General features: G+C 48.0%; 1 protein-coding gene across 1 annotated transcript; it reads right to left on the bottom strand.

Annotated features, from left to right (window-relative positions):
* Nucleotides 1–9590: 9590 nt before the first annotated feature.
* On the bottom strand, nucleotides 9591–102471 carry LOC134358655 (semaphorin-4D-like). The gene is made up of 13 exons (XM_063071111.1): nucleotides 102307–102471; nucleotides 69081–69229; nucleotides 50096–50158; nucleotides 48885–48983; nucleotides 48676–48766; nucleotides 45644–45760; nucleotides 40943–41097; nucleotides 38877–39052; nucleotides 35798–35942; nucleotides 34859–35081; nucleotides 31046–31161; nucleotides 16227–16288; nucleotides 9591–10022 (listed from the first exon to the last, which is right to left on the bottom strand). Exons 1-12 carry the CDS (start codon nucleotides 102434–102436, stop codon nucleotides 16244–16246), a joined length of 1509 nt encoding a protein of 502 aa, XP_062927181.1. The 5' UTR covers nucleotides 102437–102471; the 3' UTR covers nucleotides 9591–10022; nucleotides 16227–16243.
* Nucleotides 102472–131255: the final 28784 nt, after the last annotated feature.

Genomic DNA, 131255 nt, shown 5'->3' with positions numbered 1-131255 from the left:
GAGTGAGAGGGTGCAGAGTGAAAGGGCTTTGGCTCAACGGGCTTCGGCGGAGACGGGAAGAGGCTTCCTGCGACCGTTGAGTCTCATAGTAACGGAGTAAGTTACAGTTTTTTGGTATTTAGTACAAACAGTAGCATTAGAGGTATGCATCTAGGATTAGTGTTGTGCTTGGAGTGCCAGATGTGGGGACCCTGGGAGACTCCCAGCCTCCCCAAGGATTACATCTGCATCAGGTGCACTGAGATGAGGCTCCTGAAGGACCGTGTTAAGGTGCTGGAGATGGAAATAGATGACTTTCGGCTAATTAGGGAAAGTGGGGAGGTGACAGATACTACCTATAGAGAGGTAGTGGATAGCACCCCTGTGACAGTCCCCCTCAGAAAACGATATATCGTTTTGGATACTGTTGAAGAGGCAGACCTGACAAAGGAGGACCACAGTGAACGAGACTCTGGCATTCTGCCCAGTGCCGAAATCAGGACAGCAAGAAGAAATGCGGTAGTTATAGGGGATTCCATCGTAAGGGGGACGGACAAGAGATTCTGCGAGCCGGACAAGGATACCCGGATGGAATGTTGCCTTCCTGGTGCCCAGGTATGGGATGTCTCAGATTGAGTCCAGAGTATTCTGAAGAGAGAGGGCGAGCTGCTGGAAGTCTTGGTACATGTTGGTACCAATGACATAGACAGAACAAGAGAGGAGGTCCTGAAGAAAGATTACTGGGAGCTAGGAAGAGAATTGAAAAGCCGGACCTCCAGAGTAATAATATCAGGATTGCTGCCTGAGCTGCGTGCTAATGATGGTAAGAATAGCAGAATTAAGCAGGTGAATGTGTGGCTAAGTAACTGGTGCAGGGGGCAGGGCTTCAAATTCATGAATCATTGGGATCTATTTTGGGGAAGGTATGATTTGTACACAAAAGATGGATTACACCTGAACCCAAAAGGTACTAATATCCTAGCGGGATTGTTTAATATAGCTGTTAGGGAGGGTTTAAACTAAGTTGGCAAGGGGAAGGAAACCAAGGTGTTAGGGTCGAGGAAGAGGAAAATAGAAATAAGTCAAAAATACTGTGCAGCAAAGATCGCAAGAAGGACAGGCCGGTGAATGTACAGGATAATTTGCTGCAAAATAGAAATATAGCAAAATCAGCAACAGATACTGATCTAAATGTACTGTACTTAAATGCACGCAGCATTAGAAATAAAGTGGATGACCTTGCTGCACAGCTGCAGGTTAAAAGATATGATATCGTGGCCATCACCGAGTCATGGCTAAATGATGGATGTGATTGGGAGCTGAAAATCCAAAGATACACAGTGTATAGGAAAGATAGGAAGGTAGGTAAAGGGGTGGCGTGGCCCTGATGGTAAGTAACGATATCAAATCAATAGAAAGAAGGGACATAGGACCAGAAGAGGTAGAATCCTTATGGGTAGAATTAAGAAATGGCAAGGGTGAAAAGACACTAATAGCAGTTATATACAGGCCTCCAAACAGCAGCTGGGATGTGGACTACAAGTTGCAGCTGGAAATAGAAAAAGCGTGTCAGAAGGAAAATGTCAAGATAATTATGGGGGAGTTTAATATGAAAGTGGATTGGGAAAGTCAGGAAGGTACTGGATCTCAGGAGAGGGAGTTTGTAGAATGCCTACCGGATGGCTTTTTGGAGCAGCTTGTCCAGAAGCCCACCAGGGGACCGGCTGTTTTGGATTGGGTGCTGTGTAACAAACCTGAGGCGATCAGGGAGCTGGAGGTAAAGGAACCCCTTGGAAGTAGTGATCATAATATGATTGAGTTCAGTTTCAAATTTGAAAAGGAGAAGCTGGTATTAGGTGTATCGATATTTCAGTGGAACAGGGGGAATTACAGTGGTAGGAGAGAGGAACTGGCCCAAGTCGATTGGAAAAGTAAGCTAAATGGAGGGACGGCAGAGCAGAATTGGATGAAATTCCTACAAGAAATAAGGAAAATGCAGGAAAAATATATTCCAAGAAAAAAGAAAATCATGAATGGAAAAATGGCACAAATGTGGCCAACGAGAGAGGTTAAGGCAAAAATAAAAGCAAAAGGAACGGCGTACAAGGAAGCAAAAATTAATAGGAAAAATGAGGACTGGAAGACTTTTAAAAACTTACAGAAGGAAACTAAGAAAGTCATTAGGAAAGAAAAGATGAATTATGAAGGGAAGTTGGTAATTAACATAGAAAAGGATACTAAGTTTTTTTAAATATCTGAAGAGTAAAAGAGTGACAAGGGTAGATACGGGACCGATTGAAAATGATGCTGGAGAAATTATAATGGATAACAAAGAGATGGCGGAGGAACTGAATGAGTATTTTGCATCAGTCTTCACAGTGGAAGACATGAGAAATATACCTGATAGCCAGTGGTATCAGGGAATAGAATTAGGTACAGTCAAGATTACTAGAGAGAAAGTGCGTGGGAAGCTAAGTGGACTAAGAATAGGTAAGTCTCCAGGTCCGGATGAGGTGCACCCAAGGGTTCTGAAGGAGATGGCTTTGGAGATTGTGGAAGCATTGGAAATTATCTCCCAGGAATCAATAGACTCTGGCATGGTTCCGGAGGACTAGAAGGTCGCAAATGTAGTTCTGTTATTTAAGAAAGGAAGGAGGCAGCAAAAGAAAATTATAGACCTATTAGTCTGACATCGGTAGTTGGAAAGATATTGGAGTCAATCCTCAAGGACGAGGTTATGAAATACCTTGAGGTGCATGACAAGGTAGGCCGAAGCCAGCATGGTTTCATGAAGGGAAGATCCTGTCTCACCAACCTATTGGAATTTTTTGAGGTAATCTCGAATAAGATTGACAAGGGAGAGGCTGTGGATGTTGTGTATTTGGATTTTCAAAAGGCCTTCGATAAGGTGCCGCATATGAGGCTGCTTAATAAGATGAGAGCCCATGGAATTATAGGAAAGATATTGAAATGGGTGGAGCATTGGCTGATAGGCAGAAAGCAAAGGGTGGGAATAAAGGGATCCTATTCTGATTGGTTGTCGGTTACTAGTGGTGTTCCACAGGGGTTGGTGTTGGGGCCGCTTCTTTTTACGATGTACATCGATGATTTGGATTATGGATTAAATAGTTTTGTGGCTAAGTTTGTGGATGACACCAAGATAGGTGGAGGAGCAGGAAATGTTGAAGAAATGGAAAGGTTGCAGAGAGACTTAGTCAGTTTAGGAGAGTGGGCAAAGAAATGGCAGATGAGATACAACGTTGACAAATGTACAGCTGTACATTTTGGAAGAAGAGATAATCGGGCAGATTATTATTTAGATGGGGAGAAAATTCAAAAATCGGAAGTGCAAAGGGACTTGGGGGTCCTCGTGCAGGATACCCTAAAGGTTAACCACCGAGTTGGATCGGCGGTAAGGAAAGCGAATGCTATGTTGGCATTCATTTCAAGAGGAATAGTGTATAAGAGTAAGGAGGTGTTGATGAGGCTTTATGGGGCATTAGTGAGACCTCATATGGAATACTGTGCGCAGTTTTGGGCCCCCTATCTTAGAAAGGATATACTGATGTTGGAGAGAGTTCAGAGAAGATTTACGAGGATGATTCCTGGAATGCAGGGGCTAACATATGAGGAGCGTTTGTCGGCTCTTGGATTGTATTCATTAGAGTATAGAAGAATGAGAGGGGATCTCATAGAAACGTTTCGAATGTTGAAAGGGTTGGACAGAGTAGATGTGGAAAGGTTGTTTCCCTTGGTGAGTGAGTTCAGGACAAGAGGCCATAGTCTTAGAATTAGAGGGTACCCAGTTAAAACAGAGATGAGGAGAAATTTTTTTAGCCAGAGGGTCGTGGATTTGTGGAATTCGTTGCCACATACAGCTGTGGAGGCCCAATCATTGAGGATGTTTAAGGAGGAGATTGACAGGTATCTAATTAGTCAGGGTATCAAGAAATATGGGGAAAAAGCCGGAAATTGGAACTAGATGGGTGAATAGTTTAGTTCATGGGGGAGCTGAGGAGCAGACTTGATGGGCCGAATGGTCTACTTCCGCTCCTTTGTCTTGTGATCTTGTGACTCCAGCAGAAGGGTTGGACGCAGAGTCGCTTCTTAAAAGCATTGAACAGACACTCGCCCAGTGTGTTATTGATAAGAACGCGTGTATAGGTCAGTATAGGTTCTCATGCGAACGGAGTTTCTCTTGCCTCAGACATGTCAAAAACTGCTTAAGGAATAGCAGCAGCGATGCTCAGAACTGCAACTTGTCTCTGTTGGCCATAAACAGCCGGAGGACCAAGGCACTTGACATCCAGAAAATCATTGATTCTTTCGCCACCAATCACAACAGACGGATTGTGCTTCTCTGAAAACATTACTGGTGAGTGCAGTTGATTTTTAAAAAATTTGGGCCAAGACTAATGCTGATTATTGTTATTATTATTTTGTGGTGGATACCCCATAGTCCTTATGTTTCCTGCAAATCCTAAAATATTACATTTACTGCTATTAAGCCTAATGGTTTTGCTAAGACTTACAAGCGGTGATTCTGTTGATTTTTGTTTTAAATTCAATTAATTGAGGTATTTGTCCAACTCCTGGTAAAGCCTTGCATCTGTTGTTTGCCTTATTTGACTTTAATAACGGTGTATCTTTTGGCATTGCTGTCTATGTAATGCGAATAGCAGTGGGTTCAAGTTGTGTTTTTCAGTTGAAAAGCATGCATTTGACGCCGATTGCGGGATTGGTGCGTAATTCACGTTGTCCGCTGTTGCTCGGATGCTCTGTTTGCTTTTTTTTGTTTATGCTCTGTGTAGCCCAGGTTGTCTCTGATGCCGTTGACACTGTAACAGTTCACTTCTGTATTAGATCTATCAATTGCTGTTGCTTGTGAATCAACAGAGGCATTTATAGTAGGCACATAATGCTTGAAACTGACTTTTTAACGCCTCGCGTCTCACCTTGCGAATACATATTACCATACAGTGCATCCCTCAGCACCATCACTGAATCATTCAGCCCCTCTGTAGCACCAGCAAGAAAAAATCTCTGGTGCCGCCACTGAGACCAGGGGTCTTGTCTATCTTCAGGCCCACAAGTTTGCTCAGCACTACATCTTTAGTGATAGCTATCGTATCGAGGTCCTCACCTCCCATTGCATCCATAACATCTCTCTTTGGCATGTTAGATGTGTCCTCCACTGTGAAGGCCAACACAAAATAGTCATTCAAAACCCCGGCCACTTCCTCATTACCCAATATCAGTTCCCCCTTATCGTCCTCCAAGGGACCTACATTCACTTTAGCCACCCTTTTCCACTTTATATAATTATAAAAACTTCTACTATCCATTTTTATATTTTGTGTTAGTTTATTTTCAGAATCTAGCTTCCCTTTCTTTATTGCTTGCTTAGTGGTTCTTTGTTGCTTTTCAAAGTTTTCCCAATCTTCCAGTTTCCCACTACTCTTGGTGACTTTGTATGCGTGAGCTTTTAGTTTGATACCTTCTTTTATTTCCTTAGTTATCCAAGGCTGGCTCTCCCCACCCTTACTGTCCTTGCTTTTAACTGTGTGACAAAAGAACCAGTTATCAGAAGATTGATGCCGATAAGAGGACAATGGGGGAACCTTCAAGAGATGTTAATGAGAGACGAGAGGGATTAACAGAAAGGAGACACAGTTCCGAGTATTGTCAGAGACCGGGGCTTTGAACCCTGAACTGTTTGAAGTGTGATGGACAGGCGGTACCCCAGCAGGGGGATAAAAAGGGATAGGTTCGCTAAGGCAACAGACACACGACTCCACGAGGTAACGATACCCTGAAAGCGGTGTGCCCCCACAAGTTGGTGAGTGTTTTGGAGGTCTGGTCGCGGGACCAGCCATAGACGCACAGGGTAGAAAGGTGCGGGTCGGCGGGAACCTGGTGTGTGTGTCCACCCTTGCCTGGATGCTGGGTTCACCGCAGAAGAACGATCATATCTGGAATGGAGGGGTCAAAGTCGGTGACCTCAGAAGACATTACAAAGGGCTCGCCCGAAAGCTGATTGCAAGGAATATCGAAGGTCTGTTTGGAATCCGATTTGAATATTCATTTGTTCTCTCTCTCCCCCCCCCCCGCCCCCAACGGCACAACAGTGATTACTGTGAACTGAACTGAACTCAATTGAACTGAACTTTGCGTCACTTGAAACTGGTCATTTACCCCTAGACAACGATAGAGCTTGATTGATCCTATTATCCTAGTTCCGTGTACATGTGTGTTTATCATTGCTGAACTGTTGCATTTATTATCCTTTTGATTAGAGTACTGTGTTGCTTATTTCTTTAATAAAACTTTTTTAGTTCCAGTAATCCAGACTCCAACTAAGTGGTCCATTTCTGCTGGCTTGGCAACCCAGTTACGGGGTACGTAACAACTGGAATACACTTTTGTTGAGCACTGTGAAAAATCTCTTTGAAAGTCTTCCACTGTTCTTCAACCGTCCCACCATATAGCCTGTGTTCCCAGCCTACACTAGCCAAATCCTCACTCATCCCATTGTAGTCTCCATTGTTTAGGCATAATACATGTACACTGGTTTTAGATTGAACTATTGCACCCTCCATTTGTATGAGAAACTCAATCATACTGTGATCACTCTTTACAAGAGGATCCCTAACTACAAACTCACTAATTTTACCTGTCTCATTCTACATGACCAGATCTAAGATAGCATGTTACTTGTAGGTTCAGTAACATGCTGTTCAAGAAAGCCATCATGGATGCATTCTCTGAAGTCCTCCTCAAGACTGCCTTGACCAACTTGATTCACCCAACCTATGAGCAAGTTAAAGTCCCCACGATAACTGCTGTTCTGTTCTTACATGCCTCAGAGATTTCTCTGTTTATTGCCTGTGCCACTGCAATGTTATTATTCAGTGACATATAGACAACTCCCATCAGTGATTTTTTTCCCTTTACTATTCCTAATCTCTACCCAGAGAGATTCAACATTCTGCTCCTTAGATTTTATATCATCTCTCACTATCTCCCTGATCTCATCCTTACACTACCTCACCCCGCCTACCTTCCTGCCCATCCTTCCGTATTACCTGATATCCTCGGATATTTAATTCCCAATCCTTTCCACCCTGCAACCATGCCTCTGTAATGGCCACTAAATCATACCTCTTTGTACTGATTTGAGCCACGAGTTCACTGACCTTGGATCGAATACTACGGGCATTCAGATAAAGTGCCCCTACACTCATTGTGCGTTTAAAATCTTGTAATCTTTTCTCTTTTGCATTTGACTTTTCTTCACTCCACTCTTAATTTTCTTTCTCTTTATCTGCACTTTTCTCTTTCACTTTATCCATACTTCTCGAATCTGTTGAACCCACCCCTCTGCTATTTAGTTTAAAACCTCATCCACAGCCCGAGTTATATAATTTGCTGGGATCCAGGTCCCATCATGTTTCAGGTGTAGCCCGTCCCAATGGTACAGCTCCCTCCCACCAATACTGGTGCCAATTTCCCATGAATTCAAACCCACTTCTCCCACACCAATCAATGAGCCATGCATTTAACTCTTTAATCTTCTTGACCCTATGCCAGTTTGCATGTGGCTCAAGTAGTAATCCAGAGATTACCACCTTTTTGGTTCTGCTTTTTAATTTAGTCCCTAGCTGCTCAAATTCCCTCAGAAGAACCTCTTTCCTCATTCTACCTACGTCGTTGGTACCCACATGGACCATGACAACTGGATCTTTCCCCTCCCACCGCAAATTCCTCTACAGGTCAGATAAGATGTCCTGAACCCAGGCACCAGGCAGGCAACACAGCCTTTGGGACACTCTATCCCTGTGACAGAGAACTCTGTCCACTCCCCTGACTATATTATCTCCAATTACCACTACATTTCTTTTCTCTCCCCCCTGTTGAATGTCTCCCTACTGTGTCACAGTTAGGCTGCTCATCCTTCCTACAGCCCCCACTCTCATCCACACAGGGAGCAAGAATCTCAGACCGGTTGGACAGGCTCAAGGGCTGAGGCTCCTCCAGCACCGTCTCTTGGATCCCACTAATCACCTCACTCGCAGTAACACCCTCTTATCTCTGACCAGAATGAATTTGAGGCAGCTAATCTACTGGATGTGACTAACCCCTGAAACAGAGAATCCTCCTAACTCTCCCCCTCCCTGATGTGCCGCAGTGTTTGAAGTTCATGTTCTAGGTCATCAACTTTGAGCCCGAGTTCCTCGAGCAGCCAACACTTGCTACAGATGTGGTCACCGGGAACACCAGAATGAGGTCTACCAGCTCCCATATCATGCAGCTACAGCACATCACCTGATCATCCCTACTTTATTTATTTAGCTGTAATTTAGTGACTTTTTATTCAACCTCTATAAAAGCCCTACCCGCTACCTACCTGTGCCTCCTCACTGAAGCCTCTTGAGCCAAAGCCTCAAGTTCCCAGTCCTACACTGATCCACTCACACAGTGGCCGCACTGCTTTGACCCTGCGTTACTTTTATTTGCTCCTGCAAATGAATCACGAATCAATTGGTCCGCCACTAATGTGCTGAGCCCTGTGAAACACTCCTTTTTAAAACTCTTCTCCCCAACCTGCACGAAGCTCTCTCTCTGTGAGTCGATCGGTCCTTGTGGAGGCCCAGACTAAATCTGCTGCTGGGACTTCAAATTCCACAGAGTCATAGAAAACTACAGCACAGAACCAGGCCCTTCGGCACTTGCAGTCCGCGCCAAACCATCGAAGCTGTCTAGACCCATCGACCTGCACTTGGATCATCATCCTCCATACTCTCCCATCCAAACTTCTCTTGAACGTTGAAATCAAAATCACATCCACCACTTGTGCTGGCACACTCTCATCACTCTCTGAGTGAAGAAGTTTCCCCTCATGTTCCCTTTAAACATTTCACCTTTCATCCTTAACCCATGACCTCTGGTTGTAGTCCCACCCAACCTCAGTGGAAAAAGCCTGCTTGCATTTACCCTATCTATACCCCTCATAATTTTGTATACCTCTGTCAAATCTACTTTCAATCTTCTACATTCTAGGGAATAACATTCTAACCTATTCAGTATTTCCTTATAACTCCAGTAGGCCCTCCAGTCCCAGCAACATCCTTGTAGATTTTCAATGTAGTTCTTCAACCTTACTTACATCTTTCCTGTAGGGAGATGGCAAAAACTGCTCACAATACTCCAAATTATGCGTCACTAATGTCTTACACAACTTCAACATAACACTCTATGACTGCTGGAGTCATTTAAACTGAATTAGTCGAAGAAATTTGGAACTGGAAGCTAATCTTAGCATCATGTCACTACTGGGTCTGGAATCCCACATGCTTTCTTCAGGGATGGCAAGTCTGTCTTTACCTGGGTTCCAAACTCACGGTAATGTGTTTAAACCTTTAGAGATCCCTAAAATAGCATAGCAACCCCTCAGCCAACTGGTGCCTAGGGATGGGCTACCAAAGATGTCTGTCAGGTGGATACGGAGTAAATTTTGAGCTTTATGTTGTAATTCATAATTGGGAAAGGCACAACACCAATTTTTTGTTAGATTAAATGAAATAACAAACATAATGAAAAATGGAGGAAAAACAATTTAATGCAAAGATGTAATTAATCAATAGAAAGATTCACTAATGAATTACTTAGGCTACATTGCAGAATGTGACCATGAAACACAAACTCCAATAAGGAATGGGAATAATGAGCTCCACTCTCACAAGTCTAAATATATTCTCTCTATTATACGAGGTACAACACATAACTTTGGGTCCGTCTGTATTTTTGACATGGTATATTAGCCTGATTATGATTTTGAAGCCTTCTGGTTCCGATGACTCTAGTCTCTATTTTAGTTCCAATTCTTGAATGGTGCTTTGCCTTGTGGTGAGGTTGTCATAGTTACCTGTATTGTGACGTGTTGGTTCATCATCAAACTGCCTGATCAGGGCACCAGGCTCCTCGTAACCCCGCTGGCTGTCTCAGTGATGACTAACCAACCGGTTCCTTGAAGTTTAAGTGACCTGTTTCACAGCAAAAGGTACAGGTTTCTATAAGACCATAAGACATTGGAATAGAATTAGGCCATCTGGCCCATTGAGTTGGCTCTGCCATTCAATCATGGCTGATCCTTTTCTCTATCTCCTCTTCAACCACTTCACGGCCTTCTCCTCGTAACCTTTGATGCCACGTCCAATCAGGAACCTATCAATCTCTGCCTTAAATACACCCAACAACCTGGCCTCCACAGCTGCACACTTCCCAGTCCACCTTTCACTGTTGACTCTTGGGATGAATCCAGAAGGAATGGAAGTCTCCTCTGGTGAAGACTTCAAGGAAATGGGTTTGGTTAATCGAGTTATATCTCACCCTCTCCCACATTATAATATTGACAGTTTGTCTGGAGATATGTCACATGCCAATGTTCTGAAGTTTGATGGAGCAGTGGAACATTGCACGACATCATCCTTGACTGTGTAATATACAGCTTGTGGTGTGTGATTGCGCTGTCTGACCACGTCTATCAACACGATATGCCCAGGGGAAACTAAGTGAAGGATTCACTGGGCAATCACAGGCATGGTTCACCTGGAATGTGTGGCTTAACACCAAGCAGAGTGCATGAAAGTTAGACCTACTTGCAATTGCCCAGTCATCCGGGGCAACGTGGCTCCATTTCACAAATGCAGCAATCTTAGATTACACATAAAAAAGGGACATGAAAGCGACAGGATGCCGTGATTGTGAGTGCTACCAGCCACCTCTGAGATGTGCTCCAGCTTAAAGCCCCTGACTGTGTTTAGTGGCACAGCTCTGCTGCCTAGCAGATCAAAGGAAGGTGTGACTCGACTGTGAAGGGGACCTGGGTCAACAGCATATGATACTGCAGATCCTGGAAATCTGAAATAAAAACAGAAAATGGCACTTGGTCTGTGGACTGTGGAGGCCAAGTCATTGGGTATATTCAAGGCAGAGGTTGATAGATTTTTGATTAGTCGGGGCATGAAGGGTTACGGGGGGGGGGGATGGCAGGAGATTGGGGCTGAGAGGAAATGGTGGAGCAGATTCGATGGGCCAAATGGCCTAATTCTGCTCCTATAAGACCATAAGACATGGGAGCCAAATTAGGCCATTTGGCCCATCGAATTTCATCATTATGGTCTAAGAAATACCCCAGATCAGAGTAAACTCTATTGCAAAAACAAATCCTACACCATGTTCCGGTCATCTTGCCCACAACCACGTCCACTACTTCTCTGCTCCCTTGTTCCCCCCACCTCACCTTGGCATCTATCTTATCACTGAAGGAGTCGGTCTTGACATCTCAGCTACTGCAACTAAATAAATTGGATGTCAACTGATTGATTTAAACCTATACCTATGTATATGCAAGGAACATCTTTGGAATTCTCTTTTAACAGAGGGTGGACAATTTTGTTTAGACTTTTTTGAACAATTCTTCATTTAAGATACGTTGATTTTGTAGGAGATCACTGCGTAGCTTATCCCATTTTCCTGGGCGTAACAGATGTACGTGCCATGGTTAGACTGTGTGCTTCATCACCACCAATGATGTTCCTTCTCGCCAGTAGTGCGGCCCACCTCTGCTCAGGATTTCACTCCCACCGAACTCCCATCGCGCCATAGCTGTGTTCATGCTGGGGTAGCCTGCAAGTATATATCCAATACATCTGGGACTGTCCTGCTTATAACTGGGTGGGAAAAGAGCACAGTTCTACTTGCAGCAGCATGCAGATTGCAGGGGCCTCCTGAAACAAAATTCTTACAGCCAGAGCACCACGCACAAAACACTGGAGGAACTCACCAGAGCAGGGAGCACCTACCGAGAGGAATAAAGAGAAATCTGACATTTCAGGCTGAGACACGTCATCAGGACTGGAACGGAAAGGGGACGAAGGCGGAATAAGAAGATGGGAGGAGGGAAAAGAGTACAAGCTGGAAGGTGATAGGTGAAGCCAGGAGAGGGGGAATGTGGAGAGAGAAAGAGAGAGGATTAATGAAGTGATCGGGGCAAAGGTAAAGGGCAGAAGAAGAAAGAGCCTGGTAGGAATGGAGAGTGGACCGTGGGAGAAGGGAAGGAGGAGGGGCACCACAGGGAGGTTATCGGCAGGTTACAATCAGATTGTTATTTCGATGTGATGAGCATTGCCCCATCCCCGAGGCATTCTCTACACACATCGAGAGCGAGAGGATAACTATGGACAGGGTGGGAGCACTCGAGGGTAAAGGGTGGAACATTTCCATGGATGCAGAGAATGTGAGTGAGGTACTTAATGAGTACTTTGCTTCAGTATTTACCAAGGAAAAGGATATGGGGGACCAGGAGATCAGTGCTGAGTATATAAATACATTAGGGTGTTTAGAGGTCAAGGGGGAGGAAGTGTTGGGCCTCCTAATGAGTATTAAGATGGATAAGTCCCCAGGGCCTGATGGGGATTTTCCCCAGGTTATTGAAGGAGGCAAGATATGAAATTGCTGGGTTCTCGACCAGTATCTTTTGTGTCCTCTCTAGCTACAGGCGAGGTCACAGAGGATTGGCAAGTGACTAATATTGCACTTCTATTTAAGAACGGAACAAGGGAAAATCCAGGGAACTATAGACTGGTGAGTCTCACATCAGTTGTAGGGAAGTTGCTGGAGAAAATTCTTAAGGATAGGACATATGAGGATTTAGAAACCCATGGCCAAATTAGGGAGAGCCGTCATGGCTTTGTGTGTGGTAGGTCATCTTAATAACTTGATTGAGAGTTTTGACAAGGTGACAAGAGAGATTGATGAGGGTAGGGCAGTGGATGTTGTCTACATGGATTCTAGTAAGGTCCTTGCCAAAGTCCCTCATGGGAGGCTAATCCAGATTAAGGTGCATGGGATCTGCAGCGAATTGGCTGTTTGGATTCAGAACTGGCTTGTGAATAGATGACAAGGTTGTAGTTGAAGAGACATATTCGAGCTGGAGGTCTTTAATCAGTGGTGTTCCGCAGGGATCTGTGCTGGGACCTCTGTTGTTTGTGATGTATATAAATGACCTGCATGAAAATCTAGATGGGTGGGTTAGTAAGTTTGTGGATGATACCATGCTTGGTGGAGTTGTGGATAGTGTAGAGGACTGGCAAAGAACACTGTGCAATATTGATCAGTTGCAAATATGGGCACAGAAGGAGGATGGAGTTTAAATGGAGTTTAACCTAGATAAATATGAGGTGTTGTACCTTGGTAGGGCAAATGCAAGGAGACAGTACACTGTTCAGGGCAAAATCCTTAACAGTGTTACTGAGCAGAGAGATCGTGGGATCCAAGTTCATAGCTCCTTGGAAGTGTCTACACAGGTTGATGAGACAGCTTATGGAATATTTGCTTTTATTAGTCGAGGCACTGAGTTCAAAAGTCAAGAGGTTATGTTGCTGTTACAACAAGCACCCATCCGCACCAGCAGCCAAGGTTTAGACACTTCAACTCCCTGGAGTATAGATAGCTGGAGCGGCCTCTTTAAAGATTCAGGACAGTCCTGCTAATTGGCAATCCTGTTTTGGGTGCAAAGGACTGAGTATTTAAATAGCACCTGAACTGATGTTCGGTGCTCGATCGTAAGCCTACTCATGATTTCATCTAGTGTTTGTATTGTGCTCAGATTCTCAATCCAGTTTGAAACCATGTATCAATCCTTGCCTCGAATACTTCAGCATTTGGGTCCAGGCCATCCTCATCAAGGAGTCTCGTCACAGTTGCAACTTCATTAGACTCTAGTTAGGCCACATCCGGAGTATTTCATACATTTCTGGTCGCCTCACTATAGGAAGCATGTTGAGGCTTTGGATAGGGGGCAGAGGAGATTTACCAGGATGCTGGCTGTTTTAGAGGACATGTGCTATCACAAGAGGCCGGATAAACTTGGTGTCATGGTCCGGATCGGGTTCCCTTTAAATTTACTTTGTTTGTGTTATGATCCAGACCGTTGACTCCCTGTTTCCCTTTGGTTCCCTGTTCTCCCGTGTCCATTGGGCTTGGTGATTGGAGACAATTTACCCTCGGCTGAACCGGCAGTTTATAAGTCTTCGGCTTTCAGCTGTTCGGCGCGAGAGCGTTAATGATATCACCGAAGGTAGTGCGAGCCAATGTCATCTGGCTGGAGCCAACTAAGTTTCTTGCTGGAGCAAGCCCAGTCTCCTCCCGAAGCAAGTGCCAGCAAGCCACCTTCCCTTGCCAGACCGGGTCAGTCAAAGTTAACCCGCCGGGGTGAGTCAAGAGCTTGCCGCTGCTTGGAGCGTACTTGTGCCCAGTTATAGTACGGTCCATCGTTGTGTGGTCTCCGTATCCATGTCGTGTGTCTAAAAGGGGTCCCAGCCCTGTACCCTGGAAGGATCCTGACCCTGTGTCAAGAAGAGTCCCGACTCCGTCCTGTGTCTAAGAAGGATTCCCGGCTCAGTGTTTTATGTCCTGTGTCTGGGTCTGTCCAATGAATACGAAGAGTCCCTGACTCTGGAAGTTTCAAGTATCAAGCCCTGGCTCCGAGGTCCGTGTTCCGAGTCCTGGCTCCGAGGTCTGTGTTCCGAGTCCTAGCCCAGACCCTTAGTCCCAGCCTAGTCCAGGGCCTGAGTCCTTGTCCATTATGTTATTCCCGCTTCTGCTTTGCTCCCCTTGTAACGAGCAATAAACTCAGTTTAGTTAATCTCACAAGACGCGTTTGTGTCTGCTCCTAGTGCCCCCATGTGACACCTGGGTTGTTTTCTCTGGAGTGATGGAGGCTGAGGGGAGATTGGATAGAGGTTTACAAGGTTATGAGAGGCACAGACGGAGTAGACAGAGTGTATCTGTTTCCCAGGGTTGAAATGTCTAATACCAGAGGGCGTTCATTAAAGGTGAGAGGGGGTGGGTTCAAGGGGGATGTGAGAGATAAGTTTTTTACTCAGAGAGTCATGGATGATAGAGGCAAATACTTTTGAGGCTTTTAAGAGATGTTTGGTTAGGCACATAAATGTAAGGAAGATGGAGGGAAATAGACATTGTGTAGGTAGAAGGAATTAGTGTTTGGGTGTTTTTAATTTGCTTTTTACCTGGTTCGGCAAAACATTGTGGGCTGGGTGGCCTGTTCCTGTGCCTGTACTGTTCTATATGTTTTCAACATTCTTTATTTGGATATCTGCAGGTTTAGCTCAGTACTTGGAAATGCTGTTCAAACTCATTTTGTGGAAAGACTGAAACAGCCAAGCCAGTGCCCAATTTCATTTAATTAATTTGCTGTTCACTTCTGGTGTAAGCCATATTGCTTGTCCCTTGTTAGTTTTCACATTGTACATCTCAAGGCTACTCAGTCCAGTGTCACTCTCAAATATTTCATCGACAGCAGGCAGATTATTGCTCTTTTTGAGACTACAGTTTGGCTTCTTATCTTGCCCTCTTCCCTATGCATTCCATTTAATTTTTGTCTGCCTGCCATGTCTCCTACTTTGTTGCATTTTCTGCAAGTTTCACCTTTAAACCTGCATTGGTCTGGTGTATGTGAGCCCCTGAAACAATGGTAACACAATTTGTTCAGTCAAGTTTGTTTCTGTTCAGACATTGCAATTTTGTTCACACTCTCTTTCATTCTTGACTACAACTCAATTGTGTTTCTGTCTGCTGTTCCTGTTGATACAGCAATTTCAACTGCTCTTTTAAAAGCAAGTTGCACTTCTGTTAGAAGCAGTTTTGGAATGTCTCTTTGTAAGATTCCACAAACTAAACGATCTCTCATTAAGCCCATTAGTGAACTGGCAATGCTCAGGCAATCTCTTCAATTCAGCCATGTATGCTGAAATGGACTCCCCTTCTTTTGATTCCATTTATGAAACCTAAAGTGTTCTGCAGTCAACAATGGGTTCTGTTCTAAATGTTCCTGCATTATTTTCATGATACAGCAATGGTCATTTCAGCTGGTTTGGTTGGAGCAAACTGTATGCTCTTCCATTTATTACATGAGTTTGAACAGCATTTCTAAGTACTGAACTGAAGCCTGCAGATATCCAACTAAAGAATGTCGAAAACATATAGAACAGCACAGCACAGGAACAGGCCATTCAGCCCACAGTGTTTTGCCGAACCAGGTAAAAAGCAAATTAAAAACACTAATCCCTTCTACCTACACAATGTTTATTTCCCTCCATCTTCCTTACATCCACGTGCCTAACCAAACATCTCTCATGCCCACATGAAATCAAACAGCTACATACCCACTGGGTCTTTGCTCTTACACCCTTTGTTCCCGTTCGTAATGTCTTGAATCAGACTCGCTCTGCAACAGAGGAAACAAAGTTAGAGCCAAGTGTAGGAGCTGAGGTCAGAGAACCAGAGAGGACTATTCACACCACTGCCACGTAGAGAGAGCAGTGGCAGTCACAAGGCCACAGCTACCTCTTCACACCGTCCCCCCTCACCCCCTCATCCTAGTGAAGGGGAACCGGTGAACAGGGCTCACACTCATGATCACTACCACTGGGAGTGACTGAACGAGTTTATTGCCCTTTGAGTGAGTTCCACCAGCATATTCCTGTCTCTTTTCCTTCTCCCCTTTTCCAATTCCCAGTTGTTTTACAAAACGTTTAAAAGTTTACTTTTGGGTTCAGAGAGTTAGAGGTCTCCTTAAAGAAATTTCTCTGCATCTGTTTTAAATGGACACCCCTCTATCCTGAGGCTGTGCCCCCTTGTCCTAGGCATCCCCACCATGGGAAATAACTTTTCCACATCTACTCTGTCTAGGCCTTTCAACATTCAAGACGTTTCAATGAGATCCCCTCACCCAGAGCCATCTTAAGATAACCCTTTCATTCCCAGAATCCTCCTCTGAACCCTCTCCAATGCCAGCACATCTTTTCTTAGATGAGGAGTCCAAAGCTGTTCACCAGAGGCCTCACCAGTGCCTTTTAAAGCCTCAGCATCACATCCCTGCTCTTGTACTCTAGGCCTCTCAAAATGAATGCTAACGTGGCATTTGCCTCCCTCACCACTGACTCCACCTGGAAGTTAACCTTTTGGGTGTTTTGCACAAAAAACTTCCAAGTCCCTTTGCATTTCAGATTTGTCATAGTCTGTGCTGAAATCCTGTTCTCACTTTCCCACAGATTCTACCTTTCATCTACACACTTGGGGCAATTTACAGAGGCCAAATTAGTCTCCTCTTGCCCAGGGAAAGCCTCAGATCCCTGGTGCAGTGTGAGGGTCCTGTCCCAGAGCTCTGACACGCTCTGATGTCACAGAGTCGCACTGTGACATCCCTGTCCATGGCCGTCAGTACCGATCCCACTTACCAGTGCGCAGGCTGCAGCCTACGTGCCTCAGTGGTGCAGCTGGCAGAGCCACAGTCTCAGCTCAGTAAATCCAGCAACCCCGGTTCAACCCAGAGCCCCGGAGCAGTCTGTGTGGAATCTGTCCAAGCTCCCTGTGACTGTGTGGACTTCCCCTGTGTGCTCCTGTTTCCGCAACTATCAACGTGTGGGTTGATAGTTTTATTGGCCTCTGTATATTGTCCCCAGTGAGTGGGGGAATCTGGGAAGGCTGGTGGGAAATTAAGGAGAGTACTATGGGATTAGTGTAAATGGGTATCTGCTTGGTTAGTACAGATGTTGGGCAGAAGGGCCTGCTTCTGTGCTAAATATCAGCTTGCTTTATGCTACAATTCACAGGTAATGCACCAGGACTGGACCAGGATGAGAACAAATGATAGCATTTGGGTATCTCCCGGTACACAGAGTACACCAGGGCAGCAGTCACTGTTTAAAATGGTGCTCACACCTAATGTGAGGAAAGCAAGAAGAGAGAAAAAAATCATAATAGTTTGCTCATATCTAGAAGAAACTGGATGGAGCCAAGTCTTTTCTCTCCTGCCCCCTCAACTGTTTCTCTTTCTTTATGCCTTCCCCCTCTTTCTCTCCATGCTGGATTCTCTTCATCTCACCCCCAACTCCCTCTCTCCCTCAGTCTCAAAGGTCACCTGCCTAGTCACTGTCCCATAATGGGCTCTTTGAGTGGGTGCTTCTGTCAAATGGGATACTCTCTTGAATTGAAATGAGGTAACCATCCTTCAACAGTATTGGAACAGTGTTGTGGGTCACACTGCCACTGTTTGTGGGAGTCAAATGCACAGGAGTGGAAGAAGCTGTGGATTGGTGCACTCTGCCCAACACATCTCAGGCACATTCCTCACCGCTGGTGGTAATACCTACACAAAGAACTGCCTCAAAAAGGCAATATCCATCGTCAAAGATCTCCACCATCTGGGCCACGTCATCCTCTCGAAACTACCATTGGTGCAGAAGCCCAGAGTCTCACAGCACCAATTTCAACAACAACTACTTACCTTCAACGATTCAGTTCAAGAACCAACTAGCACAACCATCTGACCACTTAGTTCATAAATACAAGAGATTCTGCAGATGCTGGAAATCCAGTGCTGGAAGAGCTCAGCAGATCAGGAAGCATCTACGGAGAGGTTTCTGGTCAAGACCCTTCATCAGGTTTTCATCATTCATGCCTGATCTGCTGAGTCCTTCCAGCATTTGTGTGTAGACCACTTTGATCACTGCACTAAAATGGACTTTGTGCTGCAAATACGCTGTAATTCACTTCCCTTACAGCAGGCGGGGCTAAATCAACATGCCACTGACAACTCAAGCACCAGAAATTTATAATCAACTGGCAGGGCTGAAAAATGATTTGAAACTAGTAATATCAAAAAATGACAGGCAAGGTGAAACAGGATCTGGATTAAATCTCAAGTCTGGGTGATATTATGTTTTAATATAACAGTGATGTGTCTTTGGAGCACTTAACTACGCTAGCAGGTCCTTCTCAGAGATGAGGGAGACCTAACCATAGAACAGCTCACGCAAAATGCTGGAGGAACTCAGCAGGTCAGGCAGCATCTATGGAAATTAATAGACAGTCAACACTTCGGGCTGAGACTCTGCTTCAGGATTGAGAAGGAAGGGGGAAGATGTCAGAATAAAGAAGGTGGGGAGAGGGGAAGGAGGCTAGCTAGATGATGATAGGAGAAGCCAGGTAGAACAGCTTCTTTCCCTTTGCCATCAGATTACTGATGGGCCATGAACCCATGAATACCAGTTCATTACCAAGAGGAATTCTGCAGATGCTGGAAATTTAAGCAACACACATCAAAGTTGCTGGTGCACGCAGCAGGCCAGGCAGCATCTCTAGGAAGAGGTATAGTTGACGTTTCAGGCCGAGAGCCTTCGTCAGGACTAACTGAAAGGAGAGATAGTAAGAGATTCTATTTCCGAAACCCCCCTCCCCTTTCTTGATCTTTCTGTCTCTGTCTCTGGAGACAGCTTATCTACTGATGTCTACTATAAGCCTACGGGCTCTCACAGCTACCTGGTCTATTCCTCTTCCCACCCTGTCTCTTGCAAAAATGCTTTCCCCTTCTCGCAATTCCTCCGTCTCCGCCGCATCTGCTCTCAGGATGAGGCTTTTCATTCAAGGATGAAGGAGATGTCTTCCTTTTTTAAAGAAAGGGGCTTCCCTTCCTCCACCATCAACTCTGCTCTCAAACGCATCTCCCCCATTTCACGTACATCTGCTCTCACTCCATCCTCCCGCCACCCCACTAGGAATAGGGTTCCCCTGGTCCTCACCTACCACCCCACCAGCCTCCGGGTCCAACATATAATTCTCCGTAACTTCTGCCACCTCCAACAGGATCCCACCACCAAGCACATCTTTCCCTCCCCCTCCCCGCTTTCCGCAGGGATCACTCCCTACGCGACTCACTTGTCCATTTGTCCCCCCCCACCCCTTCCCACCGATCTCCCTCCTGGCACTTATCCTTGTAAGCGGAACAAGTGCTACACATGCCCTTACACTTCCTCCCTCACTACCATTCAGGGCCCCAGACAGTCCTTCCAGGTGAGGCGACACTTCACCTGTGAGTCGGCTGGGGTGATATAATGCGTCCGGTGCTCCCGATGTGGCCTTCTATATATTGGCGAGACTCGACGCAGACTGGGAGATCGTTTCGCCGAACACCTACGCTCTGTCCGCCAGAGAAAGCAGGATCTCCCAGTGGCCACACATTTTAATTCCACGTCCCATTCCCATTCTGACATGTCTATCCACGGCCTCCTCTACTGTAAAGATGAAGCCACACTCAGGTTAGAGGAACAACACCTTGTATTCCGTCTGAGTAGCCTCCAACCTGATGGCATGAACATTGACTTCTCTAACTTCCATTATTGCCCCACCTCCCCTTCTTACCCCATCCCTTATTTATATATTTATTTTCCCTTTTCTCTTTTTTTCCCTCTGTCCCTCTCACTATAACTCCTTGCCCATCCTCTGGGTTTCCCCCCCTCCCCCTTTCTTTCTCCTGTCCCATGATCCTCTCATATCCCTTTTGCCTATCACCTGTCCAGCTCTTGGCTCCATCCCTCCCCCTCCTGTCTTCTCCTATCATTTTGAATCTCCCCCTCCCCCTCCCACTTTCAAACCTCTTACTAACTCTTCCTTCAGTTAGTCCTGACGAAGGGTCTCGGCCCGAAACGTCGACTGTACCTCTTCCTAGAGACACTGCCTGGCCTGCTGCGTTCACCAGCAACTTTTATGTGTGTTGCTTGATAGTAATGTTTTATATCTTCCATTGTACTGCTGTCACAAAGCAACATCTTTCACAACATACGTCAACGATAGTAAACCCAATTCCATTTCCAACTCAGTGCAAAGATTCAGCGTCCTGATGCCATTTACCCCTGGGAAAGAATGTTGAGAAAGCAAGCATTGGTGATAAAAGCAGAGGGTGTCAAACAGCAAGGAAGAATTGTTTCAGTAGCAAAACCAACCGAAGGGAACAAAATCGGACCTGTTCTCTCTCCGAGGGACTTTGGGACTTGATGTTATCACTACCACAGCATAGCAATACTCTGAACACGGTAATCACTTTGCATTCAACCTTCTGTGTTCCTTCTTGTAAAATGTTTCTATAATTTATGTTTTTCCTGAGAATGCTGATTATCTGATGCCATGTGCCTGTGATGCAGCTGCAGGTAAGCGCTTCCTTGTACCTGTGTACACACTTGTGCACATGGCAATGACCCTGACCTTGGGGATCTTCAGCTGAGAGGTTTGGGAGCAGCATTGCTGGCTCTCGCTGCGCAAAACCGTGTGGTTCATTCCAGTGAGATGCTCCCTGGTGATGTGACCCCTTTGATAATGCTTCAGTGGGTTGATAAACTGCTATTCTGTGAAATGAACACCAATTTAAGGCAGCAGACGCTTGAATCACTTCTCCTGACGTTCACCTGGGCCGTTCCCATTCCACTTCCTCAGGCAACTAAACCCAACCCAGGGCACTGATCCGGGTGTAACACCCAGGGCACAGAACCGGGTGTAACACCCAGGGCACTGATCCGGGTGTAACAGCCAGGGCACTGATCCGGGTGTAACACCCAGGGCACTGATCCGGGTGTAGCAGCCAGGGCACTGATCCGGGTGTAACACCCAGGGCACTGATCCGGGTGTAACAGCCAGGGCACTGATCCGGGTGTAACTGCTCAGTTAAACATAGCTTTTCCCTCAGAGCGTGTCTGCTTCTCTCCGGCACTCTGTACTAAAACTATTGTTTCAAAAAGAAATCTTAATAAAATCTCGTGGGAGATTGGACAATCGGGACAGTGGGCGCGGACGTCGGAGGCCTCTGCACAAGTGATTGCTCTCTCTCTCAATGGTGAGAGAGAGTTTGCTGCTGACTCTGGAGTTGGGGAGTGACGCTGCAGACTGTAACATTGAAACAGCAAGCTGTTAGCCTCCCCTCTCACTGGGGCAGGAGTGATATCTCTCTCCCTCGTTACTGAGAGAGAGGGTCTCTGAGGGGATGTCGAGGTGTTGGGTGGACAGCAGTTACTGATGGTCTGTAAATCATGATGTCTGGGCGCTTGCTGTTGCTTGGTGGGGTGGGGGGGCTGATGCTTTCTGCCGGGGGGCTGATGCTTTGCCGCTGCTTGTGCATTCGGAGCGGGAAGGGGCTTCGCGGTTCCAATACCTTTCGGGCATTCATTCTTTGGGGCTTTTTCTCCTGTTTCATGGATGCCTGTGAAGAGTAAGAATTTCGGGTTGCATACTGTATACATTCTCTGACATTAAACTGAACCATTGAAACACCCAGCAGGTCAGTCAACAACTTAGAATAGAGAAACTGATTCAGTTAGATGCTCTTTTGTCAAAAGGCATCCCAACACGAAAAGTTCAATGTTTGTTTCTCTACAGCCATTCCTTCCAGCTCATCTGCAGAAACAGCTTAACACCTTAGATGTCTCTCTTTTTTCCTTTTCAGGGTGGGTGGGGTTCTGTCAGAGTCACACTCTGTTACACCTGGATCAGTGCCCTGGGTTGGGTTTAGTTGCCTGACCTGGAGTCACACTCAGATTTCGGTTCTTTGCGGTGGTGGAACCCGCTCCCAGGGGCTCACCACCGGCCACTTTTCAATATCTCAAGGACGTGGTCAAGAAGACGAGCACACCTTCGGGGTCCCGATGCTTTGTGGCCCCGTGCACGAGCTGACTTCATGCCGGTGCTGCCTACAGAACATTGGAACAACGGATCGGCTGTCGGGGGCTCTGTACTCAGCCAGTCGCGCACACTCTCTCTCTCGTTGGTTGGGCAAAGCTTGTTACTAAGTCACGAGTCCGAGAACTCAGGGGAGAGAAAAAAGCGACAAGGTCGACTTTATCATTGCAAGTTGTTTTGTTTCTGTCTCCCCTCTCGCTGAGAGACACCTCTCTGCCTCTTTATTACGGAGAGAGAGCGCCTGCGGCATGTTGAGCTGTCGGATGAATGATTAGCTTTTGTCTTGCTGCAGATCATAGTCTCTCTCTTGGGGGCTTGCTGTTGCTGGCCTGGAGGGGGGAGAGGAGAGGGTGCTGATGCTTTACTTTGCTGAAGAGGGGAAGGGGCGATGCTTGGCTGCTATTTGTGCATGGGAAGGGGAGTGGGGGGCTTTGGGGTTCTAACATTTTTACTGTCACTCATTCTTTGGGGCAATCCTCTGATTTCAAGGATGTCTGTGAAGAACAGGAATTTCAGGACTTATATTGTATACATTCTCTGATAGTAAATGGAACTATTGAACTATTGAAACTACCTCGCCAGCTAAGTTCCTCCAGCATCTTCTGACTTTTATCCCAGAACAGATGGGAACCTGACAGTAATTAAAATCTTTCCCAATTTTATTTTCAAATTACACCAGATTTCAGGGCCAGAGTGAAAAGGTAGCCTCTTCCTCAGAATGAAATCCAGTTCTTTCCCCATTTCCCTGTAACTCCCCTCCTGCTCAGCAATTCATCGAACTCCCTTTAGAAAACCACAATAGAATCTGCTTCTGACATCTTCCCAGGAACTGACAGAAATTTATAAAATTGGGAGAGACAGAAGTAGGGTAGGTAGAATCTTCATCCCAGGGTAGAAATGCCAAATACTAGCAGTCATGTATTTAACGTGGGAGGGGGAGAGTTTAAGGCAGGGGTGCAGGGCAAGTTCTTTTACACAGCACTAGGTACCTAGAATAGGCTGCCAGAGATACTGGTGGAAACAGATAAGAGGATTTAGATAGGCACGTGAATACGCAGGGAATTGATATATATGGATCACGTGCAGGCAAAGATTTAATTTGTCATTGCATTTAGTGCAGATATTGGGCTGAATGGCCTGTTTCTGTGCTGTTCTAGTCTGTGTTCTGAGATCTGGACCCATAAAAATCATTTTATAATTTTTCCTTGCAAGGAGGTACCTGGACCCCTGCACCCAAAAGCCACCATCAATCACCTGTGTGATTAGGGGTCACATTCTTCCATTGTAACACAGGGCAGTGATGGTACCTGTTCTCCTGCATTCGAATATCCTGGCAAACGCTGCCATCCCAACCACAGTAAGGATCTCGAGCCAGGACACAATCCCAACAGCCGTCATAGATGTGACAATGGGACACGGGGAGCTGAGTCACCCCACTCTGCGATCCAACAAACAGGGTCCCCTGTAATGAAAGCAGGTCACTGCAAAGTTACGTCATTGTTTTGTGCAGAGTGCGTGGTCACCCAGTGTTACTTTAATTTCCAAATCGTCACCACAATGTTGAGTCATAGACATGGTGAGGCAAGACATTGTAGATGCTGGAATCTGAAACAAAGAACAAACTAATGGAAGAATGTAGAAAGCTGGGCAGCATCTGTGGAGACAAAGGGGTGATCGATGTTTCCGGTCGATATCCCACATCACGACCGAGTTAGACTCTGTTCTGATGCAGTCTCGACCTGAAATGTTAACTTACACCTTTTGCTTCCACAGATGCTGCCTGACCCACTGAGTTCTTCCAGCTGCTTGTCTTTGGTGCAGCAAACACACCAAGTGGGGTAGTTTGACCCATTCCTGCCATTTGACTGGGTTTTTAACCAACAAAGGAGCAACACCGATAGTTAAGGTGGTGAAGAAGGGGTTTGGATAACTTGCCTTCATTAACCAGGCACAGAATGTGAGAGCAGGGAGGTTATAAAACCCAGGTTAGACCACAGTGACAGTCCCGTGTTCAGTCCGGGACTCTACACTCTATGACGCACTGCAGAGGCTGGAGAGGAGACTCACTGGGACGTTGCCTGAGCTGTGAGGAGAGACAGAACGTGCTGGGTTTCTATTCCTTGGTGCAGAGGAGGCCGAGGTGGACAACATTACAGGGAACACAGAAAGGGTGGACACAGAAAATTCTCCCTCATGGCAGAAATGTCTACAACTGGAGAGCGTAGGTCCAGGGTAAGGGGTGGGGGTTTTAGAGGAGAGTTGATGAAAGCTCTCTGACTGAGGGGGTGGTGGAGGCAGGTGACTTCAAAACAGTAAACTAATTCAAAGAAAGATTGGGGGTGGGGGGGAGTCTGAGGTATGGGTGTAACATTGTCTTTTACTCTAAGTGAGGCACACACGTATCACATGGTAGCGTGAAGGAATATGCAATAAGCATATTTTTACATACAACCTTTATTGACTTTTTTATTGAGATACAGAAGTTTGAGATATAGGCCATTCCAGCCCTTCAAGCCGAGCCACCCAGTAACCCCCTGATTTAAACCTGGCCTAACCATTTACAATGATGAATTAACCTACCAGCCAGTATGTCTTTGGACTGTGGGAGGAAACTGGAGCACCCGGAGGAAACCCACGTGGTCACGGGGAGAACGTACAAACTCCTTACAGGCAGTGACGGGAATTGAACCCCGTTGCCTGAACTGTAAAGCGTTGTGCTAACCACTACGCTACTGTCCTGCACTATTACTAAATGCTTAGTCAACCAATGTATGTACAAGATTACTCAAATATTTTTGAAGTATTAAATATACAACACTCCTCCCTGCTTAGCTATAAACTTTAACACAATAGAGAGTGCATCTGAACTATACAGACAGTATACTATATAATGCAACTACTATATACAGACATCCATATGTAACACCCCTTCCATTCGATTCCACTTATGAAACACAAAGCGTTCTGCGATCGACAATGGCTTTCGTTCTAAGAGTTCCTGCATCACCTTTACGATAGCAGGAGAGCTCATTACTGATGGTTTGGTTAGAGCAGTCAAACTCTGAAGCAAACTGATTGCCTTTAAACCAAAAGCACTCAGCAAAATTGGCACTCGCTTCTCATTTGCTTCAAAATATTGCTCCAACAGTTCAGTGTGCATACGCAATACTCGTCAATCTTTCTGATGCATGCAGCCATTTCTGATGTTTTTTAATGATTATTATCACCCGGTCATCATCATCATCACCCGGTACTCACTCTTTATAACCCTGAGTTCCTCCATTTATGGCCTTTTTTTAAAAAATCAACATCTCTGCAAGTGCTGGGCTGCTTCTTTTAAATTTTACGTTGCTTGCAGTGTTTTTTTTAGTTCAAACATCTCTCTCTGCTTTAACTGATTCGTAGCTGTGTTGAGTTAGTTTTAAAAATACCTTGTTGCCAATATTATGTTTTGTAACTTAAAAACACTAAACTAATTCAAAGAAACGTGCAAAGTCTGAAATACTGGTGTAACTTTTACTTTAAGTGAGACGTGCACGTATCACGTGGTAGCAAGATGATGTATGCAATTCACATAGTTTTGCATATAACCCAAAAAGAAATATTTAAACAAGAATGCTATATAAGATCACTCAAATATTATTGAAATAAATGCACAACAGCAGCTACTCCTACATCATTGATAAAGCTAAACTGGTGAATTGGTTTATTAATACCACACGTACTGAGGTATAGGGTCTAGAACCCAATATTCTCATGGGTAGGTTTGTTGGGAAGGGTTTAAACTAATTTGGCAGGGGGTTGGGAACTGGAGTGAAGAGACTCAGGATAGGACAGATGGTGAAAAAGCAAAGATATCTTGCAGTCAGACTCTCAGGAAGGGCAGGCAGGTGATAGGGCAAAATTGCAGCCAGCAGGGTGAGTATCAGTGCACTAGGGATACAGAATCAAAAAGAGTAGCAAATACAGCACTCAAAGTGTCATATGTCAATGCACGGGGCATAAGCAATAAGGTGGATGATCTTGTTGCGCTGTTACAGATTGTCAGGTATGATGCTGTGGCCATCACTGAATCGTGGATGAAGGATGGCTGTTGCTGGAGTTGAATGGCTAAGGTTACACATTGTATCAGAGGGATAGGAAGGTACGCAGAGGGAGTGGCGTGGCTCTGCTGGTAAAGAATGGCATCAAATCAGTAGAAAGGTGTGACATTGGTTGAGAAGATGTTGAATCCTTGTGGATTGAGTTAAGAAACTGCAAAGGTAAAAGGACCTGGCAGTTATATACAGGCCTCCCAACAGTGGCTGGGAGGTGGACCACAGACTACAACAGGAAATAGAAAAGGTGATTCAGAAGGGCAATGTTATATTAGTCATGGGAGATTTCAACATGCACGTCGTTTGGAAAAATCAGGATCCCAACAGAGGGAGTTTGTTGAATGAGACGGCTTTTTAGAGCAGTTTGTCATTGAGCCCACTAGGGGATCAGCTATACTGGATTTGGTGTTATGTAATGAATCAGAGGTGATTAGTGAGTTTAAGGTAAAAGAACCCTTAGGAACCAGTGATCACAATATGATTGAGTTCAACCAGGGAGAAAGTAAAGTCTGACATAGCAGTATTTCAGTGGAAGAAAGGAAATTACAGTGGTATGAGAGAGGAGTTGGCCAACGAAAACTGGAAGGAGCTGCTGGCAGGGATGTCAGCAGAGCGGCAAATGGCGTGAGTTTCTGGAAAAAGTGAGGAAGGTGCAGGATAGATGTATTCCAAAAACAAAGAAATACTCAAATGGCAAAATAGTACAACTGTGGCTGACGAGGGAAGTCAAAGCTAATGTAAAAACAAAAGAGAGGACATACAACAAAGCCAAAATCAGTGGGAAGACAGGATTGGGAAGCTTCTAAAATCCTACAGGGAGTAACTAGAAGAGTCACTAGGAGAGAAAAGATGAAATATGAAGGCAAGCTAACAAACAATATCAAAGTGGATAGTAAAAGCTTTTTCAAGTGTGTAAAAAAATAACAGAATGGATATAGGATTGCTAGAAAATAAGGCAGGAGAAATAATAATGGGGAGCAAGGAGATGGCAGATGAACTAAATGAGTATTTTGCATCAGTCTTCACTGTGAAAGACACTAGCGGTGTGCCAGATGTTGTAGTGTGTGAGGGAAGAGGAGTGGGTGCAGTTACTATTACAAGGCAGAAAATGCTCTAAAAGCTGAAAGACCTAAAGGCACACAAGTCATCTGGACCAGAAGAACTGCACCCATGGTTCTGAAAGAGGTGGCATTAGAGATTGTGGAGGCGTTAGAAATGATCTTTCAAAAATCATTGGACTTCGGCATTGTGCCGGAGGACTGGAAAATTGAAAATGTCGCTCCACTCTTTAAGAAAGGAAGAAGGCAGAAGAAAGGAAATCATAGATCAGTTAGCCTGACCTCAGTGGTTGGGAAGCTGTTGGAGTCAATTGTTAAGGATGAGGTGATGGAGTACTTGGTGACACAGGACAAGACAAGACAAAGTCAGCGTGGTTTCCTTAAGGGAAAATCTTGCCTGACAAACCTTTTGGAATTCTTTGAGGAGATTATGGGGGATAAAAGTGATGCAGTGGATGTTGTATATTTGGACTTTCAGAAGGCCTTTGACAAGATGCCACACATAAGGCTGCTTACTAGTGGTGTTCCACAGGAGTCAGTGTTGGGACCACTGCTTTTTATGCTGTGTATCAGTGATCTAGATGATAGAATAGATGGCTTTGTTGCCAAGTTTGCAGATGATACAAAGATTGGTGGAGGGGCAGGTAGTGTTGAGGAAACAGGTAGGCTGCAGAAGGACAGACAGATTAGGAGAATGGGCAAGAGAGTGGCAAATGAAATACAATGTTGGAAAATGCATGGTCATGCACTTTGGTAGTAGAAATAAATGTGCAGGCTATTTTCTAAATGAAGAGAAAATCCAAAAATCTGAAATGCAAAGGGAATTGGGAGTCCTTGTGCAGAACCCTAAAGGTTAACTTGCAGATTGAGTCAGTGGTGAGGAAGGCGAATACAACGTTAGCATTCATTTCAAGAGGTCTGGAATACAAGAGCAGGGAGGTGATGCTGAGACTTTATAAGGCCTCACCTTGTGAACAGTTTTCGGCTCCTCATCTCAGAAAAGATGTGCTGGCATTGATGAGGGTTCAGAAGAGGTTCACAAAGATTTCTCTGGGAATGAAAGGGTTATCATATGAGGAACGTTTGCTAGCTCTGGGTCTGTACTTGCTGGAATTTAGAAGGATGAGGGTGAATCTCATTGAAACCTTTCGAATGTTGAAAGACCTAGACAGAGTAGATATGGAAAGATTGTTTCCCATGGTGGAGGAGCCTGGGATAAAAGGGCACAGCCTCAAGATAGAGGGTTGTCCATTTAAAACAGGGATGTGGAGAAATTTCTTTAGTCAGAGTGTGGTGAACTTGTGGAATTTATTACCACAGGCAGCTGTGGAGGCCAGGTCATTGGGTATGTTTAAGGCAGAGCTTGATAGGTTCTTGGTTGGACACAACATCAAAGGTTACAGGGAGAAGGCCGGGGAGTGGGTCTGAGGAGGGGGAAAATAAAGGATCAGCCATGATTGAATGGTGGAGCAGATTCGATGGGCCAAATGGCCTAATTTTTCTCCTTTGTCTTATGCTCTTATGGTCTAACAGCACTTGAATTGGCAAGGTCTAGGATGTTACAGACTACACATTGGGAAATGGGAAGAGAGGAGATTGGTACTTGATGATCAGCATGGAAATGGTAGGCCAAATAACTGTGTGAAGGATCTTGTTGTGGCTCTGTGGCCAAGGTTCTGCTTGAGAGCAGCTGGGTAGGTCTGAAGGTTCAGTGGGAGCACCTGCCACTTCCTCAGCCTCAGGACACAATCAGTTGCCCAGAAGATGAGATCTGTGGACATTACTGGATCAGTGACCCACCCTGCTCCCACCACCCACCCTGGCAGGAGAAGGTGCGGGCAAGAGACGGGATGGGTTTAAGTCCTGTTGACTGCCTTGATCAAACAGATAGATGCCACTCCCTATATGGGCCCACAACAGAAGACAAGCCATGAGAAAGGTTCTGTCTTCCGCTCCCCAGAATCTCAATAAGCTTCTCAACATACCAAGCTCACAATAAGGGGTTACCATCACAACCAGTGGTTTGCCAAAGCTTCACTTCAGTCAGGCCATGAAGCTCAGACTTTAGAGACACAAACCCCTAATCAGGGGATGTTGAAAGAAAGACTGCATTTACATATAATCTTGCACCACTTCAGGACTCCCAGAATGTTTACAGATGACAATGTGTAGGCAGACATCTTGTAGGGATTTAAGGCGGGAGGAGAAGATGGCGGCGCGCCTACATGCGCGCAGCCCTCCGGTGAAAAATGATACCGTATCTGTTAAATAGGGGCAGTGGACAATTCTGATTTGATGGAGAATGGACGTGAAAGCACAGAGGAACATCTGGAGAAATTTCTGAAACGCCCGTTCGTTGCTGTCATTACTGTGTGGTCGGGAATCTTTCGGAGGGTAGGCCTCAAAATCCCCGGCCTTGCCTGCTTTTGGCGACCGAGAAGGAGGTCGAATCGTTCAGACAGAGATGGCGCTCAGTACTCGGTGTTGGAGAGCTGATCAGAGCTCGAAGTTTTCGGATGACTCCGAGTTGGATTGTGGTCGGGCATGGCAGGGAGAGTTTTTCTTCCTTCTCCCGTCTGCGTGAGATGTGGGACATTTGAGAAACTTTGAACTTTACTGTGCTCACGGACTTCTTCATCAAGTATGGTATTGTTGCACTGTTTGTAACTATATGTTATAATTATGTGGTTTTGTCAATTTTTTTAGTCTTGGTCTGTCCTGTGTTTTGTGACATCACACCGGAGGAAATAATGTATCATTTCTTAATGCATGCATTACTAGATGACAATAAAAGTGGACAACGTGTCTTCATAATCATAATTACATTTTTTGTACTGTTTTCTGTCCCTGTACTGTTCTATGTTCCAAGTTTAGTCACTATCTGTATAGACTGTGATAATGACTGTATTAGATGACATTGGTCTTGGGGATCAAGACCCCAGCTGTTTGATGAAACAGGTCACAGGAGCTGAGATGTTAGTTGACGTCTTACTTGAAGGACACTGCCTCCATCACTGCTGCAGCCCCTTGAGATGTCGGCTTGGATTTCTGTAGCGGACCTGGTAGGATTTGAACTCACTACCTTCTGGCTCCAAAGCTAAATTCTACCCACTGAGCTGCAGCTTGGGTGAAGCTATAGGGATGTGAAGTGGGTGGTTATTGGTCCATTTACTGTTGGGTAGTAGAGTGACATCACTGGTCATCCTGCTGTTACAGAACTCCATTATCGCTTCGCATCGTCAACCCGTCACATTTGTCTGTCTATTGTGAGATCAGTGTCTGTAGCCACCTACAGTTATTCATGGTTAATACAGTGTTAAGTACCTGGGCTCTGGCTAATACCAGGCTTTCCACAGGCTGTAGATCCTCGTACAGCCGGATCTCCTCAACGATGTGCGTGCTGGCTCCAGAGCTCACCACTTTGTGGATCCAGCCATTATCTTAAAAACAAGAGACATCCCCATCACAATGGAGATCTACAGACAATTCCCTTCCTGCTCAGTAACACTTTTGGAACAAATACAGAGTAAACCAGCAGAATAACAATTCGTCCCCTACATATCGATCCTGAATAATATGACTGGAATGCCGAGTCATTCCCTTCCAGTGGACAGTGAGGTAAATATTTATGTCAGGCCTTTGAACAAGGTCTGGCAGGGCACCTTTTGTTTAAGAACCTCTTCTGGGAAAGTGGACATCATTAACAAGGCCAGTGTTTATTATTCAATCCTGAATTGAGGCTCATGCAGGTCGATTGGGAAAATCAGGTTGGTATTGAATCCCAAGAGTGAGTTTGTTGAATGTCTACAAGATGCTTTTTAGAGCAGTTTGTCATTGAGCGGGCTAGGGGATCAGCTATACTGGGTTTGGTATTATGTAATGAATCAAGGTAGTTAGTGAGCTTAAGGTAAAGGAACCCTTAGGAGACAGTGATCACAATATGATTGAGTTCAACTTGAAATCTGATAGGGAGAAAGTAAAGTCTGATGTAGCAGTATTTCAGTGGAGTAAGGGAAATTACAGTGGTATGAGAGAGGAGTTGGCCAAAATAAATTGGAAGGAGATGCTGGCAGGGATTATAGCAGAGCAGCAATGGCATGAGTGTCTGGGAAAAATGAGGAAGGTGCAGGATAGATGTATTCCAAAAACAAAGAAATACTCAAATGGCAAAATAGTACAATTGTGGCTGACAAGGGAAATCAAAGCTAATGTAACAGCAAAAGAGAGGGCATACAACAAAGCAAAAAATAGCAGAAAGACAGAGGATTGGGAAGCTTTTAAAAACCTACAGAAAGCAACTAAAAGAATCATTAGGAAGGAAAAAATGAAATATTAAAGCAAGCTAGCAAACAATATCAAAATGGATAGTAAAAGTTTTTTCAAGTATGTAAAAAATAAAAGAGATGAGAGTGGATATAGGACTGCTAGAAAATGAGGCCGGAAAAATAATAATGGGGGACCAAGGAGAAGGTAGATGAACTAAATGAGTATTTTGCATCAGTCTTCACTATGGAAGACACTAACAGTGTGCCAGGTGTTGAAGGGTGTGATGGAAGAGAAGTGAGTGCAGTTACTATTACAAGGGAGAAAATGCTCAAAAAGCTGAAAGACCTAAGGGTACATAAGTCACCCAGACCAGATGAACTGGTCCCAGGGTTCTGACAGAGGTAGCAGTAGAGATTATGGAAGCAATAGTAATGATCTTTCAAAAGTCATTGGACTCTGGCATGGTGCAAGAAGACTGGAAAATTGCAAATGTCACTCCATTCTTTAAGGGGGAAGGCAGCAGAAAAGGAATTATAGATCAGTTAGTCTGACCTCAGTGGCTGGGAAGATGTTGGGAGTCAATTGTTAAGGATGAGGTGATGGAGTACTTGGTGACACAGGACATGATAGGACAAAGTCAGCATAGTTTCCTTCAGGGAAAATCTTGCCTGACAAACCTGTTGGAATTCTTTGAGGAGATTACAAGTACGACAGATAAACGGGATGCAGTGGATGTTGTATATTTGGACTTTCAGAAGGTCTTTCACAAGGTGTCACACACGAGGCTGCTTACCGAGTTAAGAGCCCATGTTATTACAGGAAAGTTACTAACATGATTAGAGCATTGTCTGATTGGTAGGAGGCAGCGAGTGGGAATAAAAGGATCCTTTTCTGGTTGGCTGCTGCTGACTAGTGATGTTCTGCAGGGGTCAGTTTTGGGACCATTTCTTTTTATGCTGTATATCAATGATCATCAAGTCATTGATTATTTAAGGTAGAGCTTGATAGGTTCTTAATTGGACACGGCATCAAAGGTTACAAGGTCAAGATTGGGGTTGAGAAGGGGGTAAAAGGATCAGCCATGATTGAATGGCGGAGCAGACTTGATGGGCCAAATGGCCTAATTCTGCTCCTATGTCTTATGGTCTTATGGTCATTGGAGGGTCAAGAGTCACATGTCAGCCAGAATGTGTCATTGTGTAACCTTTCCTTCAAGTGGGTTTTCCAACAATCCAAAATGTTCATGGTCATTAATCCTGATCTACAAGCACTTCATTCTCAATTCACTTCTTCCGTTGGTTGGTCAGATTCAAATTCTCCCACAGACCTGGTGGGATTTGAACTCAAATCTCTGGGGCAGATCTCAAGATGATGTCCATTGTACCACCACATCTGGGTTGAGATGGAAGAGAAGCTGGGATAGCTGACCTTGAGAGCAGAAACAGATTTGTGGGGAGACTCGGTGGGGGATTTAGGAAGTATGAAGAGCTTTGAGAGAAAATTTCCCCTGGAAGGAAGCTTGATAACCAGAGGACTGAGATTTGAGCTCCTTGGGAAAAGAACCAGAGGAGATTTGGGTTGTTCTAACTGAAGGTGAGACAGATTCAGAGGTGGGTGGATACTTGCTTAAGGGGGAACATCATGGAGGACCGGGACTGGGAGATACTCTGGAGAAGCTGACAGAAATAATTAGGAAGTGAGGAGGGAAAGCAGGACCAGGATGTGATTTTAAAATATTTTTGTATAATTTGGAGATATGATCAGAGTGCTCCAGGGCAGGACAGCACAGTGGCACAGTATATTAGTGTAAATGGATGCTTGGTGGTCAGTCTGAACTTGAAGGGCTGAAGAGCATTGTCCATACTGTGACTCTCCAACAAGGACAGAGGAGATGGTCAATGGGGTTGGATGTGGTTTAGCACCCGGTCTGCAGTGAGTGGTTTACAAATGCAGGGTGCTCAATACACAGGGAAACTTGCAGACAGGAAGATCCCACAAACTATATGACCAACCAGCTGATTGGATTTATTTTGCCTGTGTTGGGTGAGAGGGGTCAGCTGAGGTTTAGCAGAATTCTCTGTTTTACCTCACCTACTTTGCGGGACCTGCTTAACTTTCCGAGAGGTTTAACATCTCAGTGGAAAAGGGTAACACAAGGGATTCTGTGGACACTGGAAATCCAGAGCAACACACACAAAACGCGGAGGAACTCAGCAAGCCAGGCAGCATCTATGGAGGGGAATAAACAGTCGATATTACGGGTGGAGACCTTCAGGACTGGAAAGGAAGGGGGCAGAAGGCAGAAGAAGGAGGAGGGAAAGGTGCTCCCGATGCGGCCTTCTATATATTGGCGAGACCCGACGCAGACTGGGAGATCGTTTTGCTGAACACCTACGCTCTGTCCGCCAGAGAAAGCAGGATCTCCCAGTGGCCACACATTTTAATTCCACGTCCCATTCCCATTCTGACATGTCTATCCACGGCCTCCTCTACTGTGAAGATGAAGCCACACTCAGGTTGGAGGAACAACACCTTATATTCCGTCTGGGTAGCCTCCAACCTGATGGCATGAACACTGACTTCTTAAACTTCCGCTAATGCCCCACCTCCTCCTGAGGGGCCTGGCTCGAAGCGTCGACTGTTGATTCCCTTCTGCTGGACTTACAGAGTTCCTTCTGCATTTTGTGTGTATTGCTTGGTGGAAGAGGCCTGTCGCCCTTGGCAACCCACTGAGAACAGCATTAAAGTGCCACTCCAAATGTCTATCGTGGTCCTAAATGGGCAACACTGAGGTGAGGCCAATCACATAGTGAACTGATTCAGTGTTCTGCAGAGTTAGGAAGGGAGTGTGGCTGCCGTCACAACACCCACCTGTGCCAATGAACATGACGTTGTACTGTTTACCATCCAGTGCTGTGACTGTATCCACTACGATCTTTGTGTAGTTCACTTCCTTCTTCGTGAAGAGTGGGCGACCTCCCACAGGTCTGACCTCTTCATCCATCAGTGGATGCTTCTTCACAAAGCTCAGTACGTTGTCCGGCAGGTCACGTGACGTCCTGAATCCAGCTTTCCGAAATTCATCTGTGATGCACTGTCACGCAGAGCAGAAGCACATAGATCAGCGTAGGGCTGAGTAAGGTCTGCCCACCTCCCTTTCTCCTTCCAACGTCACCAATCTACACTAATTAATGGTTCTTCACGAAGAACAATACAAAGACTAGCATTTACATAGCATCTTTTGTGACAAAGCATTCACAGACACCCAATGATGATGGAAGCGTGATTGTTGTTAATATATAGGCAACCCAGCAGCCAATCAAAGCAGAGAGAAGTCCCAGCCCACAAACACCAGTGGGATAATAACAAAATAATCTGTTTTAATTAGTTATTGTGGGATAAATGTTAGCTCAGATGTATAATGAAGTATAAATTATATTCGGTGTACTTCTCTACCTACATGTGTGCGAGATACTGCTCCAAGCAAGGTTTTCATTGTATTGTATCTCACTGCATTAGTGCACACGACAATAAATGACTTGAAATTGCTTCCCGCTGCTGGTGTTGAGGGAGTTCCAGGAATTGGACTCAGTGAACATTCCGGACAGTGTGTGACTGGGAGGGGATATTACATGCCTGCTGCCCTTGGACTTCGTGATGTCAAGGTTGTAGACTTGGGAGCTGTTGAAGGAAAGTGTTAGGTGTTGCATTGCTTTTTGTAGATGATATCAATGCAGCCACAGCTTTGTCTGAGCCCCAGAACAATTCAGTGACCCGGAATTCTCACATTTTCCTACTGAAGGGTCTTACCGATCCTGGACGTGGCTCTAGAACTCTGTGTCTGTATCTTGACCACCGCTGCGGAGATCTCTGATCTTCCTTGTACGGCCCTTCGAATGCCTTCCGGATGTCTGCAGAGGTGTACTGACAGACGGCGGATGATTCTACGTTTTGCCTTTGTTCATAGAGAAGAAATAGTCAAACGTTAGTGAAATGAGAAAGACAATAACGTCACATTGTGAGGTACGTAGCAGCTGCCTTGATGTTTCAGCAGATGGCCGCAAATTCTCTGCAATACCGCAGTGAAAAACTTTGCTCGCGACAATCCATGGGAGTTAGAGGCCTTGCTATTAAACAGTGCAATATCCACAAACAATCTCAGCAGAGTTCAAGGGTCAATCCATAAAACTATAAGATACCAAGCAGAATAGGCCATTCAGCCCAAAGAGTCTGCTCCAACATTCCATCTTGGCTGATTTATTATCCCTCTCAACCCCATTCTCTTACCTTCTCCCCATAACCTTTCACACTCTTACCAATCAACCTCTCCTTTAAATATACCCAAAGACTGGGTGTCCACATCTGAGTGAGGGAATGAATTCCACAGATTCGTCACCCTCTGGCTAAAGAAATTCTTCCTTATCCCTGTTCTGATGGGAAGTCCCTCTCTTCTGAAGCTGTGTCCTCGTGATCCTAGACTTACCCGCAACAGGAGACATCCTCTCTACATCCACCCTATCTAAGGCTTTCAATATTCGATAGGTTTCAATGCGATTCCCCCTTCACTGTTCTAAACTCCAGTGAGTATAGACCAGGGACATCAAACGCTCCTCGTACGTTTACACTTTTATTCCCGGAATCATTCTCTTGAACCACCTCAGCCCCAGCACATCTTTTCTTCGATAAAGGCCAGAGCTGCTCCCAATACTCTGTGAGGTCTGACCAGTGCCTTATAAAGCCTCAGCATTTCATCCTCACTTTTATATTCTAGTCTTCTCAAAATGAATGCTAACATCGCATCTGCCTTCCTCACCACTGACTCGCCCTGCAAGTTTACCTTCAGGAAATCCTGCATGAGGACTCCCAAGACCCTTTGCACCTCTGATTTCTGAATTTTCTCCCTGTTTAGAAAGTAATCTACACTATACTCCTTCTATCAAAGTACATGATCATACACTTCCTTACACTATATTCTACCTGCCACTTCTTTGCCCATTCACCAAATCCATCCAATCCTTCTTCAGACTTCCTGCTTCCTCAACACTATCTGCCCCTCCACATACCATTGTATCAGCTGCAAACTTGGCCACAAATCCATCAATTCTGTAATCTATATCATTAACACTTAACGTGAAAAGAAGTGGTACCAACACTGACCCTTGCAAAACACCACTAGTCACCAGTAGCCAACCAGAAAAGGCTCCCTTTATTCCCACTTTTTGTCTTCTGCCGGTCAGCCAACCTTCTGTCAAGGCTATAATCTTTCCTGTAATACTATGGGTCTTATTTAGTCAGCCTTGTGTCTGGCACCTTGTCAAAGTACACAATATCCACTGAGTCACCAGTCTCCAGGAGAATCTCCAGTTGAAAATAATTCTCTGGGGTTGAAGATAAATCTTCAGGACCCTGTTGAATGCAAACCCAGAGAGAGATCACAGGGACGTGAACAACATAGTTCCTTTGATTTCATTTACCTTCAAGGCTCTAGTTATAACAACATAGCAGATGAGACAGAAGCTTGTTTCACTGACGAGATTAATCAAGGGGTGACCAAGGCCCTGCTCCTGTTCCATTTGTTAATGGAGAGCACTGCGTGTGGAGCACAGATCGAGGGCAGGAGTGTGTGGTGGGTCACAGCAGGAGGCCTCGTGTGAGATTCACTCAATCAGTGACCTGAACTACGACTGGAGAACCAGAGAAGTAGTTTCCTGTTTAGAGAACTCATCCACGGAGATTAAACCCCAGATCCAGGAGACAAACCAGGGAGATTAAATCTTGGGTGAGAGAACCAGACTAGGAAGATCAAAGGGGAGATTGTATCCCATGGACTCAGAGTTGTAGAGCATTTTGTGTGACTAGGCCTTGCTTGAATCCCATCTACAAATTTGCTGAGGACACCACTGAGGAACGGTGGTGTTGGCAGAATCTCGATGGTGACAAGGAGGAGTGAGATAGATCAGCTGGTTGCCATAACAACAATCTTGAAGTCAATGTCAGGAAGACCAAGGAATTGAAAGAAGGTGAAGTCGGGGAAACACATACTAGTCCTGGGAAGGGTGAGCAGCCTCAACTTCCTAGGTGTTAACATATCAGGGAATCTCTCCTGAGCCCAACACATCAGTGCAATCATGAAGAAAACACACCAGCAGCTCTAGTTCATTAGGAGTTTTGGGAGATTTGGTGCGTCACCTAAGATGTTGCAGTTCTCTGATGATATATGGTAGAGATATGGTAGCCTGGTATGGGGGCTTCAACTCACAGGTTTGCAAGAGGTTGCAGAAGGTTATAGATTCAGCCATCAAGGACTTCTTCAAGAGCAGGGCCTCTGGAAGACAGTATCCACCCTCACCATCTGAGTCACGCCCTCTACATTACTACCATCAGGGAGGAGGTACAGGATCCTGAAGACCCACACTCAATGCTTTAAGGATAGATTCTTGTCTGAATGGTCCATGAACCCATGAGTACCACCTCAGTACTCATCCTTTGCACTTTTTTTTTAAACTTACAGCTATTTTATGTCTTGCATTATACTGCAGCTGAAGAACACCAAACTTCACAACGTAAACACGAGATTCAGCAGGTCAGGCAGCATCCATGGAGGGAGTAAACAGTCGAAGTTTTGGGCTGAGACCCTTCATCGGGACTAGATGTCAATGATAATAAACTTGTTCTGATTCTGAAATGTCCCTAAACTGTACAAGGGAGAGGGGTCATCCTAAACACCAGTGAAAACACAAATCATTCGCACCTGAGAATGGAGTAAGGGAAATCAACCAATGGAAAGTGGAATCGAAACCTGCCAGACCCCCGGCACCACCACACAGCATTCTATCAGACGCTGTCACTATTTACAATAACAAAACCAGAACACAGGATTTGTACTTACCACTGGGATACAAACACTCCATAAAACACGGCGTCCTGCCAGTGCTCCTGGTTCAACACGTAGATACTCCTCAAGTTATTATAATAGAAGTCGTACTCTGGGATGGAACACACAAGTCGGGACTTTAGAAAAGATGTCCACTTCCTCTGCAAAATTTTCATTCCTCCCTTGTCACTCTGCGGCACAAACAAACCACAAATATGCAGCAAATCAGTGAACGCCTAGCGCTATCGCCTCCCACCATCTACCTACCGCACTGTGCCTTTGCTAACAATTCTAGGTGATTTGAAATCTAATTAACATCTTTAAAATAAATTTATTATCTCAGTATATACTATGTGTTACAATATAGTAATCATTTTCTTCCAGGCAATCACAGTAGAACAAAAATATATGAAATTACACACAAAGACTGACAAAGAACCAATGTGCAAATGAAGAAAAGCTGTGCAAATACAAACAATACAAAAATAATAATAATAAATAAATAAGCAAAGAAATAATTCTGAGAACATGAGTCGTACAGTCCTACTCATCCGTTAACTGAAAGCTCAAGCGAGTGAAGGATCAGGCATTTCACCGGGTCATCTGTAGTTTGACAAGATCCGAGAAGTATTCTGGCTTGGAGGCGAACTTGCAGGTGGGCAATGTTCTTTAGCACCCGTTGCCATAGTCTTTGGCATGAGGGGTCATGGATTTCGGAGGTACTGTCCAAGTTAAGATCAGTTTGATTAAGGTGTAAGACTTGTACCAGGATGCTTGGACCATTGATCCAGAAACCTGAGCTGGAATCCCAAAGCGGCAGCTGGGACATTCAATTAAAGTAATTAAACTATTAGCTTATAGTGTCATAGAATAATAAAAGTCATAATTACTAATTCAGAAAGAAATCTGCTGACCTGACCTGGTGAGTGATATTCAAATAATAATGATTAAGGAACATACACTCACTGGCCACTTAATTAAGTACAGGAGGCACCTAATAAAATGGCCACTGTGCATGTTCCTGGTCTTCTGCTGCTGAAGGCCATCCCCTTCAAAGTTTGACATGTTGTGTGTTCACAGATGCTCTTCTACACATCTAGTCTCCATTGTAATGCGGGGTTATTGAGTTACAGTCATCTTCCTGTCAGCTTGAACTATTCCCTCTGACCCCTTCTATCAACGAGGCATTTACACCCACAGAAATGCCACTAACAGGATGCCTGTTGTTTTCCCATCATTCTCTGTGAACTCTGGAGACTGTCACGTGTGAAGACGCCAGGAGATCAGCACCTCCTGCGACACTCAAGTGCTGGCACCAGTAATCATTCCACTTGGATGAAATTTCTCTCTCATTCTGATGTTTGGTCCGAACACCAGTTGAACCTCTTGCCCATGCCTGCGTGCTTTTATGCTTTGAGATGCTGCCACATGATTGGTTGATTAGATATTTGCATTAATGAGCAAGTGTACAGGTGTACCTAATTACTGAGTGCAGTTACATCAACGCAGTGAAAAGGAAACATGCTGAATTTTGTGGTGCAGTTACAGAGACAGCGCAATGCAGATAAGCAAGAATAAGGCATGGCAGTGATTGCGAGATCAAGCGCTCATCTTTGAAGCTATGAGGAGTCCATTCTCAAGTGGGCAGAAAGTGAGTCTGGTTGGCCATATTCCCAGGCTTTTCTATCGTTTACCTGATGGGAGAGGGAGAAGAGAGAATAACCAGAACAGAGAGGGGAGATGGCAACACCTTCGGACGCAGTGGCCTATTGGGGGCCACCAGACGTTATTTTTCCTTTGTTAAATGTGTTATTTGTGATCCCGGGTCAGAGGGGGAGCAGTTGGCTGGCATGTTGGAAGAGGAGACGGCTGGTGGGACAGAGGAGGAGACGGTGGGTGGGTCAGAGGAGGAGGAGTCGGTCGGTGTGTCAGAGGAGGAGGAGACGGTCGGTGGGTCAGAGGAAGAGGAGACGGTGGGTGGGTCAGAGGAGGAGGAGATGGTCCCCCCCCTTTGCCTCCCACTCACCCCTCCTGCTCCCCTCTTCCCTCCTCTTCTCCTCCTGCTCCAGGCATCCTCTGACCTTGCAGATCCGGGCCACCCAGCTGACCATTGGCTTTCCATTAAACTTGTACTCTCTCGCCAGCTTCTCCGTGAAGAAGAAGTAAATCTTATCGTCGTCGCCCACAGAGCTGTTGTCACTCTCCCTCAACAACACAGAGTCGACGAAGTCTAGGTCTGAAACGAAGAGAGAGAGCAGTGAGTGCTTGCGTGAGATGAAGGCACAAGGCAGAGGTACAGAAGGGGTGTGCGCAGTACCAGCACAGACATCTCCTTCCTTGATCAAGAACTTGTCTTATCCCATTTCCAGCATTCTGCCTCCCATTTCACTGAGGAGGATTCAAGTGGCCATCCCTCCCGGCCGTCAGTAGTATCCCCAGGAAGTGCTGCCTGAAGAGGGAAATGTCTTCACCACCACCCAGCCACATTACTTCCTCACAGGCACCTTCAGGCCGGAGCAACAGAAACCTGAAGTTCCACGCCACAGATCCAAGAACAGCTAAATCCATTCAGCCACTTGGTTCCTGAACGAGCCAGCACAATCCTGATCACTGTCTCACCTTCTCAACACTACAGCCACGTTGATCACTTTGCACTAAAATGGACCATGTTCTTTTTGTTCTAATTGTGTGCTCCTCGTGTACATATTCTGTTTAACTAATGTTTAATTTTTGCTTTTCCTGTGAATGCCACTTACTGTTCCCAATGTTTTGTGCCTCTGATGCTGTTGCAGGTTAGTTTTTCATTGCACCTGTGAGCCTTGACTTTAATGTCATATATTTGTATAAATGACCATGGACTCAAGTGTGACTTTAAACTTGGGACTCTGAATCAGGGCAATGAAATGGAGACACAAGAGAGTGGAGATAGTGTCATTTGGGGTGACAAGCCTACTGCCGGAGGAAGTCAGCAGGTTGGGAAGTTCCTGTGGAGGAAAAGCTCTAATGCAAGGTCTCGGCATGACGTGCCAACCATCCCTTTGCCAAGAACAGTGAATTATGGCCCAAGAGTTCATCCTGACTCCTAGCACCTGATGCGATGTTTTGTAGAGTTTAAACCTTCAGAAGCACAGAAGGTCTCTGCCACTCCCTCAGGATGTTCCAGAAGGTGATCCAACACCAGTCACCTAACACTCACTCCATTCCCCACAGCCACAGAACACAGAGGAGTTCAGCAGAAACAGGCCCTTCGGCTGACAATGTCCGCACCGAATGTGGTGCCGACTTAAACTCATTCTCCTCTGGCTGAACGGGGCTTGCAAAGCATAGGCAGCAAAAGAATCATTTCAAAAGCTGTCATATTATGATGAAAAGATTATATATCAAGAACTTGTTTTTGGTATTCATTCACATGATTCAGACCCCCTCTGATTAGCAGGGAGTAGTGAATTCTTGGCTGTATTGCACAGCCAGAGAGGTGGGAGTTGAGCTTGTAATAGTGACATAAAGGAGGATCATGCAGGGTTAGTACCAGGCAGTGAAAGACTCAACTGGCCTAGTGAACTCATGCCTGGTTCCCAGTCTACCAACAGCTTCATAAAACTCCAGGATGGAAGCTTATCATTGTACGCAAGTGGAACTACCCACAACTTCCGTAGCTTGACACTGTGAAAGGCTTATCTTACTACAGGTATACGCAGCACATTGTGGGATAGAGATAGTGGCGGGCAAGAAGTAGATAAGAAAAGAGTTTAAAGATAATGGAACACACACAAAATGTTGGAGGGACTCAGCAGGCCAGGTAGCATCTATGGAAAAGAGTAAACAGTCAATGTTTCAGGCCAAAACCCTTCATCAAGATTGGAAATGAAGGGGAGAAGTCAGAGTAAGACTCTCGGGGTGGTGGGGGGTGGGGGAGAAGTACAAAGTGGTAGGTGGTAGGTGATAGGTGGAACTGGGGGGAGGATGGGATGAAGTAAAGTGCTGGGAAGTTGATTGGCAGATGAGATAAAGGGCTGGGGAAGGGGGAATCTGATAGGAGACGATAGACGACCATGGAAGAAAGGGAAGGAGGAGGAGCATCAGAGGGTGGTGATGGGCAGGGGATGAGGTTGAGAGAGGGAAACAGTAATGGGGAATGGTGAAGGGGGGAGGCATTACTGGAAGTTTGAGAAATTGACGTTCATGCCATCCAGTTGGAGGCTGCCCGGATGGACTATAAGGTATCGCTCTTCCAACCTGAGTGTGGCCTCATCCTGGCAGCAGAGGAGCCCATGGACTGACATGTTGGGATGGGAGTGGGAAGTAGAATTGAAATGGGTGGCTTCTGGGAAATCTGGCTTTTTGTGGTGGATGGAGTGAAAGTGCTTGATGAAGAAGTCTCCTGATCTCCTGTTAGATTCCCCTTCCTTCAGCCCTTTATCCCTTTCACCAATCAACTTTCCAGCCCTTCACTTCATCCCCTCTTCCTCCCCAGTTTCACCCATCTGCTTGTGTTTCTTCCTCCCCTCCCCCCACCTTCTCACTCTGACTTCTCCCCTTCCTTTCCCATCCTGATGAAGGGTCTCAGCCCAAAACGTTAACTTGTTTACTCTTTTCCACAGATGCTGCCTGGCTGCTGAGTTCCTCCAGCATTTTGTGTGTGTTGCTTTGGATTTCCAGCATCTGCAGATTTTCTTGAGTTTGTGTTTAAGAATAATGAAAACTTTGGATCGGAAAGCAATATTTGGGTGTATAAAGGAGTACGGGAGGATGAATACAGGGCCTTGTTGGAGGACTTTGTCAAATGGTGCAAGCTGAATCATCTGCAGCTCAACATCAGTAAGACAAAGGAGATGGTGATGGACTTTGGGAAGACTAATCCTGCACTGCTCCCTGTTACTATTGATAGTGAGGACCTGGATGTGGTGAGGACGTACAAGTACCTGGGGGTGCACCTGGATGACAGACTTGAGGCTGTGTACAAGAAAGGTCAGAGTTGCCTGTACTTCCTGAGGAGACTGAGGTCTTTTGGAGTATGCAGTCCTTTATTTCACATGTTCTACCAGTCTGTTGTCGCCAGTACAATCTTCTCTGCGGTGGTGTGCTGGAGCAATGGCATCAACATGGGTGATGCCAACAGGCTCAATAAACTGATTAGAAAGGCTGGCTCTGTTACAGGAGTCAAACTGGACACACTGGAGGTTGTGGTAGAACAAAGGACCCTACGGAAAATCCTGGCAATTCTGGACAATGTTTCTCACTCTCTGCATGCCACCTTGGCTGAACAGAGGTGCACTTTTAGTCATAGACTAAGACAACTGCGCTGCCCCAAATAGGTCATTCTTACCCTCGGCTATTAGGCTGTATAATGAGTCAACCTATAGCTGGGGAAGTGATGTTTCCTTCTGTTAGACTGTTTGTAGTAACTTATTTTTTATTCTTTCTACTTCTCTTCTAATATCTGTGCACTTGCACTGCTACTGAGACACTGTAATTTCCTTCGGGATCAATAAAGTATCTCTCAATCTCTCTACCTGTTCCAGGATGAGTGATTCCCTGCCGACATCAGCCTGTACTAAGGAGGGAATATCTTCTGAAGGTGAACTCTGGACACCATGTGAATTCTTTTCATTTACACTGACCAAGACCCTTGCTTAATACCTATTACTAATTAGAACATAGAACATAGAATAGTACAGCACAGTACAGGCCCTTCGGCCCACAATGTTGTGCTGACCCTTAAACCCTGCCTCCCATATAACCCCCCACCTTAAATTCCCCCATACAGTATACCTGTCTAGTAGTCTCTTAAATTTCACTAGTGTATCTGCCTCCACCACTGACTCAGGCAGTGCATTCCCCACACCAACCACTCTCTGAGTAAAACACCTTCCTCTAATATCCCCTTTGAACTTCCCACCTCTTACCTTAAAGCCATGTCCTCTTGTATTGAGCAGTGGTGCCCTGGGGAAGAGGCGCTGGCTATCCACTCTATCTATTCCTCTTATTATCTTGTGCACCTCTATCATGTCTCCTCTCATCCTCCTTCTCTCCGAAGAGTAAAGCCCTAGTTCCCTTAATCTCTGATCATACTTCATACTCTCTAAACCAGGCAGCATCCTGGTAAATCTCCTCTGTACCCTTTCCAATGCTTCCACATCTTTCCTATAGTGAGGTGACCAGAACTGGACACAGTACTCCAAGTGTGGCCTAACGAGAGTTTTATTGCTCCTAGACTGACTGGCTTGCCAGATATTGTGGAAGAAAATTAACCATCAACCATTTTGTGGGGTACCGGAGTCAAAACTAGCTCTGAGATTGAAGGGTTAAAGTCCAGTAGCTTCATGACCACCATGAATGCTGCTGACTCACAGCTCCAGGGACCCAGCGTTGACCCTGTGACATTTGCACACTTTCTCTGTGACCATGTGGGTTTCCTCCCTCATCTCAGAGAGGTCCTTGATGGCTGGTTGCCTGGCCACTGTGTGGTGTGAGTTGTAGAAACTGAGGGGGAATTGATGAGAAAATGAAGAGAATAAAAAGGTTTTATGTAATATTGATGTAGTGTGGGTCAGTATAGTCTCAGTGGGCTGAAGGGCCTGTTTCCAAGCTGGAGGATTCTTATGAGCTTCCCTGAGGAAAGAATCCACTCTACTGATCGGCCATTATCTGAAGTATTGACTCTGTTTCTTTCTCCCCAGACACTACCTGGTTTGCCGAGTGTTTCCGACATTTTCTGTTTTTGTTTCAGTCTAGAGCAGCTGTCTCAGAAAGAGGGAAGTATTAATGATTAAAGTTCTTACCGTTGGGCGAGTAGGAAAACCAATCTTCCATCTGGAATGAGTGCGTCTCAGGGAACCGTTTGATGTTCGCCCGTCCGCTGTGGAACCCATAGAGTGTGGCAACGTAGATTTTATTGTCTGTGAGAAAGCAGATCATGGAGGTTTGAGTCAGTAACGATCTCAGCCCATTTAATGTTCTAACTAGAAACTGAAAAACAATTTTAAAAGCACATGATTGAACTTGAGAGCTACAAGGCATAATTCTGTGAATCAGGTGATCATGAGGAAAGGTCAAAGAGGTTCCTGCCTACCCAACCCTTTAACTGCAATGCAATGCCATTTTATTTCATCCTAGCAGGTTAATTCCCTGTGTTCCACCCAATGTGCTCTTCCACCTTCTCTGCCACTGCAACCAACGTGTGTCTTTTTCTCAGTTCTAATGATAGGTCCCAGACATCTACTTATTCAGAGATACAGTGCAAAACAGGCCCAATGTAACAGTAACTGGCCCAGCAACACACCTAGACTGATCACAGGACAACTTATAACGACCAGCTACCATGAAACGTGGTGCCTGATCTGCTGAGTTTCTCAAGCTTTTACTGGTGTTGGGTAATGACCTTGGCCAGGTGAATGACCTCTCAATGAGAGAACAGTTAGATGACAGTGACCAGAACTCGTTAACGTTCAGCATAGTTACAGTTAAGATTGGGTATGGTCCTTACCGGAGAGTTTTAAATTAGAGAAGGGAAAATTACAAGGGTATTAGGCAGGAACTAAGAAGAATTAATCAGGAAATCAGGAACACCTTTTTTCCTGACAAGTCCACATCAGACATGTGGAGGGTTTTTAAAGATCGATTGTGCAGAGTACAGGAAAAGTATGTTCCTGTTAGAAGGAAGGATGGAGATGGAAAGATAAGAGAAGCTTGGATGTCCAGACAGGTGATGAATTTAGTCAAGAAGAACAAGGAAAGATATATAAAGCTTCGGAAGTCAGGATCAAACAGAGCCCATGAGGATTATAAAGAAGCCAGACAGGAACTAAAGAAGGGAATTAGGAAGGGCAGACAGGGCATTGGAAAGTCCTCAGCAAGTAGGATTAAGGTGAATCCCGAGGCATTCAAGAGAAAGACAATAACTAGGGAGAGGGTAGGACCACTCAGGGATAAAGCAGATGCAGAGAATGTGAGTGAGGTACTTAATGAGTACTTTGCTTCAGTATTTAACAAGGAAAAGGATATGGAGGACCAGGAGATTAGTGGCTGAGTGCATAAATATGTTAGAGTGTTTAGACGTCAAGGAGAAGGAAGTGTTGGCTTCCCTAATGAGTATTAAAGTGGATTAATCCCCAGGGCCTGATGGATTTACCCCAGGTTATTGAGTGATGCAAGAAACGAGATTGCTGGGCTCTTGACCAGTATCTCAGTGTCCTCTCTCGGCATAGGTGGGGTCCTGGAGGACTGGAAAATGGTTAATGTTGTACCTCTATTTGAGAAGGGAACAAGGGAAAATCCTGGGAAATACAGACCAGTGAGTCTCATGTCAGTTGTAGGGAATTGCTGGAGAAAATTCTTAGGGATAGGATGTATGAACATTTGGAAGCCCATGGACTAACTAGGGAGAGCCAGCATGGCTTTGTGTGGGGCAGGTCATGCCTTACCAATTTGATTGAGTTTTTTGCAATGTGACGAAAGAGATTGATGAGCATAGGTCAGGGGACGTTGTCTACATGGATTTTAGTAAGGCATTTGACAAAGTCCTCATGGGAGGCTAATCCAGTAGATTAGGATGCATGGGGTCCACGGCAAATTGGCTGTTTAGAATCAGAACTGGCCTGTGCATAGAAGACAGAGAGTACTGGTTGAGGGTACCTATGTGAGCTGGAGGTCTGTAATTAGTGGAGATCCGCAGGGGTTTGTGATGTAGAGAAATGACCTGGATGAAAATGTAGATGGGTGGGTTAATAAGGTTGCCAATGATACGAAGATTGAATGGAGTTGTGGATTGTGTAGAAGACTGACAAAGAACACAGTGTGATATTGATCAGTTGCAGATACGGGCAGAGAAATGGCAAATGGAGTTTAACCCAGATAAATGCAAGGAGATAAATCATTGTTAAGGGCAAGACCTTTAATAATGTTGCTGTGCAGCAAGATCTTGGGATCTAAGTTCCTAGCTCCATGAAGGTGGCTACACAGGTCGACAGGGTGGTTAAGAAAGCTTAAGTAATGATTGCTTTTATTAGTCGGGGCATTGAGTTCAAAAGTCAAGAGGTTGTGTTGCAACTTCAGCCACATCTGGACTATTGCATACAGTTCTGGTCGCCCCACTATAGGAAGAATGTTGAGACTTTGGAGAGGGTGCAGAAGAGGTTTACCAGAATGCTGCCTAGATTAGAGGCTATATGCTATCTGAGCATCTGGACAAACTTGGGGTGCTTACTTTGGAACAGTAGAGCCCAAGGGGTGAATGAGCTGATAGAGAATAATAAGATTATGAGAGGCATAGATTGAATAGACAGGGAGTATCTTTTTCTCAGGGTAGAAATGTCTAACACCAGAGGGCATGCATAGAAGGTGAGAAGGGTTAGGTTCAAAGGGAATATGAGGGCTACGGTTTTTACACAGAGTCATGGAGGCCTGGAATGTGCTGTCCGGTATGTGGCAGAGGCAAATACATTAGAGGCTTTTAAGAGACGTTAAGATAGGCATATGAATATGAGGAAGATGGAGGGATATGGACATTGTGTAGGTAGGAGGGATTAGCTTTAGGGTTTTTTAAATTTACTTTTTAGCTGGTTAGGTACAACTTTGTGGGCTGAAAGACCTGTTCCTGAGCTGTGATACTGCTTTTATTTCAGATTTCCAGTGTCTGTAGCTTTTTCGTTGATTTTTCACTCCAAATAGAATTTCCAGCATCTCCTTCCGACTCACAAACCAGACATTAAGGACAGACACCATGGTGAAATCAAACATTGATAGCAGTTTGTTCAGACACAAAACTGAAATACAAAAATTCACCTCAGGATGTGCCCAAGGCTTTAACACTCACCAATGGTGACACCTGTATATCCAACCGTGGGGTTATAAGGGCAAAATTCTTTCCCACTATGGACAGCTGATAAAGTGAATTTTTCAATCTCCTTTGTGGACAGAAGGGGTGGGAGGTGGGGAAGAAGATGATCAAAGTAATCAGTATAACTTGAGACGGCGTTCAGTGTAATAGAATACAACTCTGAAAATGCTGGAAGAAATACTCACAATGTAGGCGCAGTGCGGATTAAATGAATTGGTGCCACAGGTGAATAAATGGGTTTCATTGAATCTTTGCAGAAAACGGATGTAGTTATAACAGTCCACCTTTAAAGAGCACAAGAGAAGCAGGTCAGTATTGAAATGTCCCGAATTTTATTTCAATACACTAGCATCTATCAGATTGCGTTGGGCACGTGGCCAAATGGTTAAGGCATTTGTCTCATGATCTGAAGTTTGCTAGTCCGAGCCTCAGCTGTGGCAGCGTGTTAAGTGCCTTGAGCAAGGCACTTAACCACACGTTGCTCTAGTGTCTGCACGAGGAGTGGCGCCCCAACCTGCATCTTGTAAAGCATGAGAATGCCCAACACAGGCCTCTCACTGTTTGAGTCGATGTTCCCTCCCCTCCCTATCAGTATCAACCTTCATTTACAAAACATCTTGATGTGACAGAATGTCCCAATGCGCTCACAAGAAAGAACACAGTTAGGAGCAAGAAAAATAAAGTCTATTCTAGGCCAAGGTGACCAAAGTGGTGATACTGTTGACAAACTGCAGTGATTAGGTGTCTTGCTGGATGACTCAAGAACTGAATGGTTGAAGGAAGGTAGGTATTCTTGAACCAGGTCAAAGAGTTAGGTTCTAAGGGAAACTTTAAAGAGTTGAGAAAAGTTTAGGAAACAATTCCAAGGGTTGAATTGCCTGCAGCTGAAAATTTCCACACCTGCTGACATCTCTGGGTGTGGTGGAGAAATTAAAACTGGGGCTGCACAAGAGGCCAGAGCTGGTGGCATCTGGACCTTGGACGGTTTCAGCAGTTTACTAAGTGATAGAAAGGTGCAGTTACAAAAACGCAGGTAGGAACCTCAGATCTGAGGTTGTGCTGCATGTAGCAGCAGCGGATGGGTGAATGGGTCAAAGGGAAAAGCATTTCAGTTAAGTTTATATGATCTTATCCATTTCCCAAGCAACACTGAAAGTGCTAGAGGAACTCAGCAAGTCAGGCAGGGTGTATGGAGGGAAGCTGATAGCTGATATTTTGGGTCAATACCCTTCATTGGGATTGGAAAGACGGAGATAATCGGTATAGAGAGGGGGAGGGAAAGGGTAGCAAGTAAAGTGTAGTTGCACGTCAGAGAGGGATGATGGGCAGGTGAGGAAGGGGGAAGTGGGAATGATGTAAAAGGCTGGCAGTGATAGGTGTATTCCATCTCTCATACCTTTTTGTGTCCCCGCTTCTTTAGACAATTCAATCGTTTTTCAGAAGGAGTTTCCCATTGTATCTGTAAACAAAATAACATTGAAATATGCAGTGTTCAAATCAGGTGATCCCGAGCTATACAAGAAATTGAGATCTCTGAAGATCTATCCTTGGCCCAAGGCATTGATGCAATTACAAAGAAGGCATGTCAGTGGCTATATTTCAATAGGTGTTTGAGGAGGGATCAGACATGGAGAGAGTGAGCAGCTTCAAGTTCCTGGCTGTCAAGATCTCTGAGGATCTAACCTGGTCCCAACATATTGTTGTAGTTATAAAGAAGGCAAGACAGAGACTATATTTTATTAGGCGTTTGAAGAGATTTGGCATGTCAACCAATACATTCAAAAACTTCTATAGTTGAAATTCTCACTAATTTTTATAGATGCACTGTAGAAAGCATTCTTCTAGGGTGTATCACAACCTGGTATGGAAGTTGACCTGTCCAAGACCGGAAGAAGCTGCAGAAGATCGTGAACACATCTCAGCACATCACACAAACCAATCTTCCATCCTTGGACTCACTTTACACTGCACGCTGTCGGAGCAGTGCTGCCAGGATAATCAAGGACCCGACCCACTCAGCCAACACACTTTTTGTCCCTCTTCCCTCCAGGAGAAGGCTCAGGAGCTTGAAGACTCATACGGCCAGATTTGGGACCAGCTTCTTTCCAACTGTGATAAGACTGCTGAAAGGATCCTGACCCGGATCTGGGCCGTGCCCTCCAAATATCCGGACCTGTCTCTCGGTTTTTTTGCACTACCTTACTTTCCATTTTCTATTTAAGATTTATAATTTAAATTTTTAATATTTACTATCAATTGGTACTCCAGGGAGCGGGAAGCGCAGAATCAAATATCGCTGTGATGATTGTATGTTCTAGTATCAATTGTTTGGCAACAATAAAGTATAAAGTATATAGTTGTACAGTGGAGAGCATTCTGACAGGCTGCATCACTGTCTGGTATGGAGGGGCTACTGCACAGGACCGAAAGGTTGTAAATCTAGTCAGCTCCATCTTGGGTACTGGCCTACAAAGTACCCAGGACATCTTCACGGAGTGGTGTCTCAGAAAGGCAGCATCCATTATTAAGGATCTCCAGCACCCAGGGCATGCCCTTTTCTCACTGTTACCATCAGGCAGGAGGTACAGAAGCCTGAAGGCACACACTCAGTGATTCAGGAACAGCTTCTGCCCCTCCGTCATCTGATTCCTAAATGGACATTGAACCTTTGGACACTACCTCACTTTTTTTTAATATACAACATTTCTTTTTTGCATGTTTTAAAAAATCTATTCAATGTACTTAATTGATTTACTTGTTTATTTTATTATTATTTACTACTTTTTTTTCTCTCTGCTAGATTATGTATTGCATTGAACCGCTACTGCTAAGTTAACAAATTTCACGTCACATGCTGGTGATAATAAACCTGATTCTGATTCTGATCCTGAGATTTGGTATGTCAACAAAGATTCTAGCAAATATCTAGAGATGTAGAGTGGAGAGCATTCTGACTAGTTGCATCACCGCCTGGTATGGAGGGGCCACTGTTCAGGATTGGAAAATAGCTGCAGAGGATTGGAAACGCAGCCAGCTCCATCATGGGCAGTAGCCTCCCCAGCATAGGGACATCTTCAAAATACAATGTCTCAAAAAATGACCCCCATCACCCAGGACTTGAGTTCTTCTCATTGCTACCATCAGGGAGGTGGTACAGGGAGACACACACTCAGTGTTTTAGGAACAGCTTTTTCCTCTCCACTATCATATTTCTGAATTGACAATCACCCAACCCATGAGCACGCTCTCATTATTTCTGCTCTATTTATTTAATTATATATGCACATACATACTCTCTCTCTCTCCCTCTCTCCCTCTCTCTCTCTCTCTCTCTCTCTCTCTCTCTCTATATATATATATATATATATATATATACTGCTAAGCAACAGATTTCATGACATATCTCAGTGCTGTTAAACTTAGTCGGATTCTGATACTACCTCTATAAAGCTAGCAAGAATGGCAAGAGACAAGACCAGTTCAAAATTGAGTCCCTAACCTGCTGTCAGTTGTGGCAGGGCATAGATATTATAATGGGGTACAAAAATGAATTTGGCCAGAATCATCCCCTCACAGTCCACATTTTGAATAGAGTGGCATTGGTAGGTCACCACCAACCCCGACAGCCTCCAATGTACCTGAACCCACAGTCATCGTTAAAGACAAAAGATCAGTCTTCCAGGGAATGAACGGGGTGGTGTCCCTGGATGTGTCTTAGATCCTGTGCAGATCAGAACAGCATAAAGACATGTACATCAGACTATGGTCTACTGCTTACAGCTCTGCTCTCAATTCTATAATTCTGAGTAAACTCTTTCTTTTTCAATCTTTTTTGAGTTTCAAATTGATAAACATAACAATGATAATAATACAAAGAGATCGGGATTACATTAATAACGGTTAATGTATACAGCCAAAGACTCCGAGTAACGTATTTAATTTGAACCTCCCAATCTCTTAATAACTGAACATGAAAAAGATTCAGAAAAAAGTTTTTACCCCCACACTAAAAAAAAACAAAACAAAACAAAACAAAGATTGGGCGGCCATATTTCATCAGTTAAGATGATTATTTGTCATTAACTCCGCTCCTCTATACACAAACAAAAAGTTATTAAAAAGGATTCGGAAAAGGTCAGCTTACATCATATGAAAATGTTGAATAAATGGCCTCCAAGTTTCTTCAAATTTAACTGAAGGATCAGTGGTACCACTCCTAATTTTTTCCGAGTTTGAACATGTTAAAGTTTGGGAAAACCATTGAAATGTAGTAGGGGGATTAGAATCTTTCCATTTAAATAAAATGGATCTTCTGGCTATTAATGTAACAAATGCAATCAAACGACAAGCTGAAGGGGATAAATGACTAAAGTCTATCATTGATAATCCAAAAATTGCAGTAATGGGATGAAGTTGTAAATCAATACGCAAATCTACTGAAATAATATCAAAAATGTCTTTCCACTATTTTTCCAAAAGAGGGCAAGACCTGAACATATGTGTTAAGGAAGCTTCCTCAGAATTACATCTGTCACAGACAGGATTTATATGACCATAAAAACGAGCTAACTTATCAATAGACAATAGACAATAGGTGCAGGAGTAGGCCATTCAGCCCTTCGAGCCAGCACCACCATTCACTGTGATCATGGCTGATCATCCACAATCAGCACCCTTTTCCTGCCTTCTCCCCCTATCCCTTCACTCCGCTATCTTTAACAGCTCTATCTAACTCTTTTTTGAAAGAATCCAGAGAATTGGCCTCCACTGCCTTCTTAACCTTCGACATATGGGCCCTATGAATAACCTTAAATTGTATCAAAGCGTGTCTAGCACACATTGAAGAGGTGTTAACTAGTTGGAGAATTTTCTCCCATTTCTCTATGGGTAAAGATACCTGAAGTTCTCTTTCCCATTCATTCTTAATTTTTATCAGACATACCTAAACGTATTTTCGTAATTAAATCATAAACAATTGCTATTAAACTTTTCTGATAGGGGTTAAACCTAAAATATTTTCTGTAATTTCAGTTTGATGTGATATCGGAGAAGTAGGTAAAATAACCTTCAAAAAGTTTCTAATCTGTAAATATCTGAAAAGAATGTGATCTAGGCAAATTATATTTATTAGACAACTGTTCAAAGGACATGAGACAATTATCCATGAATAAATCACGAAAACATATTATTCCCTTCGTTTTCCATAAAAGAAAAGCTTGATCAGTTCTGGATGGTTGGAAGAAAAAATTGGATATAATAGGACTTGATAGGATAAATTTATTCAATCCCAAAAATTTACGAAATAGAAACCATACTCATATTATATGTTTAATTATTGGATTAATCATTAGTTTATTCAGTTTAGTAAATGTAAAGGGAAGTGGAGCTGCTAAAATAGAAGCCAATGAGAACCCCTGTACAGACTCAGACTCGAGGTTCACCCATCGTGGACATTGAATTTCATCCAAATCTTGTGTCCAGAACGTTAGATATCAAATATTAAATCTAAATCTAGAATCTAAAGTTCAGCAATGTCAAACCACCATCCTTTTTTGATTTCTGTAAATATTTCTTACTTGATCTAGGATTTTTATTCTGCCATATATATGAAGAAATTTTAGAATCAGTAATATCAAAAAAGGATTTAGAGACGAAGATTGGTACCGCCTGAAATAGATACAGAAATTTAGGTAAAATAATCATCGTAATAGCATTGATTCGACCAATCAATGAGAGGGACAATGGGGACATTTAGTAAGCAGTTGTTTAACATGATCAATTAAGGGTAAAAGTTAACTTACATAGATCCTTATGCTTCTTAGTAACTTTAACACCCAAATAAGTAAAATAATCAGTAACCAATCTAAATGGTGATTGTCTATAGATTAGAACTTGCATATTTAATGAAAAAAGCTCACTCTTATTAAGTTTCAATTTATAACCAGAAAAGCTACTAAACTGAGCAAGTACGAGGAAATCTGCATATGCTGGAATTTCAAGCAACACACATAAAATTTGCTGGTGAACGCAGCAGGCCAGGCAGCATCTCTAGGAAGAGGTACAGTCGACGTTTTGGGCCGAGACCCCTCGTCAGGACTAACTGAAAGAAGAGCTAGTAAGAGATTTGAAAGTGGGAGGGGGAGGGGGAGATCCAAAATGATAGCAGAAGACAGGAGGGGGAGGGATGGAGCCAAGAGCTGGACAGTTGATTGGCAAAAGGGATATGAGAGGATCATGGGACAAGAGGCCTAGGGAGAAAGAAAAGGGGGAGGGGGGAAAAAACAGAGGATGGGCAAGGGGTATAGTGAGAGGGACAGAGGGAGAAAAAGGAGAGCAAGAAGAAGAATGTGTGCATATAAATAAATAACAGATGGGGTACGAGGGGGAGGTGGGGCATTAGCGGAAGTTTAAGAAGTCAATGTTCATGCCATCAGGTTGGAGGCTACCCAGACGGAATATAAGGTGTTGTTCCTCCAACCTGAGTGTGGCTTCATCTTTACAGTAGAGGAGGCCGTGGATAGACATATCAGAATGGGAATGGGACGTGGAATTAAAATGTGTGGCCACTGGGAGATCCTGCTTTCTCTGGCGGACAGAGCGTAGGTGTTCAGCAAAACGATCTCCCAGTCTGCGTCGGGTCTCGCCAATATATAAAAGGCCGCATCGGGAGCACCGGACGCAGTGTATCACCCCAGCCGATTCACAAGTGAAGTGTTGCCTCACCTGGAAGGACTGTCTGGGGCCCTGAATGGTAGTGATGGAGGAAGTGTAAGGGCATGTGTAGCACTTGTTCCGCTTACAAGGATAAGTGCCAGAAGGGAGATCGGTGGGAAGGGATGGGGGGGACGAATGAACAAGGGAATCGTGTAGGGAACGATCTCTGTGGAAAGCAGAGAGATGGGGGAGGGAAAGATGTGCTTGGTGGTGGGATCCCGTTGGAGGTGGCAGAAGTTACGGAGAATTATATGTTGGATTCGGAGGCTGGTGGAGTGGTAGGTGAGGACCAGGGGAACCCTATTCCTAGTGAGTGGCGTGAAGATGGAGTGAGAGCAGATGTGTGTGAAATGGGGGAGATGCATTTGAGGGCAGAGTTGATGGTGGAGGAAGGGAAGCTCCCTTTCTTTAAAAAAGGAGGACATCTCCTTTGGCCTGGAATGAAAAGCCTCATCCTGAGAGCAGGATGAGGCGGAGACGGAAGACTTGCGAGAAGGGGATGTCATTTTTGCAAGAGACAGGGTGAGAAGAGGAATAGTCCAGATAGCTGTGAGAGTCCGTAAGCTTATAGTAGACATCAGTAGATAAGCTGTTTCTAGAGACAGAAACAGAAAGACCTAGAAAGGGGAGGGAGGTATCGGAAATGGACCAGGTAAACTTGAGGGCAGGGTGAAAGTTGGAGGCAAAGTTAATAAAGTCAACGAGTTCTGCATGTGTGCAGGAAGCAGCGCCAATGCAGTCGTCGATGTAGCGAAGGAAAAGTGGGGGACAGATACCAGAATAGGTTTGGAACATAGATTGTTCCACAAAGCCAACAAAAAGGTAGGCATAGCTGGGACCCATATGGGTGCGCATGGCTACACCTTTGGTTTGGAGGAAGTGGGAGGAGCCAAAGAAGAATTTATTAAGAGTAAGGACTAAACTGTCAAGTAGAAATATTACTGCAGGGATGGATTTCTCTGGATTAGAGATATATAGTAACAGTTCATCTGCATATAATGATACTTATGCATCCCATTCCCACGAATAATGCCAAATATATTGGGTGAATCATGAAGAACGATTGCCAAGGGCTCCAAGGCAATATCAAGTAGTAAAGGGCTTAAAGGACAGCCCTGTCTAGTACCTCAAAAAAGCCTAAAAAAGGGGGATCTCTGATTATCAGTAAGTACAGAAGCCAAAGGTATATGATATATCAATTTGATCCAGGATATGAATTTTGGGCTAAAATTGCATTTCTCAAGGATGTTAAATAAATATTCCCATTCAACTCTATCAAACGCCTTCTCGGCATCAAGTGAAATAACACATTCTGGAGTTTTAGCTGAAGAAGTATATACAATGTTCATCAACCTCCTAACATTAAAATACAAATAACGATTTTTAATAAATCCTGTCTGGTCATCAGAGACAATTTGTGACAATACATTTTCCAATCTAATTGCTAATATTTTGGAAAAAACTTTGGAATTTTACGGATTGCTCTACAGAGGTTGCAATATCCACCACACTGCACACAGTTCTCTCTCTCTTGGACAACAAAGACACTTATGCCAGAATCCTGTACATTGATTTCAGTTCAGCGTTCAATACCATCATCCCGCAGAGACTAGTAGAGAAATTGTTGCTGCTTGGTCTTAACACTGCCATGTGTTGCTGGATTCTGGATTTCTTGACAGAGAGACTACAGTCAGTCCGTGTTGGCAGGAATATCTCTGACTCCATCACACTGAGCACTGGATCCCCATAAGGCTGTGTGCTTAGCCCATTGCTGTTTACACTGCTAACACATGACTATGCAGCCAGATTCAAGGAGAACCTGATCATTAAACTTGCAGATGATACCATAGTGGTGGGGCTCATCAGCAAAAATGTTGAAACAATGTACAGGGAGGAGGTTAAACACCTAGAGAGCTGGTGCAGGGATAACAACTTGATGCTTAATGTCACCAAAACCAAGGAGATGATCGTTGATTTCAGACGGTCTCAGCCTGAGCACACACCCCTCAGCATCAGCGGCTCCACAGTGGAGAGAGTGGAAAACATCAAGTTCCTTGGGGTTCAGATCTCAGACAATCTCACCTGGTCCAGGAACACCATTGGGATTGTGAAATGGGACCAGCAGAGATTGCACTTTCTGAGGAAGCTTAAACAAGCATCACTCCCCACTAACACCTTAACTACGTTCTACAGAGGCGTGGTTGAGAGTGTGCTGATCTTTTGCATCACAACCTGGTATTCCAGCTGCAGTGCTGTCGACAAAAAAGCCTTGCAGAGGGTGGTTAGGGGAGCAGAGAAGGTTACTGGGGTCTCCCTACCTTCTGTCCAAGACCTCTTTCAGAGTTGATGCCTCCAGAAGACACGGTACATCATTAAAGACCCCTCAGACCCTCTCCATGAACTATTTGTTCTTCTGCCAACAGGCAAATGTTACAGGAGCATCAAAACTAAAACCACAAGGCTACTAAACAGCTTCCTCCCACAGGCAGTCAGACTGCTAAATAGCTGCTCCACCTGACTCTGCTTTGGACACTCTTAACTTGCACTGGACACTTATAACCTGATTTTAACCGACATATGGCTGTTGTGTTTTACTATTTATTGTTATGTTTATTATTTAGTGTTGTGTTTGTTATTTTATGATTGCACTGCTCCTGGGAAATGCTGTCTCATTCTGCCCTGCAGAGCTGATGTACAGTTAGAATGACAATAAAGTTTTTTGACTCTTTGAATCTTGAGTCCATATTTAACAAGGATATAGGTCTGTATGATGCACGTTCAGTGGGGTCTTTATCTTTTTTAAGAATTAAAGAAATAAATGCTTCATAAAAAGATTGTGGTCATTTACCTACAAATAAGGCATCCTTAAAAATTCCACATAACCAAGGAGAAAGTAGACTTGAAAAAGATTTACAAAATTCTACTGTATACCCATCCAGGCCGGGTGCTTTACCAGAATTCATCGAGGAAATTGCTTTCTTTATTTCTTCTTCCGTAATGGGTGCATCTAATGATAAACATTCATTAAGTGGTAATTTCAGAATATTCGATTTTCTTAAAAATTCATGCATTATGGTAGAATCGTCAGGAAATTCTGATTGGTAAAAAGAGGTATAGAATTCTTGAAATGTTTTATTAATTTCGTCGTGGTCAACCGTCAAAGTACCATCCCGTTTATGAACTTTGATAATCTGACGTTTAGCTGAAGCAGCTTTCAATTGGTTGGACAGTGATTTATCACTATGTACATAAAATTGACTCTTAGTTTTAAGTAATTGATTTTCAATTGGGGATGTTAATAACAAACTGTGTTGCATCTGAAGTTCAACTCTCTTTTTGTAAAGCTCCAAATTAGGAGCAGCAGAATAATTTTTTATTGATTTCTTTAATCTTATCAACCAATGTATGTATTTCATTATTAATTCATTTTTTCAATCCAGCAGAAAATGAAATAATTTGCCCACAGATATATACTTTAAAAATGTCCCATAATATCCCACTGGAAATTTCTTCCATAAAATTAGTTGAAAAGAAAAAGGCAATCTGTTCTTTAATAAAGTTAACAAACTTGAAGTCATGAAGCAGAGTAGAATTGAACCGCCATTGTCTAGCACCAAAAGTTACCTCAGTCAATTTGATTGATAGTTTCAGAGGCCCATGATCAGAGATGGCAATTTCATCATACTGACAGGCAGTATCAGATGAAACTAATAGAGAGTCAATGAAAAAGTAATCAATTCTAGAGTAATTATGAAATACATGAGAAAAGAATGAGAACTCTTTATCATTTGGGTATAAAAATCTCCAAACTTCTAAAATTCCAGAATCAACTAAAAAGGAATTAATAAAAATAGCGGATTTGTTTGAAAGTACCTGACTGGGCGCAGACCTGTCCATTGAGAGATTCAGGCAACAGTTAAAATCTCCACCCATTATCAACCATATATTAATTTAAATTAGGAAGAGATGCAAATAAATGTTTAAAGAATTCAGGATAATCGGTGTTTGTTGCATAGATATTAACCATAACATCTTTTTGGTTATAAAGTAAACCAGTAATTAACAGAAATCTACCATTCGGGTCTGAAATTGTATCATAGTGAACAAATGAAATCGAGGAATCTATAAAAATAGGGACTCCTTTCACCTTATCCTGTGAATTGGAGTGAAATTGTTATTCCTTCCAATACCTTTAAAAAAAAAACGCTGATTATCCTCCTTCCTTACATGAGTTTCCCGGGCAAAGATAATCTGAGCATTCACTCTATGAAAAACTTTAAAAATCTTCTTCCCTTTAATCGGATGATTCAAACCATTTGTATTCCATGAAACAAAGTTAATAATATTATCCATTGTACTTGAATAAACCATATGGTGTGTAAAGGGTTAACCTTACTGCATAGGAAACTCATGAATCAGGAAGAGGGAAAAATGTTTAAAGAGGAACCGGAAGTCATGACAATTCAGACATATTTGTAGTTTCAGAGGGAAAAAAACTAAACTGAAATAGCCCCATCTCCCATCCACAAAAGCCCGAAAACTGGCCAATAGACAGCCAGAAAGCTATCTAGACACTTCCCTACCCCCATCTCACTTGTGGCAAGTCTCCAAAATTGAAAAGAATTCAAAGCACCACCCACAGTCAAAACATCGAGGAGAGAATGCCATAAAAAACACAAAACAAATGTTAAAAAAACAGCCATTTGCAAAACATTTTGAAAGGCAAGATCTTGGAAAGTGAAACAGAATACAATCTTATTAATTTCAAGAAAAAAAAATCAATCACCAAATCAGATTCTTAATTATTTTCAAAAACAAACAATTGAAAATAATACAATAAAATAATAAAAGAAGAATAAAAAGGAACTTCAACATAAAAGTATGATAAATATCCATACTCCAAAACAAAGTCCGAACATTATCAAACCAAGGGCAAAATTCTTCAAACTTTAGAAGTCCAAATCTATGAACTGGTTATTAACTTATAAACCAGATGAATACAGACATGAAAAAACAATAAATTTATTAGCCAGCTAAGATCGAACGTTGATCCTCAAGGAATTAATGAGCTTCGTCCGTGGATTTAATCTATTTACGTGATTTATCAGGCAGAACAACCCTTAGGTGAGCTGGTTGGAACTTGCTTTGATAGAGCTCGGACATCACCGGTTTAAAAAGCGATATTTCTCGCATTACCTCAGGACTGTAATCTTCGACCAAACGAAACTTGAGATCTCGGTATTCAATAACCCCTTTCCGATGGGCAATTCGAATTAAATGCTCCTTGCTATGCACATAGTGGAATTGGAGTATGACAGGTCGAGGTTTCAGTTCTTTAGGGGGTTTTGCTCTTAAAGCCCGGTGGGCGCGATCAAGTATAGGGGAAGTAGAAAAAACTTCAGAGCTGAATACGTCCATTAAAAATTGAGAAAAAAATTTAGTAAGGTCACCACTCTCAATGTCTTCATGGAGTCCTATTATTCACAAATTCTGTCTACGACTGCGATTTTCTAGATCGATAATCTTAGCTTTATATTGTTCCAGTGTTTGAGTGGTCGAAGTTAATTTCTTTTCCAACAAATCTAGCTTGTGATCTCTGTCTACCAGCTTCATCGAGTTTGGAGATTTGCTGTTGTTGTTTTTCACAGTTGCACTTAAGTGCTCCCAGTCTACTTTTGATCTCCTTTAACAATACTTCCAAATTAGAAAATCATGTATTGAATTTATCATCCAGGAGCTTCGACGTAGCCCCCAAAGTGAGTTGAGACTTAGGCTGCTGAGAGTCACCTTCTTTCTTTCCATTTCCATTACCGGCTTCCTTGCCTTCGGCTAATGCCTTTTTCCCTCTGGTATTCATTTCCAGCGATTAAAAATCAAAGTTCAAGCATATAAAAGTGTTATAAACACTTTAATAGACATAGTAAAAGGGTGGTAGAAAGATTGAAAAATGAACGGAGCAAAGCCAAAATGTGACTTACTCCATCTAGTGCCCCAAGGGAATCCCCAATTCCTAGAAAACTCGTCTCTAAACTCCTAGACTTGGGACTCAACAACTCACTCTGCAACTGGATCCTAGACTTCCTGACTGACAGACCGTAATTACGTGCACCATGTTGGCATGGCAGTTAGCGCAACGGTATTACAGCTCCGGAGGTTGGAGGTCAGAGTTCAACTCCAACATCATCTGTAGCAAGGAATCTGTATGTTCTCCCCATGGAATGTGTGGGCTTTCTCTGGATGATCTGGTTTCCTCGCACAGACCAAGGGCGTTTCGGTTAGTAGATTATCATAAACATGGGAAATTCTGCAGAGCAACACACACTAGATGCTGGAGGAGCTCGGCAGGTCAGGCAGCATCTGTGGAAATGAATGAACAGTCCTGGCTCAAAACGTCAAATGATTATTCTTTTCCATAGATGCAGCCTAACCTGCTGAGTTTTCCAGCAGTTTGTGCTGGCCAATAGGTAAATTGTCCCATGTTTGGGCTAAGGTTAAATTGGGGTTTCCTGTAAGGCACAGCTTGAAGTGCCGGAAAGACCTACTTATTTATCGCTGTATCGCTAAATAAATAATAAAAAAAATCAGTAAGGACAGTCAGTGACATCTTCACCATGGTTACCCTCAACAGTGGGGCACATCATAGAAAGCAGCCTTCCCTCAATGGACTGTCTACATTTCTCTCTGCCTTGTTAAAGCTGCCAGCATAATCAAAAACTCCAGCCACCCTAGACATCATCTCTTCTCCCTTCTCCCAGCAAGAAGATACAAAAGCCTGAAAGCACAAGAGCAGCTTGTATCCCTGGTTAAAAAACTATTGAATGATCCCTATGCAATGATACCAGCATCAAGTTCCGATTTCCGTGCAGAATTCAATGAGGGACAATCACGAGCAGTTTGCACCTATGGTCTCAGTGTGATGACACATAGTCCTGCTTTGCCCTTTCCCACGTCAGTGGCAGCTGAATTGGAGGTTGCTTTGAGAAACCACCTGGATCTGGAACTAACAGCCACCCCTCTTCAGCACAGGCACTGAGGGGGGACCAAATGTGGTCGGAGTGTTCAGGTTTAGAGGCTAGACGTGTGTTGGTGCTTTCATTAGGAGGCCAGTTGCCATGTGAATGGAACTGTGTCTCCTCCATGAGGATATAGGAAGCCCCTGACCCCACATGACCACCTATTTATCCTATGCTCCACTCCAATCACCAGTAGAGTCCACACCAGGTGTTTGGTTCCACTCAAGAGAGGCAATACCTTAATTAAACTACAGACCAGCTGATGGTAAATGGGATTAGGCCCCATCCAGCCCTTCGAGCCATGCTACCAAACAATCCCCCGATTCAATCCTACCCTAATCACAGGACAATTTATAATGATCAATTAACCTACTAACTGGTATGTCTTTGGACCTTTGGACTTTGGGAGGAAACCAGAGTACCTGGAGGAAACACATACAATCATGGGGAGAACGTAAAACTCCTTACAGACGGTGGTGGGACTGGTACTGTAAAGCAGCGGTCCCCAACCACCGGGCCGCAAAGCATGTGTTACAGGGCCTCGAGGAAACGATATGAGTCAGCTGCACCTTTCCTCATTCCCTGTCACGCACTGTTGAACTTGAACATAGGGTTGCCAACTGTTCCGTATTTGCCGGGACATCCTGTATATTGGGCTAAATTGGATTATCCCATATGGGACTGCCCTTGTCCCGTATTTCCCCCGCTAAGGTACAGCGTTCCTATGAAACCTTTCGTGCCGAAATGGCGTAAAGCGAAGAAGCAATTACCATTAATTTATATGGGAAAAATTTTTGATTGTTCCCAGACCCAAAAAATAACCTACCAAATAACACATAAAACCTAAAATAACACTAATATATAGTAAAAGCAGGAATGATATTGTGGCGACCCATTTTCTAGCACCCACGAACCGGCTCACAACAACGCGCGCAGGCAGAGGGCCGGCCCCAAAAAGGGCGCCAGACCATCTTCACCAGCAGGGGGAAAATCCCGCGCGCGGAAAGGGTCTGGGAATATGCATTCCCCACAGCAGTCCTGCCCCAGGGAGGGCGGGAACGGGAAGGCTTTAAAGCAGGCCGCGAAGTTTGAATAAATCTCTTTATCGCAACTCCAACTCACCGACTCCGTGTGGTTATTCTAGCGCTGTGTGTAGCACACCGCTACATTTGGTGACCCCGACGGCCCAAACGATATTTGGGCCAGAGATGACCGACGCTGCATCTGTTCACGCAGTTTCGTTAAAACTGCCAGGCTTTTGGCCGCTGAGACCCCGTCCGTGGTTGGAACAGGCAGAAGCACAATTCCACATTCGGCAGATAACCTCGGAGTCCACTCGCTACTATTACGTGCTGAGCTCTCTCGACCAAGAGACTGCTTATACAGTCGCCCCCGGAGAACGGCAAATACACAGCATTCAAAGCCCTGCTCATAAGGACTTTCGGACTCTCACGGCGCGAACGAGCACGCTGCTTAATGCACCTGGATGGTTTGGGAGACAGGCCGTTGCCGGCATTAATGAACGAGATGCTGGCCCTGGCTGAAGGACACAAATCCTGCCTCATGTTTGAGCAGGCGTTCCTAGAGCAACTGCCCGAGGACATACGCCTGCTGCTGTCCGACGCAGATTTCACCGACCCCTGGGAGGTGGCGGCCCGAGCAGAAGTGTTGTGGCATCCGTCGCACAGATCACCAAGCTGCGTGCCCAATGACAGACCAGACCAGGCCCGGCAGCAGAGCCCAACGAGCAATGGTGCTTCTACCACCAGCGGTGGGGCACAGAGGCCCGCCGCTGTAGACTACCCTGCAAATTCCCGGGAAACGCCAAGGCCCAGCCGCCGCCGATCGCTATGGCGGCTGGCCATCAGGACAGCCTCCTGTACATCTGGGACAAGCAGTCGGGACGCCGATTTTTGGTCGACACAAGAGCGGAGATCAGCGTCTTACCTCCAACAAGTTATGACACCCGCAACAGAGAACCGGGACCCACCCTGAGGGCCGCAAATGGCAGCACAATACGAACCTACGGCACCCGCACGGTGCGGCTACAGTTCAGCTCCAGCCGGTTCACGTGGGACTTCACACTGGCTGCCGTGGCCCAACCACTCCTGGGGGCGGATTTTCTGCGAGCCCACAGCCTGCTGGTCGACCTGCAAGGGAAGCGACTAGTCCACGCCAAGACTTTTCAAACGTTCTCCCTGGGTGAAGCAAAGTTGCCAGCCCCACACCTGGACTCCATCACGCTGTCCGACGACGAATTCACCAGGGTCCGGGCGGATTTCCCATCAGTACTGACACCGCAGTTCACGGCAGCCATGCCCAGACATGGAGCACAGCACCACATCCTGACCCAGGGACCACCCCTCCACGCCCGTGCTCGAAGGCTTCCCCCGGACAAGCTCCGACTGGCGAAGGAGGAGTTCAAGAAGATGGAGGAATTGGGGATCATACGACGGTCCGACAGCCCATGGGCCTCCCCCCTGCACATGGTGCCCAAGGCAACAGGGGGCTGGAGACCGTGCGGTGACTACTGCAGACTGAACGAGGCTACAACGCCAGACCGCTACCCTGTGCCGCACATTCAAGACTTCGCAGCAAACCTACACGGTGCAAGGATCTTTTCCAAGGTAGACCTCGTCCGGGGATACCATCAAATCCCAGTACATCTGGACGACATCCCCAAAACAGCACGCATCACCCTGTTTGGACTTTTCGAATTCCTCCGAATGCCGTTTGGTCTAAAGAATGCCGCACAGACGTTCCAGCGGCTAATGGACGCGGTGGGATGCGGCCTGGACTTTGCATTCATCTATTTGGACGACATCCTCATAGCCAGCAGTAATCGTCAAGAGCATCTGTCCCACCTCCGCCAGCTCTACTCCCGTTTGAGCGAATTCGGTCTTAAAATGAACCCGGCCAAATGCCAGTTCGGACTCGATACCATCGACTTCCTGGGCCACAGGATTACTAAAGACGGGGCAACCCCGCTGCCCGCCAAGGTAGACGCAATCCACCACTTCCCCCGACCGAACACAATCAAAGGCCTGCAGGAATTCGTGGGTATGGTCAATTTCTACCACCGTTTCCTCCCCTCAGCAGCCCGAACCATGCGCCCCCTGTTCACTCTGATGTCGGGTAAGGGCAAGGACATTACCTGGGACGAAGAGGCCGCAGCCGCTTTCGTTAAAACCAAAGAAGCCTTGGCAAATGCCGCGATGCTAGTGCACCCCAGAACGGACATTCCTACTGCCTTCACGGTGGACGCATCCAACACAGCAGTCGGTGGAGTGCTGGAACAACTCATCGAGGGTCGCTGGCAACCCCTGGTGTTCTTCAGCAAACACCTATGACCACCTGAACTCAAATACAGTGCTTTCGACCGGGAGCTATTGGCACTATACCTGGCAATCCGACATTTCAGGTACTTCTTAGAAGGTAGGCCCTTCACCGCGTTCACAGACCACAAACCGCTTACCTTTGCATTCACAAAGGTGTCCGACCCCTGGTCATCCCGCCAGCAGCGACATCTGTCCTACATCTCCGAGTACACGACGGACATCCGGCATGTCTCTGGAAAGGACAACATCGTGGCGGACACACTATCCAGACCTACCAGACAGGCCCTGTCCCAGGGGGTGGACTATGCAGCGCTGGCAGAGGCACAGCAGGCAGACGCTGAGATCCCCAATTACAGGACTGCAGTCTCTGGTTCACAGCTCCAAGACCTCCCCGTAGGCCCAGGTGAGAGGACCCTACTATGTGACGTAGCTACTGGCCAACCCTGCCCCGTCGTCCCAGCAGCCTGGCGCCGGCGGGTTTTCGAATCCATTCACAACTTAGCGCACCCCTCCATCAGGACAACCATCCGGCTGGTCGCCAACAGGTTTGTGTGGCATGGACTTCATAAACAGGTCAGTGAATGGGCCAAAACGTGTATGCAGTGCCAAACGGCCAAGGTGCAGCGGCACACCAAGGCTCCACCGCAGCGGTTCGAACCCACCCGTCGGAGGTTCGACCACATCCATGTGGATATCATGGGGCCCCTGCCAGTGTCACGAGGAGCGTGGTACCTCCTAACTATGATAGACCGGTTCACCAGATGGCCAGAGGCAGTCCCACTCACCGACACCACCTCCGAATCCTGCGCCCGAGCACTGATCGCAACCTGGGTAGCCCGCTTCGGGGTACCGGCCCACATTACCTCCGACAGGGGCGCCCAGTTCACCTCCAGCCTGTGGTCGGCTATGGCCAACCTTTTAGGATCGCAGCTACACCACACAACTGCCTACCACCCACAGTCGAACGGACTAGTGGAGCGTTTCCACCGTCACCTGAAGTCGGCTCTTATGGCCCGCCTGGAGGGGCCTAACTGGGTGGATGAAATTCCCTGGGTCCTGCTCGGAATCCGCACGGCGCCCAAAGAGGATCTGCACACCTCGTCGGCCGAGTTGGTGTACGGCGCACCCCTGGTCGTCCCAGGAGAGTTCATACCAGCTCCAAGGGGGCAAGAGGAAGAACCCACAGCAGTCCAGGACAGACTATGGGAGAGGCTCGGTAACCTGGCCCCCATCCCCACTTCACAGCACGGACAGAGCCCGACCTGCGTACCCAAAGACCTGCAGAATTGTAAGTTTCTTTTTGTACGACAGGGCGGACACCGGGCACTGCTACAGCGGCCCTACGAGGGGCAGTTTAAGATTATCAGGAACAATGGGTCCACGTTTGTGCTGGATATTGCAGGGAGAGAGGAGATTTTCACGGTGGACCGACTCAAACCGGCCCATGTGGACTTGACGCAGCCGGTCCAGACTCAGGCACCGCGGCGCAGGGGCAGACCCCCCAAACAGAGACCGATCCAGACTGTGGACACTGGGGGAGGTATCGCCGGTTCTGGGGGGGTGGGGGTTATGTGGCGACCCATTTTCTAGCACCCACGAACCGGCTCATGAAACAGCGCGCGCAGGCAGAGGACCGGCCCCAAAAAGGGCAGCAGGCCATCTTCACCAGCAGGGGGAAAATCCCACGCGCGGAAAGGGTCTGGGAATATGCATTCCCCACAGCAGTCCTGCCCCAGGGAGGGCGGTAACGGGAAGGCTTTAAAGCAGGCCGCGAAGTATGAATAAATCTCTTTATCGCAACTCCAACTCACCGACTCCGTGTGGTTATTCTAGCGCTGTGTGTAGCACACCACTACAATATGATAAATATACAGCCTATATAAAGTAGAAATAATGTGTCACGTACCCCGTGACGGGTTAAAGAACCAGCAGAAATGGAAAACACTTTGGGGTCCAGTATTGCTACTAATTAATGATATTTATCAGTAACTACACAATACAGTAATATAAATCAGATACATAAAAAGATTACCAATGAATATATATAAAAAAATGTGGAAATATATGAGAATCAAGCTTTTTCAAGTCTAGGGGTAAATAGATAGTCTTACGCTGATGAGTAAAGTTCAATTCAGTTCGTGGTATTGAGTTGAGTAGTGATGGAGAGAGAGAGAGGGAGCAATTTGAGTCTTCAGGTGAGCTGATGCCATCGATCTTCCTGTTGTCCTCCGAAATCCTTTAGAAGTCACCGACTGTGACCACAACAAAGGGGACCATTCTTCTGTGGTGGAGCTACCAACCCAGGCGAGGGTTGGGCACACAAATAACTCCCCACCAGTCACACCTTCTCCACACTACGAGAGCCACTGATCGATCCACCTAATCGATCCTCCAAAACCCACTTTTTCTGTGGGCACAACAAAGCTCATTCAGTGTCCAAAACCATGTGCGTCAGGTCTATCATCTGACCTTCTATTTACCTCACCGTACTGAGTACCAACTGTCTTTCAAATAACAGCTCCTCCCTTCTCTGTCTGTAAGAATGTACAAGCAGGCGATGTCCTTGGGAAAGTATAAACAAACTATGAGCAGTCTTCGTCTCTCTCTCTCTCTCTCTCTTAAAAACAAGATGTCGGTGTTAAATGCTTCTCTCTCTCTCTTTTTAAAAGCACAGTTCATAGGTGTAATCGAGCACAGTTCTTAGAGGTAATTCAGGACCCTGTCACAAATGTATGTACAGTGTAGTCGGGAAGATTAAACCAAAACTGATTTGTGGAAAAAAAAATCAGCACGTATGTGCATGCGCACGTCACATATGCGCATGTCATACATACGCACACAGGCGTCCGCACAAGGCTTCATGGTCATGGTAGTCTTTCTTGGGGTAAACACAAGTGTCCTGTATTTGACTGCTACTTTTGTCCCTTGTTTGGGAGTGAGAAAGTTGGCAACCCTAACTGTAAAAGACATGTTGAGGTGAGTTTAATCTTACTTGAACACCACCCCACCCCCCGGTTGGCCAGTCCGCAAGAATATTGTCAATATTAAACCGGTCCGCGGTGCAAAAAAGGTTGGGGACCCCTGGTGTAAAGCGTTGAGCTAACTACTACACTACTGAGCCATCCCTTCTATGCTGTTTGACTCTAAATATTTCTATTGAGGGGAATGTGAGAACATGGGCCACCCCAGACAACAGGAACGGCAGTGTGTGATCAGCTGACCACTGCCCAGTTTGGTGCTTGGAGAGGGCAGGAACACTCATAAAGGGCCAACAGCTTCTCCCACATGTTACGATCCCGTGAAACGTGATCCTTACCATTTTCATGGACTTGTCATTGATGTCCTTCATATTGAGAGCAAAGATGGCCTCTCTTGCTCCAACATAAAGGACCCCTTGTTCCTCCTCAAGCCAGAAAGTTGTGTAGTTGTACACGCTGTGACTGAATCGTTTGTAGTCAAATACATCTGTAAGAGATGAGAATGTTTTCATGAGATTAATTTTTGATTTGTGTATCAGGAGAATATACAAGAATCAATATTCAATTATCTACTGATTAACAATCAAAAATTACCAGGGCAAAGTAAGTTCCCTCAGTCCTGATCCACCATTTCATTTCATTTACCCTCATTAATTGCATAACCCAGCATTTGTGTCTTAGGAAAATCGATCAGTCTCATGGCAAGTGGGAGGAAACCAGGGAAAACCCATATGCTCACCGGGGAGAACGTGCAAACTCCACAAAGACAGCAGCTGAGGTCAGGATTGAACCCTTGTTTCTGAGGCTGTGAGGCAGCAACTTTATTGCACACCCAGTTAAATCCTGTTTGATATCCAGCAAGATGCTGGTCTGAAGACAGTCAGGAGGTTCATTTTCATTGGGTTTGAAGAAAGTGTGTCCCATGAACATCTGCTACAATTCTTTCAGGAGCCATTTTGTTCCTGTGACTGTCACACTTACTTCCAGCCACATTGTACGACACAAGGCATAGGAGCAGAATTTATTTCTTGTACAAGGCCAGTATTTGTTGCCCTTTCTTAACCACCCTTAAATGAAATGGTTAACCCCACTGGGCAGTTCAAAGCCACAATGTTACAACAATCCATCTTTTGTAATTCCAGATTTAATTCAATTAATTGAATTTAAATTCTCCAAATGATGTTATGGGCTTGAACACACAGTTGTCAGTATCTGGGTATTTTCCCCTCTCACTGAACTACGTATCAGCGTCTCCCAGCCCTTAACTCTTATTTCTTTCCTCTGATACACGACATTATGTAAAACCAAACTTCCGTGAGAATAAGCTTCAGATTCTCTTGGAAATCTCGGCTTCTCTGCTCGTGGCGATCGTGAATTCCCCTTTTCAGTCGTCAGGCTAAGGCAGGCGATTACAGACAGTGACATCTTGTAACCCCAGTGTCAACTGAACCAGTGATTTTCATCAATTATTCAAAGGTAGGACCTCTGAACCTCTTCAACTTTCTTTGAAAGGTCACTTTCACTGGCTGCAGAATCCTTCTCCTTTATTTTATTGAGCAAAATTATTAATGGCTAGCAAAGACTGATGAGTGAATCTGATAGACCAGCTGTCTCAAGCCCAAGGGACCTGTTCATGTGTCCGAGACGACGTCCTTACACACAATGTTGATCTCGCACATGTTATTGTTTAGTAACAATCTCTCATGTCCTCTCACATTGCTCATTCTCCTGCTTGCCATGCAGAAATGGAGAAATTATAACCATGTTGGTTTTGGTAAAGGAAGGTGGTTCACCGCGACCCCCTCTGTTTGGTGACCAATATCTGCTGTGCACGGTGCGGAACAACCAGAGTGTTTGTACAGAGTGCTCCCCTTGTTCAGCAGGTGACCTCCAATTTCTGTGCACTTTTTGCCTCAGCGTTCTCCCCCCCCCCACCCTCACCTTCACTCTCTGTCCTCGGCCTCCTGCAGTATTTCACCCCCCCCTCACTCTCTGTCCTCGGCCTCCTGCAGTATTTCACCCCCCCCCCACTCTCTGTCCTCGGCCTCCTCCAGTATTTCACCCCCCCTCACTCTCTGTCCTTGGCCTCCTGCAGTATTTCACCCCCCCCTTCACTCTCTGTCCTCGGCCTCCTCCAGTATTTCACCCCCCTCTTCACTCTCTGTCCTCGGCCTCCTGCAGTATTTCACCTCCCCCATCCTTCACTCTCTGTCCTCGGCCTCCTCCAGTATTTCACCCCCCTCTTCACTCTCTGTCCTCGGCCTCCTGCAGTATTTCACCCCCCTCTTCACTCTCTGTCCTCGGCCTCCTGCAGTATTTGGATCTTGGATCTTGGATCATTGGATCTCTTCTGGGGGAAGTATGACCTGTTCAAAATGGACAGGTCACACCTGAACCCGAAGGGGACCAATATCCTGGCGGGAAGGTTTAATAGAGCTGTTGGGGGGGTTTAAACTAATTTGGCAGGGGAATGGGAACCGGAATGATAGAGCGCAGGAAGGGGAAAACAGAAATAAATCTAAGATAGTGAGCAGTAAAGATGTCAGGAAAGACAGGCAGGTGATGGGGCAAATTTGTAGCCATTGGGATGAGTTGCAGTGCAATAAAGTTGCTGTGAAATCAAAGCAAAAAGTACCAAATACTGGTCTTAAGGTGTTATACTTAAATGCACGCAGCATAAGGAATAAATTGGATGATCTTGTCGTACAGCTGCAGATTGGCTGGTATGATATTGTGGTAATCACTGAGACGTGGCTAAAGGATGCATGTCTCTGGGAGCTGAACGTCCAAGGATACACGGTGTATCAGAATTATAGGAAGTAGGCAGAGGGGGAGGCATGGCTTTATTGGTAAGAAATGATATTAAATCATTAGAAAGAGGTGATATAGGATCGGAAGGTACAGAATCTTTATGGGTTGAACTAAAAAATCGCAGGGATAAAAGGACCGTGATGGCAGTTATTTATAGGCCTCCAAACAGCTGCAGTGATGTGGACTATAAATTACAACAGGAAATAGAAAAGGCTTGTCAGAAGGGCAGTGTTATGATAATTGTGGGGGATTTTAACATGCGAATGGATTGGGAAAATCAGGTCGGCACTGGATCTCAAGAGAGAGAACTTGTAGAGTGTCTGCGAGATGGTTTTTTAGAACAGCTTGTTGTTGAGCCCACTAGGGGATCGGCTGTACTGGATTGGGTATTGTGTAATGAACCGGAGGTGATTAGAGAGATTGAGGTGAAGGAACCCTTAGGAGACAGTGATCATAACATGATAGAGTTCACTGTGAAATTTGAAAAAGAGAAGCTGAAGTCTGATGTGTCGGTATTTCAGTGGAGTAAAGGAAATTACAGTGGCATGAGAGAGGAACTGGCCAAAGTTGACTGGAGAGGGACACTGGCGGGAAAGACAGCAGAGCAGCAGTGGCTGGAGTTTATGCAAGAAGTGAGGAATGTGCAAGACAGGTATATTCCAAAAAAGAAGAAATTTTTGAATGGAAAAAGGATGCAACCGTGGCTGACAAGAGAAGTCAAAGCTGAAGTTAAAGCAAAGGAGAGGGCATACACGGAAGCAAAAGTTATTGGGAAGACAGAGGATTGGGAAGTTTTTAAAAGCTTACAAAAGGAAACTAAGAAGGTCATTAAGAGGGAAATTATTAACTATGAAAGGAAGCTAGCAAATAATATCAAAGAGGATACTAAAATCTTTTTCAAGTATATAAAGAGTAAAAGACAGGTGAGAGTAGATATAGGACCGATAGAAAATGATGCTGGAGAAGTTGTAATGGGAGATAAGGAGATGGCGGAGGAACTGAATGAATATTTTGCATCAGTCTTCACTGAGGAAGACATCAGCAGTATACCGGACACTCAAGGGTGGCAGGGAAGAGAGGTGTGCGCAGTCACAATTATGACAGAAAAAGTACTCAGGAAGCTGAATAGTCTAAAGGTAGATAAATCTCCCGGACCAGATGGAATGCACCCTCGTGTTCTGAAGGAAGTAGCTGTGGAGATTGCTGAGGCATTAGTGATGATCTTTCAAAAGTCTATAGATTCTGGCATGGTTCTGGAGGACTGGAAGATTGCAAATGTCACTCCGCTACTTAAGAAGGGGGCAAGGAAGCAAAAAGGAAATTATAGACCTGTTAGCTTGACGTTGGTGGTTGGGAAGTTGTTGGAGTCGATTGTCAAGGATGAGGTTACGGAGTACCTGGAGGCATATGACAAGATAGGCAGAACTCAGCATGGATTCCTTAAAGGAAAATCCTGCCTGACAAACCTATTGCAATTTTTTGAGGAAATTACAAGTAGGCTAGACAAGGGAGATGCAATGGATGTTGTATGTTTGGATTTTCAGAAGGCCTTTGACAAGGTGCCACACATGAGGCTACTTAACAAGATAAGAGCCCATGGAATTACGGGAAAGTTACATACATGGATAGAGCATTGGCTGATTGGCAGGAAACAGAGAGTGGGAATAAAGGGATCCTATTCTGGTTGGCTGCCGGTTACCAGTGGTGTTCCACAGGGGTCCGTGTTGGGACCGCTTCTTTTTACATTGTACATCAATGATTTGGATTATGGAATAGATGGCTTTGTGGCTAAGTTTGCTGATGATATGAAGATAGGTGGAGGGGCCGGTAGTGCTGAGGAAACAGAGAGTCTGCAGAGAGACTTGGATAGATTGGAAGAATGGGCAAAGAAGTGGCAAATGAAATACAATGTTGGAAAGTGTATGGTTATGCACTTTGGCAGAAGAAATAAACGGGCAGACTATTATTTAAATGGGGAGAGAATTCAAAGTTCTGAGATGCAACGGTTTTGAGAGTCCTCGTACAGGATTCCCTTAAAGTTAACCTCCAGGTTGAGTCGGTAGTGAAGAAGGCGAATGCAATGTTGGCATTCGTTTCTAGAGGAATAGAGTATAGGAGTAGGGATGTGATGTTGAGGCTCTATAAGGCACTGGTGAGACCTCACTTGGAGTACTGTGGGCAGTTTTGGTCTCCTTATTTAAGAAAGGATTTGCTGACGTTGGAGAGGGTACAGAGAAGATTCACTAGAATGATTCCAGGAATGAGAGGGTTAACATATGAGGAACGTTTGTCTGCTCTTGGACTGTATTCCTTGGAGTTTAGAAGAATGAGGGGAGACCTCATAGAAACATTTCGAATGTTGAAAGGCATGGACAGAGTGGATGTGGCAAAGTTGTTTCCCGTGGTGGGGGAGTCTAGTACGAGAGGGCATGACTTCAGGATTGAAGGGCACCCATTCAGAACAGAAATGTGAAGAAATTTTTTTAGCCAGAGGGTGTTGAATCTATGGAATTGTTGCCACGGGCGGCAGTAGAGGCCAAGTTATTGGGTGTATTTAAGGCAGAGATTGATAGGTATCTCAGTAGCCAGGGCATCAAAGGTTATGATGAGAAGGCGGGGGAGTGGGACTAAATGGGAGAAAGGATCAGCTCATGATAAAATGGCGGAGTAGACTTGATGGGCCGAATGGCCGACTTCTGCTCCTTTGTCTTATGGTCTATTTCACCTCCCCCCGCTTCACTCTCTGTCCTCGGCCTCCTGCAGTATTTCACCCCCCCCTCACTCTCTGTCCTCGGCCTCCTGCAGTATTTCACCCCCCCCTCACTCTCTGTCCTCGGCCTCCTACAGTATTTCACCCCCCCCTCACTCTCTGTCCTCGGCCTCCTGCAGTATTTCACCCCCCCCTCACTCTCTGTCCTCGACCTCCTGCAGTATTTCACCCCCCCTCACTCTCTGTCCTCGGCCTCCTGCAGTATTACACCCCCCCCTTCACTCTCTGTCCTCGGCCTCCTGCAGTATTTCACCCCCCCCATCACTCTCTATCCTTGGCCTCCTGCAGTATTTCACCCCCCCCTCGCTCTCTGTCCTCGGCCTCCTGCAGTATTTCACCCCTCCCCTCACTCTCTGTCCTCGGCCTCCTGCAGTATTTCACCCCCCCCCTCACTCTCTGTCCTCAGCCTCCTGCAGTATTTCACCCCCCCTCACTCTCTGTCCTTGGCCTCCTGCAGTATTTCAACCCCCCCCCTTCACTCTCTGTCCTCGGCCTCCTGCAGTATTTCACCCTCCCCTTCACTCTCTGTCCTCGGCCTCCTGCAGTATTTCACCCCCCCTTCACTCTCTGTCCTCGGCCTCCTGCAGTATTTCACCCCCCCTCACTCTCTGTCCTCGGCCTCCTGCAGTATTTCACCCCCCCCTTCACTCTCTGTCCTTGGCCTCCTGCAGTATTACACCCCCACCTTCACTCTCTGTCCTCGGCCTCCTGCAGTATTTCACCCCCCCCCCTCACTCTCTGTCCTCGGCCTCCTGCAGTATTTCACCCCCCCCTTCACTCTCTGTCCTCGGCCTCCTGCAGTATTACACCCCCACCTTCACTCTCTGTCCTCGGCCTCCTGCAGTATTTCACCCCCCCCTCACTCTCTGTCCTTGGCCTCCTGCAGTATTTCACCCCCCCTCACTCTCTGTCCTTGGTCTCCTGCAGTATTTCACCCCCCCCCTCACTCTCTGTCCTTGGCCTCCTGCAGTATTTCACCCCCCCCTTCACTCTCTGTCCTCGGCCTCCTGCAGTATTTCACCTCCACCCCTTCACTCTCTGTCCTCGGCCTCCTGCAGTATTACACCCCCACCTTCACTCTCTGTCCTCGGCCTCCTGCAGTATTTCACCCCCCCCTCACTCTCTGTCCTTGGCCTCCTGCAGTATTTCACCCCCCCTCACTCTCTGTCCTTGGCCTCCTGCAGTATTTCACCCCCCTCTTCACTCTCTGTCCTTGGCCTCCTGCAGTATTTCACCCCCCCTTCACTCTCTGTCCTGGGCCTGCTGCATTATTTCACCCCCCCCCCTCACTCTCTGTCCTCGGCCTCCTGCAGTATTACACCCCCACCTTCACTCTCTGTCCTCGGCCTCCTGCAGTATTTCACCCCCCACTTCACTCTCTGTCCTCGGCCTCCTGCAGTATTTCACCCCCCACACTCTCTGTCCTCGGCCTCCTGCAGTATTTCCCCCCCCCCCGCAGCACTCTCTGTCCTCGGCCTCCTGCAGTATTCCCCCCCCCCCCCCCCGCAGCACTCTCTGTCCTCGGCCTCCTGCAGTATTTCACCTCCTCCCCCTTCACCCTCTGTTCTCGGCCACCTGTCTCTCCACAGAATTCAACATCCTGTTTTTAGTTTTAAAGGACTTTTCATACAACAATTGCCTGATCACTTTGGTAGGAATGTTAGGGAGTGCAGACTGCCTTGCAGTTTGGAAAATGCCAAGAATATAAAGGAGGATAGTGAAAGCTTCTTTAGGTATGTGAAAAGGGAAAAAATAGTTAAGACCAAAATTGGGCCCTTGAAAACAGAAACGGGTGAATTTATTATGGGGAACAAGGAAATAGCAGACGAGTTGAACAGGTACTTTGGGTCTGTCTTCACTAGGGAAGACACAAACAATCTCCCAGATATAATAGTGGCCAAAGGACCTTGGGTAATGGAGGAACTGAAGGAAATTCACATTAGGCGGAAAATGGTGTTGGATAGACTGATGGGACTGAAGGCTGATAAGTCCTTGGGACCTGATGGTCTGCATCCCAGGGTACTTAAGGACGTGGCTTTAGAAATCGCGGACGCATTGGTAATCATTTTCCAATGTTCGATAGATTCAGGATCAGTTCCTGTGGATTGGAGGGTGGCTAATGTTGTCCCACTTTTCAAGAAAGAAGGGAGAGAGAAAACAGGGAATTATAGCCTGACATCAGTGGTGGGAAAGATGCTGGAATCAATTATAAAAGATGAAATTACGACACATTTGTATAGCAGTAACAGGATAGGTCCGAGTCAGCATGGATTTACGAAGGGGAAATCGTGCTTGACTAATCTTCTGGAATTTTTTGAGGATGTAACTATGAAAATGGACAAGGGAGAGCCAGTGAATGTAGTGTACCTGGTCTTTCAGAAAGCCTTTGATAAAGTCCCACATAGGAGATTAGTAGGCAAAATTAGGGCACATGGTATTGGGGGCAGAGTACTGACACGGATTGAAAATTGGCTGGCTGACAGGAAACAAAGAGTAGCGATTAACAGGTCCCTTTTGGAATGGCAGGTGGTGACCAGTGGGGTACCGCAGGGTTCAGTGCTGGAACCGCAGCTGTTTACAATATACATTCATGATTTAGATGAAGGGATTAAAAGTAACATTAGCAAATTTGCAGATGACACAAAGTTGGGTGGCAGTGTGAAATGTGAGGAGGATATTATGAGAACGCAGGGTGACTTGGACAGGCTGGGTGAGTGGGCAGATGCAGTTTAACATGGATAAATGTGAGATTAGCCACTTTGGTGGTAAGAACGGGAAGGCAGATTATTATCTAAATGGAGTCAAGTTAGGAAAAGGGGAAATACAACGAGATCTAGGTGTTCTTGTACAGCAGTCACTGAAAGCAAGCATGCAAGTACAGCAGGCAGTGAAGAAAGCTAATGGCATGCTGGCCTTCATAATTGAGTATAGGAGCAAAGAGGTCCTTCTGCAGCTGTACAGGGCCCTGGTGAGACCACACCTGCAGTATTGTTTGCAGTTTTGGTCTCCAAATTTGAGGAAGGACATTCTTGCTATTGAGGGAGTGCAGCATAGGTTCACAAGGTTAATTCCTGGGATAGAGGGACTGTCATATGTTGAAAGATTGGAGCGACTGGGCTTGTATACACTGGAATTTAGGAGGATGAGAGGGGATCTGATTGAAACATATAAGATTATTAAGGGATTGGACACACTGGAGGCAGGAAGCATGTTCCCACTGATAGGTGAGTCCAGAACCAGAGGCCACAGTTTAAGAATTAGGGGTAGGCCATTTAGAACGGAGTTGAGGAAAAACTTTTTCACCTAGAGAGTGGTGGATATATGGAATGCTCTGCTCTAGAAGGCAGTGGAGGCCAAGTCTCCGGATGCTTTCAAGAAAGATAGAGCTCTTAAAGATAGTAATCAAAGGTTATATAAAGGCAGGAACGGAGTACTGATTGTGGATGATCAGCCATGATCACAGTGAATGGTGGTGCTGGCTCGAAGGGCCGAATGGCCTACTCCTGCACCTATTGTCTATTGCCAGTGCTTCGGGACATCAGAGGTCTGTGAACACCGTGAGTCTCAGCCGCCAGGGTCGTGAACTGCTCAGTACAGACGCCCTTTCAGGGCGAAGCTTCCTGTGTGACTCGAAGGCTCAAGTGAGTGTACTACCAGCACTGCTTATTGATGAGAAGGCAAAGAGCGACGGAACGTCACTGGAGGCCACCATCGGCGGCAGGATCCAGACTTACGGGACACGATGGGCGACACCGTGCTTCTGTGGGCGACATTACTGATGGGATTTAGTCCTGGCTAATGTCGCTAGACTTCTGCTCGGTGCAGATTTCCTGTGTGCCCAAGGACTGTTATTTGATCTTAACGTCCGCCGACTTGTGGATGTTAAGGACTTTGGGTCGGTACCCTGCTCCCCCAGTAAATTCCCCACAATAACTCTGTCAAAGGCATGTCCCACCGCATGAGGGTTTACTCGACTGCTGGGCCAACTCCCAAACCTCACCACATTCTCCACCACAGTCACAAAACACAATATCTACATGCCCGCACGAGTAGACTGAACCCAGGAGAGTTGGTTACCGCGAACGCTGAGTTTCCCAACATGGAACAATTCAGCGTTGTACGCCCGCTGAATAGCCCCTGGGCTTTACCTTTCTGTATGGTCTGATGGTGGTTGTCATCCACGTGGCGATTACCGATGTGTTAACGGGGGCCACCAAGACCCTAGCAAATCGCATAACTAGAGCTGTGGGTAGGGCTTTAAACTATATGGCAGAGGTTGGGTTCAATAGATTGGAGAAGTATGGATAAAGTAAAAGAGAAAAGTGTGGATAAAGATAAAGGAAAAGCAAAAGAAAAAAGAGAAAATTAAGAGTGGAGTGAAGAAAAGTCAAGTGCTGAAGAGTATAAGATTACAAGATTTTAAAGGCACAATGAGTGTAAGGGCACTTTATCTGAATGCCCGTAGTATTCGAACCAAGGTCTGTGAACCGTAAACACAAAATAATCTGTAGATGCTGGGGTCAAAGCAACACTCACAACACGCTGGAGGAACTCAGCAGGTCGGGCAGCATCCGTGGAAACGATCAGTCAATGTTTCGGGCCGGAACCCTTGTGGCTCAGGTCAGTACAAAGTGGTATGATTCAGTGGCCATTACAGAGACGTGGTTGCAGGGTGAGAGGATTGGGAATTAAATATCCAAGTATATGAGGTAATACGGAAGGATAGGCAGGAAGGTAAGGGAGGTGGTGTAGTGCTCTTAATTAAAGATGAGATCAGGGCGAGAATGAAAGATGATATAAGATCTAAAGAGTAGAATGTTGAATCTCTCTGGGTAGAGATTAGGAACAGTAAAGGGAAAAAATCAGTGGTGGGAGTTGTTTATCGGCCACCAAATAATAACATAGAAACATAGAAAATAGGTGCAGGAGTAGGCCATTCGGCCCTTCGAGCCTGCACCGCCATTTATTATGATCATGGCTGATCATCCAACTCAGAACCCAGCCTTCCCTCCATACCCCCTGACCCCTGTAGCCACAAGGGCCATATCTAACTTCCTTTTAAACATAGCTAATGAACTGGCCTCAACAGTTTGCTGTGGCAGAGAATTCCACAGATTCACCACTCTCTGTGTGAAGAAGTTTTTCCTAACCTCGGTCCTAAAAGGCTTCCCCTCTATCCTCAAACTGTGACCCCTCGTTCTAGACCTCCCCAACATCGGGAACAATCTTCCTGCATCTAGCCTGTCCAATCCCTTTAGGATCTTATACGTTTCAATCAGATCCCCCCTCAATCTTCTAAATTCCAACGAGTACAAGCCCAGTTCATCCAGTCTTTCTTCATATGAAAGACCTGCCATCCCAGGAATCAATCTGGTGAACCTTCTTTGTACTCCCTCTATGGCAAAGATGTCTTTCCTCAGATTAGGGGACCAAAACTGCACACAATACTCCAGGTGTGGTCTCACCAAGGCCTTGTACAACTGCATTATAACATTATAAATGGCACAGGCAACAAACAGAGAAGTATCTGAGGCATGTAAGAATGGAACAGCAGTTATCGTGGGGACTTTAACTTGCTCATAGATTGGGTGAATCAAGTTGGTCGAGGCAGTCCTGAGGAGGACTTCAGAGAATGCATCCATGATGGCTTTCTTGAACAGCACGTTACCGAACCTACAAGGGAATATGCTATCTTAGATCTAGTCCTGCGCAATTACACAGGTAAAATTAGTGATCTTGTAGTTAGGGATCCTCTTGGAAAGAGTGATCACAGTATGATTGAGTTTCTCATACAAATAGAGGGTGTGATAGTTCGATCTAAAACCAGTGTATTATGCCTAAACAATGGAGACTACAATGGGACGAGGGAGGATTTGGCTAGTGTAGACTGGGAACACAGGCTATATGGCAGGACAGTTGTGGAACAGTGAAAGATTTTCAAAGAGATTTTTCACAATGCTCAACAAAAGTATATTCCAGTGAACAGCAAAGACAGTAAGGGTGGGGAGAGCCAGCCTTGGATAACTAAGGAAATAAAAGAAGGCATCAAACTAAAAGCTTGTGCCAAGTGTAGTGGGAAACTGGAAGTTTGGGAAAACTTTAAAAAGCAACAAAGTACCACTAAGCAAGCAATAAAGAAAGGGAAGCTAGATTATGAAAATAAACTAGCACAAAATATAAAAACAGATAGTACAAATTTTTATAATTATATAAAGTGGAAAAGGGTGACTAAAGTGAATGTAGGTCCCTTGGAGGATATTGGGTAATGAAGAAATGACTGAGGCTTTGAATGACTATTTTGTGTTGGTCTGCACGGTGGAGGACATGTCTAACATGCCAAAGAGAGATGTTATGGATGTGATGGGAGGTGAGGACCTCGATACAATAGCTATCACTAAAGAGTTAGTGCTGAGCAAACTTGTGGGCCTGAAGATAGACAAGACCCCTGGTCCTGATGGAATAAATCCCAGGGTACTGAAAGAAATGGCAGAAGTTATAGTAGAGACCTTGGTGATGATATACCAAAATTCTCTGGACTCTGGGTAGGTCCCGGCAGGTTGGAAGATGGCAAATGTCATGACACTGTTCAAAAGAGGAAGTAGGAAAAAGGCAGCTACCTATAGGCCAGTTAGTTTAACATCTGTAGTTGGGAAAATGCTTGAAGCTATGATTACAGAAGAAATAACGAGGCATCTGGAAAGAAGTGGATTCATCAGGCAGACCAGCATGGATTCAGCAAAGGTGGGTCCTGTTTGACAAACTTACTGGAGTTTTTTGAAGATTTAATAAGCGCAGTGGATAGAGCGGAGCAGATGGACGTTATTTACTCTGGATTTCCAGAAGGCATTCGATAAGGTGCTGCATAAAAGACTTATCCATAAGATAAGGATGCATAGAGTTGGGGTGATGTATGAGCACACATAGAGGACTGGTTAACTAATAGAAAGCAGGGAGTTGGGATACATGGGTGTTACTCTAGTTGTCAATCAGTGATGAGCGGTGTGCCACAAGGGTCAGTGCTGGGCCTGCAACTGTTCACAATATACATTAACAATCTGGAAGAGGGGACCGAGTGTAGTGTATTGAAGTTTGCTGATGATACTGAATTGAGGGGAAAAGCAAATTGTGCAGAAGATTTGGAGAGTCTGCAGAGAGATATAGATAGGTTAAATGAGTGGGCAAGGGTCTGGAAGATGGATTACAATGTTGGTAAATGCGAGATCATCCACTTTAGAAGAAAAGTGAAAGAGTAGTTTATTGCTTACATGGTAAAAATTTGCAGCATTGTTAAGGATCCGGCTGAACACTGGGTCGAAGGGTCTCTGCTGGTAGCTCTGGATCACGACAGTCTTTAATTTCTGTTTCCTTTCACCTGGCCATGTGGGCTCTGGCCCAGCCCCTTTCCTTTTTTGGACTTCCTCCAATTACCTGCTTGTCTCCTCATTTGCACCCACCTGTGTCTAATTTTCACTCATTACCCTGTCTATTTAAACCCTGCCTTGACTAGCATTCTCTGCCAGTTTGTCCCAGATTCTGACCTGTGTTGTTCTAGCATGTCATTGCGACTTCTGCCAATTGATTTTGCCTGATTCTGTGTTTTGGATTTTGCCTGTTCCTGGACCTGATTTTTGCCTGTGTGGTCTGGATTATCTGCCCAAACCTGACTGCCTTTCCTGGTAAGACCTCGGTCTGCCATTTTGGATTTGTGCCTGCCTAATAAATCCTGGTGAAAAAAGTATTCATTGGTCTGCACTTGAGTCCTGCCAAAACCCAACAGAACCTGACAGAACGAACTGGCCGGATGGACTCAGCGGACCTCAACCAGGTGCGTGAGGCCCTCTCTTGACAGGGCATGTTGTTAGGGAGACATGAAACGCAGTTTGCCTCTATCAACCAGTGGATGGAAGCCTTCCCCGCCACTCTGACCAGCATAGCCTCCAAGCTACAGCAGATTCAGCTGGCGCTGAGCTCTGACCTGCCTTCTCTTGTTGTGCCATTAGCCCCACAGACTCCAACCCAACCAGCCTGAGAACCCCGTATACCCCCATCTGAACCTTACAATGGTGAACCAGGCACCCGCAGATCCTTCCTGTCTCAATGCTTGCTGATTTTTGAGCTGCAGCCCACTACCTTTCCCACTGATTGATCTTGTATTGCTTATGTTATCACGCTGCTATCAGGAAGAGCAAGAGAGTGGGGTACGGCTGTGTGGGACAGCAGAGCCCCTTTTTGCCACACATTTATGGACTTTTGTGAGGAGTTAAGAGTCTTTGACTGTTCCCAGCGGGACAAGAGGCAGCAAGGGAGATGTTGCGAGTTCATCAGGGTAACCGTTCTGTTTTGGACTACGCCATTCAGTTCTGCACACTAGCCACCACTACCAACTGGAATTCGGCGGCCCAATCTGAGGTGTTCCTCTATGGGCTTAGCAAAGAGGTTAAGGATGAACTAGCCACCCGCGACCTGCCTGCTGGCTTCCAAGAGCTGGCCGATTTGGCCATTAAGATTGACAGCCGCATAAAACAGCATCAGCAGGAGCGTGATGCCCGGGGGTCATGAAGAACCACTGGGGGGGGGGGGGGGCGTCTGACCTCTTCCCAGCCAGAACCCAGATCTCCTTCCCCGAGTCGTCAGTCACCCCCATCCAGCCCAACGGAGCTCATGCAGATTGATCTGAACCCTTCGAATAGGAGAAGGAGAATCAGTACCAACTCCTGTCTGTATTGTGGTCAGGCTGGTCACTATGTACCTACCTGTCCTGTAAAAGCCAATGCTCCCTCGTAAAGAGGGGGCTACGGGCGAGCAGTACTTCCTCCCCCCAGTTCCCCGTCACTGGAACCCTGCTACCTGCTTTTATGCTGGCTGAAGGGACGAGACGCACCGTTTCAGTTTTTATCGACTCTGGGGCTGAGGGAAACTTTATCAGTTTGTTTTGCGGCCAATCTCGGGATGCCACTCTCCCGTCTGAAGCAACCCCTGGAGGCCAGAGGCTTAACGGAGTGAAACTTTCCCATGGTTACCCACTCTACAGCTCCGGTGAGTCTCCTCATTTCTGGCAATCACCAGGAGAGTATTGCTTTCCATGTAATGGATTCCCCCAAAGCTGAAGTTGTGTTAGGTCACCCATAGCTAGCTCAGCACGGTCCACACATTGATTGGTCTAATAAGTGTTAAACTGGAGTTCTTTCTGCCTAAATCATTGTCTGCGTGTTGCTCATGCTACTCAGTCCGGTTCCTCTGCCTACAGAAGAGTTTCCCGATCTGACCTCTGTACCCCCTGCATATCTGGACCTAAAACTGGTATTCAGCAAGATTCGGGCCACCACCTTACCCCCACATCGCCCCCACATTGCCGCTATAGATCTCCTTCCGGTACCTCACCACCTAGGGGCCATCTGTATTCCCTGTCTCCACCTGAAAGGGAAGCGATGGACGAGTATATCCAGGAGGCCTTGGCTGCAGGAATTATCCGTCCCTCTTCCTCCCCAGCAGGCACAGGGTTTTTCTTTGTAGCCGAGAAGGACGGGTCCCTGCGTCCTTGCGTGGACTATAGAGGTGTCAATGAGGTCACCGTTAAGAACCGCTATCCTCTTCCTCTTACGTCATCTGCATTTGAATTGCTCCAGGGTGCTTCTATCTTCTCCAAGCTCGATCTCCGCAACGCTTACCATCTGGTCTGCATAAGAGAGGGGGATGAGTGGAAGACCGCGTTCAATACGCCATCTGGGCACTATGAATATCTGGTAATGCCTTTCGGACTTTCTAATGGTCCTGCTGTGTTCCAGTCCCTGGTGAATGATATCCTCAGAGACATGTTGAATCAGTTTGTATTTGTGTACTTGGATGACATTCTGATATTTTCTAGCTCCCTCTCTGAACACATCCGGCACGTCCGCCGGGTGCTCCAACGACTCCTGGAGAATCAGTTATTCATGAAGGCAGAGAAGTGTGAATTTCACCAGAGTTCAACTTCATTTCTGGGATATGTGGTCAGTGCTGGAGGACTCCAGATGGACCCTCAGAAGATCAAGGTGGTAGAGGAGTGGCCACAACCCGCCTCTCGACGAGATGTCCAACGCTTTCTTGGGTTTGCCAACTTCTATCGCCGATTCATTTGAAATTTCAGCATCCTGGCTGCCCTGCTGACTGCTCTAACCCCCTCCAAGTCGAAGTTCGCCTGGAATCCAGCGGCTGAGAAAGCCTTTTCTGATCTAAAGACTCGTTTCACCATGGCACCTATCCTCCAGCCGGATCCTACAAGGCAGTTTATTGTCGAGACTGACGCCTCTGATGTAGGAGTAGGGGCTATACTGTCACAGCGTTCAGCAGAGGATGACAAGCTACACCCGTGCGCCTTTTTTCCCACAAATTTTCGCCCGCAGAATGCAACTATGACATCGGCAATCGAGGGTTATTGGCTGTTAAACTTGCTCTTGAGGAATGGCGGCATTGGCTTGAGGGAACGACTACTCCTTTTCTAGTCTGGACGGATCACAAGAACCTGGAATATATCCGTTCAGCCAAACACCTCAACTCCCGCCAGGCTCGGTGGTCCCTGTTTTAGATTCACCCTGGCCTACCGTCTTGCTCTAAGAACGGCAAGCCTGACGCGCTCTCCAGGCAGTTTCCAACAACCGACGAGGTGCCCGAGGTTACGACCATTCTCCCCATGCAATGTCTAATCGCTGCAGCACAGTGGGAGATTGAATCTGTGGTCTAGTCTACCCAGCAGGGTGAGTCTGCTCCTAGAACCTGCCCTGCTAATCTATTGTATGTTCCCCAGTCTGTCCGCTCCCAGGTTCTCCAGTGGGGACACACCTCCCGACTGACATGTCACCCTGACATCAGACGCATGACAGCTTTCATCAGTCGAAGATTTTGGTGGCCATTCCTGAGGAAGGATGTTGAGAGCTTCATTTCTGCCTGCCCAGTCTGTGCACAGAACAAGACCTCCAGCCAGCCACCAACTGGTCTCCTGCAACCCCTGCCTGTTCCTAGAAGGCCCTGGTCACACATTGCACTGGACTTTGTCACTGGACTCCCTCCGTCTGACGGTAACGCTACCGTTCTTACCATAGTAGATTGTTTTTCCAAATCTGTCCACTTAGTTCCCCTTCCCAAGCTGCCCTCTGCCAAGGAGACTGCCAACCTGGTGACTCAGCATGTTTTCCATATTCACCGTCTCCCTGTTGAAGTGGTATCTGATAGAGGTTCGCAATTTACCTCCCACTTTTGGAGGGCCTTTTGCAAACTACTCGGGATCAGGGTTAACCTCTCATCTGGGTCTCATCCACAGAGTAATGGCCAGACAGAGTGGGCTAATCAGCAGATGGAGGTGATGCTCCGTTGTGTGACATCTCAGGAATCCTCCTCTTGGAGTCAGCAACTTCCCTGGGTCGAGTACACTATTAATTCTTTGCCTTCTGCTTCATCAGGTTTATCACCATTCCAGTGCTGTCTTGGCCTTCAACCCCCCTTATTCACGTTTCACGAGGAGGAAGTGGGCGTTCCCTCAGCTCAGTGTTTGTCCAGAGGTGCTCACGGACCTGGAGACGAGCCCGAAAGGCGCTGCTTCAGTCTAGAGCCAGAATGAAGCAGCAAGCAGACCGTCACTGCATCGAGGCCCCCCGTTACCACTAGGGTCAGAAGGTGTGGTTATCTTCACATAAGATCCCCTCGAAGGTGGACTCCTGCAAGCTGGCACCACACTACATTGGACCTTTCCCCATCACCAAGGTGGTCAACTCTTTGGCGGTACGTCTAAAACTACCCCCTACCCTTCGCAGAATCCATCCTACATTCCATGTTTCAAGGATTAAACCCTTTGTCTGCAGCCCCCTCTGTCCCACCCCCAAGCCCCCTTCCCCTCCCCATCTCATCGACAGCTCAGAGACCTTCACTGTGAGCCGATTACTGGACGTTCGATGCAGAGGTTGTGCACTGCAATACCCCGTTGATTGGGAGGGGCTATGGCCCCGAAGTGAGGTGTTGGGTTCCCACTCGAGATTGTTACGTACCCCGTAACTGGGTTGCCAAACCAGCAGAAGTGGACCACTCAGTTGGAGTCTGGATTACTGGAACTAAGGAAGTTTTATTAAAGAAATAAGCAACACCGTACTCTAATAGTAAGGATATAAATGCAACAGGTTAGCAATGAATAAACACACATGTACACAGAACTAGGATAATAGGATCAATCAGCTCTATCGCAGTCTAGGGGTAAAATGTTCAATCACAAGTGACAGTTCAGTTTAGTTCAGTTCGCAATAATCGCCGTCGTGCCGTTGGGAAGAGAGAGAATGAATGAATATTCAAATCGGATTCCAAACAGACCTTCGATATTCCTCGCAGTCAGCTTTCGGGCGAGCCCTTTGTAATGTCTTCTGAGGTCACCGATTGTGACCCCTCCATTCCAGACATGATCGTTCTTCAGCGGTGAACCCGGCACCCAGGCAAGGGCGGACACACACCAGGTTCCCGCCGACCGTATCTTTCCACCCTGTGCGTCTATGGCTAGTCCCGCGATCAGACCTCCAAAACTCCCACCAACTTGTGGGGGTGCACCGCTTCCAGGGTCTCGTTACCTCATGGTGTCGTGTGTGGTGTTTCAGTGAACCTGCCCCTTTTTATCCCCCTGCTGGGGTATCGCCTGTCCATCACACTTCAAACAGTTCAGGGTTCAAAAGGAGCTGGTCTTGACAATACTCAGACCGGTGTCTCCTTCCGTTAAACTCTCTCGTCTCTTCATTAACATTTCCAAATGCTGCTCCATTGTCTTCAGGAGAGAGAGAGATAAGTAAGACAGGTGGCAGATCAACTGTTGATCCCACTGGTGCTAGCACAGGACAGTTAACATCTTAGTCTATGTGAACTTTTGTAACCACCTTTTGTCACAAGATATCCTGGATCCCTCCCTCATTAAGGACTTTCACAGGAGCCATCCTGTACCAGCAAGAAGGGCGTCTGGAGACGCCCATGGGGGGGGGTGCGCGGGGGTGACTGTTAAGGATCCGGCCTGAACATTGGGTCGAAGGGCCTCTGCTGGTAGCTCTGGATCACGACAGTCTTTAACTTGTTTTCTTTCACCTGGCCATGTGGGTTCTGGCCCAGCCCCTTTTTGGACTTCCTCCAATCACCTGCTTGTCTCCTCATTTGCACCCACCTGTGTCTAATTTTCACTCATTACCCTGTCCATTTAAACACTGCCTTGACTAGCATTCTCTGTTGAATTCCATGGACTCAGTGATTATCTTAGAGACTGAAATAAGGAAGGCCCAGGCAAATAGAGAGTCAGTAGTGGCAGTGTTCTTTGACATTGGAAAAAGCCTATGATATGATGTGGAAGGAAGGATTATTAATTAAACTGCACAAGATGGGGGTTGGTGGGAGAGTTTTTAATTGGATTAAAGATTTTTTGTTTGGTAGAAAAATTCAAGTTCGGATTGGATCAGAATTATCAAAACAGTACATAGCGGGAAATGGCACACCTCAAGGTAGTGTGATTAGCCTGTTACTTTTCATCATTATAATCAATGATGTCTTCACAAAGGTACCAGTGGATATAGGTAGTTCACTGTTTGTGGATGATGGGGCCTTGTGGAAAAGAGGCAGGAACATGGACCATATAATCAGGAAATTACAAGAAGCAATTGATGAAGTGGTGGAGTGGGGTTATGATTGGGGATGTAGATTTTCAGTGAATAAAACTCAAACTGTATTTTTTACCGGGAAAAGGGTTGAGGTAGGCAAGCAGTTAAGAATGTATGGGGTTGAATTAGAAAGGGTTGCATCATTTAAATTTCTGGGAGTTGTATTTGATTCACGATTAACATGGGCAGACCATATCAGGAAAGTTGAGGAGAAATGTAAAAAAGTAATAAATGTGATGAGATGTTTGACTGGTAAGGAATGGGGAGCAAGTTGTTCAGCTTTGAAGAGAATGTATGTGGCTTTAGTGAGATTTGTATTGGATTATGAAATATAGTATATGGATCAGCAGCTAGGTCTCTTATAAGGAAACTGGATGTGATTCAGGCTCAGGCCTTGAGAGTGTGCAGTGAAGCCCCATGTCACCAGTGTCAGCCCTACAGGTAGAAATGGGAATAATGCCTTTGGAACTAAGAAGGATGCAATTGATGGCAAACTACTGGGCTAACTTGCAGGGGCACAATGATTCTCACCCTACTAAAGGAGTGTTGCAGGAGTGCTGGGAAAATGGGAGGTTTCAGAGGGATACCTTTAGTCGGGTAGGGAATGATATTGCGAAAGAATATGGAGTATTTGATCTGAGGATAAGTCCTTCAGTAGTTTATCCGGTTGTAGCTCCATGGAAGCTTGTATGGCCTGACATAGACTGGCATTTGTTAGAGGTAAAAAGGAAAGAAAGATATAAAACAGATTTGGTAAATGCATTCAACTGTCATGTGATGGAAAAGTATAGTGATTATACTCACATTTATACAGATGGTGCGAAGGAACCTGAAACAGGAGTGACAGGGTTTGGGGTGGTAATACCAGCAAAAGAAATTGGAATCAGCAGAAGAACATCTCATAAGTTAGGGGTGTTTACAGTGGAGATGCTGGCAGTGTTGGTTGCGTTGCAATGGGTGTAGAAAGCCAGACAAGCCAAAGCATTGATATGTTCAGATTCATCCTCCGTTCTAGCAAGTTTAAAGTCTTTTCACACAAACAGTCGGCAAGATGTACTTTATGAAGTCCTTCAGTTAGTTACAAGAATTGCAAATCAGGGAGGTCAGGTAAAATTTCTATGGGTTCCAGCACATGTAGGGGTGAAGGAGAATGAGAGGGTGGATGAGTTGGTAAAGAGGGTGTTAAAGAAAGAAAATGTGGAAATGCACATTAGTATCAGTAAAGCAGAGGTTAAGTGTGTAATCTGGGGAAAAAGTCAACCGAATGTGGCAAGAAAGATGGGACAGGGAGGGGAAAGGGAGGCATTTATATCAAATACAAAAGAGTGTTGCAGTTACTAGGGTAGGTAGTGGATACAGAAGAGAGGAGACTGTGTGGACTAGGTTAAGGCTGGGGCACTGTGCATTAAACAAAACATTGAAAATAATAGAGAAACACCAGACAGGATTGTGTGAGGAATATCAGGAAGAGGAGTCAGTAGAACATGTAGTTCTGAGTTGCAGGAAGTATGGGATACAGAGAGATGATGAGAAATAAATTAAGGGAGTTGGGGATGCAGGAATTCACATTAAAAGGGTTGCTGGGCGTGGGTGAGCACAAGTCTGGGTATTTTTAGCCTTTTTAAGGGGTACAGGGTTTTTTTTTATAGAATATGACGAATAAATAGGATACTAGGATGGTCAAAGATGGGAGGGTGAAGTGTAGGTTTCTGTATGTGTGTGTATGTATGTGTATATATATATATATATGTATGTGTGTATGTGTATGTGTGTGTATGTATGTGTGTGTGTATGTATGTGTATATATGTGTGTGTGTGTATATATATATATTTCTGCCAATTGATTTTGCTTGATCCCGTGTTTTGGATTTTGCCTTTTCTGGACCTGATTTTTACCTGTGCGCTCTGGATTGTCTGCCCTCGCCTGACTGCCCTTCTTGGTAAGACCTGGGTCTGCCATTTTGGATTTGTGCCTGCCTTCTGTTTTTGAAAGACTGTTGCCTTTGTGCTCCCTCATAAACCCTGGTGGAAAAGTATTCATTAGTCTGCACTTGAGTCCTGCCAAAACCCAACAGAACCTAACAAGCACGCTGCTGTGCAGAGGGACTTGGGAGTGCTCGTGCATGAATCACAAAAGGCTGGTTTGCAGGTACAGCAGGCTACCAAAAAGGCAAATGGGATGTTGGCCTTCATTACTAGAGGGATTGAATTTTAAGAGCAGGGAGGTTAAAATTCTGATTGAAACATAAAATTCTAAAGGGATTGTACAGGTTAGATGCAGGAAGATTGTTCCCGATGTTGGGGAAGTCCAGAATGAGGAGTCTCAGTTTGAGGATAAAGGGGAAGCCTTTTAGGACCAAGATGAGGAAAAACTTCTTCACACAGAGTGGTGAATCTGTGGAATTCTCTGCCACAGGAAACAGTTGAGGCCAGTTCATTGGCTATATTTAAGAGGGAGTTAGACATGGCTCGTGGCTAAAGGGATCGGGGGTATGGAGAGAAGGCAGATACAGTGTTCTGAGTTGGATGATCAGCCATGATCGTACTGAATGGCGGTGCAGGCTCAAAGGGCTGAATGCACCTATTTTTTTATGTTTCTATGTTATGCTGTAACTGTACAGGGTACTGGTGAGGCTGCACCTGGAGTACTGCATGCAGTTCTGGTCTCCTTACTTGAAGAGGGATGTACTGGCTTTGGAGGGTGTGCAGAGGAGGTTCACCAGGTTGATTCCACAGATGAGGGCGTTAGACTATGAGGAGAAAGAGTTGCCTGGAACTGTACTCGCTGGAATTCAGAAAAGATCTTGTAGAAACATATAAAATTATAAAAGGGATAGATAAGGTTGAGGCAGGAAAGTTGTTTCCACTGATAGCTGAGACTGGAACTAGGGGACATAGCCTCAAGGTTTGGGGGAGTAGATTTGGTATGGAGATGAAGGGGAACTGCTTTTCCCAGCGGGTGGTGAATCTGTGGAATTTGCCCAATGAAGCAGTGGAGGCTATCCAGTGAAACTATTTAAGATACGGTTGGATAGATTTTTGCATAGTAGGGGAATTAAGGGTTATGGGGAAACGGCAGGCAGGTGGAGATTAGTCCATGGCCAGATCAGCCATGATCTTACTGAATGGTGGAGCAGGCTCGATGGGCCAGCTTGCCTACTCCTCCTCCTATTTCTTATGTTCTATGTTTAAAGTGCATTTTGTTAATTTTTTCCAAAGTCGATCTAGTTAGAGGCCTGTGTCCTCCGGGGACATTCCCAAAATGGCTGTGATAACACTGTTTGGCCTCTTTGAGTTTCTGCACATGCCATTTGGGCTGAAAATTGCAGCACAGACTTTCCAAGGGTTGATGGACTCTGTATTAAAAGACTTAGATTTTCTTTTTGTTTACCTGGATGACCTACTTGTTACTAGTGCATCCAAATCCAAACATGTATCTCACGTCCACAAACTTTTTGAGCACTTAAGACGATGGGTTGATTATTAACCCTGCTAAATGCCAGTTTGGATAGTCAACCATTGACTTTCTCAGCCATCGAATCTCCCCAGGAGGTGCAAACCCTTCCCATCAAAAGTAGCCACTATTATGGATTTCCCACTGCCCAGCAATACTAACAAATTACAGGAGTTTTTAGGCATGGTGAATTTCTATGACCGCTTCATTCTGTAACCTCCTGAACATATGCTCCCCTTGTATCATGTGTTTAAAGGCAATACCCCTAATCACATGACCAGGGCATTTGATGATACCATGAGCTCTTTCCAGTGTGACCCTACTGGCACACCCACTCTCCAACGCACCCATTGCAATTACTGCTGACGCTTCAGACTACGCTGTGGGTGCTGTGCACCAACAGTTGGTCGGAGGTGTGTGGCGGCTACTTGCCGCCTTCAGTCAGCAGCTCTGACCCCCGAAAGGAAGTACAGTACATTTGACAGTGAGCTACTTGGTTTCTATTTGGCTGTCCGCCATTTTCGTTTTCTTCTAGAGGATCGCATTTCAGTGTTCATTGACCATAAACCCTTCGTGCACATGATGGCCAAAATATCAGACCCCTGGTCTGCACGGCAGCAGCACCACCTGGCCTACATGTCCAAGTTCACAAGTGATATACAACACATGATGGGGAAAAATAATGCTGTGGCTGATTGCCTCTCACGGCCATTCGTTGAAGCCAGACACACAGGGGTTGACTGTCAGCTGGGCTACTGAGCAGGCTACTGACCCAGAGGTCCAGGCTAACCAAACAGCAGTCATGGGCCTGCGGCTGGCTGACATTAAGTTTGGGGAAACTTGGATTTCTCTCCTGTGTGATACCTCAGCCGATCGTCCTTGCCCCATAGTGACTGCAAACTGGAGACAGACTGTTTTTAACTCCATGAGTGGCCTCTCACATCCAGGCTGGAAGGCCTCGCAGAAACTGGTTGCACTAAAGTTTGTTTGGCATGGCCTCAGAAAGAACATGCGTGATTGGAGTGCCGCCTGTGTGGAGTGTCATCATGGTGTACATTCTGCCACGTTTGTTTTTGTTCACCATGATGCACAACAACATTCCCTTAGGCCCCCTTATGATGGCCCGTTCCCTGGTTTGCAATGGGGAGAAGAGATCTTTGTCATACATATTCAGGTTTACCCCTCCTATATTTCGATAGGTCACCGTAAACCGGCCCACCAAGATTTGGACTATTCTGCTGCCATCACTCGTGTGTCACAACTTGACCATAAATGTGTCAACACAGCTCTGGATGAGCCAGAGGCCTCTGCTGTTCCTCCACCCATGGAACACGGGACCCGAGAGGGGCAGCTCGTCCGAGCTCCTGACAGCCTCACAATGCTGGTTTTAGTGAATCGGGGGGGGGGGGGGGTGGGGGGTGCTGAGTAGGTAAAGTAATGGGTGGAAATGTACATAATTCACAGCCACCAACATTCAGTCGGAGTTCACTTTAAGAGGCTGGTCTGATGTGATGATGGAATTATGTGATGTTATTTTTACCACACTTTGTGTTGAGTATTTGGAGTACAATAAATGAGTTGTTTCAGTTTTTCTTAGCTATAAAATGCTTCTGCCATTTTTATTTGTGAAAACCTACAACTGGGCCTCCCAAGTGGGGGAAGCACTCTTTTGGGCACAGGCTTTCGAGTGCACATGATTTTCACCGCAGCAGGCTCGGTAGGGCACCCCACACTGTAGCTTTCCCTGTGTGTACCTTTACTAACATGACTCAGTAAAAACATTTAATCATAAGCTCCATTGCCATTCTCCCCACCCTCAGAACTCCAATTAGTTTACAAATAACGGGCTCAACCATGCTTCACATGAGAAAGCCCCTCCATCCCAGGAGTCAACCAAGGGAGCCTCTCCTGCACCACCTCCACTAGTTTGAGGTGTCTCCCACTAGCCTGTTCAGGTCTCAACATATTTCTCCTAAAATGGAGCCGTGGACTCACACAGCACAGAATCAGGTTCTTTTGCCCATCATGTCCATGCTAGCCTTTGTGCCTAGCTACGAGACCCATTGACTCACATCAGGTCTGCGGAATCTGTGTTTTTGCAATTCAGGTACATGTATAGCTGCTTCTGAAATCTGTCTCCACCACCTCTTCAGCCATCCTCCCTTTGCGAGAAAATTTCTCCCTCAGATCACGTCTAAACATCCTACCTTTCACCCTACACATCTGCCCTCTTGTCTTAGACACTCTATCTAAAGAAAACAACATTATTACTATAAACCCCATCTCCCCCTTTCATAATTGCATACACCTGGTCACCGCTACCCGACACCATTTTGGATCAGTTTCCTCATCCAACGACCTCACTGTGAACAACACATTGCACTGTTACATGAGCTTGGAACAGCCCCTGTCGGCCTCACAGATAGTCCCTTGTCTTAGCCATTCCTCCCCACTTTCTCTGCACTGACAGGGTTGTCTCACCCTGTCAGAGATGTTCACTCCCCCCACCCCACCACTATCTCAGTTAGGATGAAATGTGCTGCAGAAATACGGTAAAGCAGGACTGAATGGTGAATTTTAGCACTGTTGTTTGTCTCCGGTGTGGGGACCCTCCTGAGACTGACTGATTTTATTTATTTACTGATGCAGTGCAGAGTTGGTCCTTCTGGCTCTTTGAGCCACACTGCCCAGTGGCCCCTGACAATTTACAATGACCGCTTCACCTAACTTAATACAGGACAATTTACAATGACCATTTAGCCTAACCTAATTACAGGACAATTTACAATGACCGCTTAATCTACTTCAGCGGTTTGATTGGGGCACGACTGTGCAAGCACGTGGACGTCAGCCAGTGAGGACAGCAAGAAGAGTTTAAAAGGAGACAGCTTTACAGAGTGGGCATCAGAGCAGCGGGTGATGGAGTAGAGGGAGACAGAGTAGGAAGGTTTTGGCTCAACGGGGCTTCGGCGATAATGGGTCGAGGCCAGGTAGGTTATCTGTGTAAAAATACAGACAGGAAGTATGTGTGAGACTGGTGTTCTGTGCTGGGTGTCAGATGTGTGAAGTCCGGGACACTCCCAGCCTCCCGGACGGCCACATCTGCACCAGGTGCGTCGAGCTGCAGCTCCTTAGGGACCGTGTTAGGGAACTGGAGATGCAGCTCGATGACCTCCGTCTGCTCTGGGAAAGTGAGGAGGTGATAGAGAGGAGCTATAGGCAGGTAATCACACGGGGGCCTGGGGAGACAGATAAGTGAGTAACGTCAGGAGAGGGAAGGGCAGGAGTCAGAGGCTAGAGAGCAACCCTGTGGCTGAACCCCTGAACAATAAGTACTCCTGCTTGAGTACTGTTGGGGGGGATGGCCTACCTGGGGGAAGCAACAGTGGTCGCGCCTCTGGCACAGAGTCTAGCCCTGTGGCTCAGAAGGGTAGGGAAAGGAAGAGGATGGCAGCAGTGATAGGGGACTCGATAGTTAGGGGGTCAGACAGGTGATTCTGTGGACGCAGGAAAGAAGCACAGATGGTAGTTTGCCTCCCAGATGCCAGGGTCCGGGATGTTTCTGATCGCGTCCACGAAATCCTGATGCAGGGAGGAGAACAGCCAGAGGTCGTGGTATTGGTATCAACAACATAGGCAGGAAAGGGGAGGAGGTCCTGAAAACAGACTACAGGGAGTTAGGAAGGAAGCTGAGAAGCAGGACCACAAAGGTAGTCATCTCGGGATTACTGCCTGTGCCACACGACAGTGAGTATAGGAGTAGAGTGAGATGGAGGATGAACTCATGGCTGAGGGATTGGAGCAGGGGGCAGGCATTCAGATTTCTGGATCATTGGGACCTCTTTTGGGGCGGGAGTGACCTGTACAAAAGGATGGGCTGCACTTGAATCCCAGGGGGACCAATATCCTGGCGGCGAGGTTTGCTAAGGCTATTGGGGAGAGTTTAAACTAGAATTGCTGGGGGTGGGAACCAGATTGATGAGATGGAGGAAGAGGTGGATGGCTCACAAATAGAGAAAGCTTGGAGACAGTGTGAAAGGGAGGATAGCCAGGTGATAGAGAAGGGACGCACTCAGACCAATGGTTTTAGATGTGTCTATTTTAATGCAAGTATTATGAACAAAGCGGATGAGCTTAGAGCGTGAATCAATACTTGGAGCTATGATGTTGTGGCCATTACAGAGACTTGGATGGCTCAGGGGCAGGAATAGTTACTTCGAGTGCCAGGCTTTAGATGTTTCATAAAGGACAGGAGGAGGGAGGGAAGGAACGTTGACTCAGACCATGAGAGGCCTGCGTCGGACATTTTCATGCCTTACAAGGTGCAGATTGGAAGTCTGTGTGGGGCACCACTCCTCACACAGACTAGAGCAATGTGTGATTAAGTGCCTTGCTCAAGGACACAAACACGCTGCCACAGCTGAGGCTCAAACTAGCAACCTTCAGATCACTAGAGGAACGCCTTAACCACTTGGCCACGTGCCCAACTCAAGGACAGGGAGGGAGGCAAAAGAGGTGGGGGTGTGGCACTGTTGCTCAGGGATGGTGTCACGGCTGCAGAAAAAGAGGAAGACATGGAGGGATTGTCTACGGAGTCTCTGTGGGTGGAAGTTAGGAACAGGAAGGGGTCAATAACTCTGCTGGGTGGTTGTTATAGACCACCCAATAGTAGCAGTGACATCGAGGAGCAGGTAGGGAGACAGATTCTGGAAAGGTGTAATAATAACAGAGTTGTCGTGGGGGAGATCTTAATTTCCCAAATATCGATTAGCATGTCCCTAGAGTGAGGGGTTCGGATGGAGTGGAGTAGAGTTTGTTAGGTGTGTTCAGGAAGGTTTCTTGACACAATATGTTGATAAGCCTACAAGAGGAGAAGCTGTTCTTGATCTGGTATTGGGAAATGAACCTGATCAGGTGTCAGATCTCTCAGTGGGAGAGCATTTTAGAGATAGTGATCACAATTCTATCTCCTTTACCATAGCACTGGAGAGGGATAGGAGGGTTAGGAAAGTGTTTAATTAGAATAAGGGGAATTATGAGGCTATCAGGCAGGAACTTGGAAGCTTAAATTGGGAACAAATGTTCTCGGAAATATACGGAAGAAATGTGGCAAATGTTCAGGGGTTATTTGCATGGAGTTCTGCATAGGTTCATTCCAATGAAATGGAAAGGATGGTTGGGTACCGGAACCATGGTGTACAAAGGCCGTTGTAAATCTAGTCAAGAAGAAAAGAAGAGCATACGGAAGGTTCAAAAAACTAGGTAATGATAGTGAGCTGGAAGGTTATAAGGCTAGCAGGAAGGAGATTAAGAAAGAAATCAGGAGAGCCAGAAGGGACCTTGAGAAGGCCTTGGTGGACAGGATTAAGGTAAACACCAAGGCATTCTACAAGTACGTGAAGAGCAAGAGGATAAGACGTGAGAGAATAGGACCAATCAAGTGTGACAGTGGAAAAGTGTGTATGGAACCGGAGGAGATAGCAGAGGTACTTAATGAGTACCTTGCTTCAGTATTCACGGTGGAAAAGGATCTTGGTGATTGTAGAGATGACTTACAGCAGACTGAAAAGCTTGAGCATGTAGATATTAAGAAAGAGGATGTGCTGGAGCTTTTGGAAAGCATCAAGTTGGATAAGTCACCGGGACTGGACGAGATGTACCCCAGGCTACTGTGGGAGATGAGGGAGGAGATTGCCGAGCCTCTGGCAATGATCTTTGCATCTTCAATGGGGACCCGGAGGATTGGAGGGTTGCGGATGTTGTTCCATTATTCAAGAAAGGGAGAACAGATAGTCCAGGAAGTTATAGACCAGTGAGTCTTACTTCAGTGGTTGGTAAGTTGATGAAGAAGATCCCGAGAGGCAGGATTTATGAACATTTGGACAGGCATAATATGATTAGGAATAGTCAGTATAGCTTTGTCAAAGGCAAGTTGTGCCTTATGAGCCTGATTGAATTTTTTGAGGATATAACTAAACACATTGATGAAGGTAGAGCAGTAGATGTAGTGTATATAGATTTCAGGAAGGCATTTGATAAGGTATCGCATGTAAGGCTTATTGAGAAAGTAAGGAGGCATGGGATGCAAGGAAACATTGCTTCATGGATCCAGAACTGGCTTGCCCACTGAAGGCAAAGAGTAGTTGCAGTCGGGTCATATTCTACATGGAGGTCAGTGACCAGTGGTGTGACTCAGGGATCTATTCTGGGACCCTTACTCTTCGTGATTTTTATAAATGACCTGGATGAGGAAGTGGAGGGATGGGTTAGTAAGTTTGCTGATGACACAAAGGTTGGAGGGTTGTGGATAGTGTGGAAGGCTGTCAGAGGTTACAGCGGGACGTTGATAGGATGCAAAACTGGGCAGAGAAGCGGCAGATGGAGTTCAACCCAGATAAGGGTGAGGTGGTTCATTTTAGTAGGTCAAATATGATGGCAGAATATAGTATTAATGGTAAGATTCTTGGCAGTGTGGAGGATCAGAGGGATCTTGGGGTTCAAGTCCACAGGACACTCAAAGCTGCTACACAGGTTGACTCTATGGTTAAAAAGGCATATGGTGCATTGGGTTTCATCAATCATGGGATTGAGTTTAAGAGCTGAGAGGTAATGTTGCAGCTATATAGGACCTTGGTCAGACCCCACTTGGAGTACTGTGCTCAGTTCTGGTCACCTCACTATAGGAAGGATGTGGAAACCATAGAAAGGGTGCAGAGGAGATTTACAAGGGTGTTGCCTGGATTGGGGAGCATGCCTTATGAGAATAGGTTGAGTGAACTTGGCCTTTTCTCCTTGGAGCGACGGAGGATGAGAGGTGACCTGATAGAGGTGTACAAGATAATGAGAGGCACTGATCGTGTGGATGGTCAGAGGCTTTTTCCCAGGGCTGAAATGGCTAGCATGAGAGGGCACAGTTTTAAGGTGCTTGGAAGTAGGTACAGAGGAGATATCAGGTTCTTTACGCAGAGAGTGGTGAGTGAGTGGAATGGGCCGACGGTGGTGGAGGTGGATACAATAGGGTCTTTTAAGAGACTCCTGGATAGGTACTTGGAGCTCAGAAAAATAGAGGGCTATGGGTAACCCTAGGTAGTTCTAAGGTAAGGACATGTTCGGCACAGCTTTGTGGGCCGAAGGGCCAGTATTGGCCAAGGACCTTTATCGTTGGAGAGACGTGTGGTACAGAATTGCTGGAAATGTTGGGACAGCAAATGTAACTGGATGGGTGTTGATTGCCATAGGTTTGGGACAAGGGGCCTGTGTTTGTGCAGTATGCCTCCCACAAAGCAGGACAATATAGCATCAGGAAAATATTCTGCATTCTGGAAATAAAACTGAGAATTATGGAAATAAAAGTTGCTCCAGCAGCATCTGGAGTTAACGTTCAGACCTCCTGTTAGGGAAAAGGTGGAGCAGTAGCTGAGAGAGAGAGAGAGAGAGAGAGAGAGAGAGAGAGAGATACATACATACATACATACATACATACATACACACAGTGATGTTTCCAGCTTCCTCACACAGCAGGAGTGAATGGTTCAAAGTCAAACACTGTGCAGACGTGCTGTGAGAGACATTAACACAAGAGCTGAGCAATTTAAAGCCATTTCCTTCTAATTTTCAAGGGAAAAACACAAGCAAATAAGAACCAGCAGCAGGTCATTCAACTCCTCAAACCTGTCAGGCCGTTTGACCTGCCTCAGGCCTCATCCCACCTTCTGTCTCCCACCACGGCCCCCACCCACACGTGAATCCATCCTTCGCCTGACAGCTCCAAATTCACTCCTTTCCTCCAGCTTTCTATACTGGCTCTTTCCCTTCTTTCTTTCTGGCCCAGATGAAGGGTGACTATCCATTTCCTTCCATAAATACTGCCTGACCTTCTGAGTTCTTCCAGTCCTTATCTCCTCTGTGTCAGTTCCCCTTTGCCCTCAATTCCCTGATTCCCCAAACAGTTATTTACCTCTTTAAACATCCCCAATGTTCTAACCTCTTCTGCCATCTGGCATAGAGAATTTCAGAGATTCACTGACCTCTGCGAGGAAAAAAAAATTCTGATTTAGTTTGGTTCCGCTGCACTTGTGTAAGCATGCTTCTTTACAAAGACTGTGAATCTTTAAATTTGCCCTTTTAAAACCTCTGGTAAAAACGATATTCATGTAACTCCCTCCCAGCTGGACTGTGACCTGCTGGCACTCTGAACTCTTCTGTTGACAGCCACCTTGTGTTAGATTACCAAGTGCACCGACTGCAGCGACGCTGCGCGCAAGGAGTCCGTCGCGCCCAACTCCGTGTCAGGAGCTGGTTGTCCACACTCTAAAGCCCAGAACACCAAGCCCAAATGGCACTAAGGGTGGACTGCACTGTTGGAGAGTGTCCCTCGGTGAGATCTTGAACCAGCACACCATTTGCCATAGTAAGCGGATGTGGAAGGTCACACAGGGCGTCTCTAGTGGGGTGGGGTTCACAGCTAATGCGCCCCCTTCAAATTTCTTCCAGAAAACAGAAGCTGCTATGGAGTCTTGCTGTGCCCAAACTGCCTGTTGAGTTTCTTACAACAAACAAACATCAGAGAAACCTTGATTGACTTGACAGCCTGTTGGGACATGCTAGAAACACGGCAAAGGATATAAAAGCATAAATCGATCTCTCACACACACTCACACACACACACACAGACACACAGACAAATTACAAAACTTAGGAAGTTGGTGTGGAGTGGAAGTCACCTCAGGAACCACCACCAGTGATGCAACGTTGCATCAGGAACCATCTCTCTGTTGTCATTCATCAGCAGAGTGTTTTCCTGCTTCATCCTTCTGAAAGACACCTGTCATTTACACACAATGACCCACACAGACTGTCCTGCCACAATCATCGAGCTTCCCTGTTTACTTGTGCCTACATTGTAAAATATTCCCGGAACAGAAACACAGTAACACCAAAACACACATTAACTGTCCGCCTGAGTTGGCCCTCGATCAGGATTGTTTCAGCACCACTCGATTCCAGATCTGCCCATTAAATGGCTGTCTTTCTACTCCAGCCTGCCTGTCTCTGCCACCCTGTGTCCTGACAGATGTGTGCTTAGTGAGAACACAAGAGAGACTACAGAAATGCTGGAAATGCAGAGCAACACACACAAAATATTGGGGAGCTGGTGGAAATGTCAACTGCTCATCTCCCTCTGTATGTTCGTATTGTCCGCAAACTTGGCCACAAAGCCACCAATTCATCATCCAAATCATTGACATATAATTGTTGGACGGGAGGAGAAGATGACAGCATGCCTGCGTGTGTGCAGCCCTCTGGTGAAAAATGATGTCGTATCTGTTAAATAGGGGCCGTGGACAATTCTGATTTGATGGAGAATGGACATGAAAGCACAGAGGAACATCTGGAGAAATTTCTGAAACGCCTGTTCGCTGCTGTCGTTACTGTGTGGTCGGGAATCTTTCGGAGGGTAGGCCTCAAAATCCCCGGCCTTGCCTACTTTTGGTGACCGAGAAGGAGGTCGAATCGTTCGAACGGAGATGGCGCTCAGTACTCGGTGTCGGAGAGCTGATCAGAGCTTGAAGTTTTCGGATGACTCAGAGTCGGATTGTGGTCGGTATGGCAGGGAGAGTTTTTCTTCCTTGTCCCGTCTGCGTGAGATGTGGGACATTTGAGAGACTTTGAACTTTACTGTGCTCACGGACTTCTTCATCAGGTTATGGTATTGTTACACTGTTTGTAACTATATGTTATAATTATGTGGTTTTCTCAGTTTTTTCAGTCTTGGTTTGTCCTGTGTTTTGTGATATCACACCGGAGGAAATAATGTATCATTTCTTAATGCATGTATTACTAAATGACAATAAAAGAGGACTACATGTCTTCATAATCATAATGTGAAAAGAAGTAGTCCCAACACAGACTCCTGTGGAACACCACTAGTCACTAGCAGCCAACCAGAAAAGGCTCTCTTTATTCCCACTCTTTTCCTCCTGTCTGTCAGCCAATCTTCAATCCATGCTGATTTCATTCCTGTAATACCATTGGTACTCATCTTGATTTGCAGCCTGGTGCTTACCTTGCCAAAGGCCTTCTGAAAATCTGCCGACTCTCCTTGAGTGGCCCCCCGATGCTCTTGGATTTCTGGCATACTGCTAGTGTCTTCCACAGTGAAGACTGACGCAGAGTACTGATTAAGTTCGTCTGCCATTTCTTTGTCTTCTATTGCTACCTCTCCAGCATAATTTTTTAGTGGTCCAATATCCACTCTCGGCTCTCTTTTACTCTTTCTATGAGGGGTGATTGATAAGTTCGTGGTCTAAGGTAGAAGGAGTCAATTTTAGAAAACCTAGCACATTTATTTTTCAACATAGTCTCATTCTGCCTTAGGTCACGAACTTATCAGTCACCCCTGATGAGTTATTAACTTCAAACTTCTGGGCTGACTGGCCAGTTTGCATCTTAATCATTCCGGGAATCATTAACATGCCATAATTATTCCTGAAACCACGAAATCCCACAAAAGAACCTTTGCAGTCTGGAATTCTGTGGAACTTGTCAAAGAAAGCCGATGTCAGAGTTCCATGACACGGCCCCATTCAACACTCATTGCTTGGTCCCGGAAAGTCACCCATACACAAGACAGAGCCCAGTATATAACCCCTGTGTGTGTGATAAGGAACAGATTACGGGTACAGACCCCAGGTGTAACATGGAGATAACCTGTACCAGAGAATGCCCAGTATATAACCCCTGAGTAAAACATTCATTACTTCACAGAAAACACTGTAATTCATCTCCTGTACTCCTGCTATATGGTGTCTGAGACGTAACCACGGTAAAATTCCAGCCGCGTCACCCTGGCAACTCAATACAAAAAGGTAGCACTTTACCTTCTATCCGTATTGTCCTTCTGGGAATACTGTCAAATTCCATGGTGTGCGTCACCGGGAACAAGCAGGCTCCAAGTATTAAAGGCAGGAAGAGGTGCACTCCGCCGTCACGGCCGCTCGCTTTGGGCATGGCGACGCGGGTAATCCTGCTGACGTTGGGTACTGAGAGATCAGGCAAAGGGGCAAGCCGGCTACTACTCCTCAGGCATCTAGCAGGCAAGTAAATTTAATACTCTCTGTGGGAATGAGCAGAAATCACATCAAAAGAAAAAGAACAGTTTATTGTTGCGCGTGCCAAGTCATCAATCAGAAAGCCAAATGGTACAACAGTGCGTTTCACATCACGTTACGCCTCTCCTCAATTTTATCAAGCAACAATCTGCTGGATGAACTCAGCAGGTTGAGCAGCATCTGTGGGGAGGAAAGGAACTCAGATCAAAACCTTGTATCAGGACCAGAATAGTTGACGACTGCCTGTCCCCCCAGTTCACACACTGTGTTAGTGGCAGGCCTCGAGCACTGATGCACTGACAGACAAACGCAGCATCCATCTTTTGCTGCACACAGCTTGTCTGTTCTCGGGGATCGTAACTGTGGGAACAATGACCGTGAGATTCTTTAACATCCACCTAAGCAAAATTCAAAGCTAATTTATCATCAAGTGTATGTGTGCCATATACAACCTTGAGTTTCATTTTCCTGTAGGCACCCACAGAAGGTGAGGGCATCGAGACAGGAGTTTGGTCTGAAATCTCATCCAGATTAAGCCCCAGATTAAGATGGGATGCTAATTTAAACTTTTGAGTCCAATTTCTCATATGTTGTTGAGCAGAAAAAAAACACTTCATCAGACTAATACCTTAGACGATGAGTTCATTTTGTGAGGAGAAATTATCCGTATTGGGCCTCTGTTCTTCTGGGTTTAGAAGGACCAGTGTGGAAGGATTGTTCTCATGGCTGGGATATGGTGAGCCAGGCTCCACACTCTCAGGTTAAAGGTGACTTGTGTGTTACAGCAGTCAGGTAATGGAAATTCGCTCTAATAGAATTCATAAATCAATCTGAGATATGGAATTAATGTGTCAATATTTTTCTTGATCCACGCTCAGATGAAGTGGGTTCATATTATGGAAAATTGCAATATGTACACGTGATGCCTTGATTCATATAACCTTACAACCATATAACAATTACAGCACGGAAACAGGCCATCTCGGCCCTTCTAGTCCGTGCCGAACGCTTACCCTCACCTAGTCCCACCGACCTGTACTCAGCCCATAACCCTCCATTCCTTTCCTGTCCATATAGCTATCCAATTTAACTTTAAATGACAACATCGAACCTGCCTCAACCACTTCTGCTGGAAGCTCGTTCCGCACAGCTACCACTCTCTGAGTAAAGAACTTCCCCCTTATGTCACCCCTAAACTTTTGCCCTTTAACTCTCAACTCATGTCCTCTTGTTTGAATCTCCCCCACTCTCAATGGAAAAAGCCTATCCACATCAACTCTATCTATCCCCCCTCATAATTATAAACACCTCTATCAAGTCCCCCCTCAACCTTCTATGTTCCAAAGAATAAAGACCCAACTTGTTCAACCTTTCTCTGTAACTTAGGAATGAAACCCAGGTAACATTCTAGTAAATCTTCTCTGTACTCTCTCAATTTTGTTGACATCTTTCCTATAATTCGGTGACCAGAACTGTACACAATACTCCAAATTTGGCCTTGCCAATGCCTTGGATAATTTCAACATTAGATCCCAACTCCTACACTCAATGCTCTGATTTATAAAGGCCAGCATACCAAAAGCTTTCTTCACCACCCTATCCATATGAGATTCCACCTTCAGGGAACTATGCACCATTATTCCTAGATCCCTCTGTTCAACTGCATTCTTCAATGCCCTACTATTTACCATGTATGTCCGATTTTGATTAGTCCTACCAAAATGTAGCACCTCACATTTTTCAGCATTAAACACCATCTGCCATCTTTCAGCCCACTCTTCCAACTGGCCTAAATCTCTCTGCAAGCTTTGAAAACCTACTTCATTATCCACAACTCCACCTATCTTAGTATCATCTGCATACTTACTAATCCAATTTACCACCCCATCATCCAGATCATTAATATATATGACAAACAACATTGGACCCAGTACAGATCCCTGAGGCACACCGCTACACACCGTCCTCCAATCTGACACACAGTTATCCACCACTACTCTCTGGCGTCTCCCATCCAGGCACTGCTGAATCCATTTTACTATTTCGATATTAATACCTAACGATTGAACCTTCCTAACTAACCCTCCGTGTGGAACCTTGTCAAAGGCCTTACTGAAGACCACATAGACAACATCCACTGCTTTACCCTCGTCAACTTTCCTAGTAACCTCTTCAAAAAATTCAATAAGATTTGTCAAACACGACCTTCCACGCACAAATCCATGTTGACTGTTCCTAATCAGATCCTGTCTATCCAGATAATTATATACACTATCTCTAAGAATACTTTCCATCAATTTACCCACCATTGACGTCAAACTCACAGGCCAATAATTGCTAGGTTTACTCTTAGAACCCTTTTTCACAACGGAACAACATGAGCAATATGCCAATCCTCCGGCACCATCCCCGTTTCTAATGACATTTGAAATATTTCTGTCAGAGCCCCTGCTATTCCACATTAATTTCCCTCAAGATCCTAGAGAATATCCTGTCAGGACCTGGAGACTTATCCACTTTTATATTCCTTAATATGTTTTACTGTTATGCTGTAGGTATTTCATTTTGTGCTTTTCTGTGCCAGCTGCTTGTTTTCAGCTATGTTTGGGTTATTGTTGCAGATAAGGGACGAGGAGACAGGTCTGCCATCCAATTAGGATGGTCAAAGTGGAGGGGAGGGTTCTCTGGTGAGGGACACTAAAGTTGGGCTTGGGGTCTATTTTTGGTGTGGTTCGAGAGAGATGAGGAGAGAAGACGCCAGAGAGAAGAGGCCGTAGGATTCGACCCAGAGTAGGACCGTGATTCAATGAAGCCCGGGGTGAGATCGATTGAGGATCGGTGACTTGGAGAAACCGCGAGCTCCAACTTGTGCACATTAGACGATTGAGGGGGGATCTGATTGAAACGTATAAGATCCTAAAGGGATTGGACAGGCTAGATGCAGGAAGATTGTTCCCGATGTTGGGGAAGTCCAGAACGAAGGGCCACTGTTTGAGGATAGAGGGGAAGCCTTTTAGGACCGAAATTAGGAAAAACTTCTTCACACAGAGAGTGGTGAATCTGTGGAATTCTCTGCCACAGGAAACAGTTGAGGCCAGTTCATTGGCTATATTTAAGAGGGAGTTAGATATGGCCCTTGTGGCTACGGGGATCAGGGGGTATGGAGGGAAGGCTGGGGCGGGGTTCTGAGTTGGATGATCAGCCATGATCATAATAAATGGCGGTGCAGGCTCGAAGGGCCGAATGGCCTACTCCTGCACCTATTTTCTATGTTTCTATGTAACCCTTTAGTCAAATTAAGAATTATAAATCCAAATCTTTGAATTGTATGCAGGGTACTGTCTGTTATTTTGTGGCACTCATTTGTAACAGGGTAACGAATTATGCAGCATCTACACAAACAGAGGGTTTTGGGGTGAGCTTGCACCTCCATCTCACACGTTTGTCGGGGCCAGAGATTGTATTCCCCAGACTTACGCAGCCGAGGAAACCAGAGTGTTTCATACAGTTTTATGCAAGTGCAACTCCCTCCCCCCTCGGTAAGAGAAGTGGAAGGGAGAAAGGGGTGTTGCCAGTACTGGAACAACCTGGCTGAACTGTCACAATCTAATAAACCTGACCTCCAGCAACCACTGGTGTAACCTGGCTTCCCCGTTGACTTCAAGTGATGCAAAGAAACTTCACTCAACAAACTCTACAAACAATGGCTGATTGTAGGGACTCGCTCTTGGCCAGCTGAAAGCAAAAGTTATAATTTGTGTGGCATAAAGTTCTCTGAACACCACGTGGTCACTGTTGCAAATGAACTCCCAAATGATTCAGTCAGCCAACGAACACCAACAGGCCAATAGCAACTGGAGCCCCACAGGGCTTGGTTATCTCACCACTCTTGTTCACACCGTGCACAGACGACTGCAGAAGCTCACACCCAGGCACGCAGTGCAAGTACTCAGACGACACAGTCATCATTGACAGGACCTACTCTGATGACAGCATCAACGAGGAAATCAATACATTTTCTGGATGGTGCGCAAACAACTATCTGGATCTGAACCCCAGTAAAACTAAGGGAATGGTAGTGGACTTCAGAAAACAATAATACACTGTCCCGGCCCTGGAAATCAGTGGCCAGTCGACAGAGTGTGTTGGAGAATACAGGTACCTCGGCACAACTATAGACAACAAAATCACCTTTAACACCAGTGGTGAGTTGATACTCTCCAAGTGCCAACAACGGCTATTTTTCCTTAGGAAGATGTGGAAACTTCAGGTCCATCACCAATTCTCCAGACATGTTATAAATGCTTCATTGAATCAATATGAACCTACAACATCACGGCATCAGCCCTCTCCACAGAACTGTCAGAATTAGTACAATCATTGGCCAGGAACAAGAGACGGACAATAATGAAGGACATTACACATACACTTCACACACATGACACTCTCATGCCAGCTGGACACTGCTACAGCTCCCTGCCCATCAGCATCAGAAGACCCTTGTCCAGTTTTGTGTCTTCCCCCATTCGCCTTCTCAACACTCAATTTTGAATATATAGTATGTATAGCACCTTTGACAGTAAAAACAGTCTGTTATATTATGTGCAGTAGTATTTTAAATTACATGCATTAATTTTTATGAATTATTGTCTATTGTGAGTATATTACATTCTTTTTAACTATATGTAGTGTGGTGTTGTGTGATGTTGTCTTTACCACTGCACAAAGTTCCTCATGGGAAATAAAGTGAATTGAACTGAATTGAAACCAGACCAATACACATACTGTTCTCTCGAGTAAAGAATATGGGAGGAGTTTTCCACACTATGTTGTCTCATGTGGCCCAGATTTTAATAAGAATGCCTGAAAGATTGGGCAGGTTCCAGTGGGCTCACACTTACACTGGGGGAGTAACACACAAACTCTCAGAGGAACTCAGCTGGTCTTGAGGAGGGAAAGGAAGAGGGGAGATAGTATAAAAAGGAGGGGGAGAGGGGTGCAGCAAGAGCTGGTGGAGGATAGGCGAATGCAGGTGAGGGGGATTCACAGGCAGCTGAGGGGGGGGAGGGTGGGAAGGATGTAAACTGGGAGGTGATGGGTGGAGGAAGCTGAAGATGGAACTCGATTCAGAATCAGATTCATTTATCTATCACATGTACATTGAAACATACAGAGAAATGTGTCGTTTGTGTTCCCATCAATGCAAGATGTGCAGATGTTTTATAGAAACATAGAGAAGTACAGCACAGAAACAGGCCCTTCAGCCCAACTAGTCCATTCTGAAACTATTTAAACTGCCTACTCCCATTGACCAGGACCAGGACCAGGACCAGGACCATAGCCCTCCATATCCCTGCCATCCATGTACCTATCCAAACCCCTCTTCAAAGTTGAAATCGAGCTTGCATGGACCACATGCACTGGCAGCTCATTCCACTCTCTCACAACCCTCTGAGTGAAGAAGTTTCCTCTCATGTTCCCCTTAAACTTTCCACCTTTCACCTTTAACCCATGACCTCTGGTTGTAGTCCCACCCAACCTCAGAGGAAAAAGCCTGCTTGCATTTACCCTGTCTATACCCCTCATCATTTTCTATACCTCTATCAAATCTCCTCTTAATCTTCTACATTCTAAAGAATACAGTCCTAACCTATTCAATCTTTCCTTATAACTCAGGCCCTCCAGACCCAGCAACATCTTTGTAAGTTTTCTCTGTACTCTTTCAACCTTGTTTACGTCTTTCCCGTAGGTAGGTGACCAAACTACACACAATACTCCAAATTAGGCCTCACCGACGTCTTATACATTTGCACACATTTTGCTGCACGTCTCAGTGCCAACACAGTGTGCCCACAATGTTCAGCAGAACAACACCAGCAGCAACAACAGCCTGAAAACAAGCCCCTTTATTCTGTCTCACCCACCCACTCGCTCACACACAGACAGGCCTTGAGCCTCAGGACAGGCCCCTCTGGGCCTCCAAACCTGGTCAAGACTTGCAGACACACAGACATTGGGCACCTGACTTCCAAACATGCCATCAGGCCTTGGCATTCGGGCTCACTGATTTCAGCTTCCGGGCCTGGTATTGACCCTGAGACTCACCGATCATGGGAATTTGAACACAGGCCTTCAAATTCCAGATTCATTCCTCTGGGGGGAGCGGGGGGAGGGGGTGATAGTGTCAGTGGCCCTTGTGCCTCTTACCTACTTGAATCTTTGATTTCAGGACTCACCAATCTGAGAGGATTTTCTGACCTAGGGTATCACCAGGCCTTATCCACAGGCCTGCATTTACTGTAGGTAATCGCTGGTCTACATCTCAGCATCTGCTGCTCCAACGTCCATCCACATGGATCACTGACCTTCTACCATGGAGCGCTCTGACCTGGACCCCAGCTCCTGCCTCCCACTCTTCATTTACTGCTCCTAACTCCTAACTCTCCTCATCCCTGTCCCTAAATCCTAACCTTCCCATAATTCCCCACCTTGTCACCAAAAGCATTCCTGAGCCAGAGTGAATCAACACTTCCCTCTGCAACTGGATCCACAATTTCATCAGCAATAGACAACAGTCTATAAGGATAGACCACCACAATCATTCTAAATGCTCCACCTCTACTCTATTCCAGTCAAGTCAAGTTCAGTTTATTGTCATTTGACCATCAACGAGACAAGCCCTTGGTTGGTGGAAGGGAGACAAAGGTGTACAACACAAACCCCACAAACAACACAAGGTAATAACTGCCACAAACAAATTCACAAATGATAATGTCCATTTCAACACAGGTCAAAGAGTAAACAGTGTATGCTACTGGCACTTCATATGTGATGTGACCTGAGCAGGGAGTTCGGTAATCTCACAGCCTTGGGGAAGGAAGTTGTGTCCCATCCCAACAGTCCTTGTCCTAATACTACGGTACCTCTTGCCTGGTGGTAAGGGGCTCAAAGAGATTGTTGGACTGATTGTGGAGGGATCTTTGACGATGCTAGGGGGTGGAAGAGAGACCCCAGTGATCCTCTCAGCATTCCTTACAATCCTTTGTAGGGATCTCGCATTCAGATGCCTTGCAACTCTCCGTACGCTCATGACTGTGTGGCCAGATTCTGCCCTAACTCCATCTACAAGAGTGAAGATGATACCACCTCAAAGGGCCATATCTAAAGTAACAATGTGTTGGAACCAGCAAGCTCAGTGACATGGCGTCATGACAAAAACCTTTCCTTCTAGTCAGCTCAACAAAAGTCCTGGTCACTGATGTCAGGAAGGTGGGGGCAGTGCACATGCTCCTTCCTTCATCATCATTACTTGAGGACCTCAAGTTCCTAGGACTGAACATAACCAGTAGCCTATCCTCGTCCAACATAAGATACCACAGCTGTGAACGCTCACCATCACCTCTACTTGCTCAAAATGTGAAGGAAATTTGACATGCCCCATTGATCCCGACCAAACTTGAATCCATGCATAATAGAAAGCATCACAGCTTGGTATGGCATCTGCTCTGCTCATGACCAGAGGAAACTGCAGAGTTGTCAATGCAGCTTGGCTCATCACTTGCAGTGGATCAGTTTCAGTTGCTGGAGACTCAATGTGTTTTATGGTTAATTTTCTGTTTCATTCCAACTTTTTTACTCTTAATGTGCTTTTCCAGTTAACCTGAGGGTGGACATCTTCTTCTTCTTCTTCTGTCACCCCTACTGGAGCAGAGGCTGCCAACAGCAGCTTGCCAGAGCCTTCGTCCTGGGATGCAGGTTGTCCAGCTCTATGGCTTCCACTTTCCCCACATGACCTCTAGACAAAGGTCCTCCATCTCAGAGGAATGAGGTCCTTGGAGCTCCTGTACCTCAGGGATTTTACAGGACGCAGTTCCTAGCCCCATGCCCAACCCTCCTCCTTTCACAGCTGGGCTTGGGACACTCCGCGGAGGAGTTTCTTGATGCCTTGACCTTATCTTACAAGCAGCCAGTCGATAAACCAGCCTGAGGTGCAGAGATCTCAGCGCAATAACTTTTGTTAGGAGAAGACAGCAGACCTTGGAATAAAGAAGAGGAGGTGAGGAGGGGAACCAGAGGGAGGAAAGTGTGGGTGATGGGCAGATGGAGAGGGTAGGAGAGGGGAAGGTGCATGGGTAATGGTGGTGTTGGGATAAGGCGGAAAAAGTGAGACAGAAGGGAGAAGTTATCAGAAGTTAATGGATCTAATTTATTTGGTCTGCCGTCTCTCTTGCCTCTGGTCTCTAGCCTCAAGCCTGAAGACTCCAGCCTCCTGTCTCCTGCCAAGCCTCGCCTCTAGTCTCCAGTCTCCTGCCTCCTGCCAAGCATAACCTTTAGTCACTAGCCTCCTGCCTCCTGCCAAGCCTTGCCTATAGTCTCTAGCCTCCTGCCTCCGCCAAGTCTCACCTCTAGTCTCTAGCCTCAAGCCTGAAGACTCCAGCCTCCTGCCTGCTGCCAAGCCTCGCCTCTGTTCTCTAGCCTCAAGCCTGAAGACTCCAGCCTCCTGCATCCTGCCAAGCATCGCCTCTAGTCTCCAGCCTCAAGCCTGAAGACTCTAGCCTCCTGCCTCCTGCCAAGCCTCGCCTCTAGTCTCTAGCCTCCTGCCTCCTGCCAAGCCTCGCCTCTAGTCTCTAGCCTCCTGCCTCCTGCCAAGCCTCGCCTATAGTCTCTAGCCTCAAGCCTGAAGACTCCAGCCTCCTGCCTCCTGCCAAGCCTCGCCTCTGGTCTCTAGCCTCAAGCCTGAAGACTCCAGCCTCCTGCATCCTGCCAAGCCTCGCCTCTAGTCTCCAGCCTCAAGCCTGAAGACTCCAGCCTCCTGCCTCCTGCCAAGCCTCGCCTTTAGTCTCTAGCCTCCTGCCTCCTGCCAAGCCTCGCCTCTAGTCTCTAGCCTCCTGCCTCCTGCCAAGCCTCGCCTCTAGTCTCTAGCCTCCTGCCTCCTGCCAAGCCTCGCCTCCATTCTTTAGCCTCCTGCCTCTGCCAAGCCTCGCCTCTAGTCTCTAGCCACAAGCCTGAAGACTCCATCCTCCTGTCTCCTGCCAAGCCTCGCCTCTAGTCTCTAGCCTCCTGCCTCCTGCCAAGCCTTGCCTCTGGTCTCTAGCCTCAAGCCTGAAGACTCCAGCCTCCTGCCTCCTGCCAAGCCTCGCCTCTAGTCTCTAGCCTCCTGCCTCCTGCCAAGCCTCGCCTCTCGTCTCTAGCCTCCTGCCTCCTGCCAAGCCTCGCCTCTAGTCTCTAGCCTCAAGCCTGAAGACTCCAGCCTCCTGCCTCATGCCAAGCCTCGCCTCTAGTCTCTAGCCTCCTGCCTCCGGCAAGCCTCACTTCTACTCTCTAGCCTCCTGCCTCCTGCCAAGCCTCGCCTCTAGTCTCTAGCCTCCTGCCTCCTGCCAAGCCTCGCCTCTAGTCTCTAGCCTCCTGCCTCCGCCAAGTCTCGCCTCTAGTCTCTAGCCTCAAGCCTGAAGACTCCAGCCTCCTGCCTACCGCCAATCCTCGCATCTGGTCTCTAGCCTCAAGCCTGAAGACTCCAGCCTCCTGTCTCCTGTCAAGCCTCGCCTCTAGTCTCTAGTCTCCTGCCTCCTGCCAAGCCTCACCTTTAGTCTCTAGCCTCCTGCCTCCTGCCAAGCCTCACCTCTAGTCTCTAGCCTCCTGCCTCCGCCAAGCCTCGCCTCTAGTCTCTAGCCTCAAGCCTGAAGACCCCAGCCTCCTGCCTCCTGCCAAGCCTCGCCTCTAGTCTCCAGCCTCAAGCCTGAAGACTCCAGCCTCCTGCCTCCTGCCAAGCCTCGCCTCTAGTCTCCAGCCTTAAACCTGAAGACTCCAGCCTCCTGCCTCCTGCCAAGCCTCGCCTCTAGTCTCTAACCTCCTGCCTCCTGCCAAGCCTCGCCTTTACTCTCTAGCCTCCTGCCTCCTGCCAAGCATCGCCGCTAGTCTCTAGCCTCCTGCCTCCTGCCAAGCCTCGCCTCTAGTCTCTAGCCTCAAGCCTGAAGACTCCAGCCTCCTGTCTCCTGCCAAGTCTCGCCTCTAGTCTCTAGCCTCCTGCCTCCTGCCAAGCCTCGCCTTTAGTCACTAGCCTCCTGCCTCCTGCCAAGCCTTGCCTATAGTCTCTAGCCTCCTGCCTCCGCCAAGTCTCACCTCTAGTCTCTAGCCTCAAGCCTGAAGACTCCAGCCTCCTGCCTCCTGCCAAGCCTCGCCTCTAGTCTTTAGCCTCCTGCCTCCGGCAACCCTCACTTCTACTCTCTAGCTTCCTGCCTCCTGCCAAGCCTCGCCTCTAGTCTCTAGCCTCCTGCCTCCTGCCAAGCCTTGCCTCTAGTCTCTAGCCTCAAGCCTGAAGACTCCAGCCTCCTGCCTCCTGCCAAGCCTTGCCTCTGGTCTCTAGCCTCAAGCCTGAAGACTCCAGCCTCCTGCATCCTGCCAAGCCTCGCCTCTAGTCTCCAGCCTCAAGCCTGAAGACTCCAGCCTCCTGCCTCCTGCCAAGCCTCGCCTCTAGTCTCTAGCCTCCTGCCTCCTGCCAAGCCTCGCCTCTAGTCTCTAGCCTCCTGCCTCCTGCCAAGCCTCGCCTCTAGTCTCTAGCCTCCTGCCTCCTGCCAAGCCTCGCCTCCATTCTTTAGCCTCCTGAAGACTCCAGCCTCCTGTCTCTTGCCAAGCCTCGCCTCTAGTCTCTAGCCTCCTGCCTCCTGACAAGCCTCGCCTTTAGTCTCTAGCCTCCTGTCTCCTGCCAAGCCTCGCCTCTAGTCTCTAGCCTCCTGCCTCCTGCCAAGCCTTGCCTCTGGTCTCTAGCCTCAAGCCTGAAGACTCCAGCCTCCTGCCTCCTGCCAAGCCTCGCATCTGGTCTCTAGCCTCAAGCCTGAAGACTCCAGCCTCCTGTCTCCTGCCAAGCCTCGCCTCTAGTCTCTAGCCTCAAGCCTGAAGACTCCAGCCTCCTAAATCCTGCCAAGCCTCGCCTCTAGTCTCTAGCCTCAAGCCTGAAGACTCCAGCCTCCTGCCTCCTGCCAAGCCTCGCCTCTAGTCTCTAGCCTCCTGCCTCCGGCAAGCCTCACTTCTACTCTCTAGCTTCCTGCCTCCTGCCAAGCCTCGCCTCTAGTCTCTAGCCTCCTGCTTCCTGCCAAGCCTTGCCTATAGTCTCTAGCCTCCTGCCTCCGCCAAGTCTTGCCTCTAGTCTCTAGCCTCAAGCCTGAAGACTCCAGCCTCCTGCCTCCTGCCAAGCCTCGCCTCTGGTCTCTAGCCTCAAGCCTGAAGACTCCAGCCTCCTGCATCCTGCCAAGCCTCGCCTCTAGTCTCCAGCCTCAAGCCTGAAGACTCCAGCCTCCTGCCTCCTGCCAAGCCTCGCCTTTAGTCTCCAGCCTCCTATCTCCTGCCAAGCCTCGCCTCTAGTCTCTAGCCTCAAGCCTGAAGACTCCAGCCTCCTGAATCCTGCCAAGCCTCGCCTCTAGTCTCTAGCCTCAAGCCTGAAGACTCCAGCCTCCTGCCTCCTGCCAAGCCTCGCCTCCATTCTTTAGCCTCCTGCCTCTGCCAAGCCTCGCCTCTAGTCTCTAGCCACAAGCCTGAAGACTCCATCCTCCTGACTCCTGCCAAGCCTCGCCTCTAGTCTCTAGCCTCCTGCCTCCTGCCAAGCCTTGCCTCTGGTCTCTAGCCTCAAGCCTGAAGACTCCAGCCTCCTGCCTCCTGCCAAGCCTCGCATCTGGTCTCTAGCCTCAAGCCTGAAGACTCCAGCCTCCTGTCTCCTGCCAAGCCTCGCCTCTAGTCTCTAGCCTCAAGCCTGAAGACTCCAGCCTCCTGCCTCCTGCCAAGCCTCGCCTCTAGTCTCTAGCCTCCTGCCTCCGGCAAGCCTCACTTCTACTCTCTAGCTTCCCGCCTCCTGCCAAGCCTCGCCTCTAGTCTCTAGCCTCCTGCTTCCTGCCAAGCCTTGCCTATAGACTCTAGCCTCCTGCCTCCGCCAAGTCTTGCCTCTAGTCTCTAGCCTCAAGCCTGAAGACTCCATCCTCCTGCATCCTGCCAAGCCTCGCCTCTGGTCTCTAGCCTCAAGCCTGAAGACTCCCGCCTCCTGAATCCTGCCAAGCCTCGCCTCTAGTCTCTAGCCTCAAGCCTGAAGACTCCAGCCTCCTGCCTCCTGCCAAGCCTCGCCTCTAGTCTCCAGCCTCCTGCCTCCTGCCAAGCCTCGCCTCTAGTCTCCAGCCTCAAGCCTGAAGACCCCAGCCTCCTGCCTCCTGCCAAGCCTCGCCTCTAGTCTCCAGCCTCAAGCCTGAAGACTCCAGCCTCCTGCCTCCTGCCAAGCCTCGCCTCTAGTCTCCAGCCTTAAACCTGAAGACTCCAGCCTCCTGCCTCCTGCCAAGCCTCGCCTCTAGTCTCTAACCTCCTGCCTCCTGCCAAGCCTCGCCTTTAGTCTCTAGCCTCCTGCCTCCTGCCAAGCATCGCCGCTAGTCTCTAGCCTCCTGCCTCCTGCCAAGCCTCGCCTCTAGTCTCTAGCCTCAAGCCTGAAGACTCCAGCCTCCTGCCTCCTGCCAAGCCTCGCCTCTGGTCTCTAGCCTCAAGCCTGAAGACTCCAGCCTCCTGCATCCTGCCAAGCCTCGCCTCTAGTCTCCAGCCTCAAGCCTGAAGACTCCAGCCTCCTGCCTCCTGCCAAGCCTCGCCTTTAGTCTCTAGCCTCCTGCCTCCTGCCAAGCCTCGCCTCTGGTCTCTAGCCTCAAGCCTGAAGACTCCAGCCTCCTGAATCCTGCCAAGCCTCGCCTCTAGTCTCTAGCCTCAAGCCTGAAGACTCCAGCCTCCTGCCTCCTGCCAAGCCTCGCCTCTAGTCTTTAGCCTCCTGCCTCCGGCAACCCTCACTTCTACTCTCTAGCTTCCTGCCTCCTGCCAAGCCTCGCCTCTAGTCTCTAGCCTCCTGCTTCCTGCCAAGCCTTGCCTATAGTCTCTAGCCTCAAGCCTGAAGACTCCAGCCTCCTGCCTCCTGCCAAGCCTTGCCTCTGGTCTCTAGCCTCAAGCCTGAAGACTCCAGCCTCCTGCATCCTGCCAAGCCTCGCCTCTAGTCTCCAGCCTCAAGCCTGAAGACTCCAGCCTCCTGCCTCCTGCCAAGCCTCGCCTTTAGTCTCCAGCCTCCTATCTCCTGCCAAGCCTCGCCTCTAGTCTCTAGCCTCCTGCCTCCTGCCAAGCCTCGCCTCTAGTCTCTAGCCTCCTGCCTCCTGCCAAGCCTCGCCTCCATTCTTTAGCCTCCTGCCTCTGCCAAGCCTCGCCTCTAGTCTCTAGCCACAAGCCTGAAGACTCCATCCTCCTGTCTCCTGCCAAGCCTCGCCTCTAGTCTCTAGCCTCCTGCCTCCTGCCAAGCCTTGCCTCTGGTCTCTAGCCTCAAGCCTGAAGACTCCAGCCTCCTGCCTCCTGCCAAGCCTCGCATCTGGTCTCTAGCCTCAAGCCTGAAGACTCCAGCCTCCTGTCTCCTGCCAAGCCTCGCCTCTAGTCTCTAGCCTCAAGCCTGAAGACTCCAGCCTCCTAAATCCTGCCAAGCCTCGCCTCTAGTCTCTAGCCTCAAGCCTGAAGACTCCAGCCTCCTGCCTCCTGCCAAGCCTCGCCTCTAGTCTCTAGCCTCCTGCCTCCGGCCAAGCCTCACTTCTACTCTCTAGCTTCCTGCCTCCTGCCAAGCCTCGCCTCTAGTCTCTAGCCTCCTGCTTCCTGCCAAGCCTTGCCTATAGTCTCTAGCCTCCTGCCTCCGCCAAGTCTTGCCTCTAGTCTCTAGCCTCAAGCCTGAAGACTCCAGCCTCCTGGCTCCTGCCAAGCCTCGCCTCTGGTCTCTAGCCTCAAGCCTGAAGACTCCAGCCTCCTGCATCCTGCCAAGCCTCGCCTCTAGTCTCCAGCCTCAAGCCTGAAGACTCCAGCCTCCTGCCTCCTGCCAAGCCTCGCCTTTAGTCTCCAGCCTCCTATCTCCTGCCAAGCCTCGCCTCTAGTCTCTAGCCTCCTGCCTCCTGCCAAGCCTCGCCTCTAGTCTCTAGCCTCCTGCCTCCTGCCAAGCCTCGCCTCCATTCTTTAGCCTCCTGCCTCTGCCAAGCCTCGCCTCTAGTCTCTAGCCACAAGCCTGAAGACTCCATCCTCCTGACTCCTGCCAAGCCTCGCCTCTAGTCTCTAGCCTCCTGCCTCCTGCCAAGCCTTGCCTCTGGTCTCTAGCCTCAAGCCTGAAGACTCCAGCCTCCTGCCTCCTGCCAAGCCTCGCATCTGGTCTCTAGCCTCAAGCCTGAAGACTCCAGCCTCCTGTCTCCTGCCAAGCCTCGCCTCTAGTCTCTAGCCTCAAGCCTGAAGACTCCAGCCTCCTGCCTCCTGCCAAGCCTCGCCTCTAGTCTCTAGCCTCCTGCCTCCGGCAAGCCTCACTTCTACTCTCTAGCTTCCCGCCTCCTGCCAAGCCTCGCCTCTAGTCTCTAGCCTCCTGCTTCCTGCCAAGCCTTGCCTATAGACTCTAGCCTCCTGCCTCCTGCCAAGTCTTGCCTCTAGTCTCTAGCCTCAAGCCTGAAGACTCCAGCCTCCTGCCTCCTGCCAAGCCTCGCCTCTGGTCTCTAGCCTCAAGCCTGAAGACTCCAGCCTCCTGAATCCTGCCAAGCCTCGCCTCTAGTCTCTAGCCTCAAGCCTGAAGACTCCAGCCTCCTGCCTCCTGCCAAGCCTCGCCTCCAGTCTCCAGCCTACTGCCTCCTGCCAAGCCTCGCCTCTAGTCTCCAGCCTCAAGCCTGAAGACCCCAGCCTCCTGCCTCCTGCCAAGCCTTGCCTCTAGTCTCCAGCCTCAAGCCTGGACTCCAGCCTCCTGCCTCCTGCCAAGCCTCGCCTCTAGTCTCCAGCCTTAAACCTGAAGACTCCAGCCTCCTGCCTCCTGCCAAGCCTCGCCTCTAGTCTCTAACCTCCTGCCTCCTGCCAAGCCTCGCCTTTACTCTCTAGCCTCCTGCCTCCTGCCAAGCATCGCCGCTAGTCTCTAGCCTCCTGCCTCCTGCCAAGCCTCGCCTCTAGTCTCTAGCCTCAAGCCTGAAGACTCCAGCCTCCTGTCTCCTGCCAAGCCTCGCCTCTAGTCTCTAGCCTCCTGCCTCCTGACAAGCCTCGCCTTTAGTCACTAGCCTCCTGCCTCCTGCCAAGCCTTGCCTATAGTCTCTAGCCTCCTGCCTCCGCCAAGTCTCACCTCTAGTCTCTAGCCTCAAGCCTGAAGACTCCAGCCTCCTGCCTCCTGCCAAGCCTCGCCTCTGGTCTCTAGCCTCAAGTCTGAAGACTCCAGCCTCCTGCATCCTGCCAAGCCTCGCCTCTAGTCTCCAGCCTCAAGCCTGAAGACTCCAGCCTCCTGCCTCCTGCCAAGCCTCGCCTTTAGTCTCTAGCCTCCTGCCTCCTGCCAAGACTCGCCTCTAGTCTCTAGCCTCCTGCCTCCTGCCAAGCCTCGCCTCTAGTCTCTAGCCTCCTTGCTCCTGCCAAGCCTTGCCTCTGGTCTCTAGCCTCAAGCCTGAAGACTCCAGCCTCCTGCCTCCTGCCAAGCCTCGCATCTGGTCTCTAGCCTCAAGCCTGAAGTCTCCACCCTCCTGTCTCCTGCCAAGCCTCGCCTCTAGTCTCTAGCCTCAAGCCTGAAGACTCCAGCCTCCTGCCTCCTGCCAAGCCTCGCCTCTAGTCTCCAGCCTATTGCCTCCTGCCAAGCCTCGCCTCTAGTCTCCAGCCTCAAGCCTGAAGACCCCAGCCTCCTGCCTCCTGCCAAGCCTTGCCTCTAGTCTCCAGCCTCAAGCCTGGACTCCAGCCTCCTACCTCCTGCCAAGCCTCGCCTCTAGTCTCCAGCCTTAAACCTGAAGACTCCAGCCTCCTGCCTCCTGCCAAGCCTCGCCTCTAGTCTCTAACCTCCTGCCTCCTGCCAAGCCTCGCCTTTAGTCTCTAGCCTCCTGCCTCCTGCTAAGCATCACCGCTAGTCTCCAGCCTCCTGCCTCCTGCCAAGCCTCGCCTCTAGTCTCTAGCCTCAAGCCTGAAGACTCCAGCCTCCTGTCTCCTGCCAAGCCTCGCCTCTAGTCTCTAGCCTCCTGCCTCCTGACAAGCCTCGCCTTTAGTCACTAGCCTCCTGCCTCCTGCCAAGCCTTGCCTATAGTCTCTAGCCTCCTGCCTCCGCCAAGTCTCACCTCTAGCCTCAAGCCTGAAGACTCCAGCCTCCTGCCTCCTGCCAAGCCTCGCCTCTAGTCTCTAGCCTCCTGCCTCCTGCCAAGCCTTGCCTCTGGTCTCTAGCCTCAAGCCTGAAGACTCCAGCCTCCTGTCTCCTGCCAAGCCTCGGCTCTAGTCTCCAGCCTCAAGCCTGAAGACTCCAGCCTCCTACCTCCTGCCAAGCCTCGCCTCTAGTCTCCAGCCTCAAGCCTGGACTCCAGCCTACTGCCTCCTGCCAAGCCTCGCCTCTAGTCTCCAGCCTCCTGCCTCCTGACAAGCCTCGCCTTTAGTCACTAGCCTCCTGCCTCCTGCCAAGCCTTGCCTATAGTCTCTAGCCTCCTGCCTCCGCCAAGTCTCACCTCTTGTCTCTAGCCTCAAGCCTGAAGACTCCAGCCTCCTGCCTCCTGCCAAGCCTCGCCTCTAGTCTCCAGCCTTAAGCCTGAAGACTCCAGCCTCCTGCCTCCTGCCAAGCCTCGCCTCTAGTCTCTAACCTCCTGCCTCCTGCCAAGCCTCGCCTTTAGTCTCCAGCCTCCTGCCAAGCATCGCCGCTAGTTTCTAGCCTCCTGCCTCCTGCCAAGCCTCGCCTCTAGTCTCTAGCCTCAAGCCTGAAGACTCCAGCCTCCTGTCTCCTGCTAAGCCTCGCCTCTAGTCTCTAGCCTCCTGTCTCCTGCCAAGCATAACCTTTAGTCACTAGCCTCCTGCCTCCTGCCAAGCCTTGCCTATAGTCTCTAGCCTCCTGCCTCCGCCAAGTCTCACCTCTAGTCTCTAGCCTCAAGCCTGAAGACTCCAGCCTCCTGCCTCCTGCCAAGCCTCGCCTCTGGTCTCTAGCCTCAAGCCTGAAGACTCCAGCCTCCTGCATCCTGCCAAGCCTCGCCTCTAGTCTCCAGCCTCAAGCCTGAAGACTCCAGCCTCCTGCCTCCTGCCAAGCCTCGCCTTTAGTCTCTAGCCTCCTGCCTCCTGCCAAGCCTCGCCTCTGGTCTCTAGCCTCAAGCCTGAAGACTCCAGCCTCCTGAATCCTGCCAAGCCTCGCCTCTAGTCTCTAGCCTCAAGCCTGAAGACTCCAGCCTCCTGCCTCCTGCCAAGCCTCGCCTCTAGTCTCTAGCCTCCTGCCTCCGGCAACCCTCACTTCTACTCTCTAGCTTCCTGCCTCCTGCCAAGCCTCGCCTCTAGTCTCTAGCCTCCTGCTTCCTGCCAAGCCTTGCCTATAGTCTCTAGCCTCAAGCCTGAAGACTCCAGCCTCCTGCCTCCTGCCAAGCCTTGCCTCTGGTCTCTAGCCTCAAGCCTGAAGACTCCAGCCTCCTGCATCCTGCCAAGCCTCGCCTCTAGTCTCCAGCCTCCTATCTCCTGCCAAGCCACGCCTCTAGACTCCAGCCTCCTGCCTCCTGCCAAGCCTCGCCTTTAGTCTCCAGCCTCCTATCTCCTGCCAAGCCACGCCTCTAGTCTCTAGCCTCCTGCCTCCTGCCAAGCCTCGCCTCTCGTCTCTAGCCTCCTGCCTCCTGCCAAGCCTCGCCTCTAGTCTCTAGCCTCCTGCCTCTGCCAAGCCTCGCCTCTAGTCTCTAGCCACAAGCCTGAAGACTCCAGCCTCCTTCTTCCTGCCAAGCCTCGCCTCTAGACTCTAGCCTCTTGCCTCCTGCCAAGCCTTGCCTCTAGTCTCTAGCCGCCTGCCTACTGCCAAGCCTCGCCTCTAGTCTCCAGCCTCCTGCCTCCGCCAAGCCTCGCCGCTAGTCTCTAGCCTCAAGCCTGAAGACTCCAGCCTCCTGTCTCCTGCCAAGCCTCGCCTCTAGTCTCTAGCCTCAAGCCTGAAGACTCCAGCCTCCTAAATCCTGCCAAGCCTCGCCTCTAGTCTCTAGCCTCAAGCCTGAAGACTCCAGCCTCCTGCCTCCTGCCAAGCCTCGCCTCTAGTCTCTAGCCTCCTGCCTCCGGCAAGCCTCACTTCTACTCTCTAGCTTCCTGCCTCCTGCCAAGCCTCGCCTCTAGTCTCTAGCCTCCTGCTTCCTGCCAAGCCTTGCCTATAGTCTCTAGCCTCCTGCCTCCGCCAAGTCCTGCCTCTAGTCTCTAGCCTCAAGCCTGAAGACTCCAGCCTCCTGCCTCCTGCCAAGCCTCACCTCTGGTCTCTAGCCTCAAGCCTGAAGACTCCAGCCTCCTGCATCCTGCCAAGCCTCGCCTCTAGTCTCCAGCCTCAAGCCTGAAGACTCCAGCCTCCTGCCTCCTGCCAAGCCTCGCCTTTAGTCTCCAGCCTCCTATCTCCTGCCAAGCCTCGCCTCTAGTCTCTAGCCTCCTGCCTCCTGCCAAGCCTCGCCTCTAGTCTCTAGCCTCCTGCCTCCTGCCAAGCCTCGCCTCCATTCTTTAGCCTCCTGCCTCTGCCAAGCCTCGCCTCTAGTCTCTAGCCACAAGCCTGAGGACTCCATCCTCCTGCCTCCTGCCAAGCTTCGCCTCTAGTCTCTAGCCTCCTGCCTCCTGCCAAGCCTTGCCTCTGGTCTCTAGCCTCAAGCCTGAAGACTCCAGCCTCCTGCCTCCTGCCAAGCCTCGCATCTGGTCTCTAGCCTCAAGCCTGAAGACTCCAGCCTCCTGTCTCCTGCCAAGCCTCGCCTCTAGTCTCTAGCCTCAAGCCTGAAGACTCCAGCCTCCTGCCTCCTGCCAAGCCTCGCCTCTAGTCTCTAGCCTCCTGCCTCCGGCAAGCCTCACTTCTACTCTCTAGCTTCCTGCCTCCTGCCAAGCCTCGCCTCTAGTCTCTAGCCTCCTGCTTCCTGCCAAGCCTTGCCTATAGTCTCTAGCCTCCTGCCTCCGCCAAGTCTTGCCTCTAGTCTCTAGCCTCAAGCCTGAAGACTCCAGCCTCCTGCCTCCTGCCAAGCCTCGCCTCTGGTCTCTAGCCTCAAGCCTGAAGACTCCAGCCTCCTGCATCCTGCCAAGCCTCGCCTCTAGTCTCCAGCCTCAAGCCTGAAGACTCCAGCCTCCTGCCTCCTGCCAAGCCTCGCCTTTAGTCTCCAGCCTCCTATCTCCTGCCAAGCCTCGCCTCTAGTCTCTAGCCTCCTGCCTCCTGCCAAGCCTCGCCTCCAGTCTCTAGCCTCCTGCCTCCTGCCAAGCCTCGCCTCCATTCTTTAGCCTCCTGCCTCTGCCAAGCCTCGCCTCTAGTCTCTAGCCACAAGCCTGAAGACTCCATCCTCCTGCCTCCTGCCAAGCCTCGCCTCTAGTCTCTAGCCTCCTTGCTCCTGCCAAGCCTTGCCTCTGGTCTCTAGCCTCAAGCCTGAAGACTCCAGCCTCCTGCCTCCTGCCAAGCCTCGCATCTGGTCTCTAGCCTCAAGCCTGAAGACTCCAGCCTCCTGTCTCCTGCCAAGCCTCGCCTCCAGTCTCTAGCCTCAATCCTGAAGACTCCCGCCTCCTGAATCCTGCCAAGCCTCGCCTCTAGTCTCTAGCCTCAAGCCTGAAGACTCCAGCCTCCTGCCTCCTGCCAAGCCTCGCCTCCAGTCTCCAGCCTACTGCCTCCTGCCAAGCCTCGCCTCTAGTCTCCAGCCTCAAGCCTGAAGACCCCAGCCTCCTGCCTCCTGCCAAGCCTTGCCTCTAGTCTCCAGCCTCAAGCCTGGACTCCAGCCTCCTGCCTCCTGCCAAGCCTCGCCTCTAGTCTCCAGCCTTAAGCCTGAAGACTCCAGCCTCCTGCCTCCTGCCAAGCCTCGCCTCTAGTCTCTAACCTCCTGCCTCCTGCCAAGCCTCGCCTTTACTCTCTAGCCTCCTGCCTCCTGCCAAGCATCGCCGCTAGTCTCTAGCCTCCTGCCTCCTGCCAAGCCTCGCCTCTAGTCTCTAGCCTCAAGCCTGAAGACTCCAGCCTCCTGTCTCCTGCCAAGCCTCGCCTCTAGTCTCTAGCCTCCTGCCTCCTGACAAGCCTCGCCTTTAGTCACTAGCCTCCTGCCTCTTGCCAAGCCTTGCCTAGAGTCTCTAGCCTCCTGCCTCCTGCCAAGTCTCACCTCTAGTCTCTAGCCTCAAGCCTGAAGACTCCAGCCTCCTGCCTCCTGCCAAGCCTCGCCTTTAGTCTCCAGCCTCCTATCTCCTGCCAAGCCACGCCTCTAGTCTCTAGCCTCCTGCCTCCTGCCAAGCCTCGCCTCTCGTCTCTAGCCTCCTGCCTCCTGCCAAGTCACGCCTCTAGTCTCTAGCCTCCTGACTCCGCCAAGCCTCGCCTCTAGTCTCTAGCCTCCTGCCTCCTGCCAAGCCTCGCCTCTAGTCTCTAGCCTCCTGCCTCTGCCAAGCCTCGCCTCTAGTCTCTTGCCACAAGCCTGAAGACTCCAGCCTCCTTCTTCCTGCCAAGCCTCGCCTCTAGTCTCTAGCCTCCTGCCTCCTGCCAAGCCTCGCCTCTAGTCTCTAGCCTCCTGCCTCCGCCAAGCCTCGCCTCTAGTCTCTAGCCTCAAGCCTGAAGACTCCAGCCTCCTGCCTCCTGCCAAGCCTCGCCTCTGGTCTCTAGCCTCAAGCCTGAAGACTCCAGCCTCCTGTCTCCTGCCGAGCCTCGCCTCTAGTCTCTAGCCTGAAGCCTGAAGACTCCAGCCTCCTGTCTCCTGGCAAGCCTCGCCTCTAGTCTCCAGTCTCCTGCCTCCTGCCAAGCCTCGCCTCTAGTCTCTAGAGTCCTGCCTCCTGCCAAGCCTCGCCTTTAGTCTCTAGCCTCCTGCCTCCTGCAAAGCCTCTCCTCTAGTCTCTAGCCTCCTGCCTCCTGCCAAGCCTCGCCTCTGGTCTCTAGCCTCAAGCCTGAAGACTCCAGCCTCCTGCCTCCTGCCAAGCCTCGCCTCTAGTCTCCAGCCTCAAGCCTGAAGACTCCAGCCTCCTGCCTCCTGCCAAGCCTCGCCTCTAGTCTCTAACCTCCTGCCTCCTGCCAAGCCTCGCCTTTAGTCTCTAGCCTCCTGCCTCCTGCCAAGCATCGCCGCTAGTCTCTAGCCTCCTGCCTCCTGCCAAGCCTCGCCTCTAGTCTCTAGCCTCCTGCCTCCGGCAAGCCTCACTTCTACTCTCTAGCTTCCTGCCTCCTGCCAAGCCTCGCCTCTAGTCTCTAGCCTCCTGCCTCCTGCCAAGCCTCGCCTCTAGTCTCTAGCCTCCTGCCTCCGCCAAGTCTCACCTCTTGTCTCTAGCCTCAAGCCTGAAGACTCCAGCCTCCTGCCTCCTGCCAAGCCTCGCCTCTGGTCTCTAGCCTCAAGCCTGAAGACTCCAGCCTCCTGCATCCTGCCAAGCCTCGCCTCTAGTCTCCAGCCTCAAGCCTGAAGACTCCAGCCTCCTGCCTCCTGCCAAGCCTCGCCTTTAGTCTCTAGCCTCCTGCCTCCTGCCAAGCCTCGCCTCTAGTCTCTAGCCTCCTGCCTCCTGCCAAGCCTCGCCTGTAGTCTCCAGCTTCAAGCCTGAAGACTCCAGCCTCCTGCCTCCTGCCAAGCCTCGCCTCTAGTCTCTAGCCTCCTGCCTACTGCCAATCCTCGCCTCTAGTCTCTAGCCTCCTGCCTCGCCAAGCCTCGCATCTAGTCTCTAGCCTCCTGCCTCCTGCCAAGCCTCGCCTCTAGTCTCTAGCCTCCTGCCTCCGCCAAGCCTCGCCTCTAGTCTCTAGCCTCCTGCCTCCTGCCAAGCCTCGCCTCTAGTCTCAAGCCTCCTGCTTCCTGCCAAGCCTCGCCTCTAGTCTCTAGACTCCTGCCTCCTGCCAAGCCTCGCCTTTAGTCTCTAGCCTCCTGCCTCCTGCAAAGCCTCGCCTCTAGTCTCTAGCCTCCTGCCTCCTGCCAAGCCTCGCCTCTGGTCTCTAGCCTCAAGCCTGAAGACTCCAGCCTCCTGCCTCCTGCCAAGCCTCGCCTCTAGTCTCCAGCCTTAAACCTGAAGACTCCAGCCTCCTGCCTCCTGCCAAGCCTCGCCTCTAGTCTCTAACCTCCTGCCTCCTGCCAAGCCTCGCCTTTAGTCTCTAGCCTCCTGCCTCCTGCCAAGCATCGCCGCTAGTCTCTAGCCTCCTGCCTCCTGCCAAGCCTCGCCTCTAGTCTCTAGCCTCAAGCCTGAAGACTCCAGCCTCCTGTCTCTTGCCAAGCCTCGCCTCTAGTCTCTAGCCTCCTGCCTCCTGACAAGCCTCGCCTTTAGTCACTAGCCTCCTGCCTCCTGCCAAGCCTTGCCTATAGTCTCTAGCCTCCTGCCTCCGCCAAGTCTCACCTCTTGTCTCTAGCCTCAAGCCTGAAGACTCCAGCCTCCTGCCTCCTGCCAAGCCTCGCCTCTGGTCTCTAGCCTCAAGCCTGAAGACTCCCGCCTCCTGCATCCTGCCAAGCCTCGCCTCTAGTCTCTAACCTCCTGCCTCCTGCCCAGCCTCGCCTTTAGTCTCCAGCCTCCTGCCAAGCATCGCCGCTAGTTTCTAGCCTCCTGCCTCCTGCCAAGCCTCGCCTCTAGTCTCTAGCCTCAAGCCTGAAGACTCCAGCCTCCTGTCTCCTGCTAAGCCTCGCCTCTAGTCTCTAGCCTCCTGTCTCCTGCCAAGCATAACCTTTAGTCACTAGCCTCCTGCCTCCTGCCAAGCCTTGCCTATAGTCTCTAGCCTCCTGCCTCCGCCAAGTCTCACCTCTAGTCTCTAGCCTCAAGCCTGAAGACTCCAGCCTCCTGCCTCCTGCCAAGCCTCGCCTCTGGTCTCTAGCCTCAAGCCTGAAGACTCCAGCCTCCTGCATCCTGCCAAGCCTCGCCTCTAGTCTCCAGCCTCAAGCCTGAAGACTCCAGCCTCCTGCCTCCTGCCAAGCCTCGCCTTTAGTCTCTAGCCTCCTGCCTCCTGCCAAGCCTCGCCTCTGGTCTCTAGCCTCAAGCCTGAAGACTCCAGCCTCCTGAATCCTGCCAAGCCTCGCCTCTAGTCTCTAGCCTCAAGCCTGAAGACTCCAGCCTCCTGCCTCCTGCCAAGCCTCGCCTCTAGTCTCTAGCCTCCTGCCTCCGGCAACCCTCACTTCTACTCTCTAGCTTCCTGCCTCCTGCCAAGCCTCGCCTCTAGTCTCTAGCCTCCTGCTTCCTGCCAAGCCTTGCCTATAGTCTCTAGCCTCAAGCCTGAAGACTCCAGCCTCCTGCCTCCTGCCAAGCCTTGCCTCTGGTCTCTAGCCTCAAGCCTGAAGACTCCAGCCTCCTGCATCCTGCCAAGCCTCGCCTCTAGTCTCCAGCCTCAAGCCTGAAGACTCCAGCCTCCTGCCTCCTGCCAAGCCTCGCCTTTAGTCTCCAGCCTCCTATCTCCTGCCAAGCCTCGCCTCTAGTCTCTAGCCTCCTGCCTCCTGCCAAGCCTCGCCTCCATTCTTTAGCCTCCTGCCTCTGCCAAGCCTCGCCTCTAGTCTCTAGCCACAAGCCTGAAGACTCCATCCTCCTGCCTCCTGCCAAGCCTCGCCTCTAGTCTCTAGCCTCCTGCCTCCTGCCAAGCCTTGCCTCTGGTCTCTAGCCTCAAGCCTGAAGACTCCAGCCTCCTGCCTCCTGCCAAGCCTCGCATCTGGTCTCTAGCCTCAAGCCTGAAGACTCCAGCCTCCTGTCTCCTGCCAAGCCTCGCCTCTAGTCTCTAGCCTCAAGCCTGAAGACTCCAGCCTCCTAAATCCTGCCAAGCCTCGCCTCTAGTCTCTAGCCTCAAGCCTGAAGACTCCAGCCTCCTGCCTCCTGCCAAGCCTCGCCTCTAGTCTCTAGCCTCCTGCCTCCGGCAAGCCTCACTTCTACTCTCTAGCTTTCTGCCTCCTGCCAAGCCTCGCCTCTAGCCTCTAGCCTCCTGCTTCCTGCCAAGCCTTGCCTATAGTCTCTAGCCTCCTGCCTCCGCCAAGTCTTGCCTCTAGTCTCTAGCCTCAAGCCTGAAGACTCCAGCCTCCTGCCTCCTGCCAAGCCTCACCTCTGGTCTCTAGCCTCAAGCCTGAAGACTCCAGCCTCCTGCATCCTGCCAAGCCTCGCCTCTAGTCTCCAGCCACAAGCCTGAAGACTCCAGCCTCCTGCCTCCTGCCAAGCCTCGCCTTTAGTCTCCAGCCTCCTATCTCCTGCCAAGCCTCGCCTCTAGTCTCTAGCCTCCTGCCTCCTGCCAAGCCTCGCCTCTAGTCTCTAGCCTCCTGCCTCCTGCCAAGCCTCGCCTCCATTCTTTAGCCTCCTGCCTCTGCCAAGCCTCGCCTCTAGTCTCTAGCCACAAGCCTGAAGACTCCATCCTCCTGCCTCCTGCCAAGCTTCGCCTCTAGTCTCTAGCCTCCTGCCTCCTGCCAAGCCTTGCCTCTGGTCTCTAGCCTCAAGCCTGAAGACTCCAGCCTCCTGCCTCCTGCCAAGCCTCGCATCTGGTCTCTAGCCTCAAGCCTGAAGACTCCAGCCTCCTGTCTCCTGCCAAGCCTCGCCTCTAGTCTCTAGCCTCAAGCCTGAAGACTCCAGCCTCCTGCCTCCTGCCAAGCCTCGCCTCTAGTCTCTAGCCTCCTGCCTCCGGCAAGCCTCACTTCTACTCTCTAGCTTCCCGCCTCCTGCCAAGCCTCGCCTCTAGTCTCTAGCCTCCTGCTTCCTGCCAAGCCTTGCCTATAGACTCTAGCCTCCTGCCTCCGCCAAGTCTTGCCTCTAGTCTCTAGCCTCAAGCCTGAAGACTCCATCCTCCTGCCTCCTGCCAAGCCTCGCCTCTGGTCTCTAGCCTCAAACCTGAAGACTCCAGCCTCCTGCATCCTGCCAAGCCTCGCCTCTAGTCTCCAGCCTCAAGCCTGAAGACTCCAGCCTCCTGCCTCCTGCCAAGCCTCACCTTTAGTCTCCAGCCTCCTATCTCCTGCCAAGCCTCGCCTCTAGTCTCTAGCCTCCTGCCTCCTGCCAAGCCTTGCCTCTAGTCTCTAGCCTCCTGCCTCCTGCCAAGCCTCGCCTCCATTCTTTAGCCTCCTGCCTCTGCCAAGCCTCGCCTCTAGTCTCTAGCCACAAGCCTGAAGACTCCATCCTCCTGCCTCCTGCCAAGCCTCGCATCTGGTCTCTAGCCTCAAGCCTGAAGACTCCAGCCTCCTGTCTCCTGCCAAGCCTCGCCTCTAGTCTCTATCCTCAATCCTGAAGACTCCAGCCTCCTGAATCCTGCCAAGCCTCGCCTCTAGTCTCTAGCCTCAAGCCTGAAGACTCCAGCCTCCTGCCTCTTGCCAAGCCTCGCCTCTAGTCTCTAGCCTCCTGCCTCCGGCAAGCCTCACTTCTACACTCTAGCTTCCTGCCTCCTGCCAAGCCTCGCCTCTAGTCTCTAGCCTCCTGCTTCCTGCCAAGCCTTGCCTATAGTCTCTAGCCTCCTGCCTCTGCCAAGTCTTGCCTCTAGTCTCTAGCCTCAAGCCTGAAGACTCCAGCCTCCTGCCTCCTGCCAAGCCTCGCCTCTGGTCTCTAGCCTCAAGCCTGAAGACTCCAGCCTCCTGCATCCTGCCAAGCCTCGCCTCTAGTCTCCAGCCTCAAGCCTGAAGACTCCAGCCTCCTGCCTCCTGCCAAGCCTCGCCTTTAGTCTCCAGCCTCCTATCTCCTGCCAAGCCTCGCCTCTAGTCTCTAGCCTCCTGCCTCCTGCCAAACCTCGCCTCTAGTCTCTAGCCTACTGCCTCCTGCCAAGCCTCGCCTCCATTCTTTAGCCTCCTGCCTCTGCCAAGCCTCGCCTCTAGTCTCTAGCCACAAGCCTGAAGACTCCATCATCCTGCCTCCTGCCAAGCCTCGCCTCTAGTCTCTAGCCTCCTGCCTCCTGCCAAGCCTTGCCTCTGGTCTCTAGCCTCAAGCCTGAAGACTCCAGCCTCCTGCCTCCTGCCAAGCCTCGCATCTGGTCTCTAGCCTCAAGCCTGAAGACTCCAGCCTCCTGTCTCCTGCCAAGCCTCGCCTCTAGTCTCTAGCCTCAAGCCTGAAGACTCCAGCCTCCTGCCTCCTGCCAAGCCTCGCCTCTAGTCTCCAGCCTACTGCCTCCTGCCAAGCCTCGCCTCTAGTCTCCAGCCTCAAGCCTGAAGACCCCAGCCTCCTGCCTCCTGCCAAGCCTTGCCTCTAGTCTCCAGCCTCCAGCCTGGACTCCAGCCTCCTGCCTCCTGCCAAGCCTCGCCTCTAATCTCTAACCTCCTGCCTCCTGCCAAGCCTCGCCTTTAGTCTCTAGCCTCCTGCCTCCTGCCAAGCATCGCCGCTAGTCTCTAGCCTCCTGCCTCCTGCCAAGCCTCGCCTCTAGTCTCTAGCCTCAAGCCTGAAGACTCCAGCCTCCTGTCTCCTGCCAAGCCTCGCCTCTAGTCTCTAGCCTCCTGCCTCCTGACAAGCCTCGCCTTTAGTCACTAGCCTCCTGCCTCCTGCCAAGCCTTGCCTATAGTCTCTAGCCTCCTGCCTCCGCCAAGTCTCACCTCTTGTCTCTAGCCTCAAGCCTGAAGACTCCAGCCTCCTGCCTCCTGCCAAGCCTCGCCTCTGGTCTCTAGCCTCAAGCCTGAAGACTCCAGCCTCCTGCATCCTGCCAAGCCTCGCCTCTAGTCTCCAGCCTCAAGCCTGAAGACTCCAGCCTCCTGCCTCCTGCCAAGCCTCGCCTTTAGTCTCTAGCCTCCTGCCTCCTGCCAAGACTCGCCTCTAGTCTCTAGCCTCCTGCCTCCTGCCAAGCCTCGCCTGTAGTCTCCAGCTTCAAGCCTGAAGACTCCAGCCTCCTGCCTCCTGCCAAGCCTCGCCTTTAGTCTCTAGCCTCCTGCCTACTGCCAATCCTCGCCTCTAGTCTCTAGCCTCCTGCCTCCTGCCAAGCCTCGCCTCTAGTCTCTAGCCTCCTGCCTCCTGCCAAGCCTCGCCTCTAGTCTCTAGCCTCCTGCCTCCGCCAAGCCTCGCCTCTAGTCTCTAGCCTCCTGCCTACTGCCAAGCCTCGCCTCTAGTCTCCAGCCTCCTGCTTCCTGCCAAGCCTCGCCTCTAGTCTCTAGACTCCTGCCTCCTGCCAAGCCTCGCCTTTAGTCTCTAGCCTCCTGCCTCCTGCAAAGCCTCTCCTCTAGTCTCTAGCCTCCTGCCTCCTGCCAAGCCTCGCCTCGGGTCTCTAGCCTCAAGCCTGAAGACTCCAGCCTCCTGCCTCCTACCAAGCCTCGCCTCTAGTCTCCAGCCTTAAACCTGAAGACTCCAGCCTCCTGCCTCCTGCCAAGCCTCGCCTCTAGTCTCTAACCTCCTGCCTCCTGCCAAGCCTCGCCTTTAGTCTCTAGCCTCCTGCCTCCTGCCAAGCATCGCCGCTAGTCTCTAGCCTCCTGCCTTCTGCCAAGCCTCGCCTCTAGTCTCTAGCCTCAAGCCTGAAGACTCCAGCCTCCTGTCTCCTGCCAAGCCTCGCCTCTAGTCTCTAGCCTCCTGCCTCCTGACAAGCCTCGCCTTTAGTCTCTAGCCTCCTGCCTCCGCCAAGTCTCACCTCTTGTCTCTAGCCTGAAGCCTGAAGACTCCAGCCTCCTGCCTCCTGCCAAGCCTCGCCTCTGGTCTCTAGCCTCAAGCCTGAAGACTCCAGCCTCCTGCATCCTGCCAAGCCTCGCCTCTAGTCTCCAGCCTCAAGCCTGAAGACTCCAGCCTCCTTCCTCCTGCCAAGCCTCGCCTTTAGTCTCTAGCCTCCTGCCTCCTGCCAAGACTCGCCTCTAGTCTCTAGCCTCCTGCCTCCTGCCAAGCCTCGCCTGTAGTCTCCAGCTTCAAGCCTGAAGACTCCAGCCTCCTGCCTCCTGCCAAGCCTCGCCTTTAGTCTCTAGCCTCCTGCCTACTGCCAATCCTCGCCTCTAGTCTCTAGCCTCCTGCCTCGCCAAGCCTCGCATCTAGTCTCTAGCCTCCTGCCTCCTGCCAAGCCTCGCCTCTAGTCTCTAGCCTCCTGCCTCCTGCCAAGCCTCGCCTCTAGTCTCTAGCCTCCTGCCTCCTGCCAAGCCTCGCCTCTAGTCTCTAGCCTCCTGCTTCCTGCCAAGCCTCGCCTCTAGTCTCTAGACTCCTGCCTCCTGCCAAGCCTCGCCTTTAGTCTCTAGCCTCCTGCCTCCTGCAAAGCCTCGCCTCTAGTCTCTAGCCTCCTGCCTCCTGCCAAGCCTCGCCTCTGGTCTCTAGCCTCAAGCCTGAAGACTCCAGCCTCCTGCCTCCTGCCAAGCCTCGCCTCTAGTCTCCAGCCTTAAACCTGAAGACTCCAGCCTCCTGCCTCCTGCCAAGCCTCGCCTCTAGTCTCTAACCTCCTGCCTCCTGCCAAGCCTCGCCTTTAGTCTCTAGCCTCCTGCCTCCTGCCAAGCATCGCCGCTAGTCTCTAGCCTCAAGCCTGAAGACTCAGCCTCCTGTCTCTTGCCAAGCCTCGCCTCTAGTCTCTAGCCTCCTGCCTCCTGACAAGCCTCGCCTTTAGTCACTAGCCTCCTGCCTCCTGCCAAGCCTTGCCTAGAGTCTCTAGCCTCCTGCCTCCGCCAAGTCTCACCTCTTGTCTCTAGCCTCAAGCCTGAAGACTCCAGCCTCCTGCCTCCTGCCAAGCCTCGCCTCTGGTCTCTAGCCTCAAGCCTGAAGACTCCCGCCTCCTGCATCCTGCCAAGCCTTGCCTCTAGTCTCTAACCTCCTGCCTCCTGCCAAGCCTCGCCTTTAGTCTCCAGCCTCCTGCCAAGCATCGCCGCTAGTTTCTAGCCTCCTGCCTCCTGCCAAGCCTCGCCTCTAGTCTCTAGCCTCAAGCCTGAAGACTCCAGCCTCCTGTCTCCTGCTAAGCCTCGCCTCTAGTCTCTAGCCTCCTG

The sequence above is a fragment of the Mobula hypostoma genome, chromosome 19, assembly GCF_963921235.1.
Source record: "Mobula hypostoma chromosome 19, sMobHyp1.1, whole genome shotgun sequence".
NCBI classification, from domain to species: Eukaryota; Metazoa; Chordata; class Chondrichthyes; order Myliobatiformes; family Myliobatidae; genus Mobula; species Mobula hypostoma.
This window is presented reverse-complemented; position numbering and strand designations above follow the sequence as displayed.

Coding starts and splice junctions, on each gene's coding strand:
- LOC134358655 (XM_063071111.1), bottom strand. CDS start 102,436: ATGCCCAAAGCGAGCGGCCGTGACGGCGGAGTGCACCTCTTCCTGCCT. Junction 50,159..69,080: donor ATGACAAGTCCATGAAAATG/GTAAGGATCACG, acceptor TTTTGTTTACAG/ATACAATGGGAAACTCCTTC. Junction 39,053..40,942: donor GGGTGGCCCGGATCTGCAAG/GTCAGAGGATGC, acceptor TTTGTGCCGCAG/AGTGACAAGGGAGGAATGAA.